This window comes from Nicotiana tabacum, chromosome 4 (genome assembly GCF_000715075.1).
Source record: "Nicotiana tabacum cultivar K326 chromosome 4, ASM71507v2, whole genome shotgun sequence".
NCBI lineage: Eukaryota > Viridiplantae > Streptophyta > Magnoliopsida > Solanales > Solanaceae > Nicotiana > Nicotiana tabacum.
Genome location: NC_134083.1, coordinates 106,831,335 through 106,975,513, shown reverse-complemented (window position 1 = coordinate 106,975,513; position 144,179 = coordinate 106,831,335). Strand labels below are relative to the sequence as shown.

The 144,179-nt window shown below is 40.1% G+C and overlaps 1 protein-coding gene across 4 annotated transcripts; it reads left to right on the top strand.

Annotated features, from left to right (window-relative positions):
• The first annotated feature begins 6,800 nt into the window (after window positions 1-6,800).
• On the top strand, window positions 6,801-11,199 carry LOC107765466 (aquaporin SIP1-1). 4 transcript variants are annotated; one of them, XR_012708889.1, is made up of 4 exons: window positions 6,802-7,259; window positions 7,869-8,141; window positions 10,605-10,744; window positions 10,854-10,993. XR_012708889.1 is itself a non-coding variant. In XM_016584120.2 (4 exons), exons 1-3 carry the CDS (start codon window positions 6,966-6,968, stop codon window positions 10,620-10,622), a joined length of 585 nt encoding a protein of 194 aa, XP_016439606.2. In that variant the 5' UTR covers window positions 6,802-6,965; the 3' UTR covers window positions 10,623-10,647; window positions 10,854-10,994. The 4 variants fall into 4 exon arrangements, 3 of the variants coding, with proteins under 3 accessions (XP_016439604.2, XP_016439606.2, XP_016439605.2); XM_016584120.2 differs by having other exon boundaries at window positions 10,605-10,647; window positions 10,854-10,994; XM_016584118.2 differs by lacking the exons at window positions 10,605-10,744; window positions 10,854-10,993 and adding an exon at window positions 9,953-10,587 and having other exon boundaries at window positions 6,801-7,259.
• The last annotated feature ends 132,980 nt before the right edge of the window (window positions 11,200-144,179 follow it).

Here is a 144,179-nt window from a genome sequence, read left to right as displayed (position 1 = left end):
TGATAAAGGAAGTCTTTTCTTGATTGCCCGGGTCCATCCGAATCTGGTTATACCTGAAATAGGCATCGAGAAAACTGAGTATCTCGTGCACCCGGCCGTCGTGTCGATCATCATCGATGTTAGGCAAAGAAAAAGAATCCTTAGGGCATGCCTTGTTCAGATCTTTATAATCCATACACATTCTTAGCCTATTTCATTTTTAGGTACTACCACTACGTTAGCTAACCAGTCCGAGTATTTAACTTCCTGAATGAACCCTATTTTAAGGAGTTTAGATACCTCATCCCTGATGAATGCATGCTTGACTTCAGATTGAGGTCTCATCTTCTGTTTAACCGAGTGGAAATTCGGATCCAAACTCAGCTTATGAGTGGTTACCTCAAGCGGATCCCTATCATGTCAAGATGGGACCAAGTGAAACAAGGTATGTTAGCTATAAGAAATTTAATGAGTTTTTTCTTGAGTTTGAGAGTTAACCCCATTCCCTGGTATACCTTCCAATCGGGTAGGTGTTCGATCAATATGAGTTGCTCCATCTTCTCGACCGACGACTTGGTGGCATCAGAATCATCAGGAGCTATGAACGACCTAGGAACTCTGTAATTATCCTCCTCGTCTGCTCCTCGTCCTTCCGGTTCGTTCGGGACCGGTATCGGTGATTGCTATTTAATTTCTTCCTTTCTGGTTGGCTCCGTGTTCTTTGATATTGAGATCAAGGGCAATAGGATCACCTCATCGACTGCGAACATTTCCTTTGTGGTCAGTTGCTCTCCGTAGACCGTCTTGACTCCTCCCAGTGTAGGGAACTTCAGTGTCTGGTGTAAGGTTGAGGGTACCACCCTCATGTTATGAACCCATGGCCTCCCGAATAGGGCGTTGTACCTTATGTCCCCTTCGATCAAGTAGAATTTTGTGTCTTGGGTCATCTTACCAGTGTTAACTAGTAGGGTTATTTCTCCTTTAGTAGTTTTGCATGCCATGTTAATTCCATTCAACACCCGGACTTCCCGTACTATTTGGTCTTGTAACCCCAATTGCTTTACGACCCTTGATCTAATGATGTTGGCCGAACTGCCTGGATCAATCAACACACATTTAACTCGAGATTTGTTGATAAGTACGGATATCACTAGTGCATCATTATGAGGTTGTACGATGCCCTCAACATCCTTGTCGCTGAATGAAGTGCGCTTTATCTTTCGCCCCTGGGGGACATCGACCCCTCCAATGATCATGTTGATGACATGGTGAGGTTTTTCTTGTTCAATCTATTTATTGGAGTTCTTGTTCCTGAAGTGGTTTTTGGCTCGATCACTCAGAAATTCTCGGAGGTGCCCGTTATTAAACAACCGGGCAACTTCTTCTCTCAATTGTTGGCAGTCCTCGGTCCTGTGACCATGAGTTCCATGATATTTACATATCAAGTTAGGATTCCACTGGGTAGGGTTGGACTGCAATGGTCGAGACCACTTGGTTTCTTTTATGCGCCCAATGGCTGATACGATGCTGGCTGTATCGACGTTGAAGTTACTCTGATAATCTTGGTGCTTCCCTTCCCCCGAGCGGCCTATCGAAACCATTTTTGCTCATCATACCTCGGCTATTGGACCCTCGATCTCTTCTCTTTTCGTTCCTTGTAGAATTGCACTCAGGATCATTTCTGTCACGCCCCGACTTCGGGGAGCGCGACCGGCACTCAACCGAGATAACCCGGTCAAGTAAGTCTGCTAGATGATTTCTACCCGAACTTACTCATGAATAAAGTGAAGGTGCATTCCCATTAATTAGACAATAAGATGATCACGTGAACAACACAATCTCATTACCATTAGTTACCTCATTTATAATTTCCAAAAATACATTACACATTCATAGTTTTAAGTGGAACATGTGATACAATTACAACAATTCTAGTTTGACTTTCCCCCCACCAATGTACAACCCATACTATGTCTACGGAGCCTTTAACGGATACAAAAGAGTACTATGATAGTGTCGGCAACAAGGCCCCAGCTATACCTCAACATAATACACAAGGAACAAAAGATACACGACCCAAAAATAAAGTGGGGCTCACCAAGTCAGCTGGGAAGAGGGTGTACCGCTATCACTGATCAATGCCGCATGCTGTAGAACCACCTACATCCATTAAAGATGTAGCGCCCCCATCAAAAGGGATGTTAGTACATATTTAATAGTACTAGTATGTAATCCTAAACACCCCATCAATAGAACGAGTAACAATACAAAGAGAAACAATCATAGGAGCAATGGAAGCCTCAAACAATACCAAAGCATCAAGTTAGGAGCAAGATATGTTTTCAAGTAAATTTCAATATTTTAGGTTGGGAGATCTTTAGTACCGATATACCATTGTGTTTTTAGCATGGATTCCGATCACGGGCTGATCGGCTAGTCCGTCTCACCGAAAGACAACCACAACCACAATCACCACCAAGTGCGCGGCACGGCGTCCGATCTCGACCCGACGGCTAGGACGTCTCACCACAATGTTGTATGGATCGACATCACATTTCTCTAGTAATCCTCTCATTCCAATTAAGGGGAAACAGTATCAACACATCAATCTCATCCCATTTAAGGGGAATATTCTCAACACATCAGTTCGGGGATTTACGCCTCAATCACTCCTACACCGGCAGGTGTAGTTTTGGGGTTAAGTTATTTCAACCTACCCTTCCTCGGTAACTAACGATACTCCCAAAATATTTATTACATAAATGATTTTCATCTCATTCCATAATCTTTTACACATCTTTTCATTTCATTGACACTAGTGGCCATAAATGTAATATCATTCTTGGCACGTGGGCCATATTTCATATTTCATACTCACCCCTTTCACTTTCAAGCATCATCATGGATTATCAACAACAAGGCATTTCTAATCAAGACTTTAAGTACACATATAAAAAATTAAAAGTCTTAAGCACATTGAGTTTTCTTTCACAATTTGGCATAATAACTATCATTTGAAATACGACTTGAAGTCATAACATTTTAATACACAACCCATACTTTGAACACATTCTCGAAGGATAACATCATATGATAATAGCATTCGGAACACATTTTGAACATATATCTTTCGACACAAAGCTTATTCGGAATAGTCAAATTTATAATGAATATCTCGGAATATGAGAAATAAGAACTTGGACCATCATACTTGAGACTTACGAGAACATCGTGGGATTCAATTCTAAGAGAGAAGTTCAGCCAACATACCTCGCTTTGAGTTGTTCTTAAATTACTACAATATTTCGGAAATCCTAGCAACTTCAATCTATTTAGAAATATAATAAAATTGAACCATAATTAGAAAGATATTCGTGGTTTCATCTCATTTAAGCATTTTATCAAGTACTAGGTGTGCATTGTGATTTCAAGGTTCTCCTATGGTGGATTCCTTCGTCCCACAACCCAATATTTACCCATTTGAGCTCAACAACCTTCCCATAAATCTTGTTGGTACATGTATGCATAAATAACACTTTCATACCCAAGAATCACACTCCTCATTACCCATCTTCTACGCCAAATTCGAAATTGAATACTAGGGTATGGAACCTTACCTTTTGGATGAAGACCTTGTGAGTTTTCCTTGTGAATTCTCCAAGACTTGAGCAAGGATTGATGAACAAAATGCTTAGGGATTCCTCCTCTCTCTCTAGAGCACTTTTCTCTCTCTAAAATAGCAGTTGGAACCCTCTAAAATAACCCCTAAGGTCATTTTATAAAAATAGGATAGAGTGAAATTTTTCCCAAAGTTAAGCTTATGAAGTCGGGTCTGCGGTCGTAGACCGGACCACAAAATGAGTATGCGGTCTGCAAAGGGGACCGCAAAAATAGTCCCAAAAACTATGATGGCCTGGTCATTTTTGCGGCCTTTATGCGGTCGCATAACGTGCCGTGAAATCTCCCTCCGAAAATCTTCATGCTGGTTCTGCGACAGATTGTGCACCCCGCAAAATAATTATGTGGCTGCATACTCGACCGCAAAATGATCTTCAAAAATTGGTTCAAGTTCTGTTGCACTCTATAGCCGATCTGCTGTCTGCGAAGAGGATTCTACGGTCGCATAGTGGACCGCAGAAATGCCATATTCTGCAAAAAGTTTCCTTCAACTCCCCGACGTACTCTACAATCCTCAAACACATTAGCCTACCTCAGCACCACAAAACCCCGAGTTTTAGTAAAATTTTATGGGGCCTTACAATTTCCCCTTCGATCTGTGTTGTATGGTTGATACCGATCTCGGACCGGCCTTGATTCATGATCGACGACTCTCTTTTGACCTGTCGTCAGTTCTGGTGGGATAAACGGACCTAGAAGGGGCTCTGAGTTGGTCGTCCTCGACTCTGATTTTTGATTGATACCTGTTGTGGACGTCGGCCCAAGTTACTGCTGGGTACTCTACCAAATTTTGTTTTAGCTGCTGCAAGGCCAATGAGCTTTGGGGGTTAAGTCCTTGAGTGAATGCTTGAACGGTCCAATCATCTGCAACTGAAGGCAAGTCCATCAGTTCCATTTGAAATCTTTACACTAACTCCCTGAGCATCTCGTTGTCTCTTTGCTTAACCTTGAAAATGTCCGATTTTCTGGGAATTATATGTCTCTACCTTCTTGTTGTTTGCCTCAACTTTCTTTTCACCTGATTCCACCCGTTTCGTTAATGCTTCAAGAATTTTCATTACTTCGGGGCTGACACCGGACTCAGCTTCACCCGGCCTCTTAGTGATCTGCTCATTTCTTCGGGTGTTTTTCTGGGATGGTTCAGGCTCAACTCTACTAGGGACACGACTTTGATTTTGCGGCTGTGTTATCGCCGCTTATTGAGCCTGTAATATTTCGAAGATCAATCGTAGATTGACCCTGTCACCTTCGCCTTCGGGCGCTCCTCGAGCCGTTGGTCGGGCTCCTCCGCGAATGCTGTTCTCGGGGTCGGTAGGCAGGTTGGCATTGATGGCCACCTGCGAGTTAGCATCGATTGGATCTGCAACTGGGACTCCGTTGGGATTTGCAAGGGGCACCTCATTGCTAGGCACCAGATTGTTGTTTTTGCCATGATGGCCAGACTCAGCCTCAACGTTCAAAGGAGCAGACTGAGAATTTGACATTTTTAAACTGACTTGAAACTGAGACCTTAGAGAACAAGTGTAAAATAGAGTGTATTATGGACATTTGTATCAAACCACTACTATTATCCTTAGCCCCACGGTGGGCGCCAAACTGTTTACCCTTAAAACGGATAACAATTAAATTTATACGCGGTTTAAGGATATGTGGATAGATTCAACACAAGTAATCAAGAATATCAAATAAACGAATTAAAGATAAAATAAATAACTAAACCAGTGGTGACATTGAGTCCAGGCTCGGATTTAAACTTAACACTAGTTTTGCCCTCGACTGGACCCTCAATTCAAAGACAATTATGTATGGAGGACTATGATTAAAATAAGAACCTTTTAATAGATAGAAAACAGAGAAATATGTTTGTATTGCCTTGATATACGTTTTACAATGTCCCTATTGAATAAAAAACTTTCCATTTATATAGTAGGGAGTTTTACCCCTAGTACAATTCTAAAAAAGGTAAAAATTCTCCTTATACGTCAATCACTAATACACTACCGACATCAGGCGAGATCCGCGCCGTGATATCTGGTTAGGTGCGGATATCACAGTCCTCTTGTTAGTCGTATGCAACCGTTCGTAGTGCTTTCCGAGGTCTTGGAGCTCGTTCCGGGTTCGGGGGGCATTGTCTTGTCAGGCCCGGTGGCGGACTTCCAGCTCCGACCTCGATTCAAGGAGTTCTCAGATCCAGTCTCTATCTCATATATTCATACTTCCTACTTCATTTGACTCACCAGAAACTCGGGGTATCTGCTAACCCCGAGTTCACCCGTATATAGAGCCATTGCTTGAGGAACAAACTTGTGAGTAGGGATTTTTGCGATTTGGTAAAGTGGGTAAAGACATTGATTCTATTATTTAATTGTTACCATTTTGATTGACCATTGAGATGGAGAGAAAGACTATTTACTTTAGATAAGAAGAGGATGAAAGTGGAGAGCATTTCATATGGGGTAGTTAGATTTTCAATATGAGAGAGAAAAAATTTAGGTTCTTGTTCGAATTCGAATTGTGGGTTAGGTTAGCTGTTTAATGGGCAAAATGAACATGTCTCTTAAATTAATTTCCAGCCCTCCACATGTCCCTTTAATTGGTGGATCCTAGAGGTATTAACGGAGGAAGGGCGGATTTGAGCCGAAATATAAAGGCGCTAGAAACTAAAAGGTAAAGATGATCCTTTTCTATTTTTTTGAATTATATGTGCATACTGCATAGTACTTAAATTTCTCCTTAAAATGAATCTATATCTTATAAATATTTTTTGGCTAAAAGTACTTTTTTAGTAAGAAGTGTTTTTTTTTAAAGTTAAGGTGTTTGGTTAAATTTTAGAAGGGAAAAAGTGCTTTTGATTAGAAGCGGAAGCTATTTTTGAAAAGCTGAAAAAAAATAGCTTATTCCCAAAAGTACTTTTAAAAAAAATAATTTTGAAAAAATACACTTAGAAATAATTTTAAAAAGTTTGATCAAATACTAATCGTTGTTCAAAAGTATTTTTCAAATTAATTAATTAAAAATAAATTATTTTTTTTTTATTTTAAGAAAATATTTTTTAAAATAAATTTATTTTAGAAGTTTGACCAAAGAAACTGTTAAATATTTTTATTCAATTAGAATAAATTCATATAATTTGGTGCACGTTAGGTGAACTTTTGTCCAACCCAAAATTTTGTACCAGATTAGTATCCATCGCTCTTCACTTGTATTTTTGCCGTCCTCTATCTATTTGTAATACCAATACCAATTCAGTAGGAGTACTTGGAGTTGACTTTTTTCTCCAGAGCTATCTCCTTCCTCTCTTCTCTGAGATGGGTGTGATTAAAGCAGCGATTGGTGATGGGGCGTTAACTTTTTTATGGGTTTTATGCTCCTCTTGTATTGGGGTTTCTACTTACTTGGTAGCTACTACTTTTGGTGTTGTCAATGAAATGGGCAGCCTCTTCATCACTACCCTTGTTGTTTTTCTTATATTCTTAGTGTTTGGATTTCTGGGTGATGCATTGGGTGGTGCTGCTTTCAATCCAACTGCCAATGCCGCCTTTTATGCAGCTGGTCTTGGTCACGATTCTCTTGTCTCAGCCGCCCTTCGTTGTCCTGCTCAGGTTCTTCATTTTTTTTTTTGAATAGAGGAGGTGAATAGATTAAGCACAGTCCGCCTTTTAAGGTTGTAGTTAGGAGGTAACAGACTAGTCTGATAGTGTTTTGTTTTAGGCTTAGGGTGCTAGTATTGTCCATACTACTTCATTAGGTTGCAGGTTAGGTTGTAAGAGCTAGTTTGATAGTGTTTTGTCTTAGGATGCTAGTGGCTCTTGTTGTGTCCTTATTACTTCCGTTGTGTCGGTAGTACTGCTTATTGTTACTGCTTTTCTTTCTATTTTTTGGTTAATACGGTGTTATCTTTCTGGCTTCCTTTGGTGTTACTGCTCCACTGTCTTCTGGCTTCCTTTGGTGTTACTGTTCCACTGTCTCTTTCCATCCTCGTGAACCGAGGGTCTATCGGAAATAGCCTCTCTACTCCTCTGGAGTAGGGGTAAGCTTTGCGTGCACACTAACCTCCCCAGATCCCATTTGTGGGATATCACTGGATTGTTGTTGTTGTTATTGTTGTTGTTGTTGTAAAAGGAGTTGAATAGAATAAGCACAATCCATATTCTGATAACATTGACCAATCAATTGGAAAAAGTATAAAAGCTATGATTTGATTGTTATAGGTAGCAGGTGCAGTTGCCGGTTCGCTTGCAATAATGGAGCTTATGCCTAAGCAGTATCACCACATGCTTGAGGGGCCTGCTTTGAAGGTGGATGTACAAGCTGGAGCTATTGCGGAGGGTGTCTTGACCTTCATAATCACATTCATGGTCTTTGTCATTTTCCTTAGGGGTCCAAAAAGTGCACTTCTGAAGAATTGGTTGCTCACTATGGTAACTGTCCCTTTGGTGGTTGCAGGTTCAAACTACACTGGACCTTCTATGAATCCAGCCAATGTAAGTCTTGCTTTTATTTGTTGGCGCTCGCTTTCTAGACATTGATGATGAATAGAATTAGTTTTCCAGTGACTATTCAATTGGCGATAAAAAATAATTTGCAACTATCAAAGTATTTGCACATGGAAACTAGGATTATGAAAGATCTTCACTTGCATATCTTGAATCTCAGGCGCTGTCTCTCCACAAACTTAGCATATGTCAAAACACTTTTTTACCATCAATTCTTACTGGGAAAGAAAAAACAATTCTAATTTATAGAAAGGGATAAATTTAACAAGTTTCATTAGAAGCAATAAACTAAATACTGAAGTAGGATAGGAATGCGATTGCAATTTCCCCAAGGAACTTCTAATCTAACTTTGGTTTCATAAATCATCCCAAAAGGCCTGTTAGAAGATTCATCAACTTGCAAATTGCAAGAATACATGGGATTAAATTCCATAGAGATGGTAAAAGGCTCCGAGCTCCTCATCTACAAATTGATAACATGCCCCATCATAATATACTGTATAAAACGCAGTGTTTTTGTCAGACCCTTTGTTAGCAATTGTGGATGGAAATATACGGATGGTACTACCTGGGAATGAAAATTATGCCCTAACATTACACCACTAACCATCACAAAAGTCTTAAATTGAAACACTGTGAATCATTACTGGAAGGGAACTTGAAATCTTCCTGTATCTTTTGAAAACCAACTCTAACCTCATTCATCCTTCCAAATTTTATCTTCATACATTTATGTTCCCCTGAAGCTATTCTGTGTTGTTTCTGGCTCTAGCAATCTTGAGACCATCTTTGTGGATCACAAACTTAGTCATAAATTGCAAGCATCCTTGAAAAACAAGGCAATATTGTGCCAATGCAGGGGGGATTTAGGTTATGCCAAGCGGTGTCACGTGACACCGCTTCGCCGGAAAATTTTACAAAATATACTGTAGGAGCAATGTGAAAAAACAAAATTTCACCTATATTGTCTTTAAAGTGACACCACATGATTTTAAGTACTTAGTGGCTCACTGGCCAAGCACTGCATTTTTGTTGTAAATGTCAAGGGATCGAACCTCGACATGTAAACATGTGTAAGCTTCTAAATAAAACCTAACTTTTTAATACTCTCAAGAAACCAATTGGTACTAAACATTTTGACGCTCCCGGAAATCATTTAAGTATATAAATGAATGTAAAATTATATTTTGGAAAAACTGTTTGTCATCTCTCTCATCATCTACGCCAACTTCGGTGGGTCATCGACCGTTATAAGTTGTCTTGTTATTTTTTCGTTTATATTTCTCGTTGATTTTTTTAATATATTTGGTGTTTTCTTTATGAGTTGAATTCTATAATTTTATGAAAAGACTTTTTAATATGAAGACATTTTCGTAATTTGTTCATCTATTTAGCTTTTTAATAGTGACACCGCTTACGAAAAATTCTGCGTACGCCACTGTGATTACGTGTTAGCATCAAAAGTAGAGACCATCCATTGTCTCATAGGACTGGAGATTTAAGCCCATATTATGTAATGAGATCAGAAAACCAATGCGATAGATGAGACTCAAAGAGAGAGACTAAGATGAAGAATTGTTACTTCTCTTTACTCTCTAAGATTGCAAACTCTTGGGATTTATAACCTTGCTAAGCATTTATTTTCGACTGTCCAATTTTATCCTTTTCCACAATGCTGCCTTGCCCCAATGTATTACATCCCCATAGCCTCTCTATGTTACACCATGAGGGGTGAATGGACGGAATAAGTGAGATCATTCTTTTAATTGGTTTTTTCGTTTTTCTGGGGTATTATTTAGGTAGTCCCGACAAACCAGCTTTGGACTTTGCCCTGCATCTCAAAATTGAAGATGACCGCTGCAAAAAAATGCACTTTCTCTAGCATTTCTGTTTTGGAAAAGAGACAAGTGAAGAAAGGCGCAAACCGGATGTGCCATTTGAGTTTTTAGGAAAGATTACCAATGTGTGAACATTAACCAATTGAACCCTGAATATACTTGTATTTACCTCATACTGTCATGGAATATGGTAATTATAGAGAATAGATTTAGACAGCAAGTATTACCTAAATTTGCCTTTCAATCTAACCTAGATTATCCGTCTAATCTAGAGAGTGATCACATTGCTATTGTTTCGTTTTACTTATTTGCATTTTGTCGCATAAAGTCTAGTTACAAACCTCTTCGCAAGTGTAAATATTAATTGATACTTTACTTTTATGCATCTCTGTTTAGAATATGGAGAAATAAGACCGGGAATGAGTTCAATCAAGAATCTAGTCAAGATGACTAACCAAGTGTTTTATTTTACCCTACAATTTTCTATGAACGCATCCTGATCTGATTTGGAACTTTATACCTTTTCCTTCTACTAGCAACTGCTATCTTTAAATATATAAACATCCTCTTGGGCATATTAAGTTTGTTTTTCTTTTGAACTGGTTTTTTGTAGGGGCGAAATGGACAATAAGTTTGGCAAGGACTGCAGTAATCTTGTTAGTTTCATCCTTGTCTAACAAAAAATGCTATCTAAATTGTCAAGGAATTAAGTATTCTTCTTAGCTTCAACCTCACTGACATAGCCTAAATACGGTAGCCATTTGTTTGTTATTGTTGTTGTTGTTTCCTGCGTAACTTGTTAAATCGTTCCATAACACGAAGTACCACACAACTGCTTGTTAATTGGGTATGACATTTGCAGGCATTTGGCTGGGCGTACCTGAGCAATGCACACAACACATGGGAGCACTTTTATGTTTATTGGGTCAGTCCCTTCATAGGAGCAATATTAGCTGCATGGATTTTTCGAGCTCTATTTCCGCCTCCAGTAAAGCAGAAACGAAACTGAAAAACATTCTGCTTCAGTTTGTTCTCCAGTTCCTATATTGTTGTTGTACCTCGTCGATTAAGGATAGCTTAAAAATGCTCTTACAGAGTTCTTATATGGAAGTGTTCATTGTAGCTTTTGATTTTATTGTATTTTTTAAATAAATATTTCCCTTTTGAGTGACTTCTTAAACAAAATCAATCACAAAACTTTAGTTGTTCTTGCACTTGTGCATAATATGCTGGATTTGTTTTTTTGTGCTAGTTTATGTCATGACCCCAATTTTCCACCTTAGAATGTCGTGATGATACCTAGTCTCTAAGACTAATAAAGCCTAACATTCATTGATAGCTTAACAGAATTAACAACTAAGATAATAAGATAACTCGATAAAACTCATACTAACTCCAAAACAGAACATCTGTAACAAAATTCCCAAAGACCGGTGAAACAAGGTCATAAGCTCTACAGAAATAATACAAAACTCTCTAATACAATAATGTCTGAGTAGAAGATAAACAGTAGTAAAAGTAATGACTGAAGGTGACTCCGAGGCCTGCGAGCGCCAAGCAGGTATACCTTGAAGTCTCCGGAATGTATAGCCAAATCACTGATGCCTAGCCTAAGATGAAGTACCTGGATCTGCACAAAAATATGCAGAAGTGTAGTATGAGTACACCACAATGGTACCTAGTAAGTATCAAGCCTAACCTCAGTAGAGTAGTGACGTGGCCAGGTCAAGACACCTACTAGGATGAGAAACTGAATAACATATAGCATAAACGAATAATGGAAGACGAGGAAATAAATGACAATAAGGAATATCAATAATGTAAGCTAACACGAAATTTGAAGCAATAGAGGCAACAAGGAGTGATCACATAAAGGAATTACAAGTAATCAAAATGGACAAAATCATGTAAGGCAAATAAAGAGATAACAAAAACCGTTCAACCAATAAACCTCTTTAACATAGAATAAACAACAACAGTCACGACTGAGGTACCGCCTCGTATCCTTATTTCTCAATTTCAAAATCACAACCTTTCCTTATACTACCGCGTGAGCCTTACATTAAGATATTTTTTAAAACATTTTTTCCGAAATAGCTACACGCACCTTAGCCCCCTTATGTCGCCGCATGGCTTCAAGTAATTCCCTTACTAGCAACACGTATATAAATTGCCATCTTATGTCGCCGCATGCACATTAACCCCTATCCTTATACCGCCGCATGCGCATCAATATCACAACACAATAACAACACGCACCACAAGTGCCCATATGCCACAACTTGCCAAAACAAACAATATCGAAGTCACCACAACATATAGGCCACGACTCAACCACAATACGAACAAGAATCTCAATAATAACAAAATGAGTGAGAATTTCTCTACAAGGAGAGATATCTCAATAATCAACAACTTCAAATAATAATAACTGACAACAAAGGAGGTAACATAACAATAAGAGAGATAACAAAGGCAATTAAGACATATGAGCATGTTTGACAATAAAGGATAGAGCATGTGATAACCACATCAAGTAAAACATGTAAGAATAATTTAACAATGGAAGATCTAACATGATATTTCAATTTCTAATTAAATGCATGAAAAAGTCTAAGCGCCTAAACCGGTAAAATACTATATATAAGCAACACACTCATCACCTCATGTACACGTCTTTCACATAATCCAAATAACGCAAATCAACCCAAGTCCTAAGGGGTAGTTCCCTCACACAAAGTTAGACAAGATACTTGCCTCAAACAAGCTAAATCAACCCACTAGTAAGCCTTTCCCGCGAAAATCTAATTCCAGATGGCTCGAATCTAGCCAAAATAATGTAATACCATAAATACAAACCATAGAAATTGATTCCGGATAATAAAGTTGCAATCTTTACAGAAAATTAAAAAGTCAACTCAAAAAGTCAACCCTAGGCCCGCACCTCGGAGCCCAACCAAACTTATAAAATTCGAACACCCATTCGATGAGTCCAACCATACAAAAGTTATCCAATTCCAACCTCAAATCGACCATCAAATCCTCAATTTATAGTTTTGAAAATTTTTCATAAAATCCTCAATTTCTCCAACTCAAAATACTAATTAAATGATAAAAATAATGATAGAATCATGAAAAGTAAGTAAATCCGAGTTAAAAACACTTACCCCGATCCAATCCTTGAGAATCCCCTCCAAAATCACCCAAAACCGAGCTCTCTAACTCAATATATGGATAATGAAAAAAAAAACCTAAAAGAAGCAATTTCTGCCCAGCGATTTTCGCTTTTGTGGTCAAATTGTCGCATCTGTGACTCCGTATCTGCGGAAGAAATATCACAGATGCAGCTCTAACTCAAGTCTAGCAAATCCCGCTTCTACGGTCCACACAACGCATTTGCGCTTCCGCTTCTACGAAACTCTGCGCACATCTGCGTATCTGCTTCTGCAGCCTTCGACCGCACCTGCAGTCCCTCAATGCTCGCTCAAAGTTCGCTTCTGCAAGTTGTCGCATCTGCGAGTGCGCACCTACACCCACGTGTCCGCACCTGCGACTTTCCCCTGACCAGCCTCCCTTCGCTTCTGCGATCACCCAGCCGCACTTGCGGCCAAGCCCACCGCAGGTGCGATGACACCAGAAATCAGATGTTCTTCAGCAATCCTCCTAAATTCAAAATGGACCCGAATTCAATCTAATTCACACCCGGACCCGAATTCAATCTAATTCACACCCGGAGAACCCGTAAGCCCATCCAAATATATCATTAAGTCCCCTTAAATAACATCAAATCTACGAATCATACCTCATTTCAAGCCTATTGAATCGATGAACATTCAACTTCTAAGACAAATGTCGATTCATACCAAACCAACTCCGAATGAGCTCAAATTTGTTATACAAGTCCCAAATGACACGACGGACCTATACCAACTCCCAGAATCACAATTCGATCCCTATATAAATAAAGTCAACTCTTGGTCAAACCTACCAACCTTCCAAACCTTCAACTTACCAACTTTCGCCAAAAAACCTCAAACCAACCTACGAACCTCTAAATCGATATCCGGACATACGCCTAAGTCCATAATCACTATACGAAACTATCTGAACCATCAGAACTCCATTCAGGATTTATCTCTACAAAAGTCAAACTCCGTTCAACTCTTTCAACTTAAGCTTCCAACTTTGGGACTAAGTATCTCAGTTCACTCCGAAACTCACCCGAAGCAAAATCAACCACCCCGGTACGTCACATAACCACAATTGAACATAGAGGAGGCAATAAATAGGGGAACGAGGCAAAATACTCAAAATAATCGGCCAGGTCTTTACATTATCCTCCTCTTAGAACAAACGTTCGTCCTGGAATGAGTATATAGGTATACCTGAAGTGCTGAAAAGGTGAAGATAATCGCTACGCATATCATGCCCAGTCTCCCAAGTCTCCTCCTCGACTGGTTGACCCCTCCATTGAACCTTCACTGAAGCAATGTTCTTTGACCTCAACTTTCGGATCTGCTTGTCCAAGATGTCCACCGGCTCCTCGACATAAGTCAAATCCTTATCCAGTTGGATTGAGCTGAAATTTAACACATGAGATGGATCACCATAATACTTCCGGAGCATAAAAACATGGAACACGGGGTGAACTGCTGATAAGTTGGGTGGCAATGCAAGCTTGTAAGCCACCTCCCCCACTCTCTTAAGGGTATCAAAAGGACCAATATACCTAGGGCTCAACTTTTCCTTCTTCCTAAATCTCATCACACCCTTCTTGGGTGAAACCCGCAGCAAAACTCTCTCTCCCACCATAAATGCTACATCACGAACCTTCCTATCGGCATAACTCTTCTGTCTAGACTGTGTTGTACGAAGCTGATCCTGAATCAACTTGATCTTCTCCAAGGCATCCCAAACCAGATCAGACCCAACAACCTACCCTCTCCCGGCTTAAACCAACCAACTGGAGAACGACACTGCCTCCCATATAAGGCCTCATAAAGAGCCATCTGAATACTCGATTGGTAGCTGTTGTTATATGCAAACTCTGCAAGAGGCAAGAACTAATTCCATGAACCCTCGAAATCTATAACACATGCACGTAGCATATCTTCTAAGATCTGCATGGTGCGCTCGGACTGACTGTCCGTCTGTGGGTGAAATATTGTACTCAACTCAAACCGTGTGCCTAACTCACGTTGTACGGCCTTCCGGAAGTGCAATGTGAACTGCGTTCCTATATCAGAGATAATGGACACCGATACTCCATGGAGACAAATAATCTCACGAATATAGATCTGAGCCAGCTGCTTTGAAGAATAGGTAGTCATCGCCGAAATAAAATGCGCCAACATGGTCAACCTATCCACAATCACCCACACTGCATCAAATTTCTTCAAAGTCCGTGGGAGCCCAACAACGAAATCCCTAGTAATACACTTCCACTTCTACTCAGGAATCTCAAGTCTCTGAAGCAAACCGCCCGACCTCTGATACTCGTACTTCAACTGCTGATAGTTCAAGCACCGATCTACATACTATACTATATCTTTCTTCATTCTTCTCCACCAATAGTATTGCCTCAAATCTTGATACATCTTAGCGGCACCCGGATGAATGGAGTACCGCGAACTGTGGGCCTCCTCAAGAATCAACTCACGTAACCCATCCACATTGAGCACACATATCCGACCCTGCATTCGCAACACCCCATCATCTTCGATAGAAACCTCCTTGGCATCGTTGTGCTATACCCTGTCCCTAAGGACAAGAAAATGGGGGTCATTATACTGACGCTCTCTGATGCACTCATGCAAGAAAGACTGAGAAATCACACAAGCAAGAACCCGATTGGGCTCCGAAACATCCAATCTCACAAACTGATTGGCCAAATCTTGAATATCCAATGCTAGTGGCCTCTCACCAACTAGAATATATGCAAGGCTACCTATACTCTCAGCCTTTCTACTCAAGACATCAACCACTACATTGGCCTTGCCAGAATGGTACAAAATAGTGATATCATAGTTTTTCAACAGCTCTAACCATCTTCGCTGCCTCAAGTTCAGGTCATTTTGCTTAAACAAGTGTTATAGACTCCGATGATCTATGAATACCTCGCAAAACATGCCGTAGAGATAATTCCTCCAAATCTTCAATGCGTGCCAAATCTAGATCATTAACATGGTAGTTCTTCTTATGGAGATTCAGCTGGCGCAAAGCATGAGAAATTACCCTACCTTCCTGCATCAATACACACCCAATACCAATCCACGAAGTATCACAATAAACCATATATGAACCTGATGGTGAAGGCAAGACCAAAGTTGGAGCTGTGGTCAAGGTAGTTTTTGAGCTTCTAAAAGCTCTCCTCACACTCGCCGGACCACCTGAATGGAGCACCCTTCTGGTTCAATCTAGTCAAAGGTGCAACAATAGACGAGAAACCCGCTACAAAACATTAATAATATCCGGCCAAACCCAGGAAACTCCAAATCTCAGTAGCTAAGACAGCCTAGGCCAACTCTAGATTGCCTCAATATTCTTCGGATCTACCTTGATCCCCTCACTAGACACCACATGACCCAAAAATGCCACTGAATCAAGCCAAAATCCACACTTTGAGAATTTTGCGTATAACTTCTTCTCGCTCAAGGTCTGGAGCACAATCCTCAAATTATGCTCATGATCCTCCCGGCTGCGGGAGTACACCAAAGATGTTATCAATGCATACGATGACAAAAGAGTCGAGATATGGATGGAATACACTGTTCACCAGATGCATGAATGTTGTCGGGGCGTTAGTCATCCCAAATGATATCACTAGGAACTCGTAGTGACCATACTAAGTCCTGAAAGCAGTCTTCGGAATATCCGGATCCTGAATCTTCAGTTGATATTACCCTAACCTCAAATCAATCTTCAAGAACACTTTAGCACTCTGAAGCTGGTCAAATAAGTCATCAATACGTGGTAATACATACTTGTTCTTGACTGTGACTTTGTTCAAATGCTTGTAATCAATACACATCCACATAGTACCAACATTCTTCTTCACAAACAAAACTGAAGCACCCCAAGGTGATACACTAGGCCAGATGAAACCCTTATCAAACAACTCCGGAGGCTGCTCTTTCAATTCCTTCAACTCCATATGTGCCATACGATATGGTGGAAGAGAAATAGACTGAGTGCCCGACACCAAATTAATATCAAAATCAATATCTCTATCGGGCGAAATACCCGATAGGTCTGCTGGAAATACATCTGGAAAATCCTTCACTACCGGAACTGATTCAACGGTAGGAGAATCAACACTAACATATCTCACAAAGGCTAGGTATGCATCACACCCCTTTTCAACCATTCGATGTGCCTTAAGAAAGGACACAACTCTGCTAGGATTATAATCCAATATGCCCCTCCACTCCAACCGTGGAAAACCTGGCATAGCCAATGTCACAGTCTTGGCAGGTCAATCCAGAACAGTATGATAGGGCGACAACCAATCCATGCTCAAGATCACATCAAAGTCTACCATATTGAGTAATAATAGATCAACCCTGGTCTCAAAACCACCAATAACAACTAAACACGACCGATAAACACGGTCCACAACAATAGAATCTCATACAGGCGTGGACACATATACATGAGAACTCAAAGAATCACGAGGTATATCCAAATACAGAGCAAAGTAAGATGACACATATGAGTAAGTAGAGTCTGGATCAAATAAAAATGAGGCATTCCTGAAACAGACCGGAACAATACCTGTGATGACTGCATCTGAAGCGGTATCCGCTATCGTACCCGAAAAAGCATAGAAACGAGCCTGGCCTCCTCCTCTAGGGTGACCTCTGCCTTCTCGACCTCCACCTCTAGCTGGCGGTGCAAGTGGGGCGGCAACCATGGCCTGCGAACCTTGTGGAATCCGTGGAGCATGTGTAGTCTGTGGAGGTGCACCCCCTAAGTCTGAGACAGTCCCTCCCCATTTGTCTGGTATCGCCACACTCAAAACAAGCTCTCATTGGCGTGGCTGATGAAACTGACCCTGGCTTGGTCAGCTGGACTGATCGCTGAAAGCACCCCGTGTGGGAGGTGCACTAGAAAGTGGTTGTGCATATTGGTCAACATGGGGCCTAGAAATAGCCGGAGCACTGCTAGAAGCTGGAAGTGCTGAATGAACTAGTCGACTCACACATCCCCTACCATGACAGGATGTAGCTGCAGCGTGGCCACCACTAAATCCTCCAGTACCTCGAGGCCTCTTGGCCTCCCTGTCCTCTCTCTCTCGGCCCCGCATGCCCTCCAACCTCCGTGCGATCTCTACCACCTGCTGATACGGAGTGTCAGTATCCAACTCTCGAGCCATGCTGAATCTAATACCATAGTTGAGCCCTTTGATGAATCTGCGGACTCGCTTTCTGATGGTAGAAACAAAGTAGGTGCATGTTGGGACAACTCACTGATTCTGATAGCATACTCTAACACTAACATAGTCCCCTGACGTAGCTGCTCAAACTCCGTGTGCCATGCATCCCGAAGGGCATGGGGAACAAACTCCCTATGAAATATCTCTAAAACCTGAGCCCAAGTGAGTGAGTTTGCATTATCTGGTCTACCCTCCTCGTAAGCCTTCCACCATTGGTACACTGCCCTTGATAGCTGAAATGTAGTAAAACTAACTCCGCTCACCTCCACAATACTTATGGTGCAGAGAATACAGTGACACTTTCTCTAGAAAGCCCTGAGCATCCTCGGTAGTTGTGCCGCTGAAGGTAGGAGGATCATACTTCTTGAACCTCTCAAGTTTCCTCTGATCCGCCTCAGATGCCGCTGGCCAAACCTCAGGCTGAACCGGAACAATAGGAATTGCTGGCATAACCCCCGGGACCTGATCAACATGGACCCGTTGTTCTGGAGTGTAGGTTGTGGGAGTCTAAGCTCCTCCCCCATCCTGAGATATAGTTGGTTCAAGGGGAATCAATCCCGCCTGAGCTAGAGTGTCGAACATGCTCATGAACTATGCTAGGGTCTCCTGAAGTCTAGGGGCAACAGCAGGTGTCTCGGGTGTTTGTCATCCAATCGGAGCTACTAGTGGCTCCTCAATCGCCCTTCGGGCAAGTGCTCTGGCTGCACCACGTGCCTTTACTCGGACTCTACCCCAACCCTGGCCTTTTGCGGCTCTAGCAGGGGGCACAGATATCTGATCATCGGATCTAGCAGTGCGTATCCTCACCATATGTGAGAGAATAGAAAGACAAAACTCAAAATTCGTAATCAATAATTTCGCATGATAAGGAATTAAAGAAGTGGAATTTTACCTAGTGTCGAACATGCTCATGAACTATGCTAGGGTCTCCTGAAGTCTAGGGGCAACAGCAGGTGTCTCGGGTGTTTGTCATCCAATCGGAGCTACTAGTGGCTCCTCAATCGCCCTTCGGGCAAGTGCTCTGGCTGCACCACGTGCCTTTACTCGGACTCTACCCCGACCCTGGCCTTTTGTGGCTCTAGCAGGGGGCACAGATATCTGATCATCGGATCTAGCAGTGTGTATCCTCACCATATGTGAGAGAATAGAAAGACAAAACTCAAATTTCGTAATCAATAATTTCGCATGATAAGGAATTAAATAAGTGGAATTTTACCTAACAGTTTTGTAGCCTCCCGAAGATAAGTACAGACGTCTTTGTACCGATCCATAAGACTCTGCTTAACTTGCTTATGACTCGTAGCACCATAAACCTAGAGCTCTAATACCAACTTGTCACGATTCCAATTTTTCACCTTAGGATATCGTGGTGGCATCTAATCTCTAAGACTAAGTAAGCCTAATATTCATTGATAGCTTAACAGAATTAACAACTAATATAATAAGATAACTCAAAAAAACTCCTAATAACTCCAAAACTGAACATCTGTAATAAAATTCCCAAACCAGGTGGAACAGAGATATAAGCTCTACAGAGATATCTAAAAACCTCTAATACAACATTGTCTGAGTATAAGATAAACAACAGTAAAAGTATTGACTGAAGGTGACTCAGAGGCCTACGAGTGCCAAGCAGGTATACCTTGAAGTCTCTGGAATGTATAGCCAAATCATTGATGCCTAGCCTACGATGAAGTACCTGGATATGCCCAAAAATGTGCAGAAGCATAGTTTGTACTTATGAGCACACCACAACAGTATCCAGTAAGTATCAAGCCTAATCTTGGTAGAGTAGTGATGAGGCCAGGTCAAGACACCTACTAAGATAAGAGAAACTGAACAAGGTATATCATAAAAGAATAATGGAAGACGAGGAAATAAATGTCTATAAGGTAGTTCAATAATGTAAGCTAACACGGAATTTAAAGCAATAAAGGTAATAAGGAGTGAGCACATAAAGGAATTACAAGTAATCAAAACAAACAAATACATGCAAGGCAAATAAAGAGATAACAAAAATTGTTCAACCAACAAACCTCTTTAACATAGAATAAATAACAAGAATCACGACCAAGGTACCGCCTCGTATCCACATTTCTCAATTCAAAATTACAACCTTTCCTTATACCGCCGCATGAGCCTTACATTAAGATATTTTTGAAAATATTTTTCCCTAAATAACTACACGCACTTTATCCCCCTTATGTCGCGCGTGGCTTCAAGTAATTCCCTTACTAGCAACACGCACATAAATTGCCACCTTATGTCACCGCATGCACATTAACCCCTATCCTTATACCGCCGCATGCGCATCAATATCACAACACAATAATAACACGCATCACATGTGCCCATATGTCACAACTTGCCAAAATAAACAATATCGACGTCACCATAACATATAGGCCACGGATCAACCACAATACGAACAAGAATTTCATTAATAACAAAATGAGTGAGAATTTCTCTACAAGGAGAGATATCTCAATAATCAACAATTTCAAATAATAATAACCCGACAATAAAGGAAGTAACATAACAATAAGAGAGATAACAAATGAAATTACGACATATAAGAGCATGTTTGACAATAAAGGTTAGAGCATATGATAACAACATCAAGTAAAGCATATAAGAGAAATTTAACAACAGAAGATCTAACATGATATTTCAATTTCTAATTAAATGCATGAAAGAGTCTAAGCGCCTAAACCGGTCAAATACCATATATAAGCCCGTATACACACTTGTCACCTCATGTACACGTCTTTCACATAATCCAAACAATACAGATCAACTAAAGTCCTTAGGGATAGTTCCCCCACACAAAGTTAGGCAAGATACTTATCTCAAACAAACCAAATCAACCCACTAGTAAGCCTTTTCCATGAAAATCTAACTCCGGACGGCTCGAATCTAGCCAAAAAAATTTAACACCATAAATACAAACCATAGGAAATGATTCCTGATAATAAAGTTGCAATCTTTAAAAAAAAATTAAAACGTTAACCCCGAGCCCGCACCTCGGAACCTTACCAAACTTACAAAATCCGAACACCCATTCCGATACGAGTCCAAACATACTAAAATTATCTATTTCCGACCTCACTTCAACCTTCAAATCCTCAATTTATAATTTAGGAAAGTTTTCTCAAAAAGCCCAATATATGAGCAATATTCAAGATAAATTGAAGTTGACTAAAGACGATACTCGTGACTTTGTTAATGCTACATATTTTAGAAAATTGGTAGGGAGTCTAAGGTACTTGACTTCTATAAGACCTGATATTACTTATGGAGTTGGATTAATTAGCAGATTTATGGAGACTCCATGACAATCCCAGTTGCAAGCAGCAAAGAGAATTTTGAGATATATTCAAGATACGGAGACTGATGGTATATTTTATTCAAAGACTAATGATAGTAGTCTTGTGGGATTTACAGACAGTGACTGGGCTGGTGATACAATACAAAGAAAAAGTACTTGTGGCTATGCATTTTATTTGGGTTCTGGTATATTTTCTTGGTCTTCCAAAAAGCAACAAGTTGTTACTTTATCAAAAGCTGAAGCAGAGTACATGGCTGCAACAAGTAGTGCTACACAAGCATTGTGGTTAAGAAGAATGCTTGGATTTCTCCAATACAAGCAAGACAATCCTACAATATGTTTTTGTGATAGCAAGTCTACAATTGAGTTAATAAAGAATCCAGTTTTTCATGGGAGTAGCAAACACATTGATATCAAATTTCACTTCGTGACTTGGTTCAAGGCAAGGAGATAGTTATTGAGTATTACAAGACTGGAGAGCAAGTTGTTGATATTTTCACAAAACCACTAAAATTTGAGTTATTCATCAAGTTGAAGAAGATGTTGGGCATGATCAAATTTGAAGATCTTGGTTTAAGGGAGGCTGTTGGAAACTAAACCAAGATTAATTAGTATTCCTAAGTTGTCTAGGATTTGATATTTGATAGTTTATTTAATTCATGTCTAGTTAGGTTTTATTTACTAAATTCATATTGGAAATGATTTTGTTAATCTAGTCAAATTTGGTTTGTAGTATTATAAATAGGGGTGCTACTACGTATTTTCTATTGTAGAGAGATAATTATGATGTAGAAATATTCAAAAATTTCTGAGTTATGAAAAAGCCTCCAACCACGTTTTCTCCCTAGTTTAATAAATTTCTTCTATATAGTTTTTGTTAAATTTTTTGCTTGTCTAAATTATTCTTGGGTGTTTCAATCCTTCACCACCAGACATGGGTTTAGCCGAATGTTTTTTGTGTCTTTTATTATCTCGAATCTGCCAGAGCTCACCGCCGACGGATCGTTTCTGTTAATGGCTATTGCTCGCCTGAAATGGCTATCATTGGCACCCCCTATTCGTTTGTTCCAATTTTTGGAGTATTTGCTTGGTATTGTTTGCCCGTGGTTTGGGATTCTTCCCGTTGTTGGTGACTTTTGCTACTGTTCTTATTGTAGGAAATCGTTCCATGTCTAGACGTTGTCACAAGACTTTTGGATGGAAATTTGGACTAATTTCGACTTTGGTGTTAAAACCCATGTTGACTTTGGATTGATGATATTTTCCAACAAATTTACTGGGTTTCTTCATTTTCTGATAGTTACTGGTTGAGCAGATGCTACACCTCGGGGCACTATTGAATAAAATGTTATACCGGGCCGATGAGAATAACTTTTTGAAGCCACGGCCTTCCGAATGACCCTCCGGATTGGGCCCGAAATAACGAGGCGATGACGAAGTCAAAGAAAAATAAAAGACGACAATGTGAATTTCTGTGCTTCAGGAGACAATACGGTTGGCAGTCGGAGTTGCAACAAAGTTGGTGTTTGCATTCTAATGTCTTATTGCTACGACATACACCATCCGAACCTCCAAAAATATTTTTAAATCATTTTAAAAAAAACATTTCAAATCATTTTCAAAAAGAAAAATGATCTTTTATAAAAGTATTTTTAAGGGAAAATCATTTCAAAATTAGTAATATTTAATTTATCTTACTTTATATTATCTTACTAACAATTTTGCTCCTCTTTTGCGAGGTACAATTATACAAAATCGCTTTCGAAAGATGGTACTTGGGAGAAGGATTGAAGACGAACCCTCATCGAATCCCCGCTTCGTACTTCCCTTTCTCGGATGTACCCCAAACATAAAGTATAGTAAAGCAGTAGATAGATGTCGTGTTTGCTTGCTTGCTTTTATGTTTATCTGTTTGCCGAACACTTATGTTGAAATGAATTTAATTAATAATCTGGTTAACCTACAATGTTGTGCATTAGGTAATTTGTGAAATTTGCATGTACACTTAGGGTGTCAAATATATCTTTAACTTGGTTAATTAATTAGGATTGTCATGTACATAATCAATTAGGTTAGTTGTATACCAAAGATGAAAACATATCATCCTCTTTTCATGAAAAAAATAAAAATAAATTATTTTATCGTATTTTCTTAAAGTTACACTAGCATGCCTTTCGAATCTCTCTATATGTAAATTACTCTTCAATTAACACATTTTGAGTAGACATGGTTTGTAAAGAAGTTTTAATTGAGTTATTATGCTATTCTTTGAGAAACTTGGGCCTTGTAGTCATTAGGGCTTGGCTCACACAATTTGTGTTTCAAGACCATGACTCTAAAGATGGTCTTAGTTCTTTATTGAATGATGACTCAATTTGTTAGCATGGACACTTCCTCATATTAATACCGGCCAAACTGAAAAAACCAGCTGAACCGTGAATTTTGATTTTTCGATTTCGGTTTAATCGGTTATTTAGTCGGTGCACGATTTTTAAATTATTAAATTTTGGTTTTTTGGTGCGGTTTACGATTTTGGTGTTTCGATTTTCGGTTAAACCAAAAAACTAAAATTTTGAGTATTAGTTGAAAAATAGGTTTGAACATATGGGTTCTTTTGAGAGTCCAAAACGTATTACCCATTTGAAGTCCAATAGTCCAATACCCATCTGAAACCAACTCAATTTACCCAAACCCATCTGAAGCCTAACCTAAGACTTACTCACTTAGTGACTTAAGTTACTCCCTTCCTTAGAAATCAAAAATTAGGGTTCCTCCTCTAGTCCTCTCACCTCTGTGTGACTGCTGCTGCCGACGCCCGACTGCTGACTGCTGTGACGCCTTCTTCCTCAGCTCGTCGCTCATTTTTTTTCCTCAGGTTAGTGGTTACCTCCTTCTTTTGAGCAATATTCACTTTTTAGGCATCCATGAATTCCATAATTGAAAACAAAGGTATCAATTTTTATTTTTATTTTCTGGAGATTACTTGCTTGCTTCATTTTATCATTTTAGATCAGTAGATGGTCTAGTTTTATTTTGACCAGAGCTGCTTTTTGACATGGACAATTGGAGATTGCTAAGGCCAGGGTGGACATTGTTTGTTAACAGTCTTTGCAGACTTCTCATTTGAACTATGTATACATTTTAGATTTGCTTTGATGGTAAAGTTCATGAGTCACAATAACGCTCAATTTTTGTGTTGGAGCCTTTTCCACTGTATATATAGCAGAACTCAATCTTATGGGTCGAACCCTTTTTGTACTTATCTAGTTATTATCACTTGTAATTGTAAAGAGAACTTGTAGTTGTTCTGGCACTAGAACTGGATGTTTACACGGAACCACAGTGAAAGAACTGAAAGTTTACACGGAACCACAGTGAAAGAACTGAAAGTTTACACGGAATCACAGTGAAAGAACTGAAAGTTTATGACCAAAACAGTGAAAGAATAACCACTGGACTGGAAGTTTATGACCACCGGAAGTAAATCCAAGATATAAAAATCTTGAACAGTTAATAACCGAAAAACTAAATCGAAAATAACCGAACCGAACCTTGAAAAAATTGCGCCGAACCGTAAATACTTTGGTTTGATTTGGTTATTAATATTACAAAATCAAAAATCGATAAACCGAACCGTACTTTCATAATAACCGACCGAACCGGACGCTCACCCCTAATTGATACAAAAGGTTTTTATGTCAAATATTTTGACATATTCTTCCTACACCATTCATTCGTTATCTATCACATCAATTCTTTCATTTCATTCATTATACATTAAGATAAATGGGAGATAATACTTTGAGAATAACTCTTTTCCATTCTTGTCAAATTATTTCAGTTTGAGTTTCCTTTTAATCCTTCACTCCAAATAGTTAACCATGGTACATGAATCAATATTCTTTCAAACATATTTTTATTAATATTCATTTAGACAATTTATACATATTTCACTTATCATTACCTATTCTCTTGTATTTTTATTTCTTTAGCAACTTCTTACATTAGTTCATTCGTTTCAAAATAAATTCTTTAATATATTGTTCATTTAATTAAAAGTGCATGATGTAGTGTTCGTACATCCTTTAACCTCGTCTTGTATTGTTTACAACCCTTTATTGAATTTTGTATTCCAGTCACATACATGCATTGTTCCCTTCTCACTTAACTTATTCTTTAAAATACCAAATTCTTCTTTTTAGGTCTTGCACAACGATTTCAAAGAATGTAAATTATTTCATACACTTTGTTCATTTACTTCTATTACATGTGCCTGTGAATGTAAATTTTCTATTATTTGCTTGCTATAACTAATTGTCCTCTATTTAATTTCACTTTCAACTTTCTTGTAAATATTAAATCAACACTTCTTACATCATTTATTACATAAAAACTCTCCACATATAACTCTTCACCTTTTGTTATATGTGTGTTCGAATAAGACTAATCTTGTATAAGTAAATTGCTTGGTTTTAATAATAAATCAAAGTTTCCTTCTATACTTTATTTCAAACCCAAGTCTTTCAATCCAACTCCAAAAAGATTATTTTTGTTTATTAATCTACTTTGCATATCCTGTCGTATATATTTTGGTACAAATAAAATGGTCATGCTTTGAATATTTATTCGCTACATGACAATTGCATTGACTATTTTTCGATAAGAATTCTTTGTAAATATTAAATTAATCATTCTTTTGAACCTTCCCTCATTTATTTGATCGAGTCCACCAGAACCATATTTTATGGATCTTGAGGGATGCCTAACACATTCCCCTCAAGATAACTTGAACCTTTACCTAGGATCTCAATGGTTTCGCAGATCATAGTTGAAGTGTATATTACATAGTATAGTATAGGTGTCCTAGTATACCTTAAACACTAGGTGGCAACTCTAAACTTTAATTAACCTCGTAGAGTACTATAAGTTATAGTTTATTTTATCTTGTGCAAAATAGGGTGCAACAACATGGCGACTCTGCTAGGGATACTTCAGGTTCTAACCACAGCGGACTTGATCAATTACTCGAGGGATTACAGGTTCTCAATTATTCCAATTTCTATTCTTTATGTCACCTGATTCAGGCCGTATATTCTTCGCTTCAAGTTGTATATTCTTTTCTTCAAGTTGTATATTCTCTTCTTTAAGTGGTATATTCTTTGCTTCACGTGGTATATTTTTGTCGCATGCTTCAAGTAGTCTATTCTTTGTCATGCGCTTCAAGCGGTATGTTCTTGTTATGCTTTAAGTGGTATATTCTCTGTCATCCGCTTCAAGCAGCATATTCTCTATCATGCTCATGTTGTATATGCTTCCCATATGTCTATGTTGTATATTCTGTTACATATTACTGTGTTGTATATTCCTTTCCACATGCTTTTGGTGTTGCTCTATTAAATTGTCATCATTTTTCCATCGATTCTTGGTCGTACACAATCACACACAAGTCACGCGAGGGTTATCTTTTCACCCCTTCGAACCTTCTTTTAAAACTCTCTAGTTTCAGATATTGGCACACGAGATTAACTACGTACTATCTTGCAGTTGTCCTTAACTCATGTCCAAATCTAGGTAAATCTTCTCATAGAATTCCTAGGTCACTGTACACACAATCTTGCAGCTTGATTTACCTGAATTAATCCTTGCATATCCTTTATTTGCTGCATATTCTTGGTATATTTGTTATATATTCTTTGCCTGCAATTGTTATGTATCATTTATATGTTACATGTACATTTTGTTTGTTATCCATTATTAGGTGCTCTCTATCTGACTAAACTCTGGTTCACTTGTGTTGAACCTTGACCTTTCAAATACACATATCCATTCCGGTCTTCATGACCATCCCTACAAGCATACCATCTTTTGGACTCTACCATCCTTTTCTAAAGATACATCAATTCAGCTTGGTACATCTTCCACTTATTTGACGTATTCTTCTTAACCATGCCTCACACTTTCACTGACTTTCGTCATTTGAGACAGATCCATGCGCTATGCTATTGTCTATCCCTTATCCAGGAGTTATCAGTCTCCACCCACCCACCCACCCACCCAGGAACTTTCATTCATAGTCACACGCTTCTCAAGGAACAATCGCTCATTCTTGATAATCATACAAATCTCATAATTTTAGTAGTTGGCCTGAACTACGTTTTGACCTGATTCTTGCCCTAGCAAGATATGTAGGCAACCCTACGTAAGGGTTCGGTCTCCCTACTATTTCAAATTAATTTCCTCAGTACGGAAAACTAGAACAGTTCTTTTGGAACATTGCGATGATGCTCTCAACCTAGAAATCTCCGAGAGCGTCAACAAAATTTCATCCAAAATTCAAATATCAAAATACCATGTTAACCTTACTCTATCCCTTACCTGACTTAAATCCCAACATATGGGATGTAAGTCCTTTCTTCAAATATCTGGCTATGGAGTCATAGTGTTCAGTTCCACTTTCCAAATTCAGAGATTCGGTGCAAGTCAACCCACTTTGTTACAGGGGCAGGTTGTTAGTCAGCCTTTGAGAAGTGTCATGCTCGCACGACTCAGACAAACAGAGAAGGACAAACAAGGCCTCAAGTCAACACGAATAAATTCCCTTCCTTCGAACTAAGAATTTTTCTTTGGATGCAGGAAGGACAACATCATCTCTGGAACCATCAAGGAATTCCGACATCGCATTTCCGATAACAATTAGATACACCACTGGCTGCACGATCTAACTCCGCACCCTCTTAATTTTATAACTTCATCTGAGAGGAACTCTAACGTTTTATCCTTTGAGTTTTGCAGGTACATCATCCCGGGCACTTCACGGGAGATAACATCTTTTCTCGGACTTGGTGGAGCAATATTTAGATATTAGGGGAGTAGTAGTTTTACAATGAACTCCAACATTTTTCATGACTTCGCCGCTCTCACCACTTTTCTATATTCAGATCAGAACATCGTTCCCGGTTGTCAATAGGGGACGATCATCAAATGGTTCCTACTGACAGCCGAAAGGTGCATCATCCCGGGACTGCACGGGAAATAACACCCGACATTGAACATTGCGGAACACCAACTGAACACTCAGGGGAGTGTTGCTTACAATTCTTAATTCCATCATTTTATGATGGCGCTACTCTCACTATATTTCTATATTTGCATCAGATAAACGTTCCGGCTAATAGCCGAAGACGATCACCAAAAAGTTCCCGTGGACAGCTGAAAGGTCACAACAAAATACTCATGCAGTCAATTGGGAGACAACCACAACAACTGTCTCATAAACAGTCAAGGGCATCAAGGCAACTGTTCGAAAGAGCAACTGGGGCATATCTTCTGGAGGGAGACACTCTTCAACTCCAGAGATACCACACCCAGTCATGGGCACAACGAGGCATCGCTCCGAGTTTGTCTATACCCTTGCATTTCATACATAGCTTTGATGTAATTAATATAGTTGCAATGCCTTGAAATATGAGAGTAAAAGAAGTGTTGAAAACTACACATCTCATACTCCCCAACCTTCACGAACTACGCGTACCTGATTCTTGACCTTGTGTACAGATACGTAGGTAACCCGTCATGGGTCCGGTCTTTCTCGTCCTTAATTGGACGAGTCGGTCAAGTCTGGCCACTTGGATCACAATTGACCGAAGATCCTTGCGAAAGGGTCATCTATGAAAAAATAAAAAAAAATGTATATATCTTTTCTTGTTGCTTCGAAGTCTTTCCTTGCGAAAGGGTCATCTATGAAAAAATAAAAAAAAATGTATATATCTTTCCTTGTTGCTTCGAAGTCTTTCTATAGACATCAAAGGAAAATCAAAATTCAAAAACATATCCTTGCATAATTACTCCTTGAGGAAATTCAAAAATTTGAAACATCTTCCTCTATCCCTAATCTTCCCGAACTACGCCTGACCTGATTCTCGCTTCGACGAGATACATAGGTAACCTGCGGGTTCGGTCACATTTTTTTAAAAAAGAAATCATCAATCAAGGACCCTTCCTGGGTTCGATCACATTTTTCAAAAAAAATGAAAAACCAATCATCAATCAAGGACCCTTTCCGGGTTCGGATACATTTCTTTTAAAAAAAATAAAACAAAATCATCAATCAAGGACCCTTCTCGGGTTCGATCATATTTTTCAAAAAAACTTTAAAAAAAAGATCATCAATCAAGGACCCTTCCCGGGTTCGGACACATTTTTTTAAAAAAAAAATAAAAAAAATTATCAATCAAGGACTCTTTCCGGGTTCGGACACATTTTTAAAATAAATCAAAAATACTCCAATCGTGCAGAGATTTTTAATTCCCGTCTCTCCCATCGCGTGGAGATTTTTTATTTTTTAGCTACTCCCATCGTGCGGAGATTTTCAATTCTTGTTACTCCCACCGTGTGGAGATTTTACTTTCTTGTTATTGCTCCTATACGGAACGATACACAACACATCTAACAATCAATGCTCCTATACGGAACGGTACACATCCCGTCATTTTACTTTCCCGTCAATGCTCCTAAACGGAACGGTACCCAGCCCCGTCTAACAATCAATGCTCTTATATGGAAGGTACATAGTCCGTCATTTTACTTTATTGTCAACGCTCCTAAACGGAATGAAACACAACCCCATCAACAATCAATGCTGCTATACTGAACGGTACACAACCTGTCATTTTACTTTCCTATCACAGCTCTTAAATGGAATGGTACCTAGCCCCGACTAACAATTAATGCTCCTATACAGAATGGTACATAGCCAATCATTTTACTTTATTGTCAGCGCTCCTAAACGGAACGGTACCTAACACCATCTAACAATCAATGCTCCTATACGGAACGGTACACAATTCGTCATTTTACTTTCCTGTCAGCGCTCCTAAATGGAACGGTACCCAGCCCCGTCTAACAATCAATGCTCCTATACGGAATGGTACACAACCTGTCATTTTACTTTCCTGTTCAATACTCCTATATGGAACAGTACACAACTCGTCATTTTACTTTCCTGTTCAATGCTCCTATACGAAATGGTAAACAACCCGTCATTTTACTTTCTTGTTCAATGCTCCTATACGGAATGGTAACTACAAAACCCGTCTAACCTTCAATACTCTGATATCGCTTCGGAACGGTAACAAAGCCCGTCTAACATTCAATACTCCGATATCGCTTCGGAACGGTAACCACAAAGCTCATTTTACATTCAATTCTCTTTATAAAAAAACACAAAAAATGATTAAATAAAAAAAAACAAAATAAAAATCTAAAAATATTTTCTTTTCACACTACCTGAACTACGCTTGACCTGATTCTCATTTCAACGAGATACGTAGGCAACCTTCGGGTTCGGTCTCATTTTTTTCAAAATAAAAAAAATTGATTAAGTCAAAAAAAAGAAGAAGAGAAAAACAAAACAAAAATTATTGTTAAGTCAAAATCTAAAAATCCAAAAGCAAATAAAGGGAACCCTTTCTTGGGTTTGGTCCCATTTATCAAAAATCAAAAAGAAGAGAGGAAACTTTTCTTTGACTCTGGTCCCATTTACCAAAAATCAAAAAAAAAAAAAAAGACGAAGAAGAAATTGATCAAAAATTGACTTGGTTGGTACCGATTTAGTTATGAGTGTGCATGTGAAAGAATAAATGTTAATTGGTATGATGGAGAGGATCAGTTTCGGGTAAACCATAAACTCTTGTGGTATCTTCCAATTATACCTTAGTGACACTTGAAAAATCTCATACTAACAGTTAGGGTAAGAACAAAGATGATCTCATCGTTTGATGTGTATTGTGTGGCGAGCTTTAGACAAAAATTCATTGCATTGCATTGTAGATCTAGAACTTGTCCCGAATATTTTTTGAGGTGAAATCCTGAGTGACGCTTGGTTTAGGAAAGGACCCGTTTGAGCCTTTCTAGCCTACCAAATGACGTCAATCCTAGCATTTTCCCCTTTGAGTCTTAAGCATTTTTCTTGGATAACCACATCTTAGCCTATACCCTTTCTTGTGCTAAATGCATTATCCCTCTCTTGGCCCAACCCCCTCGAGCGCATTGGAAACGTGTAATTCAGACGGAGACCAAAGTGAAGGCGACAAGCATGAAAAGACGAAAGATGCAAAGTCCAAGACAATCATAGACATGACTTCAAGATAAAAAAAAAAAAGAAACTCCGCAAATTTAAAAAGAGGATTCCACAAAGAGGAGGAAGCTTCCGCAAATTCAAAGAAAAATCCAATAAAAAGGGAGAAAACTCCACATTTAAAGAGAAGGAACTCCAAAAAAAAAAGGAGGAAAATATTCCTGCAAAGCAGGAGAAACTTTAAAAGCGAAAAGAAGAAGAAAGAAAAAGAAAGTAAAAAGCCTCAAAAACGGAAGAAGAACCTCCGACAAGTTCAAAAAAAGTCAAACAAAAGAATGGGACATCAAGCCGAACAAGATCAAGCGTCGAAGCATGGTTTGAACTCTGATACTTCATTTCTCATCTCTCAAAAAATTGAGAGCATAGCCACCAGCCTAAGGCTCCATCACTTAGCTCTCTCTCAAGGCCATGGCTGGCCACTGCTGCTGTTAGTTCACTGCCTCGCCGGAGTTGGTCGCCGGCGACCGGCTATCGCCATCACTGCCTCTCCCCCTCGCTTCTGAAGCTTCACCCGCCATCCCCTTCCCCACTTCCCTCTCAAGAGCTCTCTCTCTTTTACTCTCCTTTTACAGATCCGCCGTCGCCGGATTTCATCACCGGCTGGCCGGCGACGGTTACTTCAACCACAGGCCATGCCGCTCCGTTTGATTCGTGACCTCGACTCGCCGGAAATCATGGACCCCATTTAGATCTGGCCGTATCATTGATTTTCCAGCTGCTCTCGTTCTTCTAGTTCGTTTATTGTTTTGTTTGGGGCTTAATATTATAAAACCAGATCGGGAAATGGTTTATTTGTGCTGGCCGGTCTGCTTTTTACAATTTTCGGCGACTCCTATTTGGTCGGACAATTTTCCGGCGACCTCCGTTGTCGCTAATATTATTTTTCAGGGAATACATATGTTTTCCAATGATTCTTTGTGGATATTTCTGATTTTTTGGTTTGTTCATAGGTGAAGATCCGATCCAAAAGGGTCCAGCCAGTTTTTTGTATTTTCCGGCGACCTTTAGTTTGTTCGAACAATTTTCCGGCAGCCCCCATTCTTTTCTGGTGGTTGGCGTTAAGACTGGTGCCACAAGATCTGGGTTTAGCTGAATGTTTTTTGTGCATTTTATTATCTCGAATCTGCCGGAGCTCACCGCCGACGGATCGTTTCTGTTAATGGCTATTTCTCGCCGGAAATGGCTATCATCGGCACCCCCCCTGTTCGTTTGTTCCAATTTTGGGAGTATTTGCCCGTGGTTTGGGATTCTTCCCGTCGTTGGTGACTATTGCTACTGTTCTTATTTTATGAAATCGTTTCATGTCTGTTGTTTCATGACTTTTGGATGGAAAGTTGGATTAATTTCGACTTTGGTGTTGAAACTATACCTGTTAATCGGGCCGGGCTGATCCGTTTACGGCCCGTATTAATCCGGTACGATAGTATTGGACGGGTTGGGACGGGTGGGGCGGAGAGCGGATTTCAAACGAATAGTTTTTTGATACTGGTATACCGGAACCCGCTAAGTTCGCTAACACGTTAACGAGTTTTTAACGGGCTACAATCCGGTTCAATCTGGTATCCGTTATAATTTTTTTTCTTATTTTTTATTTTCTAGATCGTTGCCTACGGTCAAATTCAAAAATGACTGTTGGCCAACGACTCTTTTTTGCAGAAATGGTCATTTCGGCCTGCTCCTAAGAAAATAGCCCCCACACCACTAATATTTGATAAATTATAATTTTAACCTTTTATATACACACACACAAACACACTTCATTGTAATTTGCAAACGCGCTTTAATTACTTTCAAATTTTAATTTTAAAATTCAAATTTCAAATTTAAAACTTTAAACTTCAAAGTTTAATTCTAAACCTTAAAAGTTTGCAAACACTTAAGTATCAATAACATTCAATAAGAAAAATAAAATTTACTTAAAAAAAATAAAAAATAGCTCGGCCCGGTCTAGCCCGCTAAGCCCGAACACGGACGGACAAAAAATCCCCTAAAAAAGTACAACCCGCTAACAGCTCGCTAATTCAGCCCGCTAACAGCCCGGAACGTTAAACGGACGAGTTAGTTTTTTTGTATACAGCTCGTCCCAGCCCGCCCGTTAAACACCTTTAGTTGAAACCCACCCCGACTTTGGATTGATGACATTTTCCAACAAATTTGTTGGGTTTCTGTTCCTGGTTGAGCAGATGCTACACTTCGGGACACTATTGAACAAAATGTTATACCGGGCCGATGAGAATAAATTTTTGAGGCCACAACCCTCCGAATAATCCTCGGGGGGAACGAAATAACGAGGCGATGACAAAAGTCAAAAAAAGAAGAAGACGATAATGTGAATATATTCGTGCTTCAGGAGACAATACGGTTGAATACCGGAGTTGCAACCAAGTTGTTGTTCGCATCCTAATATCTTATTGCTATGGCATACACCATCCGAGCCTCCAAAAATCTTTTTAAATCATTTTCTAAAGCAATTTAAAAAAAAACATTTCAAATCATTTTTAAAAAGAAAAACGATCTTTTATAAAAGTATTTTCAAGGGAAAATCATTTCAAAATTGGTAATATTTAATTTATCTTACTTTATATTATCTTACTAACAATTTTATTTCTCTTTTGCGAGGCACAATTATACAAAGTCACTTTCGAAAGATGGCACTTGTGAGAAGGATTGAAGACGAACCCTCATCGAATCCCCGCTTCGTCCTTCCCGTTCTCGGATGTACCCCAAACGTAAAGTATAGTAAAGCAGTAGATAAATGTCGTGTTTGCTTGCTTGCTTTTTATGTTTATCTGTTTGCTGAACACTTAGGTTAAAATGAATTTAGTTAATAATTTGGTTAACCTACAATGTTGCGCATTAGGTAATTTGTGAAATTTGCATGTACACTTAGGGTGTCAAATATATCTTTAACTTGGTTAATTAATTAGGATTTGTATGTATATAATCAATTAGGTTGGTTGTATACCAAAAATAAAAACATATCATCCTCTTTCATGAAAAAAAATAAAAATAAATTATTTTATTGTATTTTCTTAAAGTTACACTAGCATGCCTTTCGAATCTCTCTATATGTAAATTACTCTTCAATTAACATATTTTGAATAGACATGGTTTGTAAAGAAGTTTTAAGTGAGTTATTAAGCTATTCTTTGAGAGACTTGGGCCTTGTAGTCATTTGGGCTTGTCTCAAACAATTTGTGTAGAAATAGCGTGGTATAGCCACCTTTTTAAGTGGTATTTACTTTTAGCCAGTGTTTTTAATGTTGAGCAAAAATAACCACTACTTTATTAAAATTAATACGAAAAGTCTTTTTTACCATTTCTTCATGAGTGATGTGTAAATATTAAAGACATGGTGTCCTTAATTTCATGAGTGGTGTGTAAAATATTAAGGACACTATGTCCTTAACATTTACACTACACACATGAAGTTAAGAACACCATATCCTTAACATTTACAATGCACATATGAATTTAAGGACATGATGTCCTAAAGCTTAACAACAGAAGTTGCAAATACAAGTTAATGATATTATGTCCTTAATATTTACATTGCACACATGAAGTTAAGGACACCATGTCCTTAACATTTACACTGCACATATGAAGTTAAGGACACCATGTCCTTAATATTTACATTGCACATATGAAGTTAATGACATGATGTCCTAAAGTTTAAAAACAGAAGTTGCAAATACAAGTTAATGATATTATGTCCTTAACATTTACATTGCACACATGAAGTTAAGGACACCATGTCCTTAACATTTACACAACACATATGAAGTTAAGGACACCATGTCCTTAATATTTACACATCACTCATGAAGTTAAGGACACTATGTCCTTAATATTTACATTGCACACAATGTTTAACAACAGGAGGTGCAAATACAAGTTAAGGACATTATGTCTTTAACATTTACATTGCATACATGAAGTTAAGGACACCATGTCCTTAACATTTACACTACACATATGAAGTTAAGGACATGATGTCCTAAAATTTAACAACAGAAGTTGCAAATACAAGTTAATGATATTATGTCCTTAACATTTACATTACACACATGAAGTTAAGGACACTATGTCCTTAATATTTATACTGCACATATGAAGTTAAGGACATGATGTCCTAAAGTTTATCAGCAGAAGGTGCAAATATAAGACACTTTGTCCTTAATATTTACACATCACTCATGAAGTTAATGACACTATGTCCTTAACATTTACAATGAACACATGAAGTTAAGGACACCACGCCCTTAATATTTACACTACACATATGAAGTTAAGGACATGATGTCCTAAAGTTTAACAACATGAGGTGCAAATACAAGTTAAGGACATTATGTCTTTAATATTTACATTGCATGCATGAAGTTAAGGACACCATGTCCTTAACATTTACACTATACATATGAAGTTAAGGACATGATGTCCTAAAATTTAACAACAGAAGTTGTAAATACAAGTTAATGATATTATGTCCTTAACATTTACATTGCACACATGAAGTTAAGGACACCATGTCCTTAACATTTACACTGCACATATGAAGTTAAGGACATGATATCCTAAAGTTTAGCAGCAGAAGGTGCAAATACAAGATACTTTGTCCTAAATATTTACACGACATTCATGAAGTTAAGGACACCATGTCCTTAATATTTACGCAACACCTATGTCTAGCACAGGAGTATTTTTGTCCGACGGATAAAAATTTATTAAGCACTGGCTAAAGAGTAAATACATTTAAAATAGTGGCTAAAAAGTAAAGACATCTCTAATCAGTGGCTATCTATGAACTTCCCCCACAATTTGTGTTTCAAGACCATAACTCTAAAGATGATCTTAGTTCCTTATTGAATGATGACTCATTTTGTTAGCATGAGCACTTCTTCATATTGATACAATAATTTTCTATGTCAAATATTTTGACACATTCTTCCTATACCATATTCATTCCTTATCTATCAGATCAATTCTTTCATTTTATTTATTATACATTAAGAATATTGGGAGGTAATTCTTTGAGGATAACTCCTTTCCATTCTTGTCAAATTACTTCGGTTTGAGTTTCCTTTTAATCCTTCACCCCAAATTGTTACCATGGTACATGAATCAAAATTCTTTCAAACATATTTTTATTAATTCATTTAGACAATTTACATATATTTCACTTATCATTACCTATTTTCTTATATTTTTATTTCTTTAGCAACTTCTTACATTAGTTCATTCGTTTCAAAATAAATTCTTTCATATGCTATTCATTAAATTAAAAGTGCATTACGTAGTGTTTGTACTTCCTTCAACTTCGTCTTGTACTAATTACCACCCTTTATTGATTTTTGTACTTCAGTCACATACATGCATTGTTCCCTTCTCACTTAACTTATTCTTTAAAATACCAAATTCTTCTCTTTAGGTCTTGCACACCGATTTCAAAGAATATAAATTATGTCATACACTTTGTTTATTTACTTCTCTTACATGTGCCTGTGAATATAAATATTCTATTATTTGCTTGCTATAACTAATTGTCCTCTATTTAATTTAACTTTCAACTATTCTTGTAAATATTAAATCAACCCTCTTCTTACCTCATCTATTACATAAAAACTATCCACATATAATTCTTCACCTTTTGTTATATGTGTGTTTGAATAAGACTAATCTTGTTTAAGTAAATTGCTTGGTTTTAAATATAAGTCAAAGTTTCCTTCTATACTTTATTCTGAACCCAAGTCTTTCGATCCAACTCCAATTTTTTTTTGTTTATTAATCTACTTTGCATATCCTGTTATATATATATTTTGGTACAAATGAAATTGTCATGCTTTAAATATTTATTCGCTACATGACAATTGCATTGGCTATTTTTCGATAGGAATTTTTTGTAAATATTAAATTAATTATTCTTTTGAACCTTTCCTCATTTATTTTGTTGAGTCCACGGGAACCACATTTTGTGAATTTTGAGGGATGCCTAACACCTTCTCCTCGAGATAACTTGAACCCTTACCTAGGATCTAAATGATTTCGTAGATCATAGTTGAAATGTATGTTACATAGTATAGTATAGGTGTCCTAGTATACCTTAAATACTAGGTGGTGACTCTAAACTTTAATTAACCTTGTAGAGTATTATAAGTTATAGTTTGTTTTGTCTCGTGCAAAATAGGGTGCAACAACGACGATCAAGGACAAAGAGGATGCTGTCAATCTTTATGTCGACCTAGCACTGGCAAAAATGAATAGACCAATCCATATCTTAAACGGAGTATACTATATTGAAAAAAGGTACTCGTGTATGCTGTCAGTCTGTTCACATCCGGAGGACGTGAACCCCTATTGAGTCATCTGGTTTTGGTATTATTTAGTTACAAGTGAATTACTCGCGCGAAATAAGACATCAATTGTATTTAACAAACCATGTACTCTTTTCGCCAGCCTTGGCAAGTGCATAGAAAATTTGATTTTTAGCTTTGGTTATTTCTTCTTTATGTTCTCCCCAAAAATCTGATTTTTACATTCATTACTGGAAATTTCTAGCATCTCCAAGAGCAAGTTGGACTACATTTGAATTCTCAAAACGTGATAGTACTCCTAGTATTTTTGTATTTTAACGAAAGTTGTCTTCTGACAACTCTTATGCAACTTGTAATATCTAAAAGTCTGATATGCCTTTATAAAGAATTATTTTCACTACTTAACAATATAATACTATCAATAAGAATAATATCATTTAACATTTTAATTACTCAACACACAAATACCTATGAATATTGTAAATAATCTGAATTAAGCTTTTGTATATGAAGAAATCATTACGTCCATACTATTATGCTGTTACTCCTGCTGTTAGGACATCAACAATAATTTTCAAGAAAAAGAAACAAAAATGAAAAGATTAGTTTTAGTGCAGAAAGGGAAATAAAAGAATACTTATGGTATGAAAACTCCTCAAAAGGTGAGAAGTATTCTTTTATTGATGGTCGTTGCACAAGTTTTTTTGGTAGTAAAAATCCTTTAATACAATATTATTATTGGTTAAGAATTGTAATATTTCTCCGGAGAATTCTAGTACTTCAAGAATTGTAGTCGTTGCACAAGTTTTTTTGGTAGTGAAAATCCTATAATACAAGAGTATAGGATATACTGGCATAAATCTAATCTTATTGTAGCCAATAATTTTGCGTCAAGAAAGTAATCGAGACTGAAAAATATTGCAAAAATCGTAATATTTTATTTTAAATAATTTGAGTGTTACAATCTGTAACGACCCGACCGGTCATTTTGCTTTCTAGAACCTCATTCCCCTAAACAAGGCTTCCCGTATGTGCTTTTACTATTTTATGACTTGCGAGGATGGTTAGTTCGGGATTTGAAAGAGTTCGGGTTGAAATCGGAACACTTGGTTCAATGGTTTGGCTTTAAAAAGCTAAGTTTGACTTCGGTCAACATTTTAAGTAAACGACCTCAGAATAGGGATTTGACGGTTCCAATAGGTTCATATGATGATTTCGGACATGGGCGTATGCTCGGATCTAGTTTTGGATAACCCAGGAGCGTTTCAGCGCCTAATAGTGAAAGTTGGCTCTTTGAAGGTTTTAAAGTTCTTTAAATTTGGTTTGGAGTAGGTTTTGGTGTTATCAAGGTCCAATTGGGATTACGAGACCAGGAATAGTTCTGTAATATCATTTAAGACTTGCACGCAAAATTTGGTGTCGTTCCAAGCAGTTTAAGTATGTTTCGGCGTATTGGGAGTGAGTTAGAAGAACTTGAAGTTCATATTTCTGATTCAATTGGTTTGGGGTGTGATTCTTAGTTTTAATGTTATTTTGTGCATTCCGAGAGCTCGAGCGAGTCTGTTTTTCAATTTCAAACTTGTTGGTATATTTGGACGGGGCTTCGGAGGCCCCGGATTCCATTCGGACGATGCGCGGATTGAGTTAAGACTCAAAAGGGCTGCTGGTGCACCAGTTCTGGTGTGCCCGCACCTGTGAGCTTTTGGCCGCAGGTGCGAGCCCGCAGGTGCATGATTTTGCCGCAGAAGCGGCTTGGGAGCGTTTGGCCATGGACCGCAGATGCGGGTGATTGTGCGCACCTGCGAACGCGCATATGCGATTGGGAAACCACAGAAGCGGCCTGAGCCGCAGGAGCGGCACGCTCGCCGCAGAAGCGGGACCGCAGAAGCGGATCCCTTCTGCAGATGCGGCCCACGCTGGGCCTGTGGAGTTCTGCAGAAGCGGGCCTAGTGCTGCAGAAGCGGCACCGCAAATGCGACTAAGTGACCGCATGTGCGGAAGTTCTACTGGGCAGAACCATCATTTAATGTCGGGACTCAATCATTTTGCGTTCATTTATTTCATTGCTTGGGCGATTTTTGGAGCTCTTAGAGAGGAAATTTTACCTAACACTTTGAGGTAAGTAATTTTTACATAATATGTGTTAAATACATAGTTTATGGGTAGATTTAACATGTAAATTAGTGAAAATCATGTGTTTAGGTGAAAACCTAGGTTTTTTTTATATATATAAAAATGGGATTTAACCACAAAAATGGTTATGGGATTTAGTAAAAATTATATATATGAGTTCATGAGGTTATGGGTAATAACTTTCTTCGAAAATTTCCAAAATCCGGGCACGTGGGCCCGGGGGGTGAATTTTAGGATTCTTCAATTGGGGTTGGGTATTCACTTTAATAATTAGGATAAGAACTTTTGAGCATGTATTGACTATTTTATATAACATTTGACTAGTTTCAAGTCGTTTGGCACCGAATTGACGGTTTAAGCATAATCTTGGACCAGAAAGTAGGCTTTGAGACGAGGTAAGTCTCTTTTCTAACCTTGTAAGAGAGAATTTACCCCATAAGTGAATTTAATTAATATTTGCTTCTATTTATGGGGGGGGGGAGGGGGGGGGCTACGTACGCATGAGGTAACGAGAGTCCGTACGTAGCTACTAGCTTTGTTTACGTCCGAGTAGTTTTAGGTTTACACCATGCTTTGTTGACACCGTTATGCGTTTATGCTTACTAATTGCCTTGAATAGAGCTGAGATTGAGGATTTCAAAATTTTAAAAGTTTCTAGTTGAATTTATTGTTTTGGAAAGAATTGAGGGATATTATGATAACTTGAGAAATCTATGTTCAACCGCGTCGCAAGTATATTTTCGCGAGCGGGGTAAATTTCCACTACTCTTGTGGGAGCGGGCCGTTCACCTCGGCAGGTTAATAGATGCATCTATGGTTCGTGCCGTTCGACCCTCGGCAGTGCACACAATATATGTATATGTATTTTGTAGCGGGCCGTACGTTCTCGGCATAATTCGTGCGTAATAATACTGGGAGCCCAATTATATTTGATATTGTTTCATTGGCTGGAGAGGTTAAACGGTTAAATGAGGGAAAATGATTTGGTACTTACTCTCGGTGAAAGGATTGTTTATTTATTTCTTGCTTCTGAGTTCTATTACGATTTATATACCACATGTTTAATTAGAATTTTATATATTTTATTGCTGGCCCATAGTAAGTGTCGAAGTCGACCCCTCGTCACTACTTCTTCGAGGTTAGACTAGATACTTACTGGGTACATATTGTTTATGTACTTACGCTACACCTATGCACTAAATGTGCAGGATCTGAGGCAGGTGCATCTGGATATCAGTCTGGCGCGCATGCTTGACTACTACGAGACCTTGAGGTGAGCTGCCTTCCGAGTCCATTCTACAGCAGTCGAAGTCTTTCCTTGCTATATTTTCTGTCTATTTCGTTCCAGACAGTAGTGTAGTATTCTTTTGTATATTCTATTAGTAGCTCATACACTTGTGGTACCAGGTCTTGGAGATTTATGCTAGTAGACACTTGATGGTTTTGAGTTATTTTACTTATCTCACTTGCTTTCAAAATTTTGATCTCTCATTTTTATTATATTCATACCTCTTATTTATGCACGAACTAAAAATCAACTATTTCAAATCTTTAAAAGAAAGGATCACAAAGTTAGATCACTGTTGGCTTGCCTAGCAGTAACGTTGGGAGCCATCACGGCCTATAAGAGAATTTGGGTCGTGACAATATGGTATCAGAGCACTAGGTTCACGTAGGTCTCACAAGTTATGAGCATGCCTAATAGAGTCTTGCAGATCGGTGAAGAGACGTTTGTACTTATCTTCGAGAGGCTATAGGGTGTTAGAAAACTACTCTTTCTTCATCTTCTATCGTGCAGTTGATGTTATATTAAGTGTCTTTCTCTTATTATCTCACAAATGGTGAGAACGTGCACGGCGGATGTTCCAGACCCGGACGGAGCTCCTCCTCCTATTGCTAGAGGCCGAGGCAGAGGCCGGGGGAGGGCACCGGCCCGAGGTAGGAGAAGAGGGCATCCCAGAGCTATCCCAGCTATACCACCAGCGGATCCAATAGAGGATCCTATTATTGAGGAGCAGGGCGAGATGCCTACAACATAGCCAGCCCTGGGGAATTTCATGTCCACACCGGGATTTCAGAAGGTCATGGGCCGTATGCTGCAGTTCATGGACACTATGACCCAGGATGGTTTATTTCCAGCTGACCCAGCCATATCTCAGGTGGGAGGGGGAGAATAGATCCCTACTGCTCACGCTCCTGGGCATGCAGCTGCTGTATATTAGACCCCAGGCCCACTATCCGTGGGCGGAGCCCAGCCAGTGGCAACAGCCGTACCTGAGCCCAGACCAGCTATGACCGGTGAGCCGCAAAAGCTATTGGATAGATGGACTAGGTTATACCCTCCTATCTTCGGGGGTGAGCGACATGAGGATCCCCAGGACTTCATTAATCGGTGCAGGGACAAACTACACAACATGAGGATATTAGAGTCCCACAGGGTGGATTTCATTACTTTCTAGTTGGAGGGCAGGGCCCGCAGATGGCGGCAGTCACATATTCTCGGCAGACCAACAGGTTTTCCTCCCATGACTTGGAATCCATTTACACGCCTTTTCTTGGATAGGTATATTCCACTCTCCCAGAGGGAAGAGTTGCGGTTTCAGTTTGAGCAGCTCCGGTAGGACCAGATGTCAGCGACCGATTATGAGGCGAGGTTCTCTGAATTGTCTTGCCACACACTTATGATACTTCCTACTAAGACAGAGAGAGTATGGAGGTTCGTTGCAGGGTTGCACTCCGGTATTCAAGCCACTATGGCCCGAGAGGTTGAGATGGTGACATCTTACCAACTAGTTGTGGAGATAACTCGGAGGATTGAGGGTTATCACCAGCAAGACCGAGAGCAGATGCCGCGAGACAAGTGGTTCCATCATTCAGGAGTATTCAGTGGTGCTCTATCTAGGGGCAGAGGTCAGTTTGGGAGAGGTCAGCCGAGCAGGCCTACATATCCAGCACCGCCGCCTCCTCAGGATACTCCAGTTCGACCCTATTTTAGCGCCATGCCAGAGAGTTCCTACTGCCCACCAGCAATCTAGGGTTCTTTTAGTGGGAATTTAGGCCATCAGGGTCAAACCTCAGGGCAGCAGTCCATCGCTCTGAGGGGTTGTTACGAGTGCGGAGATCCTGGCCACATGAAGAGATTTTATCCTAGACTTTGGGGCAAGGCAGTGCAGCAGGGTCAACAGCCCATGATTACAGCACCAGTAGCCGCACCAGCCATCCGGCCGCCCAGAGGCGGAGGGCAGGTAGGTAGGGGCCGTTCTAGAGATTGAGGACATGCAGGTGGCGCTCCAGCTAGATTCTATGCTTTCCCGGCTAGACCAGATACAGTGGCCTCAGATGCCGTGATCACAAGTATTATTTCTATCTGCGGTAGGGATGCTTCGATATTATTTGATCCAGGGCCCACCTATTCATATGTGTCATCTCTATTTGCTCACTTCATAGATGTTCATCGTGAGTCCTTGGGTACTCCGGTTTATGTGTCCACTCCGGTGGGTGATTCTGTTATTATGGATCAGGTCTATCGATCCTGCATTTTACATTCTGTGGTTGTGAGACTAGAGTGGATCTTCTGCTACTCGATATGACCAACTTTGAGGTTATCTTGGGCATGGACTGGTTATCTCCATATCACGCCATCCTTGATTGCCATGCCAAGACTGTTACCTTGGAGATACCAGAGTTGCCTAGATTGGAGTGGAAGGGTTCGTTTGTCAGCATAGCTAGTCGGATCATCTCTTTTATGAAGGCTGGACACATGGTCGAGAAGGGTTATTTGGCTTAACTAGCTTATGTTCGGGGTACTACCGTGGAGACTCCGGCAATTGATTCAGTACCCGTAGTCTGGGAGTTCTCTGATGTGTTTCCCTCTGATCTTCTGGGCATGCCACTAGATCGTGATATCGATTTCTGTATTGATTTGGTTCCAGGTACCCAGCCTATATCTATCCCATCGTACCGCATGGCTCCGAAGGAGTTGAAGGAACAACTTGAGGAGTTTCTAGCAAAGGGGTTGGTCAGATCAAGTGTATCACCTTGGGGTGCACCAGTGTTATTTGTGAAAAAGAAAGATGGGACTATGCGGATGTGCATTGATTACCGCCAGCTGAATAAAGTCACCATTAAAAACAATTATCCGTTGCCGCGGATTGATGATTTGTTTGACCAGTTGCAGGGTGCCAGGGTGTTCTCTAAGATTGACTTGAGATCGGGGTACCATCAGTTGAAGATTCGGGATTCGGATGTTCCGAAGACTGCTTTCCTGCGTAGATATTGGCATTATGAGTTTCTAATAATGTCCTTTGGTTTGACTAACGCCTTAACGACATTTATGGATTTGATGAATAGGGTGTTCAGGCCTTATATTGATTCGTTCGTCATTGTCTTCATTAATGACATTTTGATCTACTCACGCAGCATAGAGGAGCACGAGCAACACTTGATAGTGGTGCTTCAGACCTTGCGGGAGCAGAAGATATATGCTAAGTTCTCCAAGGGTGAGTTTTGGCTAGATTCTGTAGCATTCTTGGGGCATGTTGTATCAGGCGAGGGTATTAAGGTGGATCCCAAGAAGATTGAGGTAGTTCAGAGTTGGCCTTGTCCTACTACGGCAACTGAGATTAGGAGCTTCTTGGGGTTAGCAGGTTATTATCACTGGTTTGTGGAGGGCTTCTCATCTATTGCGACATCTTTGACTAGATTATCCCAAAAGGCTTCTCTGTTCCGTTGGTCCGACGATTGTGAGGCGAGCTTCCAAAAGCTCAAGACAGCTCTGACTACAACACCAGTTTTAGTGTTGCCTTCCGGTTCGGGGATGTATACCGTGTATTGCGATGCTTCACGTATTGGATTGGGTTGTGTATTGATGCAGGAGGGGCGAGTTATTGCATATGCTTTACGTCAGCTGAAGCCCCATGAGAAGAATTATCTTGTACACGATTTGGAGTTGGCCGCTACTGTTCATGCTCTTAAGATCTGGAGGCACTATCTTTATGGGGTGTCCTGTGAGGTTACACTGATCATCGCAACTTACAGTATTTGTTCAAGCAAAGGGATCTCAATTTGAGGCAACGCAGGTGGCTTGAGTTACTAAAGGACTATGATATTACTATTCTTTATCATTCGGGCAAGGCGAATGTGGTTGCGGATGCCTTGAGCAGGAAGGCAGAGAGTATGGGTAGCTTGGCATTCATTTCAGCAGAGGAGAGCCCATTAGCTTTGGACGTTCAGTCCCTGGCTAACAGACTTGTGAGGTTGGATATTTCGGAGCCCAGCCGAGTTATTGCATGCGTCGTTGCCCAATCTTCACTATTGGAGCAGATCAAGGCTCGACAGTTTGATGATCTGCACTTGTTAGTTCTCAAAGAGACTATACTACAGGGTGGTGCCAAGGAGGTTACTATCGGTGATGATGGTGTTCTGCGACTCCAGGGTCGTCTATGTGTTCCTAATGTTGATGGCTTGAGGGAGAGGGTTCTAGAGAAGGTGCACAGTTCACGGTATTCTATTCAGCTAGGTGCTACGAAGATGTATTGCGACCTGAGGCAACATTATTAGTGGCGACGGATGAAGAAGGACATAGTTGGGTATGTTGCGAGGCTTCTAAATTGCCAGCAAGTTAAGTATGAGAACCAGAGGCCAGGTGGCCTACTCCAGCAGATGACTATACCTGAGTGGAAATGGGAATGCATTACTATGGACTTCATGTTGGATTGCCGCGAACCTTGCGTAAGTTTGATGCAGTTTGGGTCATTGTCGATAGGTTGACCAAGTCGGCACACTTCATTCTGGTGGTGACCACGTATACTTCAGAGAGGTTGGCCCAGATTTATATTCAGGAGATAGTCCGGCTGCATGGTGTGCCCATTTCCATCATTTCGGATAGAGGCCCTCAGTTCACTTCGCATTTCTAGAGGGCAGTACAGAGTGAGTTGGGGACCCGTGTAGAGCTCAGCACAACCTTTCATCCACAGACTGACGGGCAGTTAGAGCGTACGATTGAGATCTCGGAGGATATGCTCAGGGCATGCGTGATTGACTTTGGAGGGCAGTGGGATTGATTATTGCCTTTGGTTGAGTTCGCCTACAACAACAATTATCAGTCCAACATTGAGATGGCTCCATTTGAGGCTTTATATGGTCGGCGATGTCGTTCTCCCATCGAATGGTTTGAACCCGGTGAGGCCAAGTTATATGGTGCTGATTTGGTGAAGGATGCCTTGGAAAAGGTAACGTTGATTCAGGAGCGACTTCGCACAGCACAGTCTAGACATAAAAGTTACGCGGATTAGAAGGCACGTGATTTATCATTCATGGTGGGCGAGAAGGTTCTCTTAAACATCTCGCCGATGAAGGGGATCATGAGGTTCGGGAAGAAGGGCAAGTTGAGCCCAAGGTTTATAGGTCCATTCGAGGTGTTGAGTCGAGTTGGGGAGGTTGCTTATGAGCTTGCTTTGCATCCCAGCCTATCAGGAGTTCATCCGGTTTTTCACGTGTCTATGATCTGGAGGTATCATGCCGACAGGTCACATGTGTTAAACTTCAGCACGATTCAATTAGATAAGAGCCTAGGATATGAGGGAGACCCAGTTGCCATTATTGATAGGCAGGTTCGCTAGTTGAGGTCCAAGAGGATTTTCGCAGTAAAGATTCAGTGGAGGGGCCAACCAGTCGAGGAGGTGACTTGGGACTCCGAGGAGGACATGCGGAGCAGATATCTACACTTATTCAACACTCCATGTATGATTCTAAACCCGTTCGAGGACGAACATTTGTTTAAGAGGCAGAGAATATAACAACCCAACCACTCGTTTTGCTTTCTAGAACCCCGTTCCACAAAACAAGGCTCCCCGTATGTGATTTTACTATTTTATGACTTGCGAGGATGGTTAGTTCGGGATTTGGAAGAGTTCGGGTTGAAATTGGAACACTTGGTTCCATGGTTTGGCTTTAAAAGGCTAAGTTTGACTTCGGTCAATATTTTGAGTAAACGAACTCGGAATCGGGATTTGATGGTTCCAATAGGTTCGTATGATGATTTTGGACTTGGGCGTATGCCCGTATTGGGTTTTGGATAACCTGGGAGCGTTTCAGCGCCTAATAGTGAAAGTTGGCTCTTTGAAGGTTTTAAAGTTCTTTAAATTTGGTTTGGAGTAGGTTTTGGTATTATCAAGGTCCAATTGGGATTTCGAGATCGGGAATAGTTCTGTAATATCATTTAAGACGTGCACATAAAATTTGGTGTCGTTCCGAATAGTTTAAGTATGTTTCGGCGTGTTGGGAGTGAGTTAGAAGAACTTGAAGTTCATATTTCTGATTCAGTTGGTTTGGGGTATGATTCTTAGTTTTAATATTGTTTTGTGTGTTCCGAGAGTTCGAGCGAGTCCGTTTTTCGATTCCAAACTTGTAGGCATGTTTGGAAGGGGCCTCGGAGGCCCCAGATGCCATTCAGACGATGCGCGGATTGAGTTAAGACTCAAAAGGGCTGCTGGTGCACCAGTTCTGGTGTGCCCGCACCTGCGAGCTTTTGGCCTCATGTGCGAGCCCGTAGGTGCGTGATTTTACCGTAGAAGAGGCTTGGGAGCATTTGTCCATGGATCTCAGATTCGGGAGATTGTGTGCACCTGCGAACGCGTAGATGCGATTGGGGAAATCGTAGAAGCAGCCTGAGCCGCAGGAGCGGCACGCTTGCCGCAGAAGTGAATCCCTTCCGCAGATGCGGCCTACGCTGGGCCTATGGAGTTCCGTACAAGCAGGCCTAGTGCAGCAGAAGCGATGCCACAAATGCGGCCAAGTGACTGCAGGTGCGTGATTTTGCCATAGAAGCGGCTTTGGAGTATTTGGCCATGGACCGTAGATGCGAGTGATTGTGCGCACCTGCGAACGCGCATATGCAATTGTGGAAACCGCAGAAACGGCCTGAGCCACAGGAGCAGCACACTTGCCGCAGAAGCAGGACCGCAGAAGAGGATCCCTTTTGTAGATGCGGCCTACGCTGGGCCTATGGAGTTCCGTACAAGCGGGCCTAGTGCCGCAGAAGCGCCACTGCAAATGCGGCCAAGTGACCGCATGTGCAGAAGTTCTGCTGGGCAGAAGCATTATTTAATGTGGGGACTCAACCATTTTGGGTTCATTTATTTCACTGCTTGGGCGATTCTTGGAGCTCTTAGAGAGGGGATTTCACCTAACACTTTGAGGTAAGTAATTTTTACATAATATGAGTTAAATACATAGTTTATGGGTAGATTTAACATGTAAATTAGTGAAAATCATGGGTTTAGGTGATAACCTAGATTTTTGATAAAAATGGGGTTTTAACCATGAAAAAGGTTATGGGATTTAGTGAAAATCATATATATGAGTTCATGAGTTATGAGTAACAACTTTCTTTGAAAATTTTCTGAATCTGGGCACGTGGGCTTTGGGGTTGAATTTTAAGATTCTTCAATTGGGGTTGGGTAATCACATTACTAGTTAGAATATGAACTTTTGAGCATGTATTGACTATTTTATATAACATTTGGCTAGTTTCAAGTCGTTTGGAACCAAATTGAGGGTTTAAGCACAATCTTGGACCGGAAAGTAGGCTTTGAGACGGGGTAAGTCTCTTTTCTAACCTTGTAAGAGGGAATTTACCCCATAAGTGAATTTAATTAATATGTGCTTCTATTTGTGAGGGGGGCTACGTACGCACGAGGTGACGAGAGTCCGTACGTAGCTACTAATTATGCTTATATTCGGGTAGATTTAGGCTTACACCATGCTTTGTTGACACCGTTATGCGTTTATGCTTAATAATTGCCTTGAATAGAGCTGAGATTGAGGATTTCAAGATTTTAAAAGTTTCTAGTTGAATTTATTATTTTGGAAAGAATTGAGGGATATAATGATAACTTGAGAAATCTATGTTCAACCGCGTCGCAAGTATAGTTCCGCGAGCGGGGTAAATTTCCAATACTCTCATGGGAGCGGGCCATTCACCTCGGCAGGTTAATAGATGCATCTATGGTTCGTGCCATTTGACCCTCGACAGTGCACACGGTATATGTATATGTATTTTGGATTGGGCCGTACGTCCTTGGCATAATTCGTGCGTAATAATACTAGGAGCCCAATTATATTTGATATTGTTTCATTGGCTGGAGAGGTTAAACGGTTAAATGAGGGAAAATGATTTGGTACTTACTATCGGTGAAAGGATTGCTTATTTATTTCTTGCTTCTGAGTTCTATTATGATTTATATACCACATGTTTAATTAGAATTTTATATATTTTATTGTTGGTCCATAGTAAGTGTCGAAGTCGACCCCTCGTCACTACTTCTTCGAGGTTAGACTAGATACTTACTGGGTATATGTTATTTATGTACTCATGCTACACCTCTTCACTAAATGTGCTGGATCTGAGGCAGGTGCATCTGGATATCAGTCCGACGCGCATCCTTGACCACTACGAGACTTTGCGGTGAGCTGCATTCCGAGTCCGTTCTGTAGCAGCCGAAGTCTTTCCTTGATTTATTTTCTGTCTATTTCATTCCAGATAGTAGTGTAGTATTCTTTTGTATATTCTACTAGTAGCTCATACACTTGTGACACCAGGTCTTGGAGATTTATGCTAGTAGACACTTGATGGTTTTGGGTAATTTTACTTATCTCACTTGCTTTCAAAATTTTGATCTCTCATTTGTATTATATTCTTACTAATTATTTATGCACGAACTAAAAATCAACTATTTCAAATCTTTAAAAGAAAGGATCACAGAGTTAGATCACTGTTGACTTTCCTAGTGGTAACGTTGGGCGCCATCACGGCCTATAGGAGAATTTGGGTCGTGACACAATCTCTATGAATCCTCTGATTCTTCTTTTCAACAATAAATAAAATAAATTTAGTTTCCTTTGAGTTTGATCTTGAATTTGAATTCGATCTATCACATCGAGTGCCTTGATTATCGTCACAAAAAGTAATTATGTTAAGAACAAGTAATCTTGATCTTGAACACCTTATATTTGACTTCGTTCTTGATCTTGAACTTGATTTCTTGAACTTGATTGCTTGAAACTTGAAGCTTTGTAGAGAAATTTGCGAGGTTGTGATGACCCGACAAGTCATTTTAAGTACTAGCTCTTATTTCTATATTCCGAAACCTCTATTAGCTTCATATGATATTTCTCGATTTATGTGTGCAAGCCGTGTCTTTTTTCGGAAAGTTTTTATGTAAAAAATTGAAGAAACTATTATTTTTGGCTTTAAACACAATTTGAGTTGACTACGATCAATATTATGTGTAAATAACCCTGAATCGGTATTTTGACGATTCCAGTAGGTCCGTATTGTGATTTTGGACTTGGACGTCTGCCCAGAATCGAAATCGGAGGTCTCTAGGTTGATTTGATTTGTTTTGCCGAAAGCTAGTAATTTGAAAGTTTGGAAATTTTCTAGGTTTGACCGTAGGTTAACATTATGGCTATCGGGTTCGGATTTTGATTTTGGAACTTGACATATGTATGTTTTGCTATTTGAAACGTGTTTGCAAAATTTAGTGTAAATTAGAGTTAGTTTGATAGGATTCAAACACTCGGTTGTGATTTTAGAAGTTCTTGAGTTTTCTTTGAAATTTCATGCATTTCGACGTCCGATTCGTAGTTCAAGGTATTATTTTGGCGTTTTGATCGCGCGAGCGAGTTCGTATGATTTTATTATACTTATGTGCTTGTTTGGTTTGGAGCCAGAGGTGCTCGGGTGAGTTTCGGGTAGGCTATGGACCATTTTTGGACTTAAAAGATTATTGGTTTCAGCTGTTTCTGGTGTCTGATGCACTGTTCTTCGCGATCACGAAGCTTCTCTTGCGATCGTGAAGGGGAAATTGGGGCTGGGGCAGATTTTTTCTTCTCGAACACGGGGACTGAATCGCAAACGCGAAGTAGTGGGGGGCTTACCATTCGCGAACGCGACAGTCCTCTAGCGAATGTGAAGAGTTATGGGATCTGGGGGAGGTCAGTTGGGTACTCTACGCCAACGCGGGCCTTGGCTCGCGAATGCAGAGGCAAGGAGGGAGTAAGCCTTCACAAACGCGAAGTGTACATCATGAACGCGTAGGCCTTTTGGCTGTTGTTCTTCGTGAACGCGTCAGGTGCTTCGCGAACACAAAGAACACCTGACGCCCATGTATTAAAACATCCAAAAGACGAGATTTGAATCATATTTCACATTTTTAAGTTAGAGCTTGGCCTAGAGGTGATTTTGAAGAGGTTTTTCATCCCAACTTCATTAGTTAGTAAATTTTAACTTATTTTGTTACATTTCCATAAACACCCATTAATTCTAACCTTTAATCTAGGATCTTTTATGGTAGAAATTAGGAATTTGGATAGAAATTGGAGATTTTGAGAAATTGAGATTTAGATCTCAAAATGAAGTATGATTTCGAAAAGAATTTCATGACCGGGCTCAGGGGTGAATGGCTAATTGAGTTTTGGTCCTAATCTCGGGTTTTAACCAAGCGGGTCTGGGGTTGACTTTTGTAGACTTTTATCGATTTCTTCAAAGATTGAATCTTTTTCACTCGTGGGTAGTTTCTAAAGCCTATTTTGAATTATTTGAACTATATTTGGCTAGATTTAATTTGTTTGGAGGCTAATTCTATAGGAAAAGCCGTAGTTGAGCATTGATTTGGTTGCAAAATGAGGTAAGTGTCGTGGTTAACCTTGGCTTGAGGGATTAGGACTTGTTGGTATATTTGCTATGTGAATTATGTGTGGGGACAACATATATGTAAGGTGATGAATATATACACGTTGTTATTGGGTTAAAGCATGTGGGTGGAAATTGTTTTATTATATTATGTTGTTTCCATGACTATATTTCCCATGCCGTAGTTAGATTATTACTTCTTTAATTGTCCGCTTTCACATCTATTGATTATTTTGGAGTTGTTGGAATTTTGAAAGTTGAGATGATTTATAATTACACTGATATTGAGGTGAAATAGGTTTCACCTTGTTTTGCTATTTTTTGATTAATGTTGTTGCTTGGTGAGGAAGAGTGAAAACCACGAAGGGTGTTGTTGTACCTTATTTGCATATAATATTATTTATTGAGAGATTGTGAGGTTTAAAGTGCGAAGGGTGATGCCGTGAATTGATTGGTTATTATCATTTATCACATCATATGAGGTTGAGAGTAAGAGCACGAAGGGAGATGCCGTGCCATTTTATCTATGATATTAAATGGTGAGGACGAGAGTAAAAGCACGAAGGGTGATGTCGTTCCATTATTGACTTCTTTGATTTGCCTTGGATACCGGATTGATGATTTACTTGGTTGAATTATTATTGTTTTTTATTCGGAAGAAGGTTATTCGGTGATTTCGTACTTGCCGTTCTTTTGTACTTCCCTTTCTACACGTTCCCTCCCAATTAATACTTTAATTGTCCTACTTGTTATTTTGTTGCTTTAATATTTTAATTGTCCTACTTGTTATTTTGTTTCTTTATGTATATATCTGTACATGATTTACGTATATGTCTTTTCATAGCCTCGTCACTATCTCTTCGGAGTTAGGCTCGACACTTACGGAGTACATTGGGTCGGTTGTACTCATAATACACCTCTGTACTTCTTGTGCAGATACTGGTGTTGGTCTCAGCGGAAGTTAGTAGTGTTTTTGCTCGGATTCAGCTGCATTGGAGACTTGAGGTATAGCTGCACGACGTCCGCAGCCCTAAAGTCCCTTTTCTTTATCTATATTACTGTTTATTTAGCTTCAAAAAGTTGTATTTTGTTTCAGACCATCTATGTAGTATTCTAGTTGATCATGTACTTGTGACTCCAGTTTTCTGGGAGTAGTTAGCATCACACTATTTTTATTAACACTATGTTAAAATCTGAGTTTATTTATCGTTAAATATCATTACTTTGTGTTAATTGTTAAAAACTGGTTAATTAATTCAATAATGTTGGCTTGCCTAGCAAGTAGATGTTAGGTGCCATCACGGTCCCGAGGTTGGGAATTATGGGTCGTGACACGCATATACACCTATCACTTCGCATATACGTCGTTTCCCTACTTAGTAGAGTCTAGAGGATCGGCACAGAGACGTCTGTACTTATTTTCTAGAGGATATAGAGCTTTAGAAAATTTTTGCTTCTTTCTTTCTCTATTGGGCGACTTTATTCTATTACTGAAATTTGAATCATTCCATTCTTGTTCTCTTGTAGATGGTGAGGACACGCACAACATCCACGGAAGGTCAGGAGCCAGAGCCATGTTGCTGCCACTACCAGGGGTAGAGGCTGGGGCCGAGGCCGAGCTAGAGGCAGAGGCAGAGGCAGAGCTCAACCTAGAGCACATTCAGCAATACCTATTCCAGAGTCTCAGATCAGTAAGATGATGAGGTTCCTATTTAGACCGTGCCAGTTGGACCAGCTTATGTTCTAGAGGGGTTTATTGCTACCCCGTACTTCAGGACACTCTAGACTGGTGCATTTTCGGTGGTACTAGCCGTCTCTCAGGCTGGGGGAGGAGCACAAACTCCCGTTACTCACACACCAGAGGAGATGGCTCACGGATATCAGACTCTGGCTATTCCGCCAGTTGGAGTGGCTCAGCCTATTGTTGCTACACAGACCGGGGAGAGGCCCCCGATGTCTTCTGAGGGATTGATGAGATTGGACAAGTTCATAAAGTTATGTTCTATTCGCTTTGGTGGCACACCTTTTGAGGACCCACAGAATTTTATTGGCCGTTGCCACGAGGTGTTGTGCAACATGGGTATTGTGGAGTCTAATGGAGTCGACTTTGCAGTATTTCAGATGACCGGTTCTACTAAGAGGTGGTGGCAAGATTATGTGCAGGGCAGACCAGATGGTTCACCGCCATTCAATTGGGATCAGTTTTTGCAGTTATTTTTGGAGAAGTTCATTCCTTTTACTCTGAGAGAGGAGTACCGCTGACAGTTTGAGCACCTTCAGCAGGGTAGCATGTCTGTTACCCAATTGAGACCAGATTCATGGATTTAGCTTGCCATGCAGTTGTCCTGCTTCCTACTGAGAGAGAGAGAGAGAGAGAGAGAGAGAGAGAGAGAGAGAGAGAGAGAGAGAGAGAGAGAGAGGAGATTCATTGATGGTCTTGCTTTTGGTATCAGGCTACAGATGGCGAAGGAGATTGGGAATGATATTTCCTTCTAGCGGGCAGTAAAGATTGCTAGGTGGATCGAGATGATTTGTGGTCAGGGTAGGGAGGCAGTATCTGAGAAGAGGCCTCATCATTTTGGTGATTTCAGTGGTGCCTCGTCTAGAGGAAGGGGTTCATTTGGTAGGGGTTATTCCCCCATACCGATTCAGTCAGTGCTTCAGGCATCCCACGGTGCTTCGGGTAGTCGTAGTTCTTATGGGTCTTATCATGTGCATCTAACCTACAACACACCTTCAACTCCTATTGGTGCATCTCTGTTCTAGAGTTATCAGGGTCAGTTATTCATGTAGACAGGGTCAGTTCCAGAGTCATCACTCACAGCAGCTGAGGACTTGTTATACTTATGGAGATTCGAGGACGTCGTGAGATTTTTCCCTATGTCACAGGTCAACACGCCACAATAGGGTGCTCGTGCCAAAGTTATGGCACCAATTTCTCCACCGCCCGCACAGCCAGCTCTAGGCTGGGGTTCGGCTGCTAGAGGTAGAGGTCAGGCCATTAGAGGTGGAGCTCAGGCCATTAGAGGTGGAGGCCAGCAAGCTAGAGGCTGTCCGAGGGTCGGAGGTCAGAGTGGTGAGGGCCAACCTCATTTTTATGCATTTCCAACTAGACCTGAGGCAGAGTCATCCGATGCCGTTATCACAGGTATTGTTCTAGTTTGCCATAGAGATGCTTCAATTTTATTTGATCCGGGCTCTACTTATTCATACATGTCATCCTATTTTGCTTCATATCTGGTTATGCCTCGTGATTCTTTGAGTGCTCATGTCTATGTGTTCATACATGTGGGAGATTCTATTATTGTAGATAGTGTTTACCATTCGTGTGTGGTTTCTATCAGGAGCTTTGAGACTAGGGTAGACCTTCTACTTCTTGATATGGTGGACGTTGATGTTATCTTGGGTATGGATTGGCTATCATCTTATCACGTCATTTTGGACTATCATGCCAAGATGGTGACCTTATCCATGCTGGGGTTGCCCCGATTAGAGTGGAGGGGGACTACAAGCCATTCTACTAGCATGGTTATTTCTTATGTGAAGGCTCGGCGTATAGCCGAGAAGGGATGTCTAGTACATTTGGCCTATATCCCTGATCCTAGTGCGTAGGTTCCTTCTATGGATTCAGTACCAGTTGTGTGCGATTTCCCGAGGTGTTTCATGTAGATTTTCCAGGGATTCCACTCGACAAAGATATCGACTTCTGTATTGACTTAGGTCTGGGCACTCAGCCCATTTCAATTCCACCATACCATATGACCCCGGCTGAGTTGAAGGAACTGAAGGAGCAATTGCAAGATTTTCTTAATAACGGATTCATTAGACCTAGTTTCTCGCCCTGAGGAGCACCAGTGTTGTTCGTGTAGAAGAAGAATGGTTCGATGAGGATGTGTATAGATTATCGATAGTTGAACAAGGTCACTATCAAGAACAAGTATCTGTTGCCGAGGATTAATGACTTATTTGATCAGCTTCAGGGTGCCAAAGTGTTTTCGAAGATTGATCTGAGATCTGGCTACCATCAGTTGAAGATTAGGGCATCAGGTGTCCCTAAGAAACCTTTTCGGACATAGTATGGTCACTATGAGTTCCTAGTGATGTCATTTGGCTTGACAAATGGCCCAACAACATTTATGGATTTGATGAACCGGACGTTCAAGCCCTGTTTGGATTCTTTTGTGATCGTCTTTATTGATGATATTTTGGTCTACTCCCGCAGTTGAGAGGAGCATGAGAAGCATCTTCGGATCGTACTTCAGATCTTGAGGGATAGTCAGTTATATGCCAAGTTTTCAAAGTGCGAATTCTGGTTGGACTCGGTTGCCTTTTTGGGCCATGTTGTATCTTTCGAGGACATTAAGGTGGATCCTAAGAAGATTGAGACAGTTCAGACATGGCCTAGACCTACTTCAGCTATAGAGATTTGGAGCTTCTTGGGTTTGGCGGGTTATTATCGCAGGTTCATGGAAGGCTTTTCATCTATCTTAGCCCCATTAACCAAGTTTACCCAGAAGAGATCTCTTTTTAGATGGTCCGATGAGTGTGAGTTGAGCTTTTAGAAGCTCAAGACTGCTTTGACCATAACTTTAGTTCTAGTTTTGCCATCAGTATCAGGTTCATATGCAGTTTATTGTGATGCTTTGCGGATTAGCATCAGATATGTCTTGATGCAGGAAGATAGGGTGATCACTTATGCTTCACGTCAGCTGATGCCCCATGAGAAGAACTACCATGTTCATGATTTATATTTAGTAGACATTGTTCACACATTGAAGATTTGGAGGCACTATCTCTACAGCGTGTCATGTGAGGTATTCACAGATCATCAGAGTCTACCATACTTGTTTAAGCAGAAGGATCTAAATTTGAGGCAGTGGAGGTGGTTAGAGCTGTTCAAAGACTATGATATTATCATTTTGTACCATCCCGAGAAGGCCAATGTAGTGGCCGATGCCTTGAGCAGAAAGGAGCTGAGAGTATGGGTAGCCTTGCATATATTCTAGTTGGTGAGAGACCACTAGCATTGGATGTTTTGGCCTTGGCCAATTAGCTCGTGAGATTAGATGTTTCGGATCCTAGCCAGGTTCTTGCTTGTGTGGTTTCTCGGTCTTCTTTGTATGAGTGCATCAGAGCGCGTCAGTATGACGACCCACATTTGCTTGTCCTTAAGGATATGGTGTAATACGGAGATGCCAATGAGGTTTCTATTGGAGATAATGGGGTGTTGCAGATGCAGGGTCGGATTTGTGTGCCCCATGTGGATGGATTGCGTGAGTTGATTCTTGAGGAGGCCTACAATTCGCGGTATTCCATTTATCCGGGTGCCACCAAGATGTATCAAGATTTGAGGCAACACTATTGGTAGAGATGAATGAAGAAAGATATAGTTGAGTATGTGGCTCGATATTTGAACTATCAATAGGTGAAGTACAAGCACCAGAGGCCGGGCGGTTTGCTTCAGAGACTTGAGATTCCTGAGTGCAAGTGGGAGCGTATTACCATGGATTTCATTATTAGGCTCCCACGGACTTTGAAGAAATTCGATGCAGTGTGGGTTATTGTGGATAGACTAACCAAGTCGGGATATTTCATTCTGGTTGTGACTACCTATTCTTCAAAATAGCTGGCACAGATCTATATCCGGGAGATTGTTCATCTTCATGGCATGCCAGTGTCTATTATCTCCAATCGAGGCACGCATTTCACATTGCATTTTTGGAGAGGTGTGCAGCGTGAGTTATGTATGCGGGTTGAGTTGAGTACAACATTTCATCCCCAGATGGACGAGCAGTCTGGGTGCACCATTCAGATCTTGGAGGATATGTTACGTGCCTGTGTTATAGATTTCGGGGGTTCATTGGATCATTTCTTACCGCTTGTAGAGTTTGCCTACAATAATAACTACCAATCGAGTATTCAGATGGCTCCTTATGATGCCCTATATGGGAGGTGGTTCCGTTCTCTAGTTGGTTGGTTTGAGCTGGGAGAGGCTAGGTAGTTGGGAACTGATTTGGTTCGGGATGCCTTGGAGAAAGTCAAGTTGATTCAGGAGAGGCTCCGTGCAGCACAATCTAGACAGAAGAGTTATGATGATTGGAAGGTTCGTGATGTTGCATACATGGTGAGTGAGAAGGTTTTTCTCAGAGTTTCGCCCCTGAAGGGTGTGATGAGATTTGAGAAGAAGGGAAAGTTGAGCCCTCGGTATATTTCCCCATTTGAAGTGCTTAAGAGAGTTTGGGAGGTGGCCTACAAACTTGCATGTATTCACCCAATATTTTATGTTTCTATGCTCCGAAAGTATTATGGTGATCCGTCACATGTTTTGGACTTCATCACGGTTCAACTTGATGAGAATTTAGCGTATGAGGAGAAGCCGATGGCTATTCTAGCCATGCAGGTTCTAAAGTTGAGATCTAGGAGTTTTTCCTATGTGAAAGTGCAATAGAGAGGTCAACCAATTGAGGCAGCTACGTGGGAGTCTGAATCCAATATGCGGAGTAGATACCCACACCTTTTCACCTATTCAAGTACTTTTCTATGTCCGTACGATGACGAATATTTCTTTTAGAGGTGGAGAATGTGATGACCCGATAGGTCATTTTGAGTACTAGCCCTTATTTTCGTATTATGAGATCTCTATTAGCTTCATATGATGTTTTCTCAATTTGCGTGCATAGTCCGTATCTTTTTCTGGAAAGGTTTTACGTAAAAATTTGAAGAATATATGATTTTTGGCTTTAAAAACAACTTGAGTTAACTACGCTCAACATTTTATATAAAGACCCCGGATCGGTGTTTTGACAATTTTGCTAGGTCCGTATTTGTGATTTTGGACTTGGGCGTATGCCCAAAATCAAAATCGGAGGTCTCTAGGTTGATTTGACTTATTTTTTCGAAATCTAGTAATTTAAAAGTTTGGAAATTTTCTTGGTTTGATCGTAGGGTGACTTTATGGCTATCGGGTTCAAATTTTGATTTTGGGACTTGGTATAGGTTCGTTTTGCTATTTGAAACTTGTCTACAAAGTTTGGTGCAAATCGGAGTTGGTTTGATAGGATTCGGACGCTCGGTTGTGATTTTAGAAGTTCTTGAGTTTTCTTTAAAATTTAATGCATTTCGACGTCCGATTCGTAGTTACGGGTGTTATTTTGGCATTATGACCGTGTGAGCGAGTTTGTACGATGTTATTACACTTGTGTGCATGTTTGATTTGGAGCCCGATGGGTATGAGTGAGTTTCGGGTAGGCTATAGAACATATTTGGACTTAAGAGATTGTTGATTTCAGCTATTTCTGGTGTCTGATGCACTGGCTTCGCGATCGGGGAGGGGAAATTAGGTTTGGGCGGATTTGTTCTTCGCGAACATGGGGACTGGGTCGCGAACGCAAAGTAGTGGGGGACTTACCCATCGCGAACGCGACAGTCCTCTCGCGAACGCGAAGAGTTGTGGGATCTGGGAGAGGTCAGTTGGGTATTTGAGTATCTGTACACATACACACACAGATTCTTCTTCATGTGCTTTACGACTTGATTTCATTATTGTCTGTACTTGTTAAAAATGACGAAACTGTTCAGGTTATAGCTAGTGTCATTTATAGTTCTTGTTTCTTTTACCTCGCCGAGGTTAGTTATGATACTTATTGAGTACATTTGGTTGGTTGTACTCATACTATACTCTGCACTTAATTGTGCATATCCAGGTGTGAGGACCAGTTATCAACATTAGATTTACTTGTTGGACCCAACTTCGAGAGGCGAGGTAGAGCTGCATCCTTGGCCACAGTTTTGACTTGTCTTTTCTTATGTAATGTTGCTTCAGTTCAAATAGTATTATTATTTAGTTTTCAGACTTGTATTCCGATATAGAGCTCGTGACTCCGCATTTACCAGTTTTTGGGGTATTTACCTTGTATTGGTAGTATTTTGTTACATTGAGGTTTCAGACTTATGCTATTTCTATAATTTATGTTGTACTGGTTCTTTATTGTTATATTTCGGCTTGCCTAGCCGGTGTGTTAGGCTCCATCACGACGGGTTGGGATTTTGGGTCGTGACAAGTTGGTATCAGAGACCTAGGTTCATAGGCATTAAGAGTCATGAGCAAGTTTAGTAGAGTCTTGCAGATTAGTACAAGGACGTATGTACTTATCTTCGAGAGGCTACCGAATTGTTAGGAAACTTCGCTTTTTGTATTCTTGTCGTGCAGATTTGTTATTTCCGGAATTTGAACTTGACTCTTCTATTCTCTCACAGATGGTGAGGACAGGTGCAACCAGATCAGGCAGACGACCACCAATACTACCAGTTAGGGCCGCGAGTGGCTGAAGCAGCAGTAGAGGCCAAGGTCTTTCTCGTACTATATCCAGAGCAGCACCTGTGGAGCCACCAGTTGCTCCCGCTCCGGAGCAGGTACCAGATGTTGTCCAGTCGGTGGGACCATCTCAGGCACTATCAGTGCCCATTGTGATTCCTGGCCTTCACGAGGCCTTAGCCAAGATTTTGACTGCATGCACGAGCCTGGCTCATGCAGTCTTAATTCCTGCTGCACTAACAACTTCACAGGCTAGGAGAGGTGACCAAAATCCTACCGCCCGCACTCCAGAGCAGCTAGCTCAGGGGCTCCAGACATCGGGTATTGCTAGTTCAGTCTATCGCTGCCGCTAGGGCCGAGATTGGTTCCCATATGAGTGATGAGGAGCAGAAGAGACTGGATCAGTTTGGGAGGCTTTAGCCTTCAAAGTTCAGTGGAGCAGAGTTGGAGGATGCCCAAGAGTTCATAGACCGGTGTTAGCGGTTTCTTCGCACAACAAGTATTTTTGACACCAGTGGGGTTTCATTCACTACTTTTCAGCTGACCGAGGTAGCCTACCGATGGTGGCAGGCTTATGAGTTGAGCGGGCTAGCCGATGCATCGACACTTACATGGCATGAGTTCTTAATTTTCTTCTAAAAGAGGTTTGTCCCACAGACTCGCAAAGATGAGTTGCGTAGGCAGTTTGAGCAGCTACGCCAGGAGGGTATGACAATGAATCAGTATGATGTGAAGTTTTTATAGTTGGCTCGTCATGCGGTATGGTTGGTTCCCATTGAGAGGGAGAAGATTAGGAGGTTCATTGATGACCTCAACTATGGATTACGCTATATTATGGCTCGGGAGGTTGCGACGGGTGTAAGGTTGGACGAGGTGGTTGATATTGCTAGACGCTTAGAGCTGGTTCACAGGCAGGAGCGTGAGGAGTGGGAGGCCAAGAGGCCTCGTAGTTCAGATGGTTTTAGCAGTGCCTCGTATGGAGGCCAATCCTACTATAGCAAAGGTTGTTCTTCTAGACCCGTTTAGGAAGCTCACCATGTTCCTTGTGGCTCTTCAATTAGCCACAGTTCCTACAGTGCCCGCTGAGCTCAGTCATCATTCAGTGCATTGTCGGCAAAGATTTCTTATCGGGCCCCATATGCTCAAGTTTCCATAGGCAGTTTTTCGGGCTATCCGCGTCAGTAGCCTGTCAGTAGGGGTTGCTATGAGTGTGGAGACTTAAGTCATCTCAAGAGAGATTGCCCCAGACTGTTGAGTAGGGTCCCACATCAGATTTCTCAGCCTATGATCCCAGCACCAGCAACTACACCACCTGCACAGCCAGCTCGGGGTAGGGTCCAGTCAGCTCGAGGCTGCTCTAGAGGGGAAGGCCGATTAGGTGGTGGTCAGGCCCATTGTTACGCATTTCCAGCCAAGCTCGAGGCAGTTGCCTCCGATGCCGTAATCATAGGTATTGTCTGAGTATGCCACATTGATGCTTCGATATTATTTGATCCTGGTTCTACTTATTCATATATGTCATCATACTTTGCTCATTGTTTGGATATAATCCGTGATTCTTTAGTTATGCATGTTCATGTATCTACGCCGGTGGGTGATTCTATTATTGTGGACCGTGTGTACCGGTCGTGTATAGTGACTATTGGGGGATTAGAGACAAGAGTTGATCTTTTACTGCTTAGCATGGTTGATTTTAATGTGATTTTAGGCATGGATTTGTTGTCCCATGTCATGCTATTCTGTATTATCACGCTAAGACTGTGACGTTCGCGATGCCGGAGTTGCCTAGGGTTGAGTGGAGAGGTTTTCTAGACTATGTTCTCAGTGGAAGGGATGCTTGGAATATTTGGCCTTTGTGAGGGATGTTGGTGCTGATACTCCTACCATTGAGTTCTATCCGCCAGTGAGAGGCTTTCCAGATGTGTTTCTTGCAGACCTGCAGGGCATGCCACCTGACTGGGATATTTATTTTTGTATTGATCTGGTGCTGGGCATTTAGCCCATCTCTATTCCTCTGTATCGTATGGCACCAGCAGAGTTGAAAGAATTGAAAGAACAACTTCAGGAGCTACTTAATAAGGGATTCATTAGTCCTAGTATATCACCTTGGGGTGCACCGGTTCTATTTGTGAAGAAGAAGGATGGTATTATGCGGATGTGCATTGATTATAGGCAGTTGAACAAAGTTACAATTAAAAACAAGTATCCACTACCGCGCATTGATGACTTATTTGACCAGCTTCAGGGTGCTAGAGTGTTCTCTAAGATTGATTTGAGGTCCGAGTATCACCAGTTGAAGATTCAGGATTCTAATATTCTAAAGACGGCGTTCATGACCCGCTATGGTCACTACGAGTTTCTTGTGATATCTTTTGGGCTGACCAATGCCCCAACAGCCTTCATGCACCTGATAAACAGTGTATTCTAGCCATATCTTTATTTTTTTGTCATAGTATTCATTGATGATATACTGGTGTACTCCTGCAGCCAGGAGGAACATGAGCAACATCTGAGGATTGTACTCCAGACCTTAAGGGAGAAGAAGCTATATGCTAAATTCTTCAAGTGTGAGTTTTGGCTTGATTCTGTGGCGTTCTTGGGGCACGTGGTGTCCAGTGAGGGGATCAAGGTAGATCCGAAGAAGATTGAGGCAGTTCAGAGTTGGCCCAGACCGTCTTCAGCTACTAAGATTCAGAGTTTTCTTGGTTTGGCCGGATATTATCGCCGTTTCGTAGAGGGTTTCTCGTCCATTGCTACACCTAAGGTTGGCAACTGGGCCGGGCCGGGATTCACCCGGGACTGCGGGCTAAGTGGGCTTAACGGGCTTGGACCATTTGGCCCGCAATAGGTGGGCTCATGCCGGTCTCGTGGGCTGGTTTTTAGCTTTGGAACCGTTAGGACTGGGCCCGTTTGGCTCGCCAAGGGACCGGACCGGTCCCTTGGCGGACCAAAGGGGCTGAACAGATTTATTTTTAAAAAAAAAGCCATTTGGCTTTTTAAAAAAGTAGCCGTTGGGTCTTAAAAAATAGCCATTTACCCCCCCTCCCCCCAAAACTAATTTTTAACCCCAAACTTTTTATTACTACACTTTTTCCTATTTTCTACTATAAATTCCCGGTCATTGTTTTCATTTTCTTACAAAATCAATATCAATCTATCAAAATCTCTCTCTAATTTTCTTCTATACTTGCTACAATTATTTACTTTATCAAAACAAATAATGAAAAAATTGTGAGGTTTCTACTATTGCTTACTTTATTCCAAAAAATAGTCAAAAAATATTGAGGTTGTTACAATTTGTAAAAAAATTGTGAAGTTGGTGAATTGGAGTCTTCAAGTCTTCAACAATAATCAATTTTCAACAAGTTATTCGTCAATTCGGTAAACTCATTCCAACTCTTAAGTCTTAATTTGTTTGTTTTATTTAGTTGCTATTACTTGATTAATTAAGATGTCTTCCTTATAAAGTATTTTTGGTAAAAGTAAGAATAAGGGAAAATCTAAGATTGGCATATCTAGTGGTACTGTTGTTCCTCCTCCTCTGCCCCTGGCTCCCTGAACCAAACCCCGTAGCCGTCTTATACCTTCTATTCTTGATACCGATAAAAGTTTATTGCAATTTAGTGACACTGAATTCTACCATAATATTTGCACCCGGTGAATTTTTAAACCATGAATTATGAATGCTCTCTATTCTAATAATTATAATACTATTAATGAAAATGATGATGAGGAAATTGATTTTGATGAAACTCAACCGGACGATGATACACCCACTAGTCTTGCTCTTGATATTGGCCCAACTAGTGATAACGCTGCTAATCCTAATGATGATCCAACTGATACTCCCGTTACTGCCCTTACTTTTTCTAGAGAACCTACCAAACAACAGGAAACATCTCCTGTTTGGCCATTTTTTACTCAACTAGTTCAAAAAAAATAAGGCTAAGTGTAAAGCTTGTGGTCTAGAGTTAGCTTTTAAATATGCACCAACGCGGTCGGGGACATGATCTTTGGTTAGACACATAGCTAAACACCTTAATGATAACATCAAATATCTTTGTATGAAAGCTCTGGCCGGGGGTAAAAGTGCACCTAGTCCTAGTCAGGCTCTAGTACCAGTTCAAATCAATTTTAAATGTGAATTAACATTGTTACCGGTGGTATTTTATATTATGATCCATCGGGAAGAATTGGCAAAATTGGTAATTGTTATGTGCTTACCCTATAGTTTTTCTTCTGACCCTGCGTTTGTGCATTACATTAGAAAAATTTATAATCCTACTTATAAATATTTTCCTCGCACAACCCTAAAGAGCAATATTTATAAATATAAGCATGCATATGAATAATATTTGCGCTACTTATTTACTTATATAAATTGTCGTGTTGCTATTACAACTGATATTGGTAGAAGTAACAACGACTGTGATTACCTTACCGTTACATGTCATTGGATTGATGAGGATTGGATAATGGAAAAGTGCATAATTGCTTCACCGCACACAGGGCAGTTTATTGCTAGCATAGTTACGAATATTTGTAGATATTTTTGCACTAGTGATAAAATAATGCCGGTTTCAATGGATAATGCTTCGAATAACACAAATGCTATAGACTTGCTTACCACTATGCTAAATCCTGCATTTAGTAACATTTTTTATGTTAGATGTATTTGTCATATTTACCATTTAATTATGGGTGATGGTATGAGAATTTTAAATATTCAAATTGAAAAGGTTAAAATGGCTCTTAACTAGCCTTTTCATTCAAACCGTAGAAGTAGACTTAGAGAATATTTTAAAAGGTGCGATGATTGTGGCCTAAGAGAGAGAAAGGTTTCTAAACCTTGTCCAACTAGATGGAATTACATGTATGAAAGTTTTGTTGTTGCATATGAATATAGAAACCCCATAAGCTCAACGTTTAATGCACATGTAAGTGATGATGATGATTACCTTACGAATGGGGATTGGGCTAATTTAAAATGCTTGTTGATTTTTTTAGAAAGTTTTCATATTGCTATAAAAGAATTTTCTGGGCAATATTATCCTACTATTTCTAACTGTTTAGTTTATATTGCAGAGCTTGCAAATTTGTTTGCTCATTTTTCACAGGGTGGGGAAATTTATCAACTTGCTATTGATTCTATGAGAACAAAGTTTAAATAAATATTTTTTCCCTATTCCCCATATTTGTGGTGTTGCTAATTTGTTTAATCCTTGTATGAAATTAGGAGGTCCTCAATTTTGGTATGAAACTGTTTATAAGGATTTAGCACTTGAAGATGAGGAGGAGCCTAAACTTTCGGAAGCAACAGCCACAATTAGAACAAACGCTGAAACTATTTATAATGCTTATCAAGTTGCATTAAATCAGGCTAGACCAAATGTTCCAACTCCTTCTTCTTCTGATTCTTAATCTTCTAAAAGAACTGCGGGAGTAAGAGGACTTAGTGTTTGGGTAGGGTTTAGGGGTTCTAGTAGTAATGATTTTTCACAACTAAACGAGTTTGAAGTTTATTTGTCGCATGGGCTCGAGAAAGTGAATCCCGACGGCACATTTGATATTTTGCAATGGTGGAAGGATAAAGAAAAACTCTTTCCGGTTCTTTCAAGGATGGCCCGAGATATTTTAACTATTCAAGCTTCAACAGTGGCATCAGATACCGCTTTCAGTCAAGCAAGACTTCAAATTGGTGATCATAGACATGCTATGAGGGATAGCTTGGAAAAATCAGTACTTTTTAGGATCCGTTCAGAAAGAAGGAATTTTGGACTTGCTGAATCACAACCAGAGGTAGACGAAGCTTATGAAGAATTGCTAGTTGAACTTGCTGTGGGTGCCGCTTCATCCGGCAATGAAAGCGGCGATAAACAAGCTACTTTTCCGCCACCACCAATTGAACTTCATCCGAACCTTGAAGGATTTATGAAAATTGTAAGAGATAGCATGTAACTTGTATGAACAAAAATTAGTATGTAACTTGTATTTTTGGCACTTCTTGATTAGTTCCTTTTTCTTCTCAATGGTGGTATTAGCACCTTGTTGTGAACATTTCATAGGGGGGAGGAAGACTAAGAAAGATATTGCCATATTTTTTATTGCTATAATAAAATTACAAGACATTGCTTTAAATATATTTTTACAATATTTTTGTCTTTAAATTTGAATTAAAAAATTAGGTTACAATTCTATAATAAAATTACAAGGCATTGCCTTAGATGTTTTTCTTAATATCTTTTTGTCTCTAATTTCTAATTAATTAAAAACAATTACTGCATAGACATTGGGCCCATTTAGACCGTTTGGACAACCTAGACCACAACTTTCAGAAGCTCAAGACTGCTTTGACCATAACTACAGTTCTAGTTTTTTCTTCAACATTGGGTTCATATACGGTTTATTGTGATGCTTCTCGGATTTGTATTGGATGTGCCTTGATGCATGAGGGTAGGGTAATTGCTTATGCTTCGCGTCAATTCAAGCCCTATGAGAAAATTTGGAGGCATTATCTCTATGGCATGTCATGTGAGGTATTTACAGATCATCGGAGTCTGCAACGTCTGTTTAAGTAGAAGGATCTGAATTTGAGGCAGCGGAGGTGGTTGGAGCTGTTAAAAGACTATGATATTACCATTTTGTATCATCTCAGGAATGCCAATATGGTGGCCGATGCCTTGAGTAGAAAGGAAGAAAGTATGGGTAGCCTTGCATATATTCCAGTTGGTGAGAGACTGCTAGCATTGGATGTTTAGGCCTTGGCCAATCAATTCATGAGGTTAGATGTTTCGGAGCCTAGCCGGGTTCTTGCTTGCGTGGTTTCTCGGTCTTCTTTGTATTAGAGCATTAGAGAGCGTCAATATGACGACCCCCATTTGCTTGTCCTAAAGTACATGATGCAGCACAATGATGCCAAAGAGGTTTCTATTGGAGATGACGGGGTATTACGGATTTAGGGTTGGATTTGTGTACCCAATGTGGATGGGTTACGTGAGTTGATTCTTAAGGAGGTCCACAATTCGCGGTATTTCATTCATCTAGGTGCCGCTAAGATATATAAGGATTTGAGGCAGCACTATTGGCGGAGGAGAATGAAGAAATATATAGTAGAGTATGTGGCACAGTGCTTGAACTTCCAACAGGTGAAGTACGAGCACCAGAGGCCGGGCGGTTTGCTTCAGAGACTTGAGATTCCTAAGTGGAAATGGAAGCATGTTACCATGGACTTCGTTGTTAGGCTCCCAAGGGCTTTTAAAAATTTGATGTAGTTTGGGTGATTATCGACCGGTTGACTAAGTCCGCATATTTTATTGAGGTTGTGACCACCTATTCTTCAGGGCGGTTGGCTCAAATCTATATCCGCGAGATTGTTCGTCTTCATGGCGTACCGATGTCCATTATTTCTAATCGAGGCACGCAGTTCACATCACAGTTTTGTAGAGTAGTGCAGCGCGAGTTGGGCACACAGGTTGATTTGAGTACATCATTTTACCCCCAGATGGACGGACACTCCAAGCGCACCATTCAGATCTTGGAGGATATGCTACGCGCTTGTGTTATGGATTTCGGGGGTTTTTGGGATCAGTTTCTACCACTTGTTACGTTTGCCTAGAACAACATCTACCAATCGAGTATTCAGATGTCTCCTTACGATGCCTTATATTGGAGGCGGTGTCGTTCTCTAGTTGGTTGGTTTGAGCTGGGAGAGGCTAGGTTGTTGGGTACTGATTTGGTTCGGGATACTTGGAGAAAGTCAAGTTAATTCAAGATCAACTTCGTGTAGCATAGTCTAGGCAGAAGAGTTATGCTGATAGGAAGGTTCGTGATGTTGCATATTTTTTAGGTGAGAAGTTCTTGCTAAGGGTTTCTCCCATGAAGGGTGTGATGAGGTTTGGGAAGAAGGGCAAGTTAAGCCCTCGATATATTGGCCCTTTTTAGGTGTTTGAGAAGATTGGAGATGTGGCCTACAAGCTTGCATTGCCACCTAATCTATCGAATGTTCACCCAGTATTTCATGTTCCTATGCTCCGGAAGTATTATGGTGACCCATCTCATGTGTTAGACATCAACACGGTAAAGCCAGATAGAGACTTGACTTATGATGTGGAGCCGATGGCCATTTTGTATCGGCATGTTCGAAAGTTGAGATCAAAGAATATAGCTTCAGTAAAAGTTAAGTGGAGAGGCCATCCAGTCTAGGAGGCTACTTGGGAGGATGAGCGGGAGAAGTGGAGCAGCTATCCACACCTATTTGAGACTCTAGGTATGGTTCTAGACCCGTTCGAGGACGAACATTTGCTTAAGAGGAGGAGAATATAACGACCCAACCTGTCATTTTGTATATCGTAGCCCTGTTCCCCTGTTTATTGCTTATTCTATATTCATTTGTGGTTATGTGACTTTCTGGGGTGGTTGGTTTTGTTCTGGGTATGTTTCTGAGTGAATTAGGAGACTTAGTCCCAAGGTTGGAAGCTTAAATTGAAAGAGTTGACCGGAGTTTCACTTTTGTGTAGACGACTCCGGAATGGAGTTTTGATGGTTCCGATAGGTTCGTATGGTAATTTTGGACTAAGGCTTATATCCAGAAATTGATTTGGAGGTCTGTAGGTCGTTTTGGCTTGAATTGGCAAAAGTTAGAAAGTTGAAGGGTTGGAAGATTGAGAGGTTCGACCGAGAGTTGACTTTGTCGTTATCGGGTTTCGGGAGTTGGATTAGGTCCGTTGTGTCATTTGTGACTTGTGTGCAAAATTTGAGATCAATCGGAGTTGGTTTGATGTGATTCGGCTTTAGTTTTAGAAGTTGGAAGTTTATTAGTTCATTAGGCTTGAATTGGGGTGCGATTCGCAATTTCGATGTTGTTTGATGTGATTTGAGGCTTCGACTAAGTTCGTATCGTATTTTAGGACCTGTTGGTATGTTTGGATGGGGTCCCGGGGGCCTCGGGTGTATTTCAGATCATGTTCAAACTCATTTTGGACTTGGAGGAGTTGCTGATATCGGTGCACCTGGTTTCCTCTTTCGCGATCGCGTGGAGAGGGTCGCGATCGTGAAGGTTCAATTCTGTCAGATGGGAATTTGTTCAATGCGTTCGCGAGGTTGAGGACGCGATCGCGAAGTTCTGAGTGTTTGTGGCAGCGCGAATGCGAGTGAGGGGACACTTTTGTTCATCGCGATAGCGTGTGGCTGTCCGCGATCGCGTAGGTATTGGTGACTGATCATCGCGTTTGCGACTGCTTTATCACATTCGCGTAGAAGGTTTTTCTACTGGAGATTTTTGTTCTTCGCGATCGTGAGGTATTTTCCGCGATTGCGAAGTGTAATGACTGGGCAGCAGGTTTTAAAATCCCAAATCGAGCGTTAAAGTATTATTTCACATTTTGAGTTGTAGAGCTTGGTTTTGGGCAGTTTCTGAGGGAAGTTTTACGCTTTGGACCGGGGTATGTGTTTTTGACTTGGATTTGTTGTTATATCATGATTACATCTTTATTTTTAGCATTTAATTAGTGAATTAAAGTGAAGAAATGGGGGATTTTGTAGAAACTTTTCAAAAATGAAAAATAGAGGTTTGAAGGTCGATTTGAGGTCGGAATTGGATGATTTTAGTATGGTTGCACTCGTAATTGAATGGTTGTTTGGAATATGTGAATATTGTTGGGTTCTGAGGTGCGGGCCCCGGGTTGACATTTTGGGTTGACTTTTTGATTTTAGTTAAAGATATTAGCTTTATTATTTGGAATCATTTCCTATAGCGTTTATTGATAGTATTACGTTATTTTGGCTAGATTCGAGCCCTTCGGAAGTTGATACACACAGGAAGGGCTTGTTAGGGGAGTACTTTGGCTTGCTTGAGGCAAGTATCTTATCTAAACTTTGTTGAGGCACTAGTTGCCTGAATTATTCGTGATAGCTATGTGCTATAGGTGTGCACATGTGTGGGGTTTGAGCCCGTGTGCTAACACGAGGTATTTATCCATGCTCGGGTAGTACTTAGGCTATGATATGCCTAGAATTGACTGTTAATCTTTAAGCTATAATGTTTCTCATATTTGTAATCTTGTTGTGAACTATTTGAGCCATGTTTGAGGTTACATAGAGGCTAAATCTCTGAATGAACTTGATAGTTGTTATCTCCGTGATGAAATAGCCAGTTTGAGCTATGATAGCACACTATGCACATGCCTACACTTTAGAATGTCACTTATATCAGTCCAGGAGCATGAGATCTGTTATTCCTTCATCATATACATGTATTCTTGTATATTTGCTTCTGTGTGGTACAATTTGGTCTGGTTTCCTGTGATCATGCTGGACGGATTGTACTGTTATGCCTGTGACCACGCCGGGCGGATTATGCTATAATGCCTATGACCATGCCGGACGGATTATGTTGTTATGTATGTGACCACATCGGGTGTATGCTATTGTTATGCACGTGACCACGCCGAGCGGATTGTACTGTTATGCATGTGAGAACGTTGAGAGAATTATTATATTGAGCATGTGACTTTGCCGGGCTGGTAGCACATTGAGTTAGTCGTGCTTGCGTGTGGATATGGATCCATCCCCCTGGGGTCTTCCTCTCATATTTCTCTCTTGATTGTGTACACGCGGATATTGAGAAAAACTGATTAGTGGTTTGGTGAGGATATGGAAAGGTTGAGGAAATCTGGCCAGTGTTTGTTTGGATTTTGCATTTCATTCTTACTTGCAATTTCCGTGATTAATTACCTGATTTAACTGCCTATCATCTCTATATGTTGAATATTGACTGAGTAGTGTATTTGAGTAATTGTATACATACACACACAAATGCTTCTTCCTGTGCTTTACGACTTGATTTCATTATTGTCTGTACTTGTTAGAAATGACGAAATTGTTTAGGTTATAGCTATTATCATTTATAATTTTTTCTTCTTTTACCTCACCGGTGTGGGGATCAGTTATCAGTAGTAGATTTACTTGTTGGACCTAGCTTCGATAGGCGAGGTAGGGCTGCATCCTTGGACGCATTTTTGACTTGTCATTTCTTATGTATTGTTGCTTCAGTTCAAACAGTATTATTATTTAGTTTTCATACTTGTATTCCGATGTAGAGCCTGTGACTCCATATTTACCAGTTTCTAGGGGATTTACCTTGTATTGGCAGTATTTTATTACATTAAGGTTTTAGACTTATGCTATTTCTATAATTTATGTTGTACTGGTTCTTTATTGTTATGTTTCGGCTTGCCTAGCCGGTGTGCTAGGCGCCATCATGACGGGTTGGGATTTTGGGTCGTAACAGTTATGGAAAGTTTGTGTTAAATACATATGCTAGAGCTTAATTGTTGATATCAACCATGGTAATAGGTGTAATGTGCTTTGAATGTGATAAGTAGTAAGGTGCTCGAAGATAGAATAAATTTTATGTTGTCTCGAGGGCGAGCACCGTTTAGGCATGGGGTGGTTATGTTTAGCGATAATTTTAAATCTTTATTACATTATTTACCTTGTATTATGGTGTTTTAAAGAAGAATTATGCAGCATTTGAGCTTAATTAAATTTATTTTGTGTGTACGATCATTTGAACGCAAAATGGAAGGAAAGTTGCACAAAATAATATTGAAAATACAAGAATATAGCACGAAAGGAAAATCGGCGCAAGGCACGGAAGAGCCGATGCCCTAGGTCGCGCCCCACTTGGTCCATGGCACCATGTAGCTCGCGTTGTACCAGGCCTTGCAAATATACTACCTCGCCCCCCACCAAGCCTCGCGAAGATTTCACCTCGTCCCACATGGCGCCTCGCGCCCATGCCCCTATCCGAGAGAAAACAATTTCCTTGTTGATTTTGGACTTGGAGACTTCGGACCTAACCTATAAATACCCCTAAACGTGTCTAAGAGGGGTGGGAAAATAGTTTGGAGAGCAAGGATCCGCAGTGGAAGCCGGAGTTCATCGAGTTTTATCTTTATTCTGCCAAATCTAGTAATTTTTGTATTTCTTTGGATGATTTATTGTTTGGCTACCATGTCTATGTGGAGCTAAACTTCATGTTCTAGGGTTGTGTTTCTTTTATGACTATTGTTATTTTGATATTGGTTTTGTTCTCTTAGTTTATCGTATTAGTTTATTTACCCAATCCTGTGCTTAATTATTTGATTGTTTTATCACCAATTGAATATCATCTATGAATCTAGAGTTAAACTCGAAAGTGAAAATTCGAGATTGCACATAGGATTGAGTAGAGCAAGTTTTTTAACCTAGGCATTGGAAAATGGATTCACGATTAGGATAGACATATGCTAATTGCCTTGCTTGGTTATTATACAGGAATTATGAATGCATTCTTGTTGATTCTAACTCTATAGACATATAGGCGTTAGGTTAGCTTGAATGGACGAGTAAGAACTTGTTGGATTCTTGTAAGCAATATTAACTATGTCAACCAATAAACTAGAATTAATCAGTCAATTCAAGTGAAGAATACAATAGGATTGTTAGATTTTCCATAACCCAAGATTGTTTTAATAACATTGATAAACATAATTCAGAGGTCACTATTTGTTTTTCTTTATTTTGATTAGATTAGAGTAAAGTACTTCTAGGTTAATCCTTGTTTAGATAATTAGGATAGTCTAATTTAGTTATTAGTTGATAACATGTCCTCGTGGGTTTGACATACGACTTCTAACCACTTTATTACTTGACGACCGCGTAGACTTGTGTAGGCGTTTGGCCACAACAAACATCAATGATAAATGAGCAATAAGAGTCAAAATTAGGACTAAGTTCATGACAGATTAAGCTAAAAATAATAATTTCTCGTCCACTTAAAACATATTAAAGTATATTTTTAGTTGCAACAAGACTCAGTTATCGAACATATATCTATATTATCAAAGTAGAGTCAAAATAAGTGGAGGGAAATGAATTAAGGAGTAGAAAAATAAAAAGAGAAGGTAAATTGTTGATCTAGATATGTAAAGTATGATGTTTTTATTTAAATAGCATCAAGAATGACATCAAAAATATCTAGCATCTTGTAATGTTAATAGAGCTATTTTAGGGCCCGTTAGGCCACAAAAAGAAATTCACTTATTTCCAGAAACAAACTTTATTTTTATCGTAATCAGTGTTTGGCCATGAAATTTTCAAATTCAACTTAGAGTTAAATTCAGGAATTTTCTGGAATCCAAAAAACTCCAAAAAGTTATTTTTCACAATTTTCACTCCAAATCACTCATAAAAATTCAAAAACAACTCCAATCTGTATTCATGTCCAAACACAACTCCAATTTTAAAATACCATTTTCAAGTTGAATTTTTTATCGAAATTTCATAAATCTTATATCCAAATGCCCACCTAGTGCAATAATTAATAATTTTCAATGAGATGGAGAGTTTATTTTTGATTAATTACTCAACTCCATATATTTTTGCATGACACAGACTTGAGTTGCATTCACATAATAAGGTGGGCAAAAGTAAAGGATGTTAGGAAAAACATAATACAAGACATGTGGATCTGAGATAGTATTCCTTAGGGTCTTCTTGGAACGTCATGTGTGATTATCCGGAAGTATAATTAGTAGGATAGTAATTTCACACCCTGGTAATTATACATTATAATAATTATAATGTCACGATTCAAAATTCCAATTGTGGGATCGTGATGGCGCCTAACATCCATTTGCTAGGCAAGCTAACGTTAGCTAATTACTTAACTAGTTTTATTAACAACTAATAAACTCAAAAATGAACGAAATATTTATATAAATAACGCGGTACTAAACTACTCCCAAAAATCCGGAGTCATAAGGACATAAATAACTAGAATACAACAAATATGGTTTGAAATAAAGTATAACTGTCTAAAACTAGATAAACAGTAAACGTGATAGAAGGGGACTTCAGGGACTGCGAACGTCGAGCAGCTCTACTTCAAGTCTCCTGCAGCAGTCGAATCCGAGCAGTCTCCACTACGCGCCGCTAGGACCAACACCGGGATCTGCATAAGAAGTGCAGAAGTGTAGCATGAGTACAACCGACCAATGTACTCTGTAAATGACGAGCCTAACCTCGGCGAAGTAGTGACAAGGTTATGGCAAAACACTCACAATAAACTTATACGAATAATAATAATGGAATAGGAAAATATAGAAAAGTAGTAAATTCATAAAAATGGACCCGAGGGTCAACTACCAGAGGGCCCCAGAATAATATGATCTCGAATCTCATACCACAATACCGAGATAAAACTATACAACTACAAACAACTACAACACATCAAACTCTGTTGCAGCGTGCAACCCGATCCAAACACTTAACACAATAATTATTGCGGCATGCAACCCGATCCCAACATTTAATACAATAACTGTTGCGGCGTGCGACTCGACCCCAATATCATGTCATATCATTATCTGTTGCGGTGTGCAACCCGATCCCAATATTAATTCATTTCAATATTGTTGCTACGCACAACTCGTCCCAAATTTTAACTCATTAACATAACAACTTAGCACAACTAGTTACATAATCTCAACACTAAAAGGAAACGAAATGAGCAGAATATTAAGGAACTACCAGCACAAGCAGAGTAAAGCCAATACCTGGTAATCCCAAACTTTGGCAATACATTAACACAAGAATAGCTAAGTGGATCACATCAACGGAATAATATAACGAAGTGAATCAAGTAATATACGGACAATAAAATAAAGTAAAACACGAGACAATGAAAATATACAAATAATGCAAGTAGGAACATATAGCAGGTAAGCAGATATTGAGTGAGAAATGAACGAGTCGAAATAAGTAACAATTAAATAACAGATAACAAGTAAAACATAGATAACAGCTAAGAACATGTAGCATCAAAGCATATAACAAGAGAAAACAAGGAATAAGTGATGACATAAAGGTAAATAGACCAATCCCACATGCTTTAACCCATGACGGTGCATATACACTCGTCACCTTGCATATACGCCATTTCCCCCCTACATAATTCACATAATAAAAGACCAAAAAGTCATAATTCTCTCAAGTTAAAGTTAGACACAACACTTACCTCTTTGCGCAACCAACTCAACAATCAACCACGACTTTACCTTTTGAACAATCCTCCAAACCAACTAGCCAAATATCATTCAAATAATACAAGATAAGCTTTAGAAACTACCCACGAATAAAAAAGGTTCAATTTTTGATAAAATTTAAAAAGTCAACAAAAGTCAACCCCGACCTTCTTGGTTAAAATCCGAGATCTGGATCAAAACCCGATTACCCATTCACCCCCGATCCCGGTTATATAGTTTGTTTTGAAATCCGACTTCAATTTGAAGTCTAAATCTCAATTTTATAAAATCCCTAAATTCTACCCCAAATTCCTAATTTCTACTATGAAATTCCTAGATTTGATGTTGAAAAGTCATGAAAAGTAATTGGGAATTAAAAGAAAGTAGATTAGAGTTGCTTACCAATAAATTTGGGAAGAAAAAAGTTCTTCAAAAATCCCCTCTAGAGTGTTTGGGGTTGAGAAATGGTGTAAAATGAGATAAGTTACATTTTTCCCTTCTTTTACCCAGCTGCACGTGTCGTATTTGCGAACTCTAGTTCGCAAATGTGACATACGGATCACAAATGCGATCAGTGCATTAGATGCCCAGAAGTCGCAAATGCGACATTTTGTTTCAAAATGCGAACGGTGCCCCATCGCAAATGCGCCCAAATGCTTCGCAAATGACAAGCTGACAATAGCTACCAGTGGTCGCAAATGCGACCAAGATGTTTGCAAAAGCGGCTGCCTACACGTCGCAAAAGCAAATATTTTCCTCACAAATGCGAGGTCACACAGACCAGGACCATGCTCGCAAATGCAATCTATTGATCGCAAAAGCGAGGCTCGCAAATGCGGTCCAGACCTCGCAATTGTGAGATCTTCATCAGACACCAGCAACTGGTATTGCACCAACAGTTGCTTAATGACTCAAACTCTTCCGTAACACACCCGTAACTCATCCGAGCCCCTCGGTCTCTAAACCAAACAGGAACACAAGTGTAATAATATCCTACAAACTTGCTCGCAACCTTAAATCATCAAAATAACATCAAATAACATGAATCGATCATCAAAACTCAAGAATTTTCAACTTGAAACTCATTTTCACAATTTTTCACATGACACGCCGAAATGCACTTGGGTCACCCCAGACCTCAACCAAAAGTGCATACAAGTCCAAACATATCATACGAACCTACCGATATCGTGAAAATACCGATCCAAGGTCGTTTACCAAGAATGTTAGTTGTGGTTAACTCAAGTCCCATTTTAAGCCTAAAATTACTTTTTCTTCAAATGTTTACGTAAAAAATTTCCAGAAAATAATACGGACCACGCACACAAATCAAGAAATATCAAATTGAGCTAATAGATGTCTCAGGACGCGGAAATAAAGGCTAGTACTCAAAATGACCTATCAGGTCATCACATTCTCCACCTCTAAAAGAAACATTCGTCCTCGAACGGACGTAGAAAGTACTTGGACTAGTAAAAAGGTGAGGGTATCTACTCATCATATCGGACTAGGAATACCACGTAGCCGCCTCAATCGTCTGACCTCTCCACTGCACTTTCACAGAAGGAAAACTCTTGGATCCCAATTTGCAAACCTGCCGGTCTAGAATAGCTATCGGCTCTGTCTCATAGGCCAGGTTTTCATCAAGTTATACTGTGCTGAAGTCCAAAACATGTGAATTGTCCTCATGGTACTTCCGAAGCATGGAAACGTAAAATACCGTATGTACTCCTGCTAGGCTAAGAGGCAATGCAAGCCTATAAGCGATCTCCCTAACTCTCTCCAAGATCTCAAATGGGCCAATAAACCTCGGGCTCAACTTTTCCTTCTTCCCAAACCGCATCACGCCATTCATAGGCGATACTCGGAAAAGAACCTTCTTACCCACCATGTAAGCTACATCTCAAAACTTTTGGTCCGCATAACTCTTCTTCTTGGATTGAGCTATACGAAGTCGTTCTTGAATCATCTTAACCTTTTCCGTAGCATCACAGACTAAATCAGTGCCCAACAATCTAGCCTCTCCGGGCTCAAACCAACCAATTAGCGAACGACATTGCCTCCCATATAAGACCTTGTAGGGAGCCATCTGGATGCTCGACTGATAGCTGTTGTTGTAGGTGAACTCTGCTAAAGGTAAGGACTGGTCCCATGAACATCCAAGATCTGAATAGTGTGCTTGGACTGCCCGTCCATCTGATGATAAAACTCTATACTCAGCTCGACCCGCGTGCCCAACTCACGCTGTACAGCTCTCCAAAAATGCAATGTAAACTACGTGCCTCGGTCAGAAATGATAGAAATGAGCATGCCATGTAGGCGGATAATCTCCCGGATGTAAATCTGAGCCAAACGCTCTAAAGAATAGGAAGTCACCATAAGAATTAAGTGTGCGAACTTAGTCAACCAGTCCACAATAACCCAGACTGTGTCATACTTCCTCAAGGTCCATGGTAAGCCTATCACAAAATTCATAGTGATGCACTCCCACTTCCACTCTGGTATCTCCAATCTCGGAGTCAATCACTACAAGAAATCCGGTAAAAATCGACCAAAAAAACCGACCAACGTTGGTCGGTAATGGCCAAAAACCGACTAAAACGCGACCATTTACGTGTGGATGGTATTTTTGTGGTCGGAAAGAAATACCGACCAAAGTTGGTCGGAAATTACCGACCAACTTTGGTCGGTCAATTAAATTCAAAAAAAAAATATTGCAAAAAAAACCGACCAAAGTTGGTCGGTTTTTTCCGACCAAAGTTGGTCGGTATTTTAATTATGTAAAAAAAAGATTCACCATCTGGGAATCGAACCGGGGTCTGTACTGTGGCAGGATACTATTCTACCACTAGATCATTGGTACATTTTGTTTTAAGACTGTTTTTTATTTGATTTATACTCTTTAATTGTATTTTCGCACGAAAATAACCGACCAAAGTTGGTCGGTTTTATTAAAAAGTAAAATTACCGACCAAAGTTGGTCGGTTTTTTTAAATGACCCGCCGAATTAACCGACCAATTTTGGTTGGTTTTTTTAATATTAATTTTTATTTATATTAATTGAAAAACCGACCAAAGTTGGTCGGTTTCTTGAAACATAAAATTCGCGGGACTCAAAAATAGTTTCCCGTATTTTTGCGCCAAAGAAAACCGACCAAAGTTGGTCGGTTTCGTAAAAAAAAATTAAAAAAAAATATTTTGAAAAACCGACCAACTTTGGTCGGTTTTTTGGTCGGTTTTTTTACCGACCAAAGTTGGTCGGTCGACCTTGGTCGGTTTTTGCCGAATTTTTAGTAGTGAATCCACATGGTTTCTAATGTTCATACTTCACCTGTTGACAATTCAAACACTGAGATACATAAGAAATGATGTCTTTCTTCATCCTTTGCCACCAATATTGCTGTTTAAAGTCACGGTACATCGTCGTGACACCTGGGTGAATGGAATAGCGTGAACTTTGAGCCACCTCATAGATCAACTCTCTCAACTCATCAACATTTGGAACATAAATCCGGCCCTGAAGCCGCATAACACCATCATCACCAATCACAACAACCTTAGCACCACTCCACTGCATCGTATTGGTGAGCCTTGATACGCTCGAACAATGAAGACTACGCAACAACGCAAGCAAGAACCCGGCTAGGCTCAAAAACATCCAATCTCACAAAATGATTGGCCAAGGCTTAAACATCCATAGCTAGTGGCCTTTCCACTACCGGTAAATATGCCAAACTGCCCATGCACTCAACCTTCCTATCAATGCATTGGCCACTACACTGGCCTTCCCCGGATGATATAACATGGTGATATAATAGTCTTTCAACAACTATAACCATCTCCATTGCCATAATTAAGATCTTCTTGCTTGAACAGGTTGCTGGTATAGACCTCACATGGAACACCGTATAGATAGTGCCACCAAATCTTCAGCGCGTGAACAATGGTTGCCAACTCTAAGTCATGCACATGGTAATTCTTCTCATGAACCTTCAACTGCCGAGATGCGTAGGCAATCACCCTACCGTCCTGTATCAATACCGTGCCAAGCCTAATATGTGATGCATCACAATACACTGTGTAAGATCCCGAACCTGTAGGCAACACCAATACTGGGGTTGTAGTCAATGCAGTCTTGAGCTTCTGAAAGCTCACCTCATACTCGTCAGACCATCTGAAAAGAGAACCCTTCTAGGTCAGCTTGGTCAATGGGACTGAGATAGATAAAAACCACAATACAAACCCGCGATAATAACCCACCAAACCCAAGAAGCTCCGAATCTCTATAGCTGAAGTAGGTCTAGGCCAGTTCTGAACCGCCTCAATCTTCTTATGATCCACCTTAATGCCCTCGGAAGGTATAACATGGCCAAAAAGTCAACCGAGTCCAACCGGAACTCACACTTTGAAAACTTGGCATATAACGAAGATCCCTCAAAGCTTGAAGTATGATCCGCAGATGTTGCCCATGCTCCTCTCGATTGCGGGAGTAAACCAAAATATCGTCAATTAAGATGATCACAAAAGAATCCAGATAGGGTTTGAACACTAGGTTCATCAAATCCATAAAGGTTGTTGGGTCATTGGTCAATCCAAATGACATAACCAAAAACTCATAGTGACTATACCGAGTCCGAAAGGCTGTCTTAGGGACATCCGATGCCCTAATCATCAACTGATGGTAGCTAGATCTCAAATCAATCTTGGAAAACACCTTGGAACCCTGAAGCGGATCAGATAAGTCATCAATCCTCAGCAACGGATACTTGTTCTTGATAGTAACTTTGTTCAATTGCCGATAGTCTATACACATCCTCATTGTCCCATCCTTTTTCTTCACAAACAACACCGGTGCACCCCAAGGCGAGACACTAGGCTTAATTAATCCCTTACCATCCAAATCCTGCAACTGCTCCTTCAATTCTTTTAATTCAACTTGGACCATATGGTATGGTGCGGTAGAAATGGGCTGAGTGCCCGAAACTAAGTTAATGAAAAAATCGATATCTCTGTCGGATGGCATCCCCAGCAAATCTGTAGGAAATATGTCTGACACCCCATCTCGAACATACACCAAGCCCTCATATATGAAATGACCCTGCTAGTGGAATGGCCATGAGTCCCTCTCCACTCTAATCGAGGCAACCCCTGCATGGATAATGTCACAGTCTTGGCGTGATAGTACAAAATAGCATGATAAGATGAAAACCAATATATGCCTAAGATCACGTTAAAATCCACCATATCAAGAAGTAGAAGCCTAGTATCACAACTCCCGATTGTGACCAAACAAGCACGATTTACCCGATCAACCACAATAGAATCTCCAACAGGCATAGACACATAAACAAGAGCACTCAAAGAAGCACGAGACATATCCTAATACGAAGCAAAACAGGATGACACATATGAATAAGTGGAACCCGGATCAAATAGAACTGATGCATCTCTATGGCAAATTGGAATAATACTTGTGATGACCACATCCGACGACTCTGACTCAGGTCTAGCTGGGAATGCATAAAAATTGGGCTGAGCCACACCACTCTGACCTCCACCTATCAGACGGCCTCTAACTGGATGGCCTCCACCTCTAACAACCTGACCACCACCTCTAGCTGCCTGACCCCCACCTCTAGTTAGTTATGCAAGCGGTGGAGCATCCGATGCCAGAATCATGGCATGAGTACCTTATTGTGGTCTGCTGCTCCTCAATCTAGGACAGCACCTCCTGATATGACATGCGTCACCGCACTCAAAGCAACCCCACGGCTGGCCTAACTGCTGAGACTAAAATGATCCCTGATGACCCGAATGACCACCATAGTAACTCTGTAGTGGTGGTGTACAAATAGGAGCTGAAGGTGTACTGAATATTGGCTGCTTATGATGAGACACATAAGAACCATGATTGCCCGAAGCACCGTGTGCTACCTGAAGCACTGACTAAATCGGCATGTGAGGATGGCCTCTACAAATGTACCTCTTCCTCTAAATGAGGCACCAGTAAAACCACCAAAATGATGAGGCCTCTTCTTAGATACCGCCTCTTTACCCTAACCACGAATCCTCTTGATCCGTCTAGAAATCTCTACAACCCGTTGGAAAGAAATATCATCCCCAGTCTCCTTGGATATCTGTAGCCTAATACCAAAAGTAAGGCCATCTATGAATCACCTTACCCTCTCTCTCTGTGGGGATCAAGATAAGTGCATGGCGAGATAGGTCCACAAATCTGGTCTCATACTGGGTAACAATCATGCTACCCTGCTGTAGACGCTCAAACTGGATGCGGTACTCCTTTCTTAGAGTAAAATGAATGAATTTCTCCAAAAATAGCTATGAGAACTGATCCCAAGTGAGTGGAGGTGAACCTGCTAGTCTGCCTCAAACATAGTCGTGCCACCATCTCTCAGAAGAGTCGTTCATCTAAAAAACTATGAAGTCGACTCCATTGGACTCCACTATAACCACACCTTATGGAAACGGTCCAAATAATCCTATGGGTCCTCAGAAAGTGTACCACAAAAATGAATAAAAAGGGCTTGGTGAACTTATCCAACCTCTTCAGCCCCTTAGAAGACATCACGAGCCTCTTCCCGAACTGTATAGCAATAACGGGCTGAACTACTCCAACTGTTGGAATCGCCAGATTCTGATATATGGGGTCCGTCTGCTCTGGAGTGTGAGTAGCGGGAGTCTAGGCTCCTCCCAGTTTGAGAGATAACTGGTGCCATAGGAAATACTCCAGCCTAGGCCATACTCTCCATAAGTCCAACCAGGCGGACTAGAGCGTTCTGACGTACGGGAGTGGCTATGAACCCCTCCAGGACCTGAGCTGGTCCAACTGGTGCAGTCTGAATAGGGATCTTCTCCTCCTACTCGATCTGAGGCTCTGCAATAGGTGTTGTTGCGCATGCTCTAAGCTGAGCTCTGCCTCAGCCTTTACCCTTACCTCAGCCCCAACCCCGGCCTCGGCCCTTACCCTACATCTTAGGGCTCTGGCTCTTATCCGGCTATGCATGTTGTGTAAGTCCTCGCCATCTGCGAGAGAACAAGAATAGAATGGTTCAAACTTCAGTGATAGAATGAAGTCGCACGATAGAGAAAGAAAGAAATGCCATTTCCTAAAACTCTATAGCCTCCAGAAGATAAGTACAAACATATCTGTACCGATCCTCCATGCTCTACTTAGCTTTCTCATGACTCGTGAGACCTAGGAAACCTTTTGCTCTGATACCAACTTGTAAAGACCCGAAATCCTAATTGTGGGTCGTGATGGCGCCTAAAATCCACTTGCTAGGAATGTCAACATTAGCTAAGTACTTAACCAGTTTTAACAATTTATAACAGAGTAATGATAATTAATAACTGATAAACTCAAAATTGAACAAAATATTTATATAAATAACGCGGTACAACACTACTCCTAGAAATCTAGAGTCACAAATACATGGGTACTAGAATACAACAAATACGGTTTGAAATAAAGTACAACTGTCTGAAACTAGATAAATAGTAAACATGATAGAAGGGGACTTCAAGGGCTGCGAACGTCGAGCACCTCTACCTCAAGTCTCCTGCAGTAGTTGAATCCGAGCAGTCTCTACTACGTGCCTCTAGGACCAACACCGGGATATGCACAAGAAGTGAAAAAGTGTAGCATGAGTACAACCGACCACATGTACTCTGTAAGTACCAAGTCTAAACTTGACAAAATAGTGACGAGGCTATGGGAAGACACTCACAATAAACCTGTATGAATAATGATAATAGAATATGAAAATGTAGATAAAGCTACAAACTCATAAAAATGGACCCGGGGGTCAACTACCAGAGGGCCCCAGAATAACATGATCTCAAATCTCATATCACAATACCGAGATAAAACTCTACAACTACAAACAACTATAACATATCAAACTTTGTTGCGGTGGGCAACCCGATCCCAACACTTCACACAATAACCGTTGTGTCATGCAATCCAATCCTAATATTTAATACAATAGCTATTGCCGCATACAACCTGATTTGTATATCATGTCATATCATTATCTATTGCGTCATGCAACCCGATCCCAATATCAATTCATTTCAATATTGTTGCGGTGCGCAACCCGTTCCTAATTTCAACTCATTAACATAATAACTTAACACAACTAGTTACCTAATCTCAACATAGAAGGGAAATAAAATGAGCGGAACATTAAGGAACTACCAGCACAAACGAAGTAAAGCTAATACCTCGTAATCCCAAGCTTTAGAAATACATTAACACAAGAATATCTAAATGGCTCACATCAATGGAATAACATAAACAGTGCATCAAGTAATATACGGACAATAAAAGAAAGTAAAATATGAGACAATGAAAATATACAAATAATGCAAGTAGGAACATGTTGCAGATAACCAGATATTGAGTGAGAAATGAATGAGTCGAAACAAGTAACAATTAAATGACAGATAACAAGTAAAACATGGCTAACAGCTAAGAACATGTAGCATCAAAGCATATAACAAGCGATAACAAGGAATAAGTGATGACATAAAGGTAAATAGACCAATCCCACATGCTTTAACCCATGACGGCGCATATATACTCATCACCTCGCATATACGCCATTTTCCCCCACATAATTCACATAATAAATAGACCAACGAGTCATAATTCTCTTAAGTCAAAGTTAGACACAACACTTACCTCTTTGCACAACCAACTCAATAATCAACCACGGCTTTTCCTTCCGAACAAGCCTCCAAACCAACCAAATTTAGCCAAATATCGTTCAAACAATTCAAAATAGGCTTTAGAAACTACCCACGAATAAAAAAGGTTCAATCTTTGATAAAATTTAAAAAGTTAATAAAAGTCAACCTCAGGCTTACTTGGTCAAAATCCAAGATCCGGATCTAAACCCGATTAGCCATTTACCCCCGATCCCGATTATGTAGTTTGTTTTAAAATCCGACCTCAATTTGAGGTCTAAATCTCAATTTTATAAAATCGCTAAATTCTACCCAAATCCATACTTTCTACTATGAAATTCCTCGATTTGATGTTGAAAAGTCATGAAAAGTAATGGGGAATTGAAAGAAAGCAGATTAGAGTTGCTTACCAATACATTTGGGAAGAAAAAAGTTCTTCAAAAATCCTCTCCAGAGTGTTTGGGGTTGAGAAATGGTGTATAACGAGATAAGTCCCATTTCCCTTCTTTTACCCAGATGTAGGTGTCGCATTTGCGAACTCTGGTTCGCAATGCGATACACAGATTGCAAATACGATCAGTGCATCAGATGCCCAGAAGTCGCAAATACGACATTTTGTTTGCAAATGCGTAAGGTCCCCCATCGTAAATGCGACGAGCGCAAAACACACACTTAAATATGCTCGCTAGACGAATATAGTATAATATAATATTGTATCCACATGGATTGAAGTTAAACAATATTATCGTAGTTTGTAGCTAGATTTATATCCAAGATGATCAACAATTTAGATTATTGTGAGTAATACTAAAATTAACTAAGAATCTAGAGCTAATTGACTAATGACAATTGAAGCAAGGACTAAACAAAGGAAGATATCAATGGGAGAAAATAGGGTTTTGATGGGATAGGTCCAAGATAATTGTTAGGGTTTAACTCTAGATAATTCACTTTTATTGTTTAAGTGAGTCTCTCGAATTCACTTAATTATCAGTACAATTGTTTGGTAGAAACTCCTCTCTTGATTAAGTCCCAACCTCTCAATATGAACCAATTTAAGCTCTGTAAAGATATGCAAGAATGCGTAATGGATTGGTATTTAGGAGAACCTCTCTCGATTATCCTCCTAACTTGGTTTAATCAATGATTCAACAAACCTCTTTCGATTACTAAGAAGAATTAATGAACTCAACCAATAATATAATGCACAGATATCACAAGTTATGCCTCTCTCGATTACATGAACAAGTGAATATAGATGCAACGATTAAATCATCCAAAATGATTCAATACATAAAACTAGAGTTATAATCTACAAACAAATATCAATACACCAAATCCATCAAACCCTAAAGAGAACTACTCCATAGATATGGAGCAATTAATCACAAATATGTTTAAAGTAAAGGAAAACATAATACGATCCAAACTCGGGTCTTGAGTGAGGATTGAATGATGAACTCCTTGTGCTTTTGCCTCTCCAAATCCTCCTCAACCTCCTTAGGTCTCCAATATGTCAAAAGTCCAGAAAATAATGCTTTTCCATGTATTTATACCAAGTAGGATCGGACCCAAATGAAATCACCTTTTCCTACATGAAATAGGACAATTACTCTGTACAATTTGCACAGGCGCACTGCATGGGGTGACGCGCCATGCAGGGCATTAGTGGGGAAATCCATAGAGTTGAAATCTGTCAGATAGCAGGAAAATGGGCAGCCGCAACGCCCCATGCACCACACTAGTGAAGTTTTCTCAGAGTACGGATTTTTCTTGCGTTTTGACGTCCAGACTTGGTCCTCGACCCCCGAACACGATCCCGGCTTAATACCTTGGGCTTTTACTCAGACTTCAAAGCTCCATATCACTCAAATTCATTCCATAACATCTACATAGCTCGGAATCACTCCTACAAGGCATAAAACACACAATAAGTGCAAAACACCAGCGATTAAAGCTCAAACACAATAAAAGTGCAGTAAATTAGAGTGAAATAAGCGACTAAAACACGAGATTATAGCCTACCATCAACACCCCACACTTAAACCATTACTCGTCCTCGAGCAATCAAACTACACTTCACATAGACATGACCTTTTTAAACAACTTTCATAACTCCTCTCACCAAGAATATTTAAACAGATTAAGCACAATGTCGTAACATCCTAGCCTCAAGATTTGACTCACAAGCACCACGCATTATTTATAACCCGCTTACTTACTCTAACATAGAGGTCAACGACATTACGTTTCCTTCATGAATCAAGTGTCCTCACACAACAATAGAGAGTAGTTCCAAACACAATAAAATTTAAGAATAATTAGGAACTTAAGATAGAAAGAATTCGCTCACTCTAAAAAAAACATTCATATGCCACACAAGACGTACCATAAGCTTGCCCGTAGTGTACTACTCAACTAATCGAGCTCATTCAGTCAAGGATCAAGTAGAACTTTACTTGGTTGTAATGTAGGTTGTGGGACGGGTAGGATACATTTAGATATAAGAGTGACTACACCTCCCTAAGCACTTTAATATATACAATTCATTGTTCAAAACCCCATACTTATGTAAAACCAAAACTCTACCTTCACACCAATATACATTAACTCCCAACCTTTTTAAGCACAAATACATCAAGAGTTACCACTATCACATAATATTTTGCACAATTATACACTTTTTTTTTTATTTTCTTATTCATTTCAAGTGGCTCTTACTTTTTGTCACGCCCCAAAATTGGGGAGCGCGACCGGCTCTCAACCGAGTGAACCCAGCCGAGCAAGCCTGTTAAATTTCCTTCTACCCAACTCATCCATGAATAAGGATAATACATATTTTTGTTAATTAGACAATAAGGTGATCATGTCTACAATACCAATTCATTACCATTAGTTACTCCATTAATAAGACTCAAAACACACACACACACACACCCCCCCTTCATGGTTCAAAGTGGAAAAGTGATTTAATCATAATACAACTTGTTTAACATTCCCAACACCCATACACAACCCACACTTAGTCTACGGAGCCTTTAAAAATACCAAAGAGTACAATGATAGTGCCGACAACAAAGCTTCGGCTATACCTCAAAACACATAAGAAACAAAAGATGCACAACTCCTGAATGAGATGGGGCTCACCAAGTCAGCTGGAAAGAATGAGCACTGCTGTAACTGGTCAGTATCCTCCGCTGTGGAACCACCTGCATCCATTAAAGATGCAGCGCCCCCGGCAAAAGGGACGTTAGTACATGTCGAATAGTACTAGTATGAAAACCAAACACCAATTTAAGAACTCAGAAATATAGTATGAATATGATGAATCAAGGCGACAATAGAATAGCATAGATAACCATTTAAACCGAAGCAAGCTAATCAAGAGCTTTCATTAACATTTATAGAACTTAAGATGAGATCCTCTGTAACCATTTTCACATAAAGCGGCCCTGCCGCCTCACCCCAATGTATGTGGCTGGAGGTGTAAACACAATACCAAAACTCTACTCAAGCAGCCCTGCCACCTCACCCCAATGTATGCGGGTGGAGGTGTAAATACAATACCCATTTTCACACAAAGCGGCCCCGCCGCCTCACCCCAATATATGCGGGTGGAAATGCATCAACGATACCAATACCTACACAAAGCGGTCATGCCACCTCATCCCAGTATATATATATATATATGTTGTATGGGTGGTGGTGCAACAATAATACCAAAATCATACACAAAACGACCCTGCCGCCTCACCCCAATATATGGGGGTGGAGGTTAACCCCAATCACAATCTTTACTCAATTTGGCAAAATAGTTTTCCACATAAATCACGACTTGGAATCATAACACGTAGATACACAATCCATAGTTTGGAACACATCCTCAATTTATAATACAATATTATGAGAGCATTTGAAACATAAATTAAACATATATCATTGTCACATAACTTATCTGGAATACTCAACTTGTAATAAATATCTTGAAACTTACAAGGATATCGGGGTTCCAATTCTTAAAGAAGAGTTTAGCCAAAATTCCTCAATTTAGCTTCCTTAAACTCTAAAATGTTCCAGAATTCTTAGCAACTTCAATCTATTTTTGAAATATAACAAATGAGAACAAAATATTAGGAGGATGATTATGGTTCTAGCTCATTTGAGCATTTTATCAAACATTAGGTGTGCATTAAGGTTTCAAGGTCCTTTTATGGAGGATTCCATCACCCCACAACCCAGTCTTTACCATTTTTAGCTCACAATCTTCCTACACCATTTGATAGCACATGCATGCAAAATAAACAACTCCCATACCCAAGAATTGTTTTGCTAATTACCCATCCTTAGCTAAATTTCAAAATTAAGGGCTAGGGTGTAGAATCTTACCTCTAGTATGAAGACCTAGTGAGTTTTCCTTGTTAATCTTCAAAGATTTGAGCTAGAATTGAAGGACAATTTGTTGAAGATCACTCTCCCACTCTAGGGCACTCTCTCACTCTCAAAATATTAGGTTTTAGCTCAAAAATAGTCCATTGTGTCTATTTAATTGAAGTAGGGTCGGGTTATAAAAACCTAAAAATGAAGCTCCGGAACAGAGTATGCGATCGCATATGCGACCGCAGAATGGATATGCGGTCCACATATCGTCCACACAATTTGGTGCCAAAAATTAGAAAAAATCTACCTGGGTCCGCGGTCACTATGCGGCCCGAAGACCTGTTCTGCGGTCGCATAATGAACTGCAGAACAGTTCTACGGTCGCATAGTCGATCGCAGAATGGCATCCAACCCAGCCCATACCTGCCTCACTCTACGGCCATTATGTCGCCCGCAGAGTGATTCTGCGGTCGCATAATGGACCGCATGAATACATTTCTCTGCCAAATATTTTCCTTTATACCTCAATGCAGTGTTCGACCCAAAAAGTCCAGCTCGCCGTGAAGAATTTCTAGAATCCTCAAACACATAAGCCTAGTCCGACACCATGAAACATTATTTTCCTTTGCAAAATTTTACGGGACCTTACATTCTCCCCCACTTGGGATCATTCGTCTTCGAATGACGGTCAAAATCTATTATTAGCATCAATTGTGGCCTAACTATTAATTCACACTCACTAGTCTTTTCAAAATTTGGATAACTCCCTAAATTTCCAAATATTTCGCCAGAGTTTCCCCTGCAACTGGGCCTATCCGCCTGCCAGAGAGCCCCAGAAACACATCCTCAAAACATATATATAATCCAATGACATAACATAACTCATAACAACACCAACCGTGGCCTCACATACAATATATTTAGAAAGAAGCACATTTACATTAAATGAACAAGTGATACAAAAATCCATAGGCGACAGTTTTATAGAAAGGTTACATAGCTTATACAAACAAGTAAGGATACTTCTTTTTCATCTCTTCCTCGGCCTCCCAAGTAGCCTCTTCAACCTGCTGGTTTAGCCACAACACCTTCACGGAGGCAATTTATTTATTCCTCAACTTTTGGACTTTTCTATCAAGAATGGCAACTGGAATTTCTTCATATGACAGTTCTTCATTAACCTCAATGGTCTCAACCGGCACAATAGGTGACATCTCCAACTACCTTCTTCAACATAGACACATGGAATACCGGGTGCACTAATGACATCTCAGGTGGTAGATCAAGCTGGTACGCCACCTCACTGATCCTCTGAATGATTCTGTACGGTCCGACATACCTCGGACTCAATTTTCCTTTCCTACCAAATCGCATTACACCTTTCATGGGGGAAATTTTCAAGAATACCCAATCATCTTCTTTGAACTCCATATCCGTACGACGAACATCCGAATAGGACTTCTGACGACTTTGAGCAGTCTTCAACTGCTCTGTAATGATCTTAACTTTTTCCATAGCCTGATGCACGAGGTCTGGCCCTATCAACTCTGCTTCCCCAATATCGAACCACCCAATGAGAGATCTACATCTCCTTCCATATAAAGCCTCGAACGGTTCAATCTGAATGCTAGCATGATACCTGTTGTTATAAGCAAACACGTAAGCCTAGTCTGGCACCATGAAACATTATTTTTCTTTGTGAAATTTTACGTGGCCTTACACTTTTTTTCAAAACAGTGCACCTTTCTCCTTATTTCATTAGTTTCACTCAAAAGCCAAACCAACCACCCCACACTTCAACTTTTACAAAGTTCATAAAAAATTCAAGTGCTCACGAGACGTAAAAAGGGTTCAAATAGATGGTCAATTCAAACAAAATGGGTAAGGCTTATAATGTGGTTCCTAAAGAAACAGGATTACAGGCTCAAAGGGGTTAACTAAGATACATAACAATTAGGTGGGTAATAGCATATAACTGGCTCAATAAAAAAATGCCTAAATCACTTCCAAGACTGAACAAAATTACCATTTCACTTTGCAAACACACGGGGCAAGTTTTAGACATCAAATGTAATGCACAGAATAACACAAAACCTCACACCCACATGGCACATAACTCACTCAGGATTGGACTATCAAGACACTCTAGTCAAAGCAGTTAAGAAATGTTAAGATCATACAATTTAAGGTACTTATACAAGAGTCAAAAACTGAGCCTAAGCATCACAACTAAAGCACTTACTATTCTCAAGGAATAACTATACCCGGTTCAAACAAAACCCTTGGAAAAGAACTGCGGCGCAAAGAAAAACCAAGGGGGAATTAATACACGACCTAACAAAAGAAAATCTTTTAGTCTTTTTCTTTCGACTTTAATCCCTCAAGAAACCCATCGAATGATATCCATCGTCGGGAAAAATCAAAATTTTTTCAATTTTGTTGTTTTTTTTTTCAAATTCTTTTCTATCTTTAACTACTAAAACATAAAACAAAAACTAAACTAACACATATACATACAACATACAATATATCCCCCACCCCACACTTTAAGTTGTGGCATGTCCCCATGACACACAATTAAAAAAGCATAAGGTAAAGGAAACTTCACCGAATCTCTAGTCGGCATCTGAGTCGAAGTCGGGATCCATTCCTCGCCTTTGAACTAATGCGCACATCCATGTCGACAACTTCTTCTCGGCCTTCTTGGGGTGCACCCCACACTAATCTTTCTCACTCGCCGCAACATTCTCTTTTGAGCCCTTCACTTTTCACTCAACACTTGCAGCTGGCTTCTCCTTTTTCACCCCTCGTTTCTACATTCATCTCGAAAGTTACTGTCTCCTCACCCACTCTAAGCATGAGCTTTCTCTCGTGTATATCTAATATTGCTCTACTCGTTTCTAAGAATGGTCTTCCTAAGATGAGGGGGACCTCCTTATTCTCCTCCATATTCACTACTATAAAATCTACATGTAATACGAACTTATCTACCTGAACTAAGACATCTTCCACTATCCCCTCGGGTATTAGAGTCGTTTGGTCTGCCAACTGCAAAGATATTGGCACTGACCTTATCTCTCCAATATCCTTCTCTAATTTCCTGTAAATAGATAGAGGCATTAAGTTAATGGAGGCACCAGAATCACATAAAGATTTATCAAAATTAATATAGCCTAAAGAGCAAGGTATAGTAAAACTCCCTGGATCTCCACACTTTTTGGGGGAGTTTGTTTTGTAAGATCGCACTACAATGCTCTGTAAGCTTGACCACTGAGGTCTCTTCTATCTTCCTTTTCTTTGTGAGGATCTCCTTCAAGAATTTGGCATAAGCTAGCATTTGTGAGAGCATTTCTGTGAATGGCAAATTTACATTAACCTGTTTCAGTATATCCAGAAACCTCTCAAATTGCTTGTCCAGCTTTTCTCTATATAGCTTTTGAGGAAAAGGTAGAGCATGCATATGCTCGCTCTCATTAGATTCATCCCTTCTCAAAGTTTCCTCCTTCTTCTTTTTGTTAGCTCCCTTCTTTCCTTTATTCTTCTTATCACTATCATTCTTCAGCTGCTCCCCATTTTCCTTTTCAAGTACCACCTCTTTTTGGATGGGAGTGGTATCTTTCAACACTTTCCCGCTTCTCAAGGTCATAACATTTACTGTTTCTTTGGGATTTCTCTTAGTATTAGCGGGGAGACTTCCTGGAATCCTCTCAGACCATAGAGTGGCTAGCTGCTCAACCTGTCTTTCCAATTTTTGAAAACCAATACCTATTTCTTTGATAGCCGCTCCATGTTCCCGTATAGCTGCGCTATGAGTTTTAAGCCTCTCATCAGTTTTCAGAATGAAGGCCTTCATGAGATCTTCTATGCCAGACTGAATGGGCTATTGAGGCTGAAATTGTTGCCTCTGCTGATTTTGAAATGCTGGAGCTCCTTATCCCTGAGGTCTAGAGTTATTTTGTTGCCATGCATTCGCGGTACCCCCAGGTGAAATCTATGAAAACCCGGGGTGCTTCTAACCCATCGCATTATAATTTCCCATAACATTTACTTCCTCAGTTTAGGCTTGACATTCATAAGTAGGATGTCCTCTTCCACATATATCACAAGCTGTATGAGGCTCACTTTTTATTGAGGCTAAGGTTAGCTTTCGTATCTCTTTGGCCATAGCATCAAACTGTACCTACACAGATATGTTAGCATAAACCTGGTGAACACTAGTTGATCTTCTTCTTTAAGCACTCTCAGAGGGCCACTTATTTGCATCTTTAGATAACTCATCAAGAATTGTGATTATCTCCTCTGGAGTCTTCTTCATAAATGGACCTCCAGTTGCATTGCTCAATGTTCTACGTGAGGCCGGTGTCAATCCATCCCAAAAGTCCTGGTGTTGCATCCAGAGTTCAATTCCGCTATGTTGACACTTTCTGACTATTTCCTTAAACCTCTCCTAAGCTTCAAACACAGTCTCAGTATCTTTCTGGCAGAAGTTATGGATTTCTCTTCTAAACTTGCTCGTCTTAGCTGATGAGAAATATTTATCAAGAAATTTTCTGGTCATCTCATCCCATGTTCGAATTGATCCATTAGTTAAGCTTTGAAGCCGCTGCTTTGCATCATCTTTGAGTGTGAAGTGGAATGCCCTTAAGTAAACTGCATCATGTGACACACCATTGTATTGAAAGGTGTTCATAATCTCATCGAAGTCCATTAGATGTGTGTTTGGATCTTCGTTTGGCTTCCCTCTGAAGACACAAAAGTTTTGAAGGGTTTGGAGCAACCCTTGCTTCAACTCGAAATTGTTTGTTGCAATTGGAGGTGGTCTCACACTTGATAATCCTTGATTGTAGACCGGTCTAGCATAATCTCCAAGTGGTCTCCCAGGCATAGGAGCTATATTTCCGAACTGGTCTACACCCAAAGGTTGATTTTTAGCGATTATACGACCCCTCTCTTCTTGGTAGATAATTTGTGCATCTCTAAAAGCTGCTTCCTTAGCATCCCATGCAGCTTGTTCTCGTCGTAGGGCTACTTCTCTCACAACCAAATCCACACTATCTTCACCGTTTCCAGCCATAAGTTCTTTGGTTGAGGATTGCCCAATCTTTTCTGTTGTCTCAGTGAGATTTCTTTTCTTCCTCAGTTGTCATAGTTATTTTTCTATCTATGGTTCGTATGGTAGCACTTCTTTAGCAGAAGCTCGAGTCATGCACTAATCTAACATGTAACTTGCGCACAGTCAAAGAACACCAAACGAAAAAAGAGAAAAATAAAATAAAAATAAAAAGAAAAACTCTTGAATTAGAACTACAAACTATTTCAAACACTATTGATTGCCAATCCCCGGCAACGGCGCCAAAATTTGACGAGCACAAAACACACAATATGCCCGCTAGTCGAATATAGTATAATATAATATCGTATCCACATGGATTGGAGTTAAACAACATTATCGTAGTTTGTAGCTAGATTGCTATCCAAGATAATCAACAATTTAGATTTATGTGATTAATACTAAAATTAACTAAGAATCTAGACCTAATTGACTAATGACAATTGAATCAAGGACTAAACAAAGAAAGATATCGATGAGAGAAAATAGGGTTTTGATAGGATAGGTGCAAGATAATTGTTGGGGTTTAACTCTAGATAATTCAATTCTAATGTTCAAGTGAGTCTCTCGAATTCACTTAATTATCAGTACAATTGTTTGGTAGAAACTCCTCTCTCGATTAAGTCTCAACCTCTCAATATTGATACCCAATATTTTCCTCATATTTCCTAAAAATGCATATATACTTTCAAAATGGCATATTTGCATCATCATTTAGTTTACAAGCCTATACAAGCATTTTCTATAATTTTTCATAATTTTTAAAGCTCTAAATCAATTTCTTTCTATATTTTTATCATATAAATATCTAATAATTATGCTTTAAATTATTTTGTGATTATTTAATCATCCAAACTTATTATTTACACCAACATGTATGTTTTATAATACTTTACTTCATTTTTCTATAATTGCATTTGTATTTTTAAGATAATTGCATATTTTTGCAATAATAGCCTGTATTCATGTATAATTACATTATTTGTACCAAAATAGCTTTTTATATTTTAATAATGTTAAGTTATTATTTTTCAATCATTTTTAGTGCACAAATAATATTTTTTGTTATTTATTAATTACTTCTATAAATTATTTTTGATAACATTTGGGTATTTAAACAACAGCCCAATCCTTGTTATTCGTCTAATTTTGCTACTATATAAACCCTCCATTTCCCCTTTGAAGCAGACTGGAATCAATATACTTTCACTAAAAAATTGGAGCTTTGTTTCCCTCATTCTCTTGTTCTGTACTTCATTTAGGCCGGCTGAAAGCCAAGGCCACTGAGATTCTGTTATTCGAAATTTCCCTTGGTGCGATCATTGCCCGGAGTTCTTTTGAAACTCTTGGTAACTTTGATGCATTGAGATTCTGGGTTCTTGTGGAATTTTTATTCTTTGTTGTTGTCCGTTTAACTGGTAAGTCGCTTGATCTTTTGCAATTTCGTTGTTTATGTGTCTCTGATTTGCATGTGCTCTCGCTTCTGAAATCTATGGCTTAATGTGTTTCTGGGCTACTTTTATGCATAACTCTGTTAGCTTTACACTTTTAAATCTCTCTAGCATTTAACTCCTCCTAATGTTGCTAGTTCTGAGATTATCTATGTCTAACTTGGATAATCTAAACCTTCCTAAGCACATTTAGCTAGTGTATTGGTGTCTGAATGTTCAGGAATATGCTTACCTGCTTTGTCCTGAATCTCTATAATGAATGCCTCACATCTGTACTAACATGTGTTAAGACCTTCACTGTTAACTATGACTTATTTCTCTGCTATGGTGTCACTCAGCATACTCACTTGATCTCATACCCCTTTAATGATGGTTTTCAATTATAGAACAGTTATCTCAATTTGTTTTCCCTACCATGTTTGAACTGTTTTAAGATGAATCCCTAGCATAACTTAGATTTTCCCTAGTTAATTAGTCTACTGGTCAATACTTGAATGTTTATGTTTGCCATTTGACATGAGTTTATTTTCACTCTGTTCTGAACCTCTGTAATGATTATCTTGCATATGTAATGTGTTCTAATCTGTGTTAAGATTTTTTCTATCAATTATGACCTTGCTTCCCTACTAATATTTCCCCCAGCATGTCTTTGGCTTACTTAATTCCTTGTTCCTTCAGTGATTACTTGACTTATCACAATGTGTGTTCCCCTATCATGTCTAAATATTGTCTTGTTCCCTGATGAGAGTTAACATGTCTGTCTTATGACACTAGGATGTATACTTAGCATAATTTGGACCTTTTAGGTTTCAATTTGCTAGTATTATGCACTTGTGCATGATAATCTTTGTCAACCTTGCAAACTTGTTTTCCCCCCCTAACTCTTTCAATATGTGGCCGTCTATGTGTTCTTTTACTAAGTGTTAAACTTTCTCTAATTCCCTGCTGAACCTACGTTTAATTTTTGTAAGCTGTTTTATTAGTTGCTTTGTGTTCTCATCCTTGCTATGTCTACTTTAAGTTATAAGTGTATTCCCTCAATTCCTTCCCGTCGACCATTGTCCACTCTCCCTCATTTGTTATCTATGCCATCTCTAACCTCTCATTCTTGGCCGGCTGAAAGCCAAGGCCACTAAAGCTTTTCTCTACTAACCTCCTTAGTGTGAGCACTGCTCGGGGTCCATTTTGAGACCCTTGTGAACTCTGACACACTAGAGCCTGAGGTTCTTTGGCCATTTTCCTCACTACTCAGTTCTGTCCTTCTTTCTGCCGGTTGAATGTGCAAATTGGCTTGTGTAAATGATTGTTTCCTGGATCCTATGATCGAATCATGACTATTGGGTTTGGTTCGAGTTCTCCTATGGTTTTTAGGCTATGTTGAGATCTGTGTGGAGAAAGAGCTTAGTTGAAGGCTTGTCAGTGCTGGGTATCGTTTGGGCATGTCTTGGGCCTACTGTTATTGCTTGTGCTACTTTGTAATTTATTCATTATTGGGCCTGTAATAATTCTGTAATAACAATTGGGGTGATAGTGGAATTGGGAAATGGGTATCTCCTAATACTTGAATGAAAAAGGGTAGAAAGCATGTTTATAGGATTTGTGTGATCTATCCGACCTGTTATATGTGAATCTCTTTGTGCACTATTAGAAATTATGTCATTAGGGAATCACACACTCGCATAATTAGTATGTTGTCAATGCATGAGTATTCTATCTATTCTTGTGTTTACAGCTATCTGTTGCTAGACAACATGCCTATAGGAAATAATTGCTAATGACTGCTTCTTAATCTGTTCAATGGATATCATGCCTATAGGGTTTTAACTAATTAATTCGCTATTACAATCTCATCGTCCACCTAGAAAGCATGCCTATAGGAGCTAATTGTATGAGAATCAGTTCCAATCGCCAAGCTTTAGAAATCATGCCTATAGGACATCACTACTCGTTTTTCAAATGTTGTTCATCCACACGATTATTAGGAAGCGAAATGATTTTAAGGACTTCTAATGAGTTTCACTGTTCCTTATTGTATAAATCACCTAGAAATCATGCCTATAGATTTGTCCATTGATAATCTATAATAAGCCACTTAACAGCATCTGGCACTTACCAACTGGTAATTTAGAAATCCTAGGTCTAAAGTGGCTTGCGCATCTGAATCAGATTATCTAGAAACCATGCCTATAGAGTTTAACAACTGCAATCCCTTCAATTCTGAAAACTACCTAATATGTAAAATCTGTTCGCATGCATTTATTTGCCTAATTGAGGAGGCTAATGTGAGCCTTTAATTGGATTTAATTACCGTCCTATTTGTTTTGAATTGTCGCTTAGTTTTAGCATTTTTTGAGAAGCCTAAGTCAAGTCTAGAACCACCCAAAAATAGGGGGTCCAAATGCCTCCTGGACCATAGGCATGGGACGGGTAGTGCACGCATAAGGCACGATTTAGAATAAACTAGTGTGCTTTAGGTAATAAATTAAAGATTGTAATCGGGTAGCAGGAGATGATAGTCTGTGTCCGCTGAATAATACGAGTAACACCACATCTTGAGGGAGTTACGAAGTATTATTTATGTTGCACGGGGTGATCCTTTAGGCTAAAAAACTTAGGACCCCCCATCTATCTTTAAATCAAGTGTTTGTTTTTACTCAAAGCCTTTGATAATCAAACTTCCCAAACTTCTTGTTTTCTCTGTCTTTGTTTATCTGATTAATTCATATAATTCAAGTTCGACCGGGATCCACAGTTGTGGACCTCGAAGTGTGCCTAACACCTTCTCTTCGAGGTAATTTTGAGCCCTTACACGATCTTTGGTAATGCAAACTAGTCAAACCCGAGTCATATGCAAATAGGTGCCCTAATGCACCTTAAACCATTAGGTGGCGACTCTCCTCTTTTAATACCTCCTTAAAAGAGTTGTCACACGTCGAAAATTTACCCTCTTCATTAGACATTCAGCCAAATAATACATTAATTGATGGCGCCACCATGTTTTGGGATGAGAAGAGAGCCGTCTTCCATTTTGGAGACATAGAAATGACTCCTCTCTTAGAGGAAATAGGAGGCTTCGCTGGACTCCCATGGGATAGCCCTGGTTTGTTGGTACCGGAAAACCGTACTTCCCGAGGTTTCTTGAAAATGATGGGTTTCAAGAAAAATGATGAGTTACTCTATCTAAAGAAGTCTTATATACCATTTGAGTTCCATTATGAGCGTTATGGGCACATCAAGTCATATCGCCTTTACCATGATGAACTTGCCATTACTTCTTTGGGTTGGACACGCCGTCGGGTTTTCATATTCATTATCTATTTTCTGGGAATGCTGATATTTCTGATGAAGGGAGAAAGGATCCACACTTGCCTAGCTATGGTCTCTAGGATGTTAATGGAAGGAATTGAGGGGCAAACTTACACCATTGTCCCTATGATCTTGGCTGAGATGTACCGGGATTTAGACCATTGCAAAAAAGGGTATAGGCACTTCGAGGGTTACAATCTGTTGCTGTAGCTATGGTTGTTAGAACACTTTCAGAGAGGTGAATACCGTCAAGAACTTCCGCGACAACCATGGAATGACCACATAGCCTATCATCATCCAAAGAGAATGACTTTCATCCCAAACAAATTTGCGCAACTGGGAAATACTGTGAGCTGGGTACGTTTCTTCAGCAATATGACTGGTGAAAGAGTGCATTGGATGTTCGAATGGTTCCCTAGCAGCAAGTTCATCATCAGGTCAAGAGAGACTCCTCATCTAGTGATAATCGGGTTGAGAGGAATCTATCCTTATGCTCCTATAAGGATTATGAGGCAAGCTGGGAGAAAGCAAGTTATACCTCGGGTTTCCAACATGGTCCAGTACAAAGCATACTTTAAGGGGAACACCATTCCATTCAAGTTCGAGGCACAAAATATGTGGCATCAAAAGATCATTCTGGAGAAAGATAAAATCGAGCAAGATCGGTATCATGCCGGCCATGTATACTTCTATCCATCATGATTGGTAGATGATATAGCGGGAGATGTCAAGCCAGGGGTTAATCTGAAGTATAGGGTCATAAATGACGTGGCTGAAGCACAAGTCAAATACATGATGTTGCGCAAAAGGGTTTTCGAGTCTGAAGCCAGACATTTAAAATATCATAAAGTGGACATGGAAGCAATCAATGAGTGGAAAGGAATCGCTACTAAATCAACAGAGAGGTTGGAATATTTGGAGCTGGGGTTGATGGAGCTTGAGGGAAAGATGAGGAAAAGGATCTCAGACTGTCAGAATACAGAGGGCAACAAAGGAGGGCATCTAGCAAAGGCTTATCTGCTGTTGGACATGTGCGACATGGGGAACCTGATTGATAGAGCTAAGAAGGCCAAGCACGGATAAGGTCCCTCTGGGACCAAATAGATTAGGAATAATGTTTTATCTGCCTTCTAGACTCATTTTATACTTTGATTGTTATAAGGCAAATGCCATTAGTAACTCTTTATAATTATTGTCGTTTTAGTAGAGGTTTGGTTCATTTATCACATTAATGAAATGACGCAATTATTGGCATCAATTTTCTCCAAACCTATATGTCGCTTAGGCCTACCTCGGGCACAATGAGGTCCCAAAAATTAGGACATGAATTTATAATACTGCAAATATCCTCTTAATAACCCTTACTGACTTGGTTACCTTTTTGTTTTTCTTTTGTTTATTCTCATTCTCCAAAGGTTGGTTCGTACATACTGGCATCATCCGCATATCATACTAGATCTAGAGGTCCTCCACCAAGTGGTCCTAAAGGCAAAAGCAAAGGGAAAGAAAAAATGGAGGATTTAAGCGGTATCAGAAAAGACAATGCAGAGAACGTTGAAACCTCGGACGGTCGGAATACTCCAGCACAGAACGAATTGGTCCTACGTCTGGAACAGAAAATATTGGAGCTACAAGGGGCACTCGAGCAGGTCCAGAACTTGGCAAACCTTTCCCTCACCCTAAATGTCCCCAACCTTAACCAACAAAATACAAACGCCCAAACGCGGTACCTCCCCAAAAAATACAAAATCTGCAAAATCCTCCCACACCACATCAATACGCCACACCTCCTCAGAACCACAACCCTCCACCGATACCTACTCCTCAACAACACCAGCACCACCCAACTCAATACCCACAAACAACCACATACCACACCCCTCAAAATGCACCTCAGCCTACTCCTGACCCGCAAAACGCAACTAATGACCACCATTACGCCCAGATTCTCGGAGTTCATCAAAGAAATCCGATATATGTGAAAACCTTACCCCACACCTCACAACAGACCCTATAAATACCCAAATCTGCCGAGAAGGACCTGCTCATCAAGAACATGGCAGAAGAACTCAAGAAACTTACTGGCAGAGTTCAAAGTGTCGAAGGGGACAAAGGCATTGAGGGTTTGAATTATTAAGATTTGTGTATTCAACCAGATGTAGAACTGCCAGAGGGTTACAAACCTCCTAAGTTCGAAATGTTCGATGGGACTGGTGATTCGAAGGTACATTTGAGAACGTACTGTGACAAGCTTGTAGGGGTTGGCAAGGATGAAAGAATCCGCATGAAGTTGTTCATGAGAAGCCTCACTGGAGAATCTCTGTCTTGGTACATCAGTCAGAACCCAAAGAAATGGGTTAATTGGGCGAGCATGGCATCGGATTTCATGGATCGGTTCAGGTTTAACACAGTAAATGCACTAGACCTTTTCTACATTCAGAATCTCAAGAAGAAGCCAACAGAAACTTTTCGTGAGTATGCTACTCGGTGGAGGTCTGAAGTCGCAAAAGTAAGGCTAACACTGGAGGAAGAACAGATGAATAATTTCTTCGTTAGAGCTCAGGATCCGCAATACTACGAAAGACTGATGGTTATTGAAAACCATAAATTTTCTGACATCATCAAATTGGGAGAGAGAATAGAAGAAGGGATCAAAAGCGGAATGGTGACAAATTTTTAAGCACTCAAAGTCACAAATAAAGCCTTACAGTCAGGAAGTATCTCCAAGAATAAAGAAGTAGGTGCGGTGATGGTAGCCCAAGGTCCAAAGTCTCCTCTTACATACCAAACACCTCCACCCACATATCGGCCTTCACCTCCTAGATACCAACAACCTACCGCCACTTACCATACTTATAACACCCAACCACCATACTACCACTCACCACCAGTCCGCCAAAACTAGCAAACACCTAGACCAAATTTCGACCGCAGACCACCCAGACAATACACCCCAATTGCTGAACCTATAGACCAGCTGTACAAGAGACTGGAGGTTGCCGGTTATATCACTCCCATTCCCATTATTGCTATGGAAAACTCTTCCGAGTGGATTAACCCAAATAAGACATGTGCCTATCACTCAGGCATGAAAGGTCATACTATTGATGAGTGTCGTACTTTAAAGGATAAGATTCAGACACTAATTGACACCAAATTCATACTGGCAAAGGAGGCTGCACCCAATGTCTGTAACAATCCTTCCCAGATCACAGGGGTGGAAGAGTGAACGTGATAGAGACCGATGAAGAATGGGACTCAGAGGGATCAATTGGGCTCATTCGAGAAGGGGATAATTCTAAAACATCTCCAGTCACTCTTACACCTATCATGGTACAGACCCAGGCACCCATTAAAGTTGAGGTGGTTGCACTAACTCCGTTTGAGGTTGAAGTGACAACGCCCTTTACCGTGATGGTAGCACTTACGCCATCTTATAAGCCTAATGTTATACCATGGGATTATGTTGCGGAAGCAAGAAGGAAAAGAAAGGCAAAAATGGAAGAAACAAGTGCAGCACAAGGCATGACTATAACTGGTAGGGTTTATACGCCCAAACATTTGGTTGGGACAAGTAAAGAAACCACTTCTAAGCCGCCTATCATTGAAACTGGCCCGGATGATCTTTGGAGAAAAGTGCAAGCAAGAGAGTATTCTGTGGTTGATCATCTGAACAAAACCCCTACTCAGATATCCATTCTATCGCTATTGCAGAACTCCGAGGCGCATAGGAATGAGTTGATGAAAGTGTTGAACGAAGCCTATGTACCCAATAACATTACTAGTGGGGAGATAGCCAATATGGTAGGACAAGTGTTGGAAAGCCACAAGATCACTTTTCATGAAGACGGGCTGCCACCAGAAGGACTAAGTCATAACAGGGCACTATATATCACACTGCAGTTTGAAGACAAGTTCATTGCCAAAGTCTTGATAGATGGGGGTTCAAGTCTCAATATATGTCCACTAACTACTCTGAAAAGATTAGGTAAAGGCCTGCACGAGATACGAGCAGAAAGTATGAATGTGAAAGCATTTGATGGGTCTCAAAGGGCCATAATTGAGGAAACCAACCCCAGCCCACAAATGGGCCCAACCTAGTTTGATGTTGAGTTTCAAGTGTTGGACAAATCTGCTACCTACAACCTATTATTGGGATGACCTTGGATACATGCCGCTGGGGCCATAGCTTCTACTCTACATCAGGTCGTGAAGTTTGAGTGGAACCATCAGGAACTGATCATCCATGGGGACAGAAGTAATCCCATTTACACCAGTCAAACTGTTCCGGTCATCGAGAATAGAAGGAAGTTGGGTAAGGAAACATACCATCGCGTCGAGCGCGTCAACGCAATTAAAAAAGACAAATGGTGGAGCAGTAAGATAGAAGGCATATTGGCATGGACAAGGTATGAACCTGGCAAGGGTCTCAGTAAGAATCTCCAGGGGATCAGCAAACCGATATAGCTAAAGCGTCACAACATAACTTTTGGGCTTGGGTATGATACACCTGGCACGAGTATCAGAATTGGTTGCCACCATGGCGTGGTCCTTATTACCCTCTAGAGCAACCAGTACCACATTTGAGCCAGTCATTTCATCAAGCCGACATCATGTGGGAGTTCGAAGAAGATGAAGTTCTAGCTGGCATAAGGAATCTATTTCTGGATGATGAAGACATGGATTGCGGTGCGATTTGAGGAGGATGAGGAGGAAGACCTTATTATTCAGACCGTGGAGAAGGGAGCTATTCTCAAGAACTGGACTGCTACACCATCAAGGGCCAGTCGAGTTCCTAGGAAGCCTGGCAATTAGCACCATTTATCTTGAAAGCAATTTTCTGAGCATCTAATACATTTTCAGTATTTTGTTTTGAAATAATTGCTCGAGTCATCGAGCCGTACTTGTTTGACGTTTTCAAGATTTATCTAATGCATTGTTATTTTAGCATTTATTATTATTCTTTATATTTTTCTCTACAGCATTATTATTACCTATCCCGATGAACTTACGACTGTGGCATGTAATGAGACAACGCAACATAAGGATAATGATTTAGAGGATCTAGAAGAGGCTATAATACCCGAGGAAATTGTCAGAGAAGTGGAAAACTTTGAAAATAAGCCTAAGTCCAATTTGGATGAGACCCAAACAGTTAATTTGGGAGACTCCGAAACAATCAAGAAAACGCGTGTAAGCATTCACCTATCACCGTCAGAGAAGGAAGAGTATGTCCGGTTCTTGAAGGAGTATGAGGATATTTTTGCATGGTCCTATGATGATATGACCGGTTTGAGCACATCCATAGTGGCTCATAAACTACCTACGAACCCTATGTATCAGCATGTAAAGCAGAAGCTTAGAAAGTTCAAACCAGATGTGAGTCTAAAAATAAAGGAGGAAGTCACCAAACAAATCAAAGCCAAGGTTCTCAGAGTGGTTGAATATCCAACCTGGTTGGCTAACATTATGCCAGTTCCAAAGAAAGATGGCAAAGTCAGAGTGTGTGTCGACTATCAGGATTTAAATAGAAAAAGTCCCAAAGATGATTTCCCTTTGCCCAATATACACATACTGATTGGCAACTGTGCCAAGCATGAACTCCAATCCTTTGTGGATTGCTTCGCGTGATATCATCAGATCTGGATGGATAAAGACATCCTTTATTACACCATTGGGAGTGTATTGCTACAAAATGATGCTATTTGGCTTAAAGAATATTGGAGCCAGCTATATGAGGGCCATGACAACCATTTTTCACGATATGATACACAAGGAGATAGAGATGTATGTGGATGACGTCATCATCAAATCCAAGAGAAGCACATATCATATAGCAGATTTGAGGAAATTCTTTGATCGACTTCGAAGATACAACCTGAAACTAAATCCCGCAAAATATGCCTTCGGAGTCCCTGCTGGAAAGTTGTTAGGGTTCATCGTCAGTCGCCGAGAAATTGAGCTAGACCCGTCAAAGATCAAGGCTATCCAAGATTTGCCACCTCCGAAGAACAAGAAAGATGTGATGAGTTTCTTGGGGCGTCTCAATTACATCAGCCATTTCATAGCACAATCAACTGTGATTTGTGAACCGATTTTCAAAATGTTAAAGAAAGATGTTGCGACAAGTTGGACTGAAGAATGCCAAAAAGCCTTTGACAAGATCAAGGAATATTTATCCAAACCACCTGTTCTGGTCCCACCAGAACCTGGGAGACCTCTGCTACTCTATTTATCTGTACTGGATGGGGCTTTCAGCTGTGTCTTGGGACAACACGACGAGACGGGAAGAAAGGAACAAGCCATATACTATCTAAGTAAGAAGTTCACACCCTATGAAGAACAGTATTATTTGCTGGAGCGCACCTGCTACGCTTTGACGTGGATAGCTCAGAAGTTGAGGCACCACTTATGTGCCTACACCACATATCTCATATCAAGAATGTATCCATTAAAATACATCTGCCATAAATCCATGCCTACGGGAAAGTTGGCAAAATGGCAGATACTACTGAGTGAGTTCGACATCATTTATGTAACTCAAAAGGCGGTCAAGGGGCAAGCATTGGCAGATCATCTGGCAGAAAATCCTGTGGGTGGAGAATACGAACCACTGAATACGTATTTTCCCGATGAAGAGGTATCATTCATAGGAGAAGATATCACCGAAACCTATGACGATTGGAGAATGTTCTTCGATGGAGCTGCAAACTTCAAAGGAGTAGGAATTGGAGTAGTTTTAGTGTCAGAAACAGGTCAACACTATCCAGTATCTGCAAAGCTCAGGTTTCCATATACCAATAATATGGAAGAATATGAGGCCTGCATCTTGGGGCTCAAGTTGGCCATTGACATGAACGTTCAGGAATTGCTGGTAATTGGAGATTCAAACCTTTTGGTACATCAGGTTCTAGGAGAATGGGCTACAAAGAATACCAAAATATTTCTATATTTGTACTACGTACAAGAGTTGATGAAGAGGTTCACAAAAATAGAGTTCAAACATGTTCCGAGAATCCAGAATGAGTTCACAGATGCGTTGGCCACTCTATCTTCCATGATACAACACCTAGACAAGAATTTCATTGATCCTATTCCGATAGGGATCCATAATCAGCCAGCTTATTATGCTCATGTTGAAGAAGAAACTGATTGGAATCCATGGTTTCATGATATCAAAGAATACTTGGCAAATGGAGAGTACCCGGAGCACGAAAATCATACTCAGAAATGCACACTCGAAGATTGGCCAACCATTTCTTCCAAAGTGGAGGAATTCTGTACAAAAGGACTCCAGACCTAGGATTATTATGGTGTGTTGACGCCAAGGAAGCTTCCAAACTACTCGAAGAGGTAAATGCCGGAACTTGCGGACCACACATGAACGGTTTTGTTTTGGCCAAGAAGATATTAAGAGTAGGTTATTTTTGGATGACTAGGGAAACATGACTGCATCAGGTATGTTCAAAGGTGTCATCAGTGCCAAATACATGCAGATATGATACGAGCGCCACCCAATGAACTCAATGCGACAAGTTCACCTTGGCCTTTCTCCGCTTGGGGGATGGATGTCATCGGTCCAATTGAACCCACCGATTCAAATGGGCATAGGTTCATTCTAGTGGCCATAGACTATTTCACAAAATGGGCTGAAGCCGCATCTTACAAGGCTATAACTAAGAAGGTCGTAGAAGTTTTTATTAGGGATCGTATTGTTTGTCGATTCGGGGTACCGGAATCAATCATCACCGCCAACGCTGCCAACCTTAACAGTGATTTGATGAAATCCATGTGTGAAACCTTCAAGATCAAGCTAAGAATTCCACATCATACAGGCCACAAATGAATGGAGATGTGGAAGCCGCCAATAAGAACATCAAGAAGATATTAAGTAAGATGGTAGAAAATCTCAAACAATGGCATGAGAAGTTACCATTTCCCCTACTTGGATATCGTACCACGGTTCGCACATCAACTGGGGAAATTCCTTATTTGATGTGTTATGGCACTGAAGCCATCATTCCCGTCGAAGTAGAAATTCCTTCTTTGAGAATCATACAAGAGCCTGAACTCAGTGATGTAGAATGGATACGAAGTCATTATGAGCAAATGGCTCTCATTGACGGAAAAATTATGAACGTAGTATGTCACGGTCAACTTTACTAGAACAAAATGTCCAGAGCTTTCAACAAAAGGGTCAAGCCTAGACAATTCACACCGGGGCAGCTGGTGATGAAGCGGATCTTCCCGCATCAAGATGAAGCCAAAGGAAAATTTTCACCCAATTGGCAAGGACCCTACATGGTTCACAGAGTACTAACAGGAGGAGCGCTCATACTCGCAGAGATGGACGGAGAAGTTTGGCCAAAACCTATCAACTCAGACGCAGTCAAGAGATACTATGTTTAGATTGTTTACATTTCTTCATTTGATGTAACTGAACTATGCTTGACCTGATTCTCGTTTAAGAGGGGATACGTAGGCAGCCATGTGGGTTCGGTCACATCTCAATAAATCTTCATTTTTGCCATGGTCAGAAACTGGGGCAAAATTTTGAGGAGGACCCTCAAAATTCTAAAGCAAGTCCAGCTAACTTCGTCATACACAGAACAGTCAAAGAATTGCTTTTAAACTGGGGTAGATTTTTGACGAGGGCCCTCAAAATTCTAGATCAAGGAAGCCGCAATGTCTCTAAAATAGGTCTCAGTCATTGGTTCATCTAACTTAGTAGATATTGCATACTACTATAATTTAAATAACTACATTCATCAAATGCACGCATTTCTTTCGAAAATTTTATTTCTGTAAACAGCCAGATGTTACCCAGGGTGACTCAAACAGGATCTCAAGACAGGAGCACAGGCAAGGCAAAAGACAAAAGCGCGAACCAACCTTCCTCTACAAAACTCACAATTTTTCTTTGGATGCAGACACAATAAGACAATAATATCTGCAGACACATCAGGTCACTACCTTCAAGATAGTAGATTATTTATCCCAAGCATCTCCAGTTAAGAAACACCCTACTATCACTCATCGTTTTCTTTGCATAAGGCTAAGAATTGCCTCCCTATTTTCATAAGGCGAAGCACTGCCTTTCCTTGCATGAGACTAAGCATTGTCTCCTTTATTTGCATCGAGACTAAGCATTGTCTCCCATTTGCATGAGGCTAAGCATCGCCTCCTTAACTGCATAAGGCTAAGCACCGCCTCCTTAACTGCATAAGGCTAAGCATCGCCTCCTTAACTGCATAAGGCTAAACTCTGCCTTTCCTTGCATGATACTAAGCATTGCCTCCTTTCTTTGTATGAGGCTAAGCATTGTCTCCCATTTTGCATGAGGCTAAGTCCTGCCTCCCTGACTGCACCAGGCTAAGCACTGCCTTTTCTTGTATGAGACTAAGCATTGCCTCCTTTCTTTGCATCGAGACTAAGAATTGTCTCTCATTTGCATGAGGCTAAGCATCGCCTCCTTAACTGCATAAGGCTAAGCATCTCCTCCTTAAATGAATAAGTCTAAGCATCGCCTCCTTAACTACATAAGGCTAAGCATCACCTCCTTAAATGCATAAGGCTAAGCATTGCCTCCTTAACTACATAAGGCTAAGCATTGCCTCCTTAACTGTACAAGGCTAAGCACTGCCTTCTTTGCATGAGACTAAGCGTTGTCTCCTATTTTGTATGAAGCTAAGCACTGTTTCCCCTTATTTGCATGAGACTAAGCACTGTCTCCTGTTTTTGCATGAGGCTAAGCCCTGCCTCCCCCTCTTGTATACGGCTAAGCACTGCCTTTTCCTCAAGATTAAATACTATCTCCACTACGCCATCTAAGACCTAGCACTATCCTCTGTTCACCTAGGGCTAAGAACTGCCCTCATATTACACAAGATTAAGGCATCATCTTCATAGCTGGAAGATACCATTCCATGGCCTGAGGATCTCTCGGTATTGCACATCATTATTCAAAGGCGTCATGGTTCAGAGGCACCATTTTCATGGCCCGATGACATCATTTAATGGCCTGCGAATCCCTTATCATACGCTTCATAGCCCAGGACATCATGGTCTAAGGACATCATCCTCATCGTCCATAGACAACTTTCATGGTCCAAAAGGAATTTGCATCATGTTTAAATTCTCGCAATAATCCCATATATACTTTCATGCATTGTGTTTAAGTTTTGCAGGTAATCCAGGAGGTAACCGTTCTCTTAACGGGAACAATCTTCGCTCCGGTTTCCGTTCAATGCTCACATTCTGCAATTATTCCAAATGTAGTCAACCACTATCAGTTACTCACTTTTACTTGATAATTGTTCAGATACCCGTTCTACGATACATCTGTTCACGATATCATATAATAGCATGTATTCATGTATAATTACATTATTTATGATAAAATAGCTTATTATATTTTCATAATGTTAAGTTATTATTTTTCAATCAATTTTAGTGCACAAATAATATTTTTTGTTATTTATTAATTACTTCTATAAATTATTTTTGATAAATTTTTGGTATTTAAACAACAGCCTAATTTTTAAACCAATTTCGGACCAAATGAATGGCACAAACACTCAAATACCTAGCCCAATTACCCCAGCCCAAAGCCAAACGACCCCTTAACCCAATACCCGGTCGTGCCCCGCTTAATAACCCGCCCCGTTGCCCCGTTCAATCTTGGTCGTTGATCTTAAATGATCAACGGCTCGTAATTAACCTACCCTTTCCTTATATCCCAAATACACCAAACCCTAGATATAAAACTCCCCACCCCACCGCCTTTGTATCCTCACACGCTCTCATCTCTCAAACCTAAACTCTAACCGTCCTCACTCAAATCTCAGTCCCAATATGACATTACATGGAAACCATCCATGATTCCTCTCCTTTTTTGCATACGCGGAGTTACTTACCATATTTTGAACGCTACAAGTACTGGTTACTTGATTATTTATGGAAGCTAAGTCGTTGTGTTCGTTTGATTTCGATTCTGTATCATCTTCATGTTTCTGACTTGATACATTAACTATCAGACTCCTTGGCTTTGATTCAGCATGATTTTGTCCATTTTTTGTTCCTCGTCTAAACTAGGGTTACCCGTTTTCTCTCCTAAATTGATCTGAATCGATTTTGCATGCTTTCTTTCCTTATTTTGGGTTTTTATTTACTTTGTTTCCTTGTTTATTCATCTAATTTTGCTACTATATAAACCCCTCCTCTTTCCCCTTTGAAGCAGACTGGAATCGAAATACTTTCACTAAAAAATTGGAGTATTGTTTCCCTCATTCTCTTGTTCTGTACTTCATTTTGACCGGCTGAAAGCCAAGGCCACTGAGATTCTGTTATTCGAACTTTCCCTTGGTGCGAGTATTGCTCGGAGTTCTTTTGAAGCTCTTGGGAACTTTGACGCATTGAGATTCTGGGTTCTTGTGGAATTTTTATTCTTTGTTGTTGTCCGTTTAACTGGTAAGTCGCTTGATCTTTTGCAATTTCATTTTTTATGTGTCTCTGATTTGCATGTGCTCTCACTTCTTAAATCTATGGCTTAATGTGTTTCTGAGCTACCTTTATGCATAACTCTGTTAGCTTTATACTTTTAAATCTCTCTAGCATTTAACTCCTCCTAATGCTGCTAGTTCTGAGATTATCTATGTCTAACTTGGATAATCTGAACCTTCCTAAGCTCGTTTAGCTAGTGTATTGGTGTCTGAATGTTCATGAATATGCTTACCTGCTTTTTCCTGGATCTCTGTAATGAATGCCTCACATCTGTAGTAATATGTGTTAAGACCTTCACTGTTAACTATGACTTGTTTCTCTGCTATAGTGTCACTCAGCATGCTCACTTGATCTCATATCCCTTTAATGATGGTTTTCAATTATAGAATAGTTATCTCAATTTGTTTTCCCTACCATGTTTGAATTGTTTTAAGATGAATCCCTGGCATAGCTTAGATTTTCCCTAGTTAATTAGTCTACTGGTCAATACTTGAATGCCTACGTTTGCCATTTGACATGAGTTTATTTTCACTCTATTCTAAACCTCTGCAATGATTATATTGCATATGTAATGTGTTCTAATCTGTATTAAGATTTTTTCTATCAATTATGACCTTGCTTCCTAGCTAATATGTCCCCCAGCATGTCTTTGGCTCACTTAATTCCTTGTTCCTTCAGTGATTACTTGACTTGTCATAATGTGTGTTCCCCTATCATGTCTGAATGTTGTCATGTTCATTGATGAGAGTTAACATGTCTGTCTTATGACACTAGGATGTATACTTAGCATAATTTGGATCTTTTAGGTTTCAATTTGTTACTATTATGCACTTGTGCATGATAATCTTTGTCAATCTTGCAAACTTATTCTTCTCCCCTAAATCTTTCAATTTGTGGCCGTCTATGTGTTCTTTTACTAAGTGTTGAACTTGCTTCTAATTCCCTACTGAACCTACATTTAATTTTCGTGACCTGTTTGATTAGTTGCTTTGTGTTCTCATCCTTGCTATGTCTACTTTAAATTATAAGTGTATTCCCTCAATTCCTGCCCCTCGACCATTGTCCATTCTCCCTCATTTGTTATCTATTCCATCTCTAACCTCTCATTCTTGGCCGGCTGAAAGCCAAGGCTACTAAAGCTTTTTTCTATTAACCTCCCTAGTGTGAGTACTGCTCGGGGTACATTTTGAGACCCTTGTGAACTCTGACACACTAGGGCCTGAGGTTATTTGGCTATTTTCCTCACTACTCAGTTATGTCCTTCTTTCTGCCTGTTGAATGTGCAAATTGACTTGTGTAAATTATTGTTTCCTGGATATTATGATCAAACCATGGTTGTTGGGTTTGGTTCGAGTTCTCCTATGGTTTTTAGGCTATGTTGAGATCTGTGTGGAGAAAGAGCTTAGTTGAAGGCTTGTTAGTGCTGGGTATCTTTGGGCCTGTCTTGGGCCTACTGTTATTACTTGTACTACTTTGTAATTTATTCATTATTGGCCCTGTAATAATTATGTAATAACAATCGAGGTGATAGTGGAATTGGGAAATGGGTATCTCCTAATACTTGCATGAAAAAGGGTAGAAAGCATGTTTATAGGATTTGTGTGATCTATCCGACCTGTTATATGTGAATCTCTTTGTGCACTATTAGAAATTATGTCATTAGGGAATCACACACTCGCATAATTAGTATGTTATCAATGCATGAGTATTCTATCTATTCTTCTGTTTATTGCTATGTGTTGCTAGACAGCATGCCTATAGAAAATAATTGCTAATGACTGCTCCTTAATCTGTTCAATAGATATAATTCCCATAGGGTTTTAACTAATTAATTCGCTATTGCAATCTCATCGTCCACCTAGAAAGCATGCCTATAGGAGCTAATTTATGAGAATCAGTTCCAATCGCCAAGCTTTAGAAATCATGCCTATAGGACATTACTACTCGCTTTTCAAACGTTGTTCATCCACGTGATTATTAGGAAGAGAAATAATTTTGAGCACTTCTAATGAGTTTCACTGTTCCTTATTGTATAAATCACCTAGAAATCATGCCTATAGATTTGTCCACTGATAATCGATAATAAGCCATTTAACAGCATTTGGCACTTGCCAACTGGTAATTTAGAAATCCTAGGTCTAAAGTGGCTTGCACATCTGAATCAGATCATCTAGAAACCATGCCTATTTGTTTTGAATTGTCGCTTAGTTTTAGCATTTTTTGAGCAGCCTAAGTCAAGTCTAGAACCACCCAAAAATAGGGGTCCAAATGCCTCCTGGACCATAGGCATGGGACGGGTAGTGCGCGCATAAGGCACGATTTAGAATCAACTAGTGCGCTTTAGGTAATAATTTAAAGATAGTAATCGGGTAGCAGGAGATGATAGTCTGTGCCTGCTGAATAATACGAGTAACACCCCATCTTGAGGGAGTTACGAAGTATTATTTATGTTGCACGGGGTGATCCTTTAGGCTAAAAAACTTAGCACCCCACATCTATCTTTGAATCAAGTGTTTGTATTTACTCAAAGCCTTTGATAATCAAACTTCCCAAACTTCTTGTTTTCTCTGTCTTTGTTTATCTGACTAATTCATATAATTCAAGTTCGACCGGAACCCACAGTTGTGGACCTTGAAGAGTGCCTAACACCTTCTCTTCGAGGTAATTTCGAGCCCTTACCCGATTTTTGGTAATGCAGACTAGTCAAACCATAGTCATATGCAAATAGGTACCCTAACGCACTTTAAACCGTTAGGTAGCGACTCTCCTCTTTTAATACCTCCTTAAAAGAGTTGTCACACGTCGAGACCCGATTCCGAGAGAAAAAGGGGCGCGATACTCAATATGAACCAATTTAAGCTATGTGAAAATATACAAGAATTCGTAATGGATTGGTCTTTAGGAGAACCTTTCTTGATTATCCTCCTAACTAGGTTTAATCAATGATTCAACTAGCCTCTTTCGATTACTAAGAAGAATTAATAAACTCAACCAACAAGATAATGCACAGATATGACAAGTTATGCATCTCTCGATTACATGAACAAGTGAATATAGATGCAACGATTAAATCATCCAAAATGATTCAATACATAAAACTAGAGCTATAATCCACAAGCAAATATCAATACACCAAATCCATCAAACCCTAAAGAGAACTACTCCATAGATATGGAGAAATTCATCACAAATATGTTTAAAGTAAAGGAAAACATAAAATGATCCAAACGCAGGTCTTGAGTGAGGATTGAATGATGAACTCCTTGTGATTTTGCTTCTCCAACTCCTCCTTACCTCCTTAGGTATCGAATATGTCAAAAGTCCAGAAAATAATGTTTTTCCATGTATTTATACCTAGTAGGGTCGGGCCCAAACGAAATCACCTTTTCCTACGCGAAATAGTACAATTACTTTGTAAAATGTGCACAGACGCGCCATGCGGGGCATTAGTGGGGAAATCCAGAGAGATGAAATCTGTTAGACAGCAGGAAAATGGGCAGCCGCGGCGCCCCATGCCCCCTCGCTCCGCACTAGTGAAGTTTTCTTTGAGTATGGATTTTTTTTGTGTTTTGACATCCGGTTTTGGTCCTCGACACTCCCTTGGGTTTTTACTCAGACTTCAAAGTTCCAAATCACTCAAATTCATTCCATAACATCTACATAGATCGGAATCCTACAAGGCATAAAACACAGAATAAGTGCAAAACACTAGCGATTAAAGCTCAAACACAATAAAAATGCAGTAAATTAGAGTCCAATAAGAGACTAAAATACGAGATTATAGCCTTCCATCAAAATGCACCCAAATGCTTCGCAAATGTGAAGCTGACAATAGCTACCAGTGGTCGAAAATCCGACCGAGATGTTCGCAAAAGCGAATATTTTCCTTGCAAATACGAGGTCACCTAGACCAGGAACATGCTTGCAAATGCGATCTATTGATCGCAAAAGCGAGGCTCGCAATTGCGAGATCTTCATCAGACACTAGCAACTGGTATTGCACCAGTAGTTGCTTGATGGCTCAAACTCTTTTGTAACACACTTGAAACGCATATGAGCCCCTTAGGCTCCAAACCAAACATGCACATAAGGGTAATAACATCCTACAAAATTGCTCGCTACATCAAATCAACAAAATAACATTAAATAACATGAATCGATCATCAAAACTCAAGAATTTTCAACTTGAAACTCATTTTCACAATGTTTCACATAACACGCTGAAATGCGGTCGGGTCAACCCAGACCCCAACCAAAAGTGCGTACAAGTCCAAAAATATCCTACAAACCTACCGGAATCGTAAAAACACTGATCCGAGGTTATTTACCAAGAATGTTGACCGTGGTCAACTCAAGTCCCATTTTAAGCCTAAAATTACTTGTTCTTCAAATTTTTACGTAAAACCTTTTTAGAAAATGATACGGATCACGCATGCAAATCAAAAAGTATCAAATGTAGGTAATTGATATCTCGAAACACATAAATAAAGGCTAGTACTCAAAACGACCTATCGGGTCGTCACATGTAATGATCTGTTTGTTTGTCACAACGTAATTACAGTGTAATTCGCTTTGTCATGTTTGGTTAGATAAGTATAATTATGTAGTTAAGTATAAAAAACTCTAACTAATATGTGGATCCATCGGCTAACTGGATATATATATATATATATATATATATATATATATATATATATATATATATATATATATATATATATATATATTCTATTTAGATAAAAGTATTAAATAATTATAAGTTGGTAACTAATATTGTAAAAGATAATCAACGTCTTGATTATCTATTAACAAATTAATTTCTTAATTTAAAATAATTTATATAGAGCTTCAATTATGAATTTAATTTTTTTTGTACCAACTCATATGAATATAGTATGAAATTTATGATTTGTCATATTTTTTAAATAACAAAAGATAGATAGGAGTTTAGAAGGTATTTTGTTCTTATTAATTATTTATACCAATAAATAGAAATAAATCTTGTAACTATAAAATTATGTTTAATAACTAAAAAAATAAAGAACAATAAAAAGGAAAGAAACAAAATATGAGAAGTTGTAAAACTATTGGAAACACACCATAAGCAACACATTTGATGGTTGAAAAAGGAGGATAAGAGAAATGGAGGAGAAATAGTTTATAAATAATAACACATAATATATTTAAAAGAAGAAAAATAAAAGAAATTTTCAAAGTTATATTAGCTTGTAATTACATAGTGTAATTACCATTAATGCTCACCTCCCTCTTGAGAATTAGAGAATATAATTACATCCATTCAGTTACACCATTTTTCATGTTGGTCAAGTAATTACTTGGTCAGACAAACATGCCAAACTGTGTAATTACATCCAATTACACCCAAATTTAATTTATAGGTGGCCTTCCAAACATGTTGTTAGAGATATGAAAGTCTCTTGAGATGTTGGAGTGGTATAGCTTATCAAGCTATTTATGTATATACTAAAAAGTGGTAGGATCTCACCGAATGAATAGAGTGTACCTTGATTTCAATATATAAGAACAAAGGAGATAATTCTAGGATGTGCGAACTGTATGGGGTGAAATCGGTTGATAACAAGTGGCTAAACGGCGAGCTGAGTCGTTAAATAATCAGCACCGGGTACGAAGTGCATAACTAGTATAGGATATATCCCGAAGGAAGCACGACTGATGGTAAAGTTTCAAAGGCTTGACATCGGATAGCATTTAATGAGCAGTCGTTACAGAGAATATCTGCATTCAAAGTCAGTCCTTATGCACCCATTAGTGGCATTTTTATTCTCATTCAAGAGGAGCTTGATTTTAGGTTCTTGTCTCCCTAAGGATAACTATAAACATCAGGATTGACAACCTCAGTACGGAAATAAAACATTCTTCACAGTTTTATTCTACTATTTTACACTCAATCTAAACAGTTTTATCATCGCTTTATCAGTGCATTTATTTTTGCTCTCGGAAAGATCGAGTTCGTAATCAAGCTCATTATCTCCTTTAATTTCAGTTGTTAATCTTATTTTTGTTCTCATTTGTTTATCATTTCTGGATCAAATCGATTCACTTGTTTATAAACCACACAATAAATTAAACTGTACCGTTGTACGGGTAAATAGTTTGGCACCCACCGTGGGGCATAGATGCTGCGTAATTGCTTTGGTTCATTTGTTTGTTACTAACAAATTTCGGTTTTTTCTTAAGTAAAAGTCAGATATGGCAACCAATGATGTCAACAACGTTCACAGCGTTGGAGCACACGATGAACGAGAAGAGGTGTCTCAGCATGATGAGTCCATCAGCAAAACTCGCAACGAAGAAAAGCAGAGGACGAACACTGAGGACGAACACGTTGCGAAAACGGTTAAACTCTTGAGAGAGCAGCAAAGAGCAGTCATGGACAACCTCTTAAGGCAAGATCGTGTGATGACGGAATTGAAGCAAGCGTTATAAAGTGCTTCCAACAATGCTAATGGAAGGGCCCCGGTTTATCCCAATGCTCCCGCAAATCATACGGCACAAAGGACCGATAATAATAGGGGATCAGTAGTGGTTCTGGGAACAATAAATTGAATGATCCTTTCAAAATCGAGCTCATGAGATTCAGGAGAGAGATGAATGAACAAATGGATCATAATGCGAAGGAGTTTCATGGTCGGATGGATTAGATATCGGGCACACTGCCGGTGTTAAAGGGTCCAGATTCCAACAGTACATGCAATTGCCGTTCAAACCAAGTGCGGCACCAGAATTGATCCCGAAAAAGGTTCAAAATGCCAGATATACCGAAGTATGATGGGACATCGAATCCGCATGAACACATCACTACCTACACCACGGCAGTAAAAGGAAACGACTTGGCTTAGCATGAGATCGAGTCGGTTTTGTTGAAAAGGTTTGGCAAAACCCTCATGAAGGGTGCCCTAACATGGTATTCCCTCTTACCTGAGCATTCATTCGATTCTTTTGAAATGCTTGCAGATTCATCATAAAATCTCATGCTAGAGCGAGAAAGGTCCAGGCCAGAAAGGCAGATATATTCAGAATTTTGCAGGGTGAGTCCGAGCTGCTGCGAGAATTCGTGATTTGGTTCCAAAAAGAAAGGAAGATGTTACCAACGGTTCCACATGAATGGGCAGCAGAGGCATTCACGAAGGGTCTAAACCTACAGAGTTCTGATGCCTCTCGAAAATTGAAGGAGAGATTAATCAAGTTTCAGGAAACCACGTGGGCGGATGTCCATAACTGCTATGAGTCAAAGATAAGGATAGAAGATGATAAACTTGGCACATCGATATCAACCAAGGGACGGGGTCGCAATAAGAATCAGGATAAGTTTAAAAATGACTTTGACACAGATCGGAGGTCCTCTAGGGGTCATTTTCTACCATACGAGAGGATCGATGGGCGTAGCAGAAAAGGATTTTAATCATTAGATAGGTTTGCTTCCAACAGAAGGGTGGATCGTGGACGAAACAACAAGTCGTTGCAAGAAAAAAAGATGTCAGGGGCCCGATATCCCGCATATCCCAGATTATCATATTACAACTTTAACATCTGCCTGGTAAAATTGGTGTCGTCAATGAGGAATATCAATGAAGCATAGTTTCTGAAACCAATCTGATCAAATCCTAACCAGAGAGATTCTAGTTTGTAGTGTGAATTCCATGGGACTCACGGCCATAGAACTAGGGACTGCCGACATCTTCGCGAGGAGGTGGAAACGTTGTTAAAGAATGTCCATCTTAGAGAGTTTTTAAGTGACCTCTCCCTAAACAACTATGGTCGGAGTCGGGACGAAGTAGAGCCATCGAAACCGGTAGCAGGATCACCCCGGATGACGATCAACATGATATTTGGCGGGAATGAAATCAATGGGGTAACATTATCGGTAGAAAATAAAACAAAGATATTGGTTAATCATGACAAGAGGGTCCAGGAAATCTCGAAAGATGACATCACCTTCATAGAGGAGGATGTTGACGGACTTCTACTTCCACACAATGATGCTTTAGTAATCTCTCTCAATGTTTTAGATTTAAAATTAAGAGTGTTTTGGTTGATCCAGGAAGTTCATCCAACATCATATTGTCGCACTCCTCTTTCTCGCAAAATCAAGTTTCGACACATGACAACTCATTAAAAGAAAGGTGTTAAAAGAGAGAGACGCTACCTAATGGGTTTGAGGTGCGTTAGGGCACCTATTTACAAATAACTCTAGTTTAACCAGTTTGCGTCACCAAAGATCGGGTAAGGGCTCAAATTACCTCGAAGAGAAGGTATTAAGCACTCTTCGAGGTCCACAACTATGGGTCCCGGCCGAACTTGAATTATATGAATTAGTCAAATAGTCAGAGAGAAAAACAAGAAGTTTGAAAAAAAATCATTATTAGAAAGTCCTTGAGTAAACACAGATAATTGGTTTAAAGACAAGATGGGGGGTCCTAAGTTTTTTAGCCTAAAGGATCACCCCGTATAACATAAATAATACTTCGTCACTCCCTCGAGGTGGGGTGTTACTCGTATTATTCAGCGGGCACAGACTATCATCTCCTGCTACCCGATTACTATCTTTAAGTTTTTACCTAAAGCGCACTAGTTGATTCTAAACCGTGCCCTATGCGTGCACTACCCGTCCCATGCCTATGGCCCAGGAGGCGTTTGGACCTCTTTTTTGGATGGTTTCTAGACTTAGCTTAGGCTGCTCAAAAATGATAAAACTAGGCGACATACAAAACAAGTTGGACTTCATGTAAAAGCAATTAAAGGCTCAAGTTAGCCTCCACACTTAGACAACAAATGCACGCGAACAAATTCTCACATTAAGTGTTAGACAGTTTCAGGATTGAGGTAAATTAAAGCCATTAGACCCTATAGACATGGTTTCTATGTGACCTTGGAATTCGAACATGCAGGCAGTTTTGTATGCAAAGTATAATTTCTAAGTGACTACATAGTTGCCTACTAATTACAGGTTATAAGCAATTAAACCTATAGACATGCTATCTAGATGATTTACGCACTAATTGGTAGTGATAATAACAGGAGATATTCAGAATTACTTAGTTTGCTCCTATAGGCATGCTTTCTAATAGTGGCAACGAAACAGTGTTGAAAGTTCAATTTTAGCACTTAAAGCAAGATTTCTACGATTAGCGATTGAAACTGATTTTAGCTCCTATAGTCATGTTTCCTAAATGAGCAATTATAACAACACATTAACCAATTAAACCCTATAGGCATGATTTCTAAAATGTAGATTTGGTAGAACATAAATTAACATAACCCTATGGTCATAGCACCTAATGAATATGTTGTAATGCACATTGAGACATTGGTCATTTTATTTTCTATAGGCATGACATCTAGCATGTAGAAACAGAATATGTTAAACAAATTAAATACCTATAGGCAGGTTATCTAACACACACAATAGTATAACATGTTCGAGCAAAGTAAACACCTATAGGCGGGATTTCTACCCGTTTCATGCAAATATTAAAATAAACCCCTTTTTCCAATTTTACTAACACCCCAATTGTTATTATAACATTATTACAAGCCCAATGAGTAAAATAAATTACAGAATTACAGAATAGCTATAGTGGGCCTAAGGTAGGCCCAATGTATACCTAGCCTAGCTAGGCCTTCAACACAGTTTCACAACAGCCCAGAAACAATCTCCATTCACATAAAATAGCCCACATCCAGTAGCCAGCAAAAGTCCCAGAGAAATAGCAATTTACACAAACCAACTGGTTAATCTAGTAGGTGAGAAGAGTTGGCAAAGTTGAGCAATTAGGAAAAAGGTGGCAAAGAACCTTGGACCCTAGTGTGTCAGAGTTCCCAAGGGCTTCAAGAACCCAGGGCAGTGCTCACACTAGGGAGGTTGACAGAGGAGACTTAGGGGAAGGGCTTTGGCTTTCATCCATCCCCAGAATTAAACAAGAAACAACCAGTGAAAATAGTAGTAGGGTAATAGGTTTGGAAAACATTTGCAAACTTGTAAGATAATCACATAATGAACTCCAAAAGAAAATTAACACACTAGGTAGGGTGACATATGATAAGGAACAAGGAGCCTGGGATTGCAAGTTAAGAGGCAATGGTATTAGACTATTAAAACCAAGTAATGCAACTAATTTAGGACTTAAGGAATCATATTATACCAAACACGGGAGTTAAGCATTAGAATACAAACAGGATTAGGTAATATAGAGAGTGTCAGTTAAGGCAGACTGATTTTAAAGGATCACAAGTTGTCAAAGATACATATTGGATATGGCAAGAAGACATAAGGTGATAACCATAGTCATAAGATCATATAACATTCAGAGTAAAGGTCTTAAACAAGTTAGGGCATACTAATAACATCAAATTGGTCATTAGAAGTTCAAAATTAGGCAGAGAACATAGATTGAACCATATAGTCAAAACAAATTTTTCAGGTTATCACAAACTAAACTAAGCATGCTTCATTTTGTCTAAATTAATTAGGCTAGGTACAAAGCATTATTAAGCTAGCAATCACAAGCAGAATTAGATAGAAAACCGTCAAAGAAATGCATTAGATCATGTTGTTCAGAGAACATGCTAAATTAAACATAATAAACATTGCGAAAGTTAGAAACTAACCAGTGACTGTTCGATAAACAAGAAAAAGATTGCAATAAGGACCCAGAGTCCTGAATGTGTCGAGTTCCAAGTGTTTCAAGAACCCAAGCAGTGCTCACACCCAAGAGAGGTCAGAAAAAGTAGAAGTCCAGTGGCCTTGGCTTTCAGCCGGCCAAGAACCAAACAGAATCGAATAGTAAACAAGTATAGAGTAGAAAACTTCAGTTTTTAGTGAGAGAATAGTGATTCCAGTTCTGTCTAAAGGGGGAAAGGGGATGGGTTTATATAGTGGTAAAAATTAAACACACAGACAATGAAAACAATCAATCAACCTCAAAAGAAAAGAAAAGAATAACATGCAAAATTGATTCAGAATCAATTTAGGAGAAGTTAAGCAACCCTAGTTTTTAGGAAAATAAATATTGCCAGAATATACACAAAAATAATAACATAGGATGAATATAGACCCAAATAGCACTAAAAATCAGAGGTTCAAACTAATTTTGGTCCGATTTAAGAAAATCTGAAAACCCTAATTTTAGGGTAAGACAAATATTGGCAAAAATATAATAAAAACAGGCCATAGTAGAATAGAGGACGAATATGGACATAGTAATACTTAAAATCAGAGAATCGAACCTATTTTGGTTCGATTAAAAGAGATCTGAAAACCCTAATTTTATGGTAAGTAAGAATCCATAAGAGATACACAAATATTCATACTTACAAAGAGCAAGATGATGAATGTAGATAGAATATCGAAAAAGTCAAGAATTTGAATCGATTTTGGTTCGATCCTTATGAGATCTGCTTGCCATGTTTAGGAAAGCAGTATAGAAGAAGAACCAGTACCAGAGAGAGGCCGTATATGGCAAAGGGTAGCCATAGAATCCCATATCGTGTGGGAATAGGAGAGATTTTAGGGGGCGACGGCTAGGGTTCTTAGGAGGGAGAAGGGAGGTGGGATATGAGGGCGGCGGACGGTGGGAAATGATTAGGGTTAGGGATGAGGGTGGTAATTAAAAGGGAAGGTTTAATATGGGTCGTTGATCTCAGAGATCAACGGCCACGATTAGAGGAGAACTGGGTCGGGTGGTTAAAATGGTTCGCGATCGGGTTGTGGGGTTGGTTTAATTGATTTGGGCTAGGGGATTAGATTTTGGGCCAGTAATTGGTCCGAAAATAGGTAGGAGTTTAGGCTAGTTTTAAATACCCAATATTTAATAAAAAGATAATTTATAAAAGTAATTAATAAATAAAAAAAATTTATTTATGCATTAAATGATTAAAAATAATTACTTAACATTATAAAAATATAAAGAGTCACTTTCGCATAAATAATGTAATTATACATGAATATGGGCTATTATTGCAAAAATGTGCAATTAGCCCTAGAAATGCAAATGTAATTAAAAATGCACTGAAAATATTTAAAACATTATGTTGGTGTAAATGATAATTTTGGATGATTAAATCTTCATAAAAATAATTTGAAGGATAATTATTGGATATTTATACAATAAAATGCAGAAAGTATTTGATTTAAAGCCTTTAAAAATTATGATAAATTATGAAACAAAGCTTGTATAGGTTTATAAACTAAATGATAATGCAAATATACTATTTTAAAAGTATATATATATTTTAAAAATATGAGGGAAAAATTGGGTATCAACAACTGCCCCTCTTTACTTGAGAATGATGAAAGAGTTGTTGGGTAAAGAAATGATGACCGATTTTGACCGAATGGGGTGATTTGAAAAATGGAGGTCGAACGACGGTTTCTGAGTTGCCTACATATCCCTGGTTTTACGAGAATCAGGCCGTGTGTAATTCTGGATCCAGCGGTGAACTGAGTCGATGGAGTTATTGTAGGAATGGACAGGTTCTTCTAGATAGGACGACATCGCAGTTGTTAATGAATGTACCTTAGAACGGTTATGGGTATTTGAATGGTCATCAAGTTGAAATGGGTAACGGATGCTGGTTGGTTGTATTTGAGGTAGTTACAGGGTGTGAATATTGAACGGAAACTAGAGCGAAGATTGCTCCCATTGGGAGAACGGTTACCTCCTGGATTACCTGCAAAACTTAAATACAATGCATGCAGGTGTATATTGCGATAATTTAAACATGATGCAAATTTCCTTTGGACCATGAAAGTTGTCTTTGGACTATGGGGATGATGTCCTTAGACCATGATGTCCTGGGCCATGAATTGTATGATAAGGGATTCGCAGGCCATGAAATGATGTTCTCGGGCCATGAAAATGGTGCCTCTAAATTATGACGCCTTTGAATAATGATGTGCAATATTGATAGATCCTCAGGCCATGGCATGGTGTCTTCCGGCTATGAGGATGATTCCTTCGGGCTATGACGTCTTTGGATAGAATGGCGATGTTTCAGCCCATGAGATGCAAAGACATGATGTTTGGTCATATGCGAAGCGAAACAAGACAAAGCTTAATCTTGTGTAAGATCAGGGACAGAGCTTAGCCCCGAGAAAAGTAAAAATTAATGCTAGATTAAAAGTAGCATAGCATTTGGTGTTATGCAAGGAAAGGCAGAGCTTAGCCTTATGCAATTAGGGAGGCAATACTTAGCCTCATGCGAAATGGGAGACAATGCTTAGTCTCATGCAAGGAGGAAGCAGGGCTTAGCCTTATGTAAGATGGGAGACAATGCTTAGTCTCATGCAAGAGGAGGCATGTCTTAGCCTCATGCAAGTGGGAGATAATGCTTAGTCTCGTGCAGGGGAAGGCAATGCTTAGCCTTATGTAATTGAGGAGGTAGGGCTTAGCCTTATGCAAGCAGGAGACAATGCTTAGTCTCATGCAGGGGAAGGCAATGCTTAGCCTTATGCAATTGAGGAGGCAGGGCTTAGACTCATGCAAAGGTGGAGACAATGCTTAGTCTTATGCAGGGGAAGGCAGTGCGTAGCCTTATGCAATTAAGGAGGTAGGGCTTAGCCTCATGCAAAATAGAGACAATGCTTAGTCTCATGTAGGGGAAGGCAGTTCTTAGCCTTATACAATTAAGGAGGCAGGGCTTAGCCTCATTCAAAATAGAGACAATGCTTAGTCTCATGCAGGGGAAGACAGTGCTTAGCCTTATGCGATTAAGGAGGCAGGGCTTAGTCTCATGCAGGGGAAGGCAGTGCTTAGCCTTATGCGATTAAGGAGGCAGGGCTTAGCCTCATGCAAAAATGGAGACAATGCTTAGTCTCATGCAGGGGAAGGCAGTGCTTAGCCTTATGCAATTAAGGAGGCGGGGCTTATCCTTATGCAAGATGGAGACAATTCTTAGTCTCATGCAATGAACAGATAATAAGTAGCACCAGAGTATTTCTTAGCTGGAAATGTGTTTGCACTTGGCAGCTTTGTCGTTATGAAGATAGTGATTCTGAGGTGTGCCCGAATTTGAGAATATTTCTTGTTCCTGCATCCAAAGGACAATCGTGAGTTTTACAATGGAAGGTTGGTTCGTGCCTCCGCCTGCCTGCTTTCCTTTGCTCTGTATCGAAGTCATGCTTGAGTTACCACGGATAGCATCTGGTTGTTTCATAAAAATAAAGTTTTCAAAAATGTGCGTGCATATGATGAATGTAGTTATTTAAAATACATTAGTATCCAATATCGGATAAATTAGATGAACCAATGAATGTGACATTTTAGAGACATTGCGACTTCCTTAGAATTTTGAGGGTGGTCCTCCTCAAAATTCTGCCCCAGTTTACTTAGGTGATTCTCTGACCGTTCTACATATGATGACGTTGGCTGGACTTGCTCCGGAATTTTGAGAGTCCTCCTCAAAATTCTGCCCCAGTTTCTGGTTGTGGGGAAAATGAAAATTTTATTGAATTGTGACCGAACCCACAGGGCTGCCTAAGTATCCCCTCTTAAATTGGAATCAAGTCGAGCTTAGTTAAATTACATCAGATGAAGAAATGCAAACATTCTAAATATAATATCTTTTGACTGCGTCTGAATTGATAGGCTTTGTCCAAACCTCTCCGTCCATTTCTACGAGTATGAGTGCTCCTCCTAATAGTACTCTGTGAACCATGTAGGGCCCTTGCCAATTGGGCAAAAATTTCCCTTTGGCTTCGTCTTGATGCGGGAAGATCCACTTCAGTACCAGCTACCCCGGTAGGAACTGTCTAGGTTTGACCCTTTTGTTGAAAGCTCTGGACATCCTATTCTGATAGAGTTGACCATGACACACTGCATTCATTATTTTCCCGTCAATGAGAGCTAATTGTTCATAGTGGCTTCTTATCCATTCTACATCACTGAGTTCAGGTTCTTGTATAATTCTTAAAGAAAGAATTTCAACCTCGGCAGGAATGACAGCTTTGGTACCGTAGACCAGCAAATAGGGAGTTTCCCCGTTGATGTGCAGACTGTGGTACGGTACCCCAATAAGGCAAATGGTAACTTTTCGTGCCATTGCTTATGGTTGTCTACCATCTTCCTTAGTATTTTCTTGATATTCTTGTTTGTGGCCTCTGCGGCTCCATTCATTTTAGGCATGTATGTTGTGGAATTCTTGTGCTTGATTTTGAAGGTCTCGCACATAGCTTTCATTAAGTCACTGTTGAGATTGGAGGCATTGTCAGTGATGATGGACTCTGGAACCCTGAATAGGCAAACAATACGATCTCTGACAAAAACTGCAATGACTTTCTTGGTTACAGCTATGTAGGATGCAACTTCGACCCATTTTGTAAAGTAGTCTATGGCCACTAAAATGAACTTGTGCCCGTTTGAAGCGGCGGGCTCGATTGGTCCAATGACGTCCATTACCCAAGCGGCAAAAGGCCAAGGTGCACTCATTGCATTGATTTCATTTGGCGGAACCCGTATCATATCTGTGTGTATTTGGCACTGATGACATTTTTGGACATACCTGATGTGGTCTGTTTCCAAAGTCATCCAAAAATAACCTACCCTCAGTATCTTCTTGGCTAAAACGAAACCATTCATGTGTGGTCCGCATGTTCTAGAGTGTATCTCTTCGAGTAGTTTGGAAGCTTCCTTGGCGTCAACACACCATAATAACCCTAGGTCTGGAGTCCTTCTGTATAGAATTTCTCCACTTTGGAAGAAATGGTTGGACAATCTTCGGAGCGTGCATTTTTTAGTATGATTTGCATGCTCCGGGTACTCTCCTTTTGTCAAGTACTCCTTGATATCATGGAACCATGGATTCCCGTTTGTTTCTTCTTTAACATGAGCGCAGTAATCTAGTTTATTATGAATCCTTACCAGAATGGGTTCGATGAAATTCTTGTCCGGATGCTGTATCATTAAGGACAAAGTGGCCAATGCGTCTGTGAACTCATTCTGGATTCTCAGGACATGTCTAAACTCTATCTTCGTGAACCTCTTCACCATCTCTTGCACATGATATAGATATGGTAATATCTTGGTATTCTTTATAGCCCATTCTCCCTGCACCTGATGTACCAGAAGATCTGAATCACCAATTACTAGTAATTCCTGGATATTCATGGCAACGGCCAAATTGACCCCCAATATGCAAGCCTCATATTCTGCCATATTATTGGTTCACGGAAACTTGAGTTTCGCGGATACCGGATAATATTGACCTATTTCTGACACCAAAATGGCTCCAATACCCACTCCTTTGAAGTTTGCGGCTCCATCGAAAAACATTCTCCATCTGCCGTAGGCTTCGGCGATATCTTCTCCTACGAATGATACTTCTTCATCAGGAAAATACGTTTTTAGTGGTTCGTATTCTCCTCCTATAGGATTTTCCCCAAGATGATCCGCTAATGCTTATCCCTTAACCGCCTTTTGAGTCATATAGACGATGTCGAATTCACTCAACAAAATTTGCCATTTTGCCAGCTTCCCTGTAGGCATGGGTTTCTGGAAGATGTACTTCAGAGGATCCATCCTTGATATGAGATATGTGGTATAGGCACAAAAGTAGTGCCTCAGTTTCTGGGCTATCCAGGTCAAAGCACAGCAGGTGCGTTTCAGTAAAGAATACCGTGCTTCGTAGGGTGTGAACTTCTTACTCAGATAGTATATGGCATGTTCTTTCCTTCCCATCTCATTGTGTTGTCCCAAGACACAACTGAAAGCCCCATCTAATACAGAGAGATAGAGTAGCCGTAGTCTACCAGGTTCTGGCGGGACCAGGACTGGCGGTGTGGACAAATATTCTTTGATTCTGTCAAAAGCTTTCTGGCAGTCTTTAGTCCAACTGGTTGCGACATCCTTCTTTAACATTTTGAAAATCGGCTCACAGATCACAGTTGATTGTGCTATGAAGCGACTGATGTAATTAAGAGGTCCCAAGAAGCTCATCACATCTTTCTTGTTCTTTGGAGGTGGCAAATCCTGGATAGCCTTGACCTTTGATGGGTCTAGCTCAATTCCTCGGCGGCTGATGATGAATCCTAATAACTTTCCTGCGGGGACCCCGAAGGCATATTTTGCGGGATTCAATTTCAAATTGTACCTCTAAAGCCGATCAAAGAATTTCCTCAAGTATGCTATGTGATATGTACTCTTCTTGGATTTGATGATGACGTCATCCACATATACCTCTATCTCCTTGTGTATCATATCGTGGAAAATAGTTGTCATGGCCCTCATATAAGTGGCCCCAGCATTCTTCAGACCAAACGGAATCATTTTATAGCAGTACACCCCCCCCCCATGGTGTGATAAAAGCTGTCTTTTCGGCATCCTCTTCATCCATCCAGATCTGATGATATCCTGCGAAGCAATCCACAAAGGATTAGAGTTCATGCTTGGCTCAGTTGTGGATCAGTATGTGTATGTTGGGTAACGGGAAATCATCTTTGGGATTTGCTTTGTTTAGGTCCTGATAATCAACGCATACTCTGACTTTCCCATCCTTCTTCGGAACTGGCACGATGTTAGCCAACCAAGTTGGATATTCAACCACTCTGAGAACCTTAGTTTTGATCTGCTTGGTGACTTCTTCTTTGATTTTCAAACTCATATCTGGCTTGAACTTTCTGAGCTTTTGCTTTACTGGCAGACACATTGGATTGGTAGGTAGCTTATGAGCCACTAATGATGTGCTCAAACCAGTTATACCATCATAAGACCATGCAAAAATATCCTCATATTCTTTCAGGAAACGGGTGTATTCTTCTTTATATGATGGTGACAAGTGAATGCTTATGCGAGTTTCTTTGACTGTTTCGGAATCTCCCAAATTGACTATCTTGGTTTCGTCCAGATTGGACTTAGGTTTGTTCTCAAAATTTTCCACTTCTCTGACAATTTCATCGGGTATCATATCCTCTTCTTCTATTTCTTCTGAGTCACAACCCTTATGTTACGTTGTCTCATTACATGTCACAGTTATTGGTTCATCAGGATAAGTAATAATAACGTTGTAGGGAGAAAACATATAATAATAAAATAGCAGACCATTGATAAGTACCAAAATGTCAAAACAAAAGTGATTTTTAATGATTCAAACAATTGTTTCAAAGCAAAGACGACAAAATACTAAAAACAATGTTTTAAAAAATGCTCATAAAAATTGTTTTCAAGGTAAGTGATGTTAGCAGCCAGGCTACCCCGGAATTCGGCAAGCCCTTAATGGTGTGGCGGTCTAGTTCCTGAGAACAACTCCCTTCTCCATTGTCTGGATAACGAGGCCTTCCTCCTCCTCCTCCTCAACTATTACGCTGCAGTCTATATCTTTATCTTCAAAGAACAGATTCCTTAAACCAGCTAGAATTTCATCTTCTTCATATCTCCACATCATATCAGCCTGATGGAAGGATTCGCTCAAATGTGGTATCGGCTGCTAAAAAGGGTAATAAGGACCACGCCATGGCGGCGACCAATTCTGATACTCGTGCCAGGTGTACTGATATCCTAGTCCGAAGGTCATGACGTGACGTTTTAACTGTATTAGTTTGGTGATCCCTTGGAGATTCTTGCCGAGACCCTTGCCGGATTCATACCATGTCCATGCCAATATGCTTTCTATTTTTCTAGTCTACCATTTGTCTTTCTTGGTCGCGTTAACACGCTCAATGCGATGGTAAGTCTCTCCCCCTAACTTCCTTCTATTCTCCATAACCGGGACAGTCTGGTTGGTGTAAATAAGGTTACTCCAGTCTCCATGAATGATCACCTCCTGATGATTCCATTCGAACTTCACAGCCTGGTGTAGAGTAGATGCTACAGCCCCAGCGGCATTTATCCAAGGTCGTCCCAATAGCAGATTGTATGAGGTGGATATGTCAAGCACTTGGAATTCAACATCAAACCAAGTTGGACCCATTTGTAAGCAGAGGTTGGTTTCTCCGATTGTGGCCCTTTGAGACCCATCGAATGCTTTTACGTTCATAGTTCCTGCACGTATCTCATGCAAGCCTTTACTTAACCTCTTTAATGTAGTCAACGGGCAGATGTTGAGACTTGAACCCCCATCTATCAAGACCCTGGCAATGAATTTGTCTTCGCACTGCACTGTGATATGCAGTGCCCTGTTGTGACTCAACCCTTCCAGCGGCAGTTCATCTTCGTGGAAAGTGATCTTATGGATTTCCAATACTTGTCCTACCATGTTGGCCATCTCTCCACTGGTAATGTTGTTGGGTACATAAGCCTCATTCAACACTTTCATCAACGCATTCCTATGTGCCTCAGAATTCTGCAGTAGTGATAGAATAGATATCTGAGCAGGGATTTTGTTCAAATGATCAACCACAGAATACTCTCTTGCTTGAACCTTTCTCCAAAGATCATCCGAGCCAGTTTCAATGATAGGCTGCCTGGAAGCGGCTTCTTTACTTGTTCCCTCCAAATGCTCGGGCTTGTAAACCCTACCAATTCTGGTCATACCTTGTTCTGTACCAGTTTCTTCCATTTTCCCCTTTCATTTCCTTCTCTCTTCTGCAGTATAGTCCCAGGGCACATCATTAGAATTAAAGGATGGTGTGGGTGCTACCGTTACGGTGAATGGTTTGGTCACTTCTACTTCAAACGGAGTTGGTGTGGCTGAGGGCGTTGTTACTTCAACCTCGAACGGAGTCGGTGCGGCTACCTCAACTTCAATCGGTGACTGTATCTGTACCCCAATAGGCATGAGAGTGACTGGAGGCATTTTGGGATCATCCTCTTCTCGAATGAGCCCAATTGACCCCTTCAGGTCCCATTCTTCATCAGTTTCTATCACATTTACCCCCTCGCCTCTATAATCCGAGAGGGGATTATTGCAGACGTTAGGTACAGTCTCTTTTGCCTGTATAACTTTGGTATCAATCAGCGTCTGGATCTTATCTTTCAGAGTGTGGCATTCATCAATAGTGTGACCCTTCATGCCCGAATGGTAGGCACATGTCTTATTCGGATTGACCCATTGAGATGAATTTTCCATGGTGACAGCGGGAATAGGAGTGACATAACCGGAAGCTTTCAATCTCTCATAGAACTGGTCAATAGGTTTGGCAATAGGAGTGTATTGTCTGGGAGGCCTACGGTCAAAATTTGGCTTGGGTTTTTGGTAGTATTGGCGGGCTGGTGGTAAGTGGTAATATGCTGGCTGAGTGTTTTAAGTGTGGTAGGCGGTAGCGGGTTGTTGATATCTAGGAGGTAAAGGCTGATATGTGGGTGGAGGTGTTTGGATGTGAGAGGAGACTTTGGACCTTGGGCTACCATCACAGTCCCTACTTCCTTCTTTTCAGATATACCCCCTGACTGCAAGGTTTTATTCGTAGCCTGGAGTGCCTCAAAATTTGTTACCATCTCGCTTTTGATTCTCTCTTTTATTCTTTCTCCCAATTTGATGATGTCAGAGAATTTATGATTTTCAATAACCATCAACCTCTCATAATTTTGCGGATCCTGGGCGGACAAAGAATTTGTTCATTTGTTCTTCTTCCAATGCTGGTCTTACTTTTGCAGCCTCTGATCTCCACCGAGTAGCATACTCGCGAAAAGTTTTAGTCGGCTTCTTCTTAAGATTCTGGATATAGAAGACGTCTGGTGCATTCTCTATGTTGAATCTGAATCGATCCATAAAATCTGATGCCATGCTTACCCAATTAATCCACTTCTTTGGATTTTGACTGATGTACCAGGATAGGGTGTCTCCAGTGAGGCTCCTCATGAATAGCTTCATAAGGATTCTTTCATCATTACCAACCTCTACGAGCTTGTCCCAATACGTCCTTAGATGTACCTTTGGATCACCTGTCCCGTCGAACATTTCGAACTTAGGAGGTTTGTAACCCTCTGGCAGTTCTACGTCCGGTTGAATACATAAATCCTCATAGTTCAAACCTTCGATGCCTTTACCACCTTCAACACCTTGGACTCGACTTGTAAGCTTCTTAAGTTCTTCGGCCATGATCTTGATAAGCAGGTCCTTCTCGGTGGATTCCGGTGTATACGGGGTTTGTTGTGAAGTGTGGGGTAAGGTTTCCATATAATCAGGAGTAGGTTGTGGTGCATTTTGAGGAGTGTGATGGGTGGTAATTTGTGGGTACTGGGTCGGATGATGATTATGTTGTGGAGGAGTTGGTACTGGTGGAGGATTAGGATTTTGGGGAGGCGTGGCGTATTGATGAGGTGCGGGAGGATTTTGCGGGTGCTGATTTTGTGTGTTTTGAGGAGGTGTTAGGTTTTGAACGTTTTGTTGGTTGATGTCGGGAACATTCACGGTAAGGAAAAGGTTTGCCAAGTTATGGACCTGCTCAAGTTCCCCTTGTAACTCCAGTATCGTTTGCTCTAACCGTAAAACCAAGTCATTCTGTGCCGGAGTACTTCGACCATCAGAAGTTTGGACATTCTCGGTGTGCGAAGCGTTATCTTTCCTGATACTACTCATATCGTCCATCTTAGCTTTTCCTTTGTTCTTGGAATCACGAGGAGGAGGAGGAGGTGGAGGACCTCTAGATCTGGTATGATATGCTGATGATGCCAGTATGCACAAACCAACTTTAGGGGATGGGAATAAACAAAGAAAAGAAGAAAAACAAAAGGTAAACAAGTTAGTAAGGAGTATTAAAAGGATATTTATGATATTTAAACACGTATTGCAGAATTATAAATTCGCGTCCTAATTTGGGGATCTCATCGTTCCCGAGGTAGGCCTAGCGACATATTGCTTTGGAAAAACCTCAATGTCGATAACTGCATCATTTCATTAATATGATAAATAGATCAAATCTCTACTAAAACGACAATAATTATAAAGAGTCACTAGTGGCATTTGCCTTATTACAATCAAATTCTAAAACGAATCTAGAAAACATCATTCCTAATCTACTCGGTCCTAGAGGGACCTTCTCCAAGCTTGGCCTTCTTAGCCCCGTCAATCAGATTCCCCAGGTCGTGCATGTCCAACAGTAGATACGCCCTTGCTAGATGTCCTCCTTCATTTCCCTCTGCGTTCTGACAATCCGAGACCCTTTTCCTCATCTTTCCCTCAAGTTCTGTCAAACCCCCTTCCATTCATTGATTTTTTCCATGTCCACTTTATGTTGTTCCGAGACCCTTTTGTGCAACCTCATGTATTTGACTTGTGCTTCAACAGCGTCTTCTATGACCCTATTTCTCAAATCAACCCCTGGCTTGACCTCTCCTGCTATGTCATCGACCAACCATGATGGGTAGATGTACACATAGTCGACATGATACCTGTCTCGCTCGATGGTATCTTTCTCCACAATAATCTTTTGATGCCACATATGTTGTGCCTCGAACTTGAATGGAATGGCATTCCCTTGGAAGTCTGCTTTGTAATGAACTATTTTGGAAACTCGTGGTATAACATGTTTTCTCCCAGCTTGCCTCATGGCTCTGATAGGAGCATAAGCATAGATTCCTCTTAATCCGATTAGCACTAGATGAGGAACATCTCTCGACCTGATGATGAATTCACTGCTAGGGAACCACTCGAACATCCAATGTACCTTGTCATCAGTCAAATTGCTAAAGAAATGTACCCAGCTCACAGCGTTTCCCGATTGTGCAAACCTGTCTGGGATAAAAGTCATTCTCTTTGTATGGTGATAAGCTATGTGGTCATTCCATGGTCGTCGCAAAAATTCTTTACGGTATTGTCCTCTCTGAAGGTGTTCTAACAACCATATTTGCAGCAACAGATTGCAACCCTCGAAATGCCTATATCCCTTTTTGCAACGATCTAAGGCTCGGTACATCTCAGCCACGATCATTGAGACAATAATGTAAGTTTGCCCCTCAATTCCTTCCATTAAGGTCTTAGTGACCATAACTAGGCGAGTGAGGATCCTTTCTCCTTGTATCGGGAATATCAGCATCCCCAGAAAATAGACAATGAATACAAAAACCCGGCGGTGAGTCCAACCCAAAGAAGTGATGGCAAATTCATCATGGTAAAGACAATATGACTTGATGTGACCATAACGCTAGTAAAGAAAGTCGAATGGTATGTAAGATTTCTTCAAACAGACTAACTCGTCATTTTTCCTGAAACCCATCATTTTTAGCAAACCTCGAGAACTACGGTTTTCCGGTACCAACAAGCCAGGCTATCCCATGGGAGCCCAGTGAAGCCTCTTATTTCCTCTAGAAGGGGAGTCATTTCTATATCACCAAAACCGAAGACGGCCCTCTTCTCATCCCAGAACATGGTGGCAGCCTCAATTAACACATTGTTCGGCTGAATATCTAACAAAGAAGGTAAATTCCCGAGAACTCTTTTCACATGGTTTTTGTCACTTGGCGAGAGATTTTCTCACCAATATAGCAACAAAGGTGGGATACTTCGAACCATGCCGAACCTGGGGACTTCGTGCCTCATTACTGCAAAACAAATAAAGTTAGCCTTTCCCCCTCCGGATTCGACTATTTACACATTAATGATTAGCATATCGGCACGTTTTCTCCAAATAACGCACATATCATGATTGTACCCATTGAGATTTAAGGAAATCCTGGCGGGCTTTGGACAAGGCTTGCCTGAGAGAGTTATTACGCGGGCAGCGTTCTAACCCATACTAGGTTTAGACATGATGCATGCACAGTTAATATTAGAGTGGGGGTTTCTATAAGAGTCTAGACCGGTACCCTCAAGTGGACAACTTGAGAGGGGAAGGCACAGAACCGTCGATTGCACCGCTGATCGACTAGTTTTACCGCAAATAAGCCTTTCCAAATTTAAAAGGGTGATTTAAGAAGAGCGCGGACACTCACCAAGTGCTGCTATGGTATTAATTATGCATGAGAGGAATATGATGTGGAGCATGCTTTATGTAAAGATAAAACAACACGTTGTCAAGTATTTTGCATGAAGAAGACAATAAACGCAGTATTAAATGGAGTGTAAAGACATAAAAAGAAAGGAAAATAAGGAAGAAGTTAGTTCGCGCAATGTGAAAGAATTGCAATAAAGCAAGCAAGAGGGTAGTGGTAGGGAGAGACATGATGTAGAAAAATTTAAAAATGATTCGGAGCAAGTGAACATGACTAGAAAATAAGGGAAAATGCATATTGTAACCAAATTAAGCAAAGATTTGCATATTAATACAAATTCAAAATAGAGGGAAATAGGGGGAAGGGTGTACATGTAGCCATAAAGAGGGAAAATGGAAGCGGGATGTTCATGTAATGATAAAGAACAAACAAACACATTCATCAAAGAAGACTAATTCATATAGACCAAGTTCTCTATGGTAAGAGCCTAAAAATATACCCAGCAGAGTCGCCATGCTGTCGCGCCCCTCTTTCTCGCGAAATCGGATTTCGACACGTGACAACTCTTTTAAATGAAGGTGTTAAAAGAGAGAGTCGCCACCTAACGGGTTTGAGGTGCGTTAGGGCACCTATTTGCAAATAACTCTGGTGCTGAGTGATAGGGGTGGCTATTGTGATTATTCGGGCGGAGCGATAAGGGTGGATATTATGCGGAGTGATACGGGTGGCTATCAGAGTGATACGAGTGACTAATGATATTGTCATGGCAGAGTGATACGGGTGGATATCGGAGAGATAAGGGTGGTAATGTCAGGGATGATGTGTGATGTCCTGGGAGCATTTTGTTGGTGATATTCGTGTGATGGTGTGTTTCTCCTTGTGTATGTCATACACCTTATGTGACTTGTTGTGTTGCTTCGATGAGCTACTTGATATCTTTGATATTACTTGTTGACTTGGGTTGTAATTGTACACTCGCACAAGCATACACCGTAGCATGCCACTTATCCTAGTTCAGGAGTATAAAACTTAACATTTATTGATCATGCCCATGTATTCTTGTATTATCTGCTTTCATGTTGATATTGAGTCTATGACCATGCCGGGCGGATTATGATATTGAGCATGTGACCATGCCAGGCGGATTGTGATTGTGAGCCTGTGATCATGCCGGGCGGATTGAGATATTGGCACGTGAGTTGTACGTACGATTGTGATTTGATATGTGGGCACAAGGTGACGTGAGCATATCATGGTGGGTTGAGACTCGTGACTTGTGACTATGAGATGAGGTATCTCGGAGTAATTTCGTTGCGAAACTTGTGCTAGAATGGCTTGAATTAATTGGTAGTTATTGTTTTCCTTATTTGGTTTCAATGGTACTTTCATAGTGTTCGTATTACTTTACTATTTATATCATATGTTGATTCTTGCTGCCATTTACTGATTCCTACTTTCATTATTAGCTTTATACTGCTATACTGCACAGGTTATTTTGACTATTAGGTGTCTTGACTTGTACCTCGTCACTACTCTACCGAGGTTAGTCTTGATACTTACTGGGTACCAATCGTGGTGTACTCATACTACACTTCTGCATATTTTGGTGCAGAGCCAGGTATTGGAGATATTAGACTCGGGCAGAGTTAGCTTATTGATCGCGAGGATTCAAGGTAGAGTTGATTGGTCGTCGCAATCCCTTGGAGTCCTTGGGGAGTGCGACTGGCGCTCAACCGAGATAACCCGGCCGAGCAAGCCTGCTAGACTTCCTTCTACCCAACTCACCCATAAATAAAGAGAAGGTAAACTTCATTAATTAACACTAAGAGAGTTCATGAACACTAATAATTCCATCACCATTTGTGACTTCATTTATAAAGTCTCAAAATACATACACTTTCATAGTTGAAGTGGAATATGTAATACACACACGACATTACTATCTCGACCTTCCCAATATCAATACACAACCCATACCATGTCTACGGAGCCTCTAATAGATATAAAAGTACAATGATAGTGCCGGCAATAAAGCTCCGGCTATACCTCAAAACATAATACACATACAGCAAAAGATGCACGACCCCGAAATGAAGTGGGGCTCACCAAGCCAACTGGGAAGAGAGTGTACCGCTATCACTGGTCAATGCCCTCCGCTGTGGAACCACCTGTATCTATTAAAGATGCAGCACCCCCGGAAGCAAGGACGTTAGTACATGTCGAATAGCACTAGTATGAAAACCAAACACCTATACAAGGACTTGGAAATACAAAATGAATATGATGAATCATGGTAACAATAAAAGGCTTAGTTAGCCGTTAAAGCCATAGCAAAATTATTAAGAGCTTTCAATAACATTTATAAATTATTAAGTCGGGGATCCTCTACAACTACCTTTACACAAAGCGGCCCAGCCGCCTCACCCCAATGTATGCGGGTGGAGGTGCAATCACAATACCAGAAACTCTACACAAAGAGGCCCTGTCGCCTCACCCCAATGTATGTTGGTGGAGGTGTATTCACAATGCCATAGACTCTACACAAAGCGGCCATGCCGCCTCACCCCGATGTATGCTGGTGAATACACAATACCACAACTCTACACAAAGCGGCCCCGTTTCCTCACCCCCAATGTATGTGGGTGGAGATGTATTCACAATGCCATATTTTGGATTTCCAAAATGATAATAGTTTGTACAAAAGAGTTCCCTTTTAAATCAACCATTTGGCACATTTGGCTTTAGCAAGTGTAGGTTCATAAGGTTTCATCATATGAGAAATAAGTGTTTAATCACATTGATTTCATACAAGATCTTCTTCCCAAAAGGGGTATAACATAATTAAGTCAAAAATAGAGAATCATTAACACACGAGGGTTCTAACACGTTATGCCAATCGAAAATCAATTTTGCTAGTTTGAATACCCCACATCAATAGCGTTCCATATTCGAACTTCACACGATGGAGTTTTGTAAGAACACGGGGATTCCAATACCAAAAAAAGAGTTTAGCCTTCATACCTCGCTTTGAGATTTCCTTAATTCACTACACAGTTCTGAAAATCCTAGAAACTTCGATCTATTTAGAGACATAGAAAAATTGAACAAATATTAGGAGGGAGTTCATGGTTCCAGCTCATCTGAGCAGTTTATCAAACACTAGGTGGGTATTATGAGTTCAAGGTCCTCCTATGGTGGATTCCTCCATTTCACCACCTAAAGTCTACCCAATTGAGCTCAAGGATCTTCCCACAACCCTAGATAGTACATGCATGCATAATGAAAAACTCCCACACCCAAGAATTGCTTGGCTTATTACATATTTTCAGTTAAATCTCGAAATTGAAGGCTAGGGCTAGAATCTTACCTTTTTGGTTGAAGACCTTGTGAGTTACCCTTTTGAAATCTTTAATGCTTGAGCAAATATTGATGAACAATGACTTAGAAATTCCTTTTCTCACTCTAGACCACCTTCCTCTCTCTAAGATATAAGTTTGAACCTTCTAAAAAGATCCCTAAGATTATTTCATAAGAATGGGGTCGGGTTTATAAAACCAAAAAAATAAAGCTCCGATGCAGATTTGCGGCCGCATATGCGACCGCATAATGCTTCTGCGGTCTGCAAAATTGGCCGCATAATGGCCCTCCAAAACTGGACATTTCTGCCTCACTCTGCGACTGGTCTGCTATCCGCGGACCTATTCTGCGGTCGCATAATACGCCACAGAACTTTCCTCTGGAAATTTTCATGTTGGTTCTGCGATGGGTTGTGCAGCCTGCAAAATGATTATGCTGCCGCATAATGGTCCAAAAATGTACCTAGATTTTTGCTTCAGTCTACCGCAGATCTGCGGTCCGCAGATCAGTTCTGCAATCGCAGAATGGACCGCAGAAATGCCCTGCACTTCCAAAAATTTTCTTCAACTCCCCAACGCACTATTCAACCAAAAAAAAGTCAGAACCGCGGCGAGCAAGCTCGCCACGATGAATCTCTACAATCATCAACCATAAATCTACCTCGGCATTACGAAACCCCGGGTTTTAGGTAAACTTTTACATGGCCTTACATATGATTATTGTCGTGTAGGCTCGTTTCGCTTTTGTTTCGGTATTCATATTAAACTCTATTTTAAATTATCATTTTTAAATTTGCTTAATTGTTTAAAGTAATCGGCTAACCTAGTCTTAGAGACTAGGTGCCATCATGACGCCTGCGGTGGAATTTTGGGTCGTGACACCGAAGTACCTAGAACTGCAAAGAAATGTGCAGAAGCATAGCATGAGTACACCACAGCGGTACCCAATAAGTATCAAGACTAACCTTGATGGACTAGTGATGAGGTTCAAGTCAAGACACTTACTAGACATAATAAGCTGCATAAAATATTGATATGAAGCTAACAGAGGAACAAAAATCAATGTAAAGCTAAGCGTGGAAAGAATAACAATATAATGCTAGCAATGGAAAGTAGAAACAACATATAGCAACAAGGAGTAAATAGGTGATATTGCAGCAAGTAATCAGAACACAGTTAAAGTACCAGTGAAACCAATTAAGGAAAACAAATGACAACCAAATGGTCAAACCGCTTTATCACAAGGTCTACACAAGAATCAACCCGATGTACCACGCCTCATAATCATAGATCACGAGTCCCAAATCACGAATCATATACTCATGGAATCTCATTCCCACGTTATCAATCACAATTGCACGGATAACTCGCGTACCAATATCACAATCCGCCTGGCATGATCACAGGCTCAATATCTCAATCTGCCCTATATGGTCACAGGCTAATAGTCCAACAATATAGAAGAGAAAGAAGATATACAAGAATTTACATGTGCATGATCAAAGAATATCAAACTTCATACTCCTGAACTTGTTTAAATGACATGATATAGTGTATGCAAGTGCAAGTGTACTATCACAGCCCAAGTCCACAAGTATTATCAGAGACATCGAGTAGCACATTGGAAATAACACCAGGAGTATGTAATATGCAGGAAACACGCAAGGAACATCACACCATTACATAAGTAATATGAAGGACACACACAAGGAACATCACACCATTACATAACATGCCCTCAGACCATCACATATCATCCCTGACATAGCCCCCTTTGTCTCATCGTGTGCGCAACAATAAAGTAAATGCCCGTCTTGTCTCACCACGCACATATCAATAATTATACCACCTTATCTCGTCATATGTGCAAACCCAACATATGTATATAGCCCTCCTTGTCTCGCCGCATGTGCAATATCAATAATAGCAATACCATGGCAAAATCTTGTGCAAATACCCCGACTATCCTCTCAACAAGCCCATGTGTGCCAAAAACACAACATAATAACTCGCACCAGACGTGCCCATATGCCACAACATTGCCATAACAACAATACCAATACCACAATAATACATGGCCTATGGCTCAACAATAATGAGTACAAAACAACAACAATAACACAAGAGTATGGGAAGTAAATCAACACAAGAATTACAACAACACAATGAAACGGAAACATAAACCTAACAACGAAAGTGATAACATGTAATAATAATTTTAATTAAGAATAACTCAACAATGAAAGAGGTAACATGTAGTGAAAACATCAAATAAGAATAACTTAACAATAAAAGAGAGTACAGAATAATAAAAGAGGTAACAACTTCAATTAAAGAATATAAGAGTAAACTTGACAATAGAAGATATAACATGATATGACAACGTCAATTAAAAGAATATAAGAAACCTAAGAATCTAAGTTGGTCAATTTCCACATATAAGGTCGTGCACATACTCGTCACCTCATGTACACGTCTTTTACATAATTCAAATAGTACAATTAAGCTCAATCTTACGGGGTAGTTTCCCCTGTCACGACCCAAAATCCAACTAGTCGTGATGGCACCTAACCCAACCCGCTAGGTAAGATAATTATCAACTATCCAATTCCAATAACAATTATTAAAGCAATTTAAGTAAAGAAAAATCTTAATCTTATACATTCCCTAAGAACTGGTAGTACAAATCATGAGCTTCTAAGAATAGAATTTACAAAACTGGTATGAAACAATACATCATCTGTTCGAAATGTACATGAACAGATTTTTAAGAATCTAAGGCTACCATGTAAAAGAGGCAGCTACAACCGGAACGTAGGTACATCTTTAGATCCAGCTCCCAACGAACACAGCAACATCAACAGCCAACATCTGCACACAAGGTGCAGAAGTGTAGTATGAGTACAACCGACCACATGTACTCAATAAGTAACAAACCTAACCTTAGGTTGAAAGTAGTGACGAGCTTGTACCAAAGTCGGGTCCAACTTCAATAATCAACAATAGTTCATAATAACATAAAACAAATAATAAAAGAAGTAACTCAAAGATAAAATGCTCAGCTTAAATCATGATTCCTGAAAATAGTTCTTCCTTTCAAGTACATCAGTGAAAACCCAAATCATTTACTGAAGTTGCCAAAAATATGAGTAAGTTTGAAAATAATAATTTTCCCAAAATCCTTTCAATGATAATTAAGATGTCTCATTTTCTTTCCAGATAACCAGTGTAAAACAAATGCATCACTATGCCCATATGTCAACACGTGTGAGAAATCATGAATGACGTGATACCGTATAGCATGAGGAAAATACATCTCTATGCTTGTATGTCATGTGTGCATGTCAATGCAATGTTGTATGTGATGCACCATGCTGACAGCCTCATGTGCTCACACTCTCGAATACTCAACCACTCGGTACTGTATATGGCCCATATGGCACAAGTAAGATCCATCCCGGAACATATACATCACTGACTATAAGTCACCCAGTACCGAGGAAGGCCAATCCATCCATGTGGAGAAGATCCATCTCCAGGTTCACACTCTCAAATACTCAACCACTCGGTACTGTATATGGCCCATACGGCCCAGGTAAGATCCATCCCAGAACATATACATCATTGACTATAAGTTACCCAGTACCGAGGAAGGCCAATCCAGCCCTGTGGAGAAGATCCATCTCTATATAATATCAATCACGCTCACTGGGGGTGTGTGCAGACTATGGAGGGGCTTCTTCAGCCCAAGCGCTATCATAAATCAGTATCAATATCAGAATCAATCAGGTCCTCGACCTCACTCAATCATCAATCTCTCCAATCTCTCTCTCATAGGCTCACAATGTCATGAAAATAGCCCGAAAATGATGATATGATGTATCAATAAATAACAACAGAGACTGAGCATTGATATGCATATGAATGCGTATGACTGAGTATGTAAAGCAATGAAAATAGATAACTTAACAGCAGAAATGACCTCGAGGGTCCCAACATGTAGTCTAAACATAGTTTATAGCATGAATCACATTTTGATAACTCTAGTACGTAGAGATTTCAGGATTTCAGACAAGTTCAGATAACTACACAGTACCACAGAAATAACTGTCACAGTTCACACGGTGCACGCCCACACGCCCATCATCTAGCACGTGCGTCACCTTAACACCAAATACATAACACGTATAATCAGGGTTCATACCCTCAGCTCCAAGATTAGAAGAGTTACTTACCTCGAACAAGACGAATCCAAAGTCGAGCAAGCTAAACAATGCTCCATAAATCCCATTCTGCGTGTATCAACATCTGAACGGCTCGAATCTAGCCACAATAAATTTGATTCAGTGCACACAATTTATAGGATTTAGTTCCATATCAAAATACTAATATTTTCTCACAAAATCCGAAATTGCACTCCAAAAATCTCCTGTGGGACCCACGTCTCAGAATCCGGAGAAACTCATAAAATCTGACAACCCATCCAATTACAAGTTCAACCATACTAATTTCACTCAATTCCGACTCCGAATCGATGTTCAAATCTTAAAATTTCATTTTATGAAATTGTAGAAAATTCCTCCGATTTCTCTTGAAAAATCAATAATCTAAAGCTGGAAACGAAGATTAATTCATGGAATATAATCACAAGGGTGTCAAGAACACTTACCCCAAGTTGTGTGGAAACATTCCTCTACAAAATCCCCCAAACCGAGCTCCAAAATGTCCAAAATGAGAAAATATCTCGGAAACCCTCGTTTTTAACACTGCCCAGGCATTTCCGCACCTGCGGTGCCTGGGCTCTCACTTGCGCATCCGCTTTTGCGGATGAAAATGCGCACTTGCGGACATAGCCAGCCCTCCAAATCCTCGCATCTTCGGCGTCCTTCTCGCATCAGCAGGCTCGCAAATCCGCATTCCCCCTTCGCACCTGCGTTCTCCCCAGGCCAGCCCCAGTCCCGCATCTGCGCCAATCACGTTGCACCTGCGGCATCGCACCTGCGGCCAAGACTCTCGCAGGTGCGATCACACCAGAGGTAGCAGTTCCAGCATTTTCCCTAAGTCCGAATTTGATCCGTTAACCATCTGAAACTTACCTGAGGCCCCCGGGACCTCAACCAAATACACCAACAAGTCCTAATACATACCACGAACCTACTCGAGGCCCCAAATCACACCCAACAACATCGAAACGATGAATCACACCTCAATTCAAAATCAATAAACTTTGAAACTTCAACTTCCACAACCGATGCTGAAATCTATCAAATCACGTTTGATTGGCTTCAAATTTTGCACACAAGTCACATTTCACATTTCGGACCTATTCCAGTTTCCAGAATCGGATTTCGACCCCGATATCAAAAAGTCAACTCCCCAGTCAAACTTCCCAAAAATTCACCTTTCGCCATTTCAAGCCTAATTCCACTTCGGACCTCCAAAAAAATTTTCGGACATCCGGTCAACTTTTTCCAACTTAAGTTTTCCATTATGAGACTAAGTGTCGCATTTCACTCTGAAATCCTTCCGGACCCGAACTAACAATTCGTTAGGTCATAATACAGCTATAAAGCACAAATAGAGCAGTAAATGGGGGAATGGAGCTATAATACTCAGAACGACTGGTCGGGTCGTTACATTCTCCCCCACTTAAAGATAAGTTCGTCCTCGAACATGCCAAGAGTTGTTCCTAAGCCTTTAAATCAATGTCCCACCTTACCATGCATGTACCCGGGGGTGATCCCACGTCACCCTATTCCATATAGGCCTGACAACACAATACGACTGAAAATCATTAATTTAACCTTAGCCCAAAAACCTTGGAATTCAATTTTTCAACATTCCAAATTTCTTTTTAAGACACGAATCTCACATCTACACACTGTATGAGTCCAAACAAACTGTATCAAGCCATAAGCATAACCCCATATATAATCACATAATATACTACATAACTCACATGCTCGCAGTGTCGTTCCCGATCACAGTAACTACTCCAAAACCAACCAAGTACTAGTATTAAACCCCATATCGAACCAAACCTCATCCCAAAACCTTCGCACACTTTGATAATAAAAGAAACCTGCAGAATTTCGTAACTTCTTATCAGATCAACAAGTCATGGAGCTCTCTCGCCCCAATCAGAACCATAATCACTTTCTTAGCCGACTTCCAATGTCATCTTCCCGAATATACCTTAATCGAACCTGATAGTACCCATTCTAGGTCCAATGACCTTATATTATTAAACACAACTATCCCACATACATGCCACACCAATATAACTCAAAGCCTTGTGCCGTCCGTGCACCAATACGCAACAATTCAAATGTACCCAGTCATGAAAAATGACTCAAATGAGAGAACTACCCCGCAAGATTAACGAGTACCGCCACAACGAAATGCTAAAAAATCCATCACACACCGTAGAACGACCACACGATTCTAACACAAGGTTCATACCTTAACATAACTCCGCTGCAATACGTAACCACATCCACGCGCTGGTCCATCTTATATACCTCGAGCCACCCTGCTCAAAATCAATAACCACGGAGAGGCAAATGACACAATGCCACACAAAACCTGAAAGAACCTAACCAATACGCAATCGATCATGCAATACCCAAATACTCATCTCGCTCAGATTCCTCCATAAGGCCTCCAATAGAATCGCACCATGTGTGCATATAACCAATGAATCACAACTCCTCGTAGCATAGGAGAGTAACTCACCGATCATTTCAGAACACAAATAAGCTCAACATCAATCGAATGGCACATCCCTCAACAATAGCAGTGTGGAGCCAACCAATCCGACTCAGTGTAGAATACACATCCTAATTGGGCCTACCAATGAACCCCCAAATCAACTCTGGATACCCACAAATAGATAAATAACCCTCCGAAAATCCACAGTGACTGAGTCATAATACTTGCTATCATCTGGCTAGCTTCGGCCACGACTTCACAGTCCGCAACCATGAAACAATTTGCTCCTTAGAACACATGAATCACCGTTTCTGATTCCATCTCCACAGCCCGAATATCTAACACATCTCTCATACATGATCATCCCACGAGGAATACTTCTTTCATTCTTTTGTGCCATATAGC

Bases quoted from the DNA above. Each gene is read 5' to 3' on its own strand.
- LOC107765466 (XM_016584118.2), top strand. From the start codon at position 6,966: ATGGGTGTGATTAAAGCAGCGATTGGTGATGGGGCGTTAACTTTTTTA. The intron at 7,260-7,868 runs GTTCTTCATTTT...TGATTGTTATAG, and splicing joins CCCTTCGTTGTCCTGCTCAG to GTAGCAGGTGCAGTTGCCGG. The intron at 8,142-9,952 runs GTAAGTCTTGCT...GGTATTATTTAG, and splicing joins CTTCTATGAATCCAGCCAAT to GTAGTCCCGACAAACCAGCT.